Genomic DNA, 121896 nt, shown 5'->3' with positions numbered 1-121896 from the left:
AAGAGGGTTGCTACCTTTAGATATATAACCCTAAACTACAAGGATATCCAAAATAATATTATCTTACCGCATTATATAATTATTCAAAATAAATTTTCTTTTAGAATTTCTAAATCTTTTAATTGTGTATGTCATTATGAATATTATTTTTCTTAATGTTATTTAGGATTAATTCCCTAATGTAATTTTATAAGTTATTGGTTTAGACTATTTTAGCAGCTATAAGACCAATATAATAATATCCTATTTAAGATTAATTCTCTAATATAAAATCTTTATTATAATTTATATCTTATAAGCCTATCATCCCAAGTCATTTTTGCAGCTACCAATTAGATTAAAACTTAGGGATATGAGTTACAAATAATATTTATCAAATTTCTTCAATCTAATTTGTATCGAAATAGTTCAATAATAATACAAATAATAATCATAAAAATTATCAAATGTTCATCAACATAAAGAAAAACTCATACGATAACTATAATAATGATGAAAAATAAATCATGCCTTTATATAAAAAATAAATATTATTTCATAATTTCAAACGTATATATGTAAATAATTAAATAAATATCCAAGAATAATAATTAAAATTTTATGAATATGTTTAATGAGAAAACTATAAAAGAAAATCATAATTTTTAATTTTTTAAAATTTTGCATGTAACTCTTATACCGGTCAACCCTATTTAATTAGGCAGACCCATAATTGGGTTACCTAAATTAGGCTCATAGATTTGAGCCAATCATTCATCTAATTAGGCCTATTAAAATTAAAGTTGATTAAAATTTAACTATTCCTCGAATTCGATCAAAACTTAATTGATCAAATTTAAATACAGTCAAGTAATATAAAAATAATCATAATTAAGTCTAATAAAAAGTATTTAATTATAATAAATCAAATTAATGAATTTTATAATTGAGAACATAATTTAGAAAATTTTAATTTCTAAAGGGTAAAAGTATAATTTTACTTAGAATATATAATGAAAAATTTTAATTTCTAAAGGGCATAAATGAAAGATAAAATTGAAGGACATAGACTAGAATTCTTTCATTTCAATGGGTAAAAATATCCTTGAAAAAGCCCTAATTTATAGATATTATTTTTTAAAGGAACACTATATTCTCGTCTTAAGCAACAGTTTAAGTGTTTTGCTCGTCTTAAACCAAGGGGGGAAGAAAGAGAAAGATCTAAAACTGGATCGGTGAGGAATAAATAGCTGGATCAGATGTAGTTAAGTATCTCAGAAAGGACTCGAAATCTGGTATTCAAGCCTAAAACTATCGATCTAGTGTTGCAGGATTAGTGACAGAAGATATAATAGAAGAATTCAAGTCTGACATCGACAACAGATAGATTTCATTCGACAAGCAACATCGCAACGCTGGCGAGATAACAAGCGACTTCGAAAGGGAGGGACAAACGAACTACTAAACAAGCAACTCCAACAAAGGAAGGGACAATAAAACCGGTAAAGTAACCAATTAAGATATTAGGCATCAAATGAATTTCTACAACGGATAGGTTGGCAAGATAAGATTGTGATTGAGTAAAGAAAAAGTAATTAGAAAGGAACACCGGTTTGGCATGCGGTTATCTCAGAGGAGATCCTTGTAACATTAAACAAAGTAACTGCATCCTCGGAGGGTAATCTCACCGCTATGCACGTGCCACATATACTGGGGCCGTTCGAACAAGGAACCGTCTACGATCTGCTAAAGAAAGTAGAATTTGGACGGTTTGGTACCATTTTCTCTTTTCTATTTTCGGCTGCTTATCTGCAGAATGTTGGGCGGTGAGCGCATCCGAGAGTCCTTTGGCTCTCTCGTGCTGCTGCTGCGGCAGGTCTGTCTCTCCTCGACTCGACTCGACTCGTTCATCTCCTGGATCTCGCCTTCTCTCTCGTCTTCAGTCCCATTGCGAGGTCTCTTACATTTGGTGGAAGGTCTTGGACATCTCTATGTATTCATCGGCTTCGTTTCAACGTACGTTCAAACAATCGGTGGGCGACACTGAAACCAGCGGGACCGTCGGGCACAGTAGATGAGGAGGTCATCGGCGTCGCCCTCCCAGGGAAGGTCGTCGAAGAGGGAGATGGCAGCGCCCAGACCCGAAAGAGGCCTGGGTTGATACCGGCGCGGTGGAGGTAGGTAACAGGGGGCCCGAGAGGCTAATTGGTGGAACCGCGGAGTGTGGCCAAGGGCCAAATGAGAGGTGGCCACGGATGAGGTCGGCAAAGGTCGCAGGGAGGGGGGGAACGAGGGTTGAATTTGTGGAGAAGCCGACGAACTGGTTGTCTGGGCCTCTGTGATGTATAACTCCATTAATTAGCAAGCTCTCCCTTGCACAGCGGACGCGGTGTCGGAGTGCACTGGAGCGGCGCTGGCGCACCGCCGGGGGGAGGCCCACTCCGACGAACCTGTTCCGATGTCAAGCTGCTTATAAAGATTAAATTCATTGGAATTAGCTTTGCCAAAATTTACATTATAGAACGGCCGTATTATCTACGATTTCATGGCTGGTGAATGGTAGCTTCATCGTACTTCAGTGAAGACACCAGATGATTGGTTCCTTTGAAACATTAAACTTCTTTCAGTAAAAATTTACCCCCTACACCCGTCGAACATGCAATCCATATTTAAACGTCAATCTTGATCCATCCCTAAAAGGATTAGAGTCGCGCAGAAACAACGAGGGAAACAAGGATTAGAGCGCTATGCTTTCACATAGAACACTTGAATGTTCAAAGAACTCCTACGCAGCAGCAATCGGAGGCGTAGTCAGTTCATCAAATTGAGGCTTTGGCTCCAAGTCGATAAACTGGTTGGATTTACTAGCTAGATGCGAGATGCTAACTCTTCCTTGCCGTTTGATGTAATCGGCGACTGCTCTCATTTCCTCAGGTGAAATGTATATGTACTTCCCACGGTCATCCATGACACCGGATAATCTCCCTGGACATTCAATACAAGTGTTCATGTAAGCTTGCAATGAATTTGCTCCCTGAACCACCGCGGAAAATAAGATGAGTTGCAACTCAAAGTGATCGGAGTCATACGAACTAAACCCCATCATGTGTTTAAGTAGAAACGACTGCCCTCGTTGCTCGTGCACAGTTAACGAGCCATGTATAATCAGCATGCAGAGACCAAAACGATCCCAAGAGAAGAATAACATAGCAACTGAAAATGCATGTGTGCAACACTTACCCATGCTCTCCAATGTCATTATCCGATTGATGCAGTCCTGCAAAAATTCCATACAATTTCAATAAGCAGAAAAGACGTGCAAGCAAGCATAAAAAAAAGACTACAACATGACCTACGGAAAAGTATTTTTCATATATACAACTCATCGACGAACTGTCAACATGTCAAGTCCACAACCGCTACAGGATGTTCCATGACCAAGTAGTTTTTGGCCGTACCTGCGTTCTTAATTTGAATTCTGCTGCAAGGTCCTCCAGAGGAACACATTTCTGTTTCTGAAACAGTTCAAATATATAATATATATTAACTAAAAATGTGAAGACTTTAGAATTATATCAGTTGACTTGAAACATGCCTCAATGTTCTAATGAAATCCAAGCAATTAAAACTAAATAAATAAACATATAAATGAGTAAACAAACAAAATATGATGTGCATATCCATGCATCAAGGTCAACATAAATTCAATGGATTAACTTTCCACCATCCTTGCCGAAGGTGTATGTCAGCCTAAAGCTCCACACATGTTTTTCCATGTGGGTGTGGTGATGGGCATTGTCACAGGTTAAAGAACTGAATGAAGAGTAGTATTGACAAGCAATACTACTTTGACATAAACTGTAATCAAAGAAACTGCATCCAGAGTTAAGCTTGTCCAATGTATATCTACACGGGGTTAGAAGAAGTCCAGACCACTTTGTCCTTGCTTCAGTCATTGCTAGTTTGGTAATTAGAATATAGTTTGTACACCAGACCTTCACCCCTCTCATTACCAGAATCTCTCGGTTAATTCTCAGTATAAATCATGTGTTATTGAAATTACTGTAACGAGGTTATTGAAAAAACTAACAATGAAAAGATTGGAATGTCCAAAAAAAATTAAAAATAAAATATACCTTGATGTATTCAACAAAATTTGCAAGTAAACCCTGGTTATCATCTCGCGTCTCAATCTCTGTTGTACCTTCAGCATCAACAGAAAATTCCCCTTTCCACTTTTCAAACTCCAAAGCCGCAGCTTCCTCATCCTTGGCCTTCTGAGCCATAGCTTCTTCTTCCTATTTCAAGAATAAAACTGCTTCAAGACAGATAAATTGCTTATCATCTGAAAATAAAAAATAAATGTTGAAGTTACAGACCATCAAACGCTCTTGTGCTTCACGCTCCTCATCCTTTCTCCTCCGCATTTCAGCATAGCGATCTTGCTTTGTTTTTCTTGATTCACGTGCTGCCTCCTCAGCCTTACATAATTGTTGATTTCAAATGACCATTCAGACTTAGCTTACAAAACCTACAGAAAAATAATTGCACAGTATTCCACCTGTCGCTGTTCTTCACGTTCCTGTTTCTTCTTTTCCTTTTTCTTTGATGCCTTGGCAACGTAATCAGCTTCTGCAACCTCTTCATCACTTTCATCAAGAACTTCTGAAATTACATTTGTTCATTATATTTATATTCCAACTCCTAACAAAGCTGATAGACTGAATTGATTTAGTAACAAGCTTCAAATATAAAAAACCTACTAGAATTCCAAACCCATAACTGAAAAGAATAATAGTTCAAAACCAAAATGCCACCCCTTAACTTCTCTGAATTTATCCAAAAGCATATTTTTATCCCAAAATACAAGGCCCATTTGTGCTCTGGATACTTTTAAGCAAAGGGCCTAATTTTTAAAATATTTATTTTCCATATATCTCAAAGAAAGAATACTATCTTTCCAACAAGTAGCACCAATGAACAGATGCAACCAAAATTATTATATGACTGGAATTACTTGAATGAGATTGCCCAGAGGTTTTATCCAAAAGATAACTACAATGAACTCAAACTTGTCCAAGCTTGAAGGGTGTCAAACATGTAATCACAAGTTAAATCAAGGATTGAAATATCATACCGTATCGAAGTTTCGACATTCTCTCGGTACGGTACGGTACTGTATACCAAGCGGTATACTGCTCGGTATACCATTCGATGTGTGTGTGTGTATATATATATATATATATATATATATATATATATATATAAATATAAAATCTTTTATTTATATATTTATATATAAAAGTTAAAAAAAATGTGCGACGTCGCCTCTCTTCTCCCCGGGCGGGGCGACGTCACAAAAAAACCTCTCTTCTCCCCGGGCGAGACGACGTCACAGAAAAACGAGACGACGTCACCTTTATATTTATATATATATATATATATATATATATATATATATATATATATATATATATATATACCGCACGGTAGCGCGCGGTCCGCGTATCGGTTTACTATTGGACCGATACGTACCACCCGTACCGGGTAATATCATTCGAAATTGTATACCTTGGTCAAAATAACATCAATTCAGAAGGTTAAAGTCTTTTTTTATTATTCAATCACCAAGAATAATTACCAACTAACAAAAGATAAGTAATTCAAAAATTCTATTTGATAGATTGAAGATTAACTTTGATTCATGAGCTTGATGAACCAAAAAAAAATACAGTTTGATTTGAACTATTATTGAAATATATTAAGTTATGTAATGACAATGGATTTACCTTTTCTTTGCCAACAACTCATTGATGTATAGTATATTTCAATATACAAAACAGTGCACATTTCATTAGATGTTGTAATATTAAAGAGACCAAGAAAGGCACCTAATGTAATTATTCCCGCAAGGTGAAGGTGGTAGCCAAGACATTATGATTGTTTTGAACAAAATACTTGCTCATATACACAGAACTAATTTCATTTGAGACTAATAAGCTCAAAATAAAAAATTCTTGAGAGAAAAGCTTAAAACAATGACCAATAAAGATCAAATTGGTTCTCTTGAGTTCACTAATTTCTTTTGTTCTTTTTAACTTTGCAGACCAAAACTAGGAATATTGGACTAAAACCAGCAAAAACTATCAGAACTGAGATCTAAAACTTTAAGGGCCCTCTGGTATGGGGATAAGAAATTTCAGGATCTCCTAAGTTCCAACAGGGTGTTCTACCAGAAATTCCCATTTTGTACTTGGCCAAATTTTGAAATCTCAACCTGAGATTTCAAATGCCAACCATTTTTTGTTATGTTTAGGGATTATATATGTATTTTATGTTTACCTGAGAATTTCAAGGCCCCATCCAGAGGATTTCCAAGCTACAAAGGCTTCCCAATGAAGACAGTTCCCATGTTTTCGGTAGCTAACTGGGATTTTTGAACTACCCAGATCCAGGTGAGAATAAAAGATCATTTAAGTGAATCATGGGATTTCATGAGAAATGCCCATGAAATTCTTATCTCAAATAGAGCCTCAATGAATGAAGTATCAACATTTTTCATCAACAAATGGTTGACTCCACTAAAATAATTGGACTTTATCATAGTGTAATCCTGGAAATTATATCTCTGAATTAACTCCTTTCAAGGACCTACGGTGCTGCATCTAATATTTTGACCACTCAAGGAAGGACTCATAACAACAATATAAAAAGGATCATGCTTTTTTCCAGTGAAGTAGAACATATTGTGTAGGGATGGATCCAATTAAAATATAAACAGGTCTTGAGATGACTCAAGGACATTGGCTCTTATGTGAGTTCCTTGTCAGCATAAATACTCTGATTTTCACTCCTAGGTCATCCTTTCAAAAAAAAATCAGTGCCCCTCTCAACCTAAGTTTATATTTGATTATTCAATAACTAATCCTTACATAAGACACAAGCAAAACATTAAACTAAAAATAAGGTTAGTTTTCTTCCTGATGATCTGAAACTTCGGTTCAGGTAAAGGAAAAATAATATATGAGAAGATTTTGAACTACTCATCAAGTTGACATATGTTAAAACTAAAAAATGACTGTTAGACACAAAATAGGCAGATGTCTCAGGTAAATTTCCTACCAAAAATAATAATAATTTTAATGTGAATATAACTAGTGTTGGCAAATTACTGGTCAAAAAGAAAATTACCTTCACTGGTAGAAGCAGCAGATGAACTGGCAGCAGTTGGCCTGCGACGCATGCGACGAGCACCGGAAGGGCGGACCACTCTTTCTGCCTGTATAATGTCAATATCATAAAACAAAATTTGAAGAAAAAATTGCCGAACTCCATTTTCGAAGAATAAACAATGAATTAACATCAACACAATAAAAAATATATTAGGATCTGTAAAGTTGAAAGATAAGAGTCAATGTTCATTTTGCAATCTAAAGCAAGCATGTACTAGTTCAATGGAGAACACATAATTACGGACTTGAGGATATTACAGCTACCAGTATGCTACCAATTGCTGGAGATTTTAGAAGAAACTATTGAGCTTGTCGAGACACTAATTTCAACTGCCACCGTGGTGCATCCCAAAATGGTTCTTTGAGGAAAGAAAATAGAAATACCATGTTCCAGATGAAATTTAAGGTCAATACATCAAGAAGTGACCATACTCCAAAACTTCCCACAATTCCTGAAAACCCTACGTGAACATAAGCCATGCAAGATGATTTTTATCCTTTTTTTTCATTCTTCTAAATCTTATTATCTAGGTTTTTGATATTCCTAACCAAATTTGTCTCAAGAAACTATAACTAATTACAAAACCACCATGTTTTACGTGAAATTTAAGGTCAATATTGTTGAATCTCGGATTTTGATGATTAAACCAATTGATAGTGTTTATGATTTAATCTACGTTTTACGTGACGTGGGATGCTTCGATCAAGGAGAAACAATTAAAGCAGGAAGAATCATGTTGGGCCGGAGAAAAACATGTCAGAAAATTGAACGTCGAGCTGAAGGATCGGTCGACGTATCGACAGAAGGCTTCGAGCCATGAGTTCGGGCATCGGCCCAAGAAGAGTGGATATTGCGCCAAGGAAATTGGAGTTGTGGAGGTCAACTAGCCGATTGGACAATAGGCCGGAAGATAGGACGATACGCCGAAGAATCGGACGAAGCGTCGATGAACCAATGACATGCCAGACAACATTTGATTAGCTTAGTAATAATTGTCTAGATCGAAGTAGGTTTTAACTGTGCGGGATTAACTACGATAGCAAGACATAAAGCAAATTGAAGTCTCGGAGTCAAGGACGCGATTTCGTTGGGAGTTCGAGAGTTCGTCGGAAGTCCGGACATTCTGTCACGAACGGTCGTCGCGCACCCGCGACAACTCCGTTCAACGAACCGTTCGTCGCTCTCATCTACATGTACAGCTGCTTGGCAGCATGTTTTGACTTGGTTTTAAGTCCTTTTGCTTGTAAAAATGTATGTTCGAACAAGTTACAAAGCGATCGCTCACCGAACCGAGCAAAAGAGCCCCAAAACAACTCCGTTTTCGCGTGCCACGGGCTGTTTTCTGCAGCCCGCTGTTGCACGCAAAACGTGAGCCATCTCAGCACCCTAGAACCACCCGGGTGGCACCATGGGGGATGGGGCTTCGTATAGTGTCGGGCGTTGAACAATCTTTCGCAAGTTCGCATGTTACCTTGACGGGAACTTGTTGTCGCGCCCGACACCCGGTGAGCAACTGTTTGTGGACTTGCAACTGTTCGTTTAACCCTCTAAAGTCCTTGTTTTCCTCCTCTCCCTCTTTTCTCGTGTACGCAAGGCGCTCACTGAATTGCTTGTAAAGCTTCCCCTTTTCGCGAGACGTCGGGACTTGTCCGTCGCTCGTTCTTCGAACTAATCAACTTTCTTCTTTTACAGGTCCTTCGGGACCTGCGCGAGGTTGCAAGTAGGCTGAACTTTGCGGACACAAATCGTAAAGGCGAAGCGCGACTTAGGCAACGCAAGCTAAGTTCACGTCTTTGCCGCAAGGGTGCCTCGCGACTTAGGCAACGCAAGCTAAGTTTGCGTCTTTGCCGCAAGGGTGCCTCATGACTTAAGCAATTCCAGCTAAGTCTGTGACATTGTGGTATCAGAGCGGGCAAGCACTTCGAGCGAGCAGCGAAGCAACTTCGCCATGGCAAAGCATCGTGGCGAATCAAGCAAGATGGGGCAAGCCGAACCCTTGCCCCAAGCAGCCGCAGGTGGGCTGCAAGTGCACAATCGCTCTCATGCTGTTGGAGCCGCTCAGGAGGAGCGCGGCAGCGAACATGATGAGCGAGAAGTTGACTGTTTTCCACGAGTGGAGGAGGCACAATCTGGAGCGCTAACCGAGAAAAAGAGTCATAAGGAGAGACTCACAACGACGGAAATCCACTTGGATGTTCTTGAAGCGAGCTTGGAGGAACTCTACCATGGCCAACGAAGGCTTGTTGGGGTAGAAAGCTCGCAAGAAGAAGCAGAGACCAGGATCGACAAGGTTAAGGCCCTAGTCGATCGATTGTCAGATGACACCAAAGACTCTGCGCAACACCTGCAAGAAGTTATGGCGGAACTCACTTCAAGGGTGACCATGCTCACAAGAGCACTAAATGCGGGTGGAAGCAACACCCGCGTTGCGCCGCCACAAAACTTGAGGGCACTCGAGCCTCATGGTTATGGAGGGGCCAGAGATGCCAAAGAGCTCGAAAATTTCCTATTCGACATGGAACAATACTTTCGAGCTACGAGGCCTGATTCTGAAGAAACCAAAGTTTCTATAGCAACAATGTATCTAAACAGAGATGCAAAACTTTGGTGGCGAACCCGTTGGGAGGAAATCCAACAAGGTCGGTGTCGAGTTGACACATGGGAGGACCTGAAGTGGGAGTTGAGAACTCAATTCCTACAGGAGAACATAGAGTTCGTCGCAAGAAGGAAGTTGAGACAACTCCGCCAAAATACCTACATTCGAGACTACGTGAAGCAATTTTCTGCGCTAATGCTGGACATACAGGACATGTCCGAGAAGGATAAGCTAATCAGCTTCCTCGATGGTTTGAAGCCATGGGCTCAACAAGAACTACATCGAAGGAATGTCGCCGATGTGATCGGGGCAATTGTTGCCGCAAAAAGGTTCACCGACTTTGTTTCCTCCGAAGACCCGGGAAAAAGGAAACAATCTTCAAGCAATCGCCCTCCAAAATATTCTCGAGGGAAGGAGCTCGAGGGCGAACAGAGGAAGAAGAGTTCCCACAAAGGACCAAGCCCAAACAGAGGAAGAAGAGTTCCCACAAAGGACCAAGCCCGAAAGGCAAGGCCCCGAAACCTGGCGGATGCTTCTTGTGCGGAGGGCCACACATGGTGAGGGAGTGGCCACAAAAACAGGCACTCAATACTTTAACAGCTTCCATCAACCCCCGATCGGACAAGGGCAAGGCTATCGCTCTTAGTTTGAGTAGTTCTGAATCCAACAGCGACGATGAGGAGTCGCAAGGACCCCGGATGGGAGCAATGCATTTGTTGAATACCATGCGGGGTCAAGTGGAGGAGAACACGAAGACAAGGTTACAAACAGTGATTTAAAAAGCGCTAGGCGCCAAAAGGCGCCAAGGTCCAAAAACGCCCGAGGCACTAGGCGCTCGCCCAAGCGAAGCGAGGCACTAAAATATAAAAGTATATAATATAATTAATTAACATAATTATTTAAAATTTTAAATAAAAATATGCTATTTTAAATAAAAATTCTAGTCGCGAGAGTCGCGAGCAGCGGGAGGGCTCGCGGGAGGCGCGAGCAGCTAGGAGGGCTCGCGGGAGGCGCGAGCAGGGAGTCGCGAGCAGAGGGAAGGCTCGCGGGAGGCACGAGCAGCGGGAGGGCTCGCGAGAGTCGCGAGCAACGGGAGGGCTCGCGGGAGGCCTGAGCAGCGAGAGTCGTGAGCAGAGGGAAGGCTCGCGGGAGTCGTGAGCAGCTGGAGGGTTCGCGGGAGGCGCGAGCAGGAGCGACGAGCAGCGAGATCGGGAGCGGCAGCGGCAGCGGGTTAGGGTTGGGTAAGGGTTATATCGGTTTAGTTGGTTCGATTGAACCAACTAACAACCGAACCAGGACCGAACTAGACCTAAAATCTTGGTTCGATCACTTGGTTTACCTAGGCGCTCGCCCGAAGCGCCCAGCGCCTGGGCTCGGGCGAGCGCCCAGGCGACACCTGTTTGAAGCGCACCGCCTGGGACATTAGCGAGGCGCTCGGCCTCGCCTCGCCTCGCCCGAGCGCCTCTTTCAATCACTGGTTACAAAAAGCAAGAAGTGGCGAGCTGATGTATGTAGACATTAAGCTCAATGGTCAAACAACCCGTACAATGGTGGACACGGGTGCTACCCACAGCTTTATCGCCGATCGAGAAGCAAAGCGACTTGGGCTGATCTTGGAGAAGAGCCCAAGTCGAATGAAGGCGGTGAACTCGGAGGCCAAGCAAATCTCCGGGTTGACAAAGGGAGTTCCCATCAAGATCGGAACATGGAGCGGGAGCACAAACATGATGGTGGTGCCACTAGATGACTTCCAAGTGATTCTTGGAATGGAATTTATGCACGTGGCCAAGTTGGTGTCAATGTCGTCCCTTAACTCCCTATGTGTGATCGGAGGTGACGACCCCTGTGTGGTTCCTGTCTCTCGGAGAGGAGCCAGGGAACCTCAACATATATTGGCATTACAACTAAAGAAAGGGGTGCGAAAAGGTGAATTAACATTCGTGGTTGCTATGAAGCTAGAGTCACTCGACGAGAAGGCCATTCATGAACCTCTTGTGGTGGCGAACGTCCTGAAAGAGATCACTGGCGTTATGCCACCCGAGTTGCCGAAGACTCTTTCCACCACACGGAGGCGTGGATCACAACATCGAGCTAGAGCCGGAAGTGAAGCCTCCAGCGAGACCACCCTACCGCATGCCCCCGCCAGAGTTGGCAGAACTCAAAAAGCAATTAGGTGAACTGCTAAGCGGTGGTCTCATCCGCAGCTCTAAAGCACCATTCGGAGCTCCAGTTCTCTTCCAGAAGAAACAAGATGGAAGCCTCCGACTATGCATCGATTACCAAGCCCTCAACAAAGTGACGGTAAAGAACAAGTATCCCATCCCACTCATCGCAGACTTGTCCGACCAGTTGGGCAAAGCCAAGTATTTCTCAAAACTCGACCTTTGGTCGGGGTATTGGCAGGTGTGCATTGCTCAAGGCGATGAAACGAAGACTACCTGGGTGACCAGGTATAGAGCGTTTGAGTTCTTGGTGATGCCTTTCAGCTTAACCAACGCTCCGGCCACGTTCTGCACTCTCATGAACCAACTATTCAAGGAGTATTGGATAAGTTCGTGGTCATCTACTTATACGATATCGTCGTCTACAATCAAACGCTCGAGGAGCATGTCAAGCACCTTCGGACAATCTTCAAGGTTCTCAGGGAGAACACGTTGTTCGTGAAAAGGGAGAAATGCTACTTTGCCCAAATGGAGATCTTATTCTTGGGGCATCGAATCAGTGATGGCTCCATTCGGATGGACAAATCGAAGGTGCAAGCGGTTACGGAATAGCGAACTCCAAAGAAGATGCTAGAGTTAAGATCCTTCCTTGGCTTCGTCAACTACTATCGACGCTTCATAACGGGGTATTCGAAGCGTGCAACTCCATTGATGGAGTTGCTGAAGAAGGAGCAGCCTTGGAGGTGGTCTGATAAATGTGAGATTGCATTCCAAGATCTAAAGGCTGTTGTATTAGAAGAACCGGTGCTTAAATTATTAGACTATGGGGAGCCCTTCGAAGTCCATACAGATGCTTCAAACTTCGCTATTGGGGGAGTACTCATGCAGGAGGGTCATCCGGTGGCTTACAAGAGCCGCAAACTCAACGAGACTGAGCGGCGGTATCCGGTGCACGAGAAGGAGATGACAGCGGTGATCCACTGTCTACGAGTTTGGCGACACTACCTTCTTGGATCGCGATTTGTACTAAGGACGGACAATATCGTTTTAAGCTATTTCCAAACTAAGAAGAAACTCTCCCCAAAGAAAGCACGATGGCAGGACTTCCTGGCTGAGTTTGATATGGCAATGGAGTACAAACCCGAAAAGGCGAATATCGTGGCCGATGCATTGAGTCGGAAAGTGGATCGTGTGAATGCCGTACAATTAGAGGGCAGAGGCCAAGCAAGTCAGTTGCACTCCAACTTCCTTTCCAGGATCAGGGATGGATTGTACAGCAATCCCCAAGCAGAAGCCCTGATACAACTCACTAAAGAAGGCAAGGCACGACGATTTTAAGTCCAGGAGGGACTTGTTTACACTAAAGGGAATAGAGTTTATGTTCCTCGAGTAGACAATCTGAGACGTGAACTCTTAAGAGAGTGTCACGATTCCCTTTGGGCTGGACACCCCGGCATTCACAGAACCTTGGCTCTTGTGGAGAGGGCCTTCAATTGGCCGAAGATGGGGACTGATGTGGAGGAATATGTTCGAACGTGCCTCACTGGCCAGTAAGACAAGGTGGAGCAATGAAAGCCGGTGGGACTTTTGGAGTCGTTGCCCGTACCAGAAAGGTCGTGGGAGAGCATTTTCTTGGACTTCATATCAAGCTTGCACGCAGTAAAGAGACTCGGATCGATACTCGTGGTGTGATCGATCGATTTTCAAAGTATGCAACTTTCATTGCTGCTCCCTTACACTGTTCACAGTGATTTAAAAAGCGCTAGGCGCTCACCCGAGCGAAGTGAGGCGCTAAAATATAAAAATATATAATATAATTAATAAATATAATTATTTAAAATTTTAAATTAAAATATGCTATTAAATTAAGAAAATCTATTAATAGTATTGAAAATTAATAATTTCAAATAAACCTAACAATATTAACAGTATACAGTATACTGTTAACAGAAGAAGAAGAAGTGCAAGGGGGTACTGAGCCTGCTGATTGAGAAAAGAGGAAGCGGCAGCGGAGTGTAAGGAGGCAGCGGCGAGCGGCGACAGCGACAGCAACAGCGGCGAGCAAAGGGAGCAGGAGCGGCGAGCAGCGGGAGGCGCGAGCGGCGACAGCGGCAGCGTTTGCGAGCAGCGACAGCAGGAGCATGAGCAGGAGCGGCGAGCAGCGAGAGGCGCGAGCGGCGACAGCGACAGTGTTTGCGAGCAACGACAGCGGCAACAGCGGCAGCATTTGCAAGTAGTGACAGCAGCGAGCAGCGGGATCGGGAGCAGCAGCGGCGTGGGTTAGGGTTCGGTTGTCACTTATAGCGGTTTTAGTTGGTTCGATTGAACCAACTAACCATCAGAGACCGAACCAGGACCGAACCAGAGCTAAAATCCTGTTTGAAGCGCGCCGCCTGGGAGATTAGCGAGGCGCTCGGACCTCGCCTCGCCTCGCCTCGCCCAAGCACCTTTTTAAATCGCTGACTGTTTAGCAGAGGAGGCAGCCAAGTTGATGATGAAGGATGTGGTGAAGTATTGGGGAGTCCCACACGATATCATCAGTGATCGAGACGCTCGGTTCCTGGGACGATTCTGGATCGAGCTATTCAAATTGTTAGGGTCCAAGTTATACTTCTCCACAAGCCTCCACCCCAAGACGGATGTCCAAACCGAAAGGATAAACTCGCTCCTAGAGCAATATCTTCGGCACTACGTGAGTGCCAACCAACAAGATTGGGTGAAGTTGTTAGACATTGCCCAATTCTCCTACAACTTGCAGCGGAGCTCTGCGTCCAACAAGAGCCCCTTCGAGATCATTACAAGACAACAACCGTCAACTCCTCACACCATGGCAATCGGGTATACTGGGAGTAGTCCGTCAGCCTACCACTTCTCAAAGGAGTGGCACCGAAATGCAGATATTGCGCAAGCTTACTTGGAGAAGGCGGCAAAAAGGATGGAGTGGACAGACTTGGGAAGGCGACCGCAAGAGTTCAAGGTCAGCGATTTGGTGCTAGTAAAGCTCCAATCAGCATCACTCCAATTCTTTAGGAACAAAGTACAAAAATGATTGGTGCGCAAGTATGAAGGGCCCTTCCCAATTATCAGCAGGGTGGGCAACGTCTCCTACAAGTTACAACTGCCGGCGTGGTTCAAAATTCACAATGTTCTTCACGCCAGCAACCTAAAAGCCTACCACTCGGATCCGCAAGATGCTTCCCGAAGTGTTCCAACTCGACTACCCCACACCAGAGTCTCCTACGAGAAGCGAGTTGAAACTATTTTAGCGGACCGCAAGATAAAGCTACCCAATGGAGCTGAGCAGACCGAGTAAATGGTGAAGTGGCGAAACCTTCCCCGAACTGAAGCCAATTAGGAACCCAAAGATGCCCAGTGACATGAAGAAGCAATTATCAACAACAACCAACAAGCGTCGACGAGGGCGTAGACAGTTTGAGTGGGGGAGAATGTCACGAACGGTCATCGCGCACCCGCAACAACTCCGTTCAACGAACCGTTCGTCGCTCTCATCTACATGTACAGCTGCTTGGCAGCATGTTTTGGCTTGGTTTTAAGTTCTTTTGCCTGTAAAAATATAAGTTCGAACAAGTTGTAGCGCTATAGTGCGACCGCTCACCGATCTGAGCAAAACAGTCCTAAAACAGCTCCGTTTTTGCGTGCCACGGGCTGTTTTCTGTAGCCCGTTGCTGCACGCGAAACGTCAGCCATCTCAGCACCCTGGAACCACCCGGGTGGCATCATGGGGGATGGGGCTTTGGTATAGTGTTGGGTGTTGAACAATCTTTCGTAAGTTCGCACGTTACCTTGACGGGAACTTGTTGTCGCGCTTGGCACCCGGTGAGCAGCTGTTTGTGGACTTGCAGCTGTTCGTTCAACCCTTTAAAGTCTTTGTTTTCCTCCTCTCCCTCTTTTCTCACATGCATGCAAGGTGCTCGCTGAATTGCTTGTAAAGCTTCCCCTTTTCGCGAGACGTTGGGACTTGTTCGTCGCTCGTTCTTTGAACTAATCAACTTTCTCTTTTACAGGTCCTTCGGGACCTGCGAGAGGTTGCAAGTGGGCTGATCTTTGTGGACGCAAATTGCAAAGGCGAAGCGCGACTTAGGCAACGCAAGCTAAGTTCGCGTCTTTGCCACAAGGGTGCCTCGCCACTTAGGCAACGCAAGCTAAGTTCGTGTCTTTACCGCAAGGGTGCCTCACGACTTAGGCAATTCCAGCTAAGTCCGTGATAGTTCGTCGGAAGTTCTGCTAGAATTGACTGAGAAGTCCAAGAGCTTGCCAAAGAAGCTTGTCGGATCTCACAAAGAAGATCGTCGTGAAGTCCAGGAGCTTGCCAAGAGTTCGCTGGAACATTGCCGAGAGATCATCGGAAGTTCACCGGAAGATCGTCGCAAGCTCGTCGGAAGAAACCTAGACTTACAGATTTGTTTAGCTTAGTAAATGTCTTAAATTTCGTAGTTAGCACATAATTGAGATTGGAATTGGGCCAACCCAATTAGGGGCCAATTGGGCCCATATATGGACTGCGTTGGGTCCAATGAAAGGCCCAAACAATGACCCAACAGGTGGCACCGTCATGGCACAATCTCAGAAACTGTGTCAGGCGATGGTACCGTCAGTGTCACTGTCAGGCGGTGGTACCGCCAGTCTGGGCGATGGTACCTCCTAGACACAGTCTCCGAGAGACTGTTAGACGATGGTACTATCCAATGTCAGGCTACAAGCGATGGTACCGCCCAGTGCAGGCGGTAGTACCGCCCGTACCCCGGAAACCCGGGATGAGACATTTTTAGGCTCCAAGTTTGAATCAACTTGAGGCTTATAAATACCCCTCTCATCCCTGGTTAACATACACAAGAATAGAGAGTGAAAAAGAAAGAAAAAGCTATTGTAATCTTGTGTGAACTCCTCTCAAACTCTAAGTGCTAGTGAAATTTAAGAGGGGAGGTTGTGGGGGTTGTAAATGTTCTCTCCTGAACTTGTCAAAAGGAAAATCGAGTTGTAAGAGTGGTTGATCTTCGCCCATTGAAGGAAGATCGTTAGTAGATGCCGGTGGCCTCGACGGAAGGGGAATCGGTGGAGTGGATATAAGTCACGACGACCGAACCACTATAATTCGGTTTGCATTTCTGTTTTGCTAATTACCTTAACTGCAAACTGCCTTACTTGCTTTACATCCACTACACTCTTCCGTATGCTTTCAAGTTAACATCTTCCGAAACGGATTTAATCGCAACGAGATTTTGAACCGATGACTTTTATTCGCTGCACTAATTCAATACTTATGATTTTATTATGATGATGTATATGATGCATTGCATATGATATGAATCATGATTAAAATTGCCTTGATTTGAATTCAAGGTTTATCTCGATTATGACATTTTGAAATAAGAATGACACTTTATCTTTGTCATAATTTGTAAATTAAAATAAAGAGAAATGAATTGCACCATTGTATTGTTATTCCCCTCTTTTTACCAATGACAAAGGGGGAGAAAAAAATTGCTAGCATGCACATCACGAAAAGAGGCAAACTTACTAGCTTGCTCATCTCAAAAGAGAAGCAAGAAGTGCTATCTTGCAAATCTCAAGATAAGCAATGTTTGTTAAGTTACACATTTCAAGAAGATACAAAAATAGTCTATCTTGCATACTCTAAAATGATATAAATTTACTAGCTTACATGTTCTGATGTAACACTTGCTAAATTTGCTAGGAGAAAAACTTGTAAAGAAACACGATTGCTAACTTGCATACAAGAAGCAAAAGTTACCTTCTTGAGCATCTCAAATATTGCTAGCTTATTTTTTAAAATGTTGTAAAAATTTGCTAGCTTGCATGATGTAGAACTTGCTATCTTGAACATCACCAAGAATTGCTAGCTTGCAATCTCAAGAGAAGCAAAAGTGTTATCTTGCCTATCTTAAGAAGCAAAACATGCTAACATGCACATCTAACAAAATTTACAAACTTGTAAAACTCAAAATTATTGCTAACTTGCATGATGATAAAACTTGAGATTATGTCTATAATGCAATGATTTGAACTTGTATATCTAAACACTTGATAGTTGAACTTCTCCTTTTTGTTGATGACAAAGGGGGAGAAGTATGATGATGTTATGCATAAGTTTACAATAACATGTTGGTTTAATTTTTGAATCCAAGAGTTCATCTCACATATGTCATATTGATAGAGGGAGTTAAGGTTAACTCTATCATCAATTTGTTGTCATCATAAAAAATGGGAAGATTGTTGAATCTCGGATTTTAATAATGAAACCAATTAATAGTGTTTATGATTTGATCTATGTTTTGAGTGACGCGGGATGCTTCGATCAGGGAGAGACAATTAAAGCAGGAAGAATCATGTTGGGCCGGAGAAAAACATGTCGAAAGATTGGACGTCGAGCCGAACGATCGGTCGATGTATCGACAAAAGGCTTCGGGCCATGAGTTCGGGCATCGGGCCAAGAAAAGCGAATATTGCGCCAAGGAAATCGGAGTTGCGGAAGTCAATTAGCCGATTGGACAATAGGCCGCAAGAGAGGACGATGCGCCGAAGAATCGGACAAAGCATCGATGAACCAATGGACAACATCGGAGTGACGCGGGATGCTTCGATCAGGGAGAGACAATTAAAGCAGGAAGAATCATGTTGGGCCGGAGAAAAACATGTCAAAAGATTGGATGTCGAGCCGAAGGATCGGTCGATGTATCGACAAAAGGCTTCGGGCCATGAGTTCGGGCATCGGGCCAAGAAGAGCGAATATTGCGCCAAGGAAATCAGAGTTGCGGAAGTCAACTAGCCGATTGGACAATAGGCCGCAAGAGAGGACGATGCGTCGAAGAGAGGACAAAGCATCGATGAACCAATAGACAACATTTGATTATCTTAGTAATAATTGTCTAGATCGAAGTAAGTTTTAACAGGGAAGGATTAACTACGATAGCAAGGCATAAAGCAAAATGAAGTCTCGGAGTCAAGGACGCGATTTCGTTGGGAGTTCGAGAGTTCGTCGGAAGTCCGAACATTCTGTCTCGTAGTTAGCACATAATTGGGATTGGAATTGAGCCAACCCAATTAGGAGCCAATTGGGCCCATGTATAGACTGTGTTGGGCCCAATGAAAGGCCCAAACAATGACCCAACAAGTGGCACCATTGTGGCACAATCTCCGAGACTATGTCATGCGATGGTACCGCCCAAACACAGCCTCCGAGAGACTATCAAGCGGTGGTACCGCCCAGTGTCAGGCTACAAGCGATGGTACCGCCCAGTGCAAGCGGTATTACCACCCGTACCTCGGAAACCCAGGATGAGACATTTTTAGGCTTCAAGTTTGAATCAACTTGAGGCCTATAAATACCCCTCTTATCCCTAGTTAACATACACAAGAATATAAAGTGAAAAAAAAAATGCTGCAGTAATCTTGTGTAAACTCCTCTCAAACTCTAAGTGCTAGTGAAGTTTAAAAGTGGAGGTTATGGGGGTTGTAAAGGTTCTCTTCTAAATCTGTCAAAAGGAGAATCGAGTTGTAAGGGTGGTTAATCTTCGCCCATTGAAGGAAGATCGTTAGTAGATACCGGTGGCCTCGACGGAAGGGGAATCAGTGGAGTGGATGTAGGTCACGATGACCGAACCACTATAATTCGGTTTGCATTTCTATTTTGCTATTTATCTTAACTGCAAACTGCCTTACTTGCTTTACATCCACTACCCTCTTCCATATGCTTTCAAACTAACACCCCGCCCCCCCCCCCCCCCCCCTCTTCTTAGTGCCGACACTCGTTCCAAACAAATATATCAAGAAGCAGCCATATGCCAACAGTTCCAACAACTACTGAAAACCCTAAGTAAACAGAAGTCAGCCTAGAAGATCTCTCTCTCTCTCTCTCTCTCTCTCTCTCTCTCTCTCTTCCATTCCATTCCATTCTTTAAATCTCGTTAGCTAGGTTTCGGATGCTCCTAACCAGCTTCGTCTCAAGAAATTCAAACTAATTACAAAGCCACCATGTCTTCGGTGAAATTTAAGGTCAATATATCAAGAAGCGGACATACCCCAAAGTTCCAACGAATCCTGAAAACCCTATGTAAACAGAGGAGACGCCAGATCTCTTCTAGTTCGATTTTTCCCCCTTCTTCTAAATCACAGTCAACAAGTTTTAATATTCCAAGACAAAATCGTTCTCGAGAAATTACAAATTTTCCATCAATCATGCAATGATTCTTCGAGAATTCCATCGAAAGTTTCCTCAAACAAGAAAAAGAAGCTCCAATCGAATGATGATGGCCCGGATAAAGCGTCCGATGATAAATCCCGTTCCAAAAGATCCTTCCTAAGCACATCTAAACACGGTGGACAACCCTAAAATAAAAGACCTCGAATGAAGAATCAAGAACGATTAGGAATCACCTGTTGCGGCTGCGGTTCATCTTCGTGGTCGTGAGGGGAACGAGCGACCTGACGTCTCCTCCACCAAAGCAGTGGGATGAGAGCGAACACCAGAAGCATCGAAAGAATCCCCACAACGATCCCCTCCATCTCTCCCTCCCTCTCTCCCACTACTCACCGCGAATGAAAAACGAACAGCTTAAATAGCAACAGCGGACCGGGTTCGATCAACTCGACAAAGAACCGGAGAAAATGGACCGGCCACCAGGCCTTACCCCATCCGATCAGGTCGGATTTCTGCAGCCACCCAGTGTCTGGTTCGCCCGATAACTACGTTAAAGTACCGGATCCGATAATCACCAGATTCATATAAATCCACATCCATTACGTTTTGGATAATGCAATCATCATATTTGGCCAGTGTTGCATCCTTGCACTAAAATTTCAAAATGTTTTTCAATTTAAATTTATTTTTCTTATAAATGTTGGACAGTGACTCGTTTGGTTTTTCTCAGAGCCATTCTAATCATCCGGTTGCATTGCTATATATTTATTGTCATGAACATTCTCATCAATTAATCCTATCAGATTAGAACTTCACTTGTAAATGAATGCTTCACTGCTGGGAAATCATCCTTAAGGCTCAACAACATCTCAAGTAAGATAGCTCCATTGCTGATATATCCCAATATAAAAAGACAATACTGATCATAAGATGGTCTCAGAAGCACTACTTTCCAGCTTCTCCATCTCCATGGATTTCTCTTCCTCTTGTTTCTTGTTTGGATTAGCATCATCTACTATGAGGCCTTTATGGATCATTTCATTGGCTTCCACTTGCATTCACATGAAACTGATACATGTGTACCAACAATTCCGATCCAAATAATCAACGGAGCATCAAGCGCACAGAGTTGATGTCAAGTATACATATGCATCCAATACTTACGGGACGTACCAAATAATCGAATTTATACATCACATTTGTGAGCTCTCAGTCGACCTTCTCATCTCCTATTCTTTTCTTTTCTCTCTCTTTCTCATCTTCTCACCACATGGAACTTCAGGTTAGAGTTTAAGTGATGCATGCAGTAGCAACGAAATCTATGGTACTGGTAGATTTTCTCTCTCTTTCTCTTCACCGGATAGGACTTCAGGTTAGAGTTAAGTGATGCAGTAGCAATAATCTATGGTACTGCTAGATTTTCTCTCTCTTTCTCTTCACCACATAGAACTTCAGGCTGGAGTTAAAAGTGATGCAGTAGCAACAAAACCCTAGTAGTCTATAGAACTGCTAGAGTTCAGTTGGCGAATCAAATTATTCCGAGACAGATAACCAAGTTTAAACAGTACTTCATGGCCAAATCTTTACCACAAAGGTACATCTTTTTTCTCTTTTTATCACATTAAAACAAGAGACATATACAAATATATGTAGTTTAAACTCCACGACGTTGGTCTTGTGCTTCAGCATCATCTCCGACTGCTTTGGCATATGAAGCTCTCAGTTTGGATGACACTTTTGAAGATCTTGTGGCAGATGATCGAGGAGAAGAAGCTTTATTTTTTTTCCGCTTTTTCTTGCGATCTTTAGGAACCTCAGGTTGACTACTACCATCTTCGATTGGCCGAAGCGAGAGTTGGGGTCCTCTCGGTTGATGACACTCTGTTGCAAGCGCGTCGAGGTCATCTCATATAACAGATAGCACTTGCAATTTGTAATCTTCTCTTAATAGCGTATTAACACTTGCAAAAAATGTTAGTGCATTAGGTTTGTTGAATTAGATACATGACATAAATAAATATATATTTATTTATATATTTATACCCTTGAAAGCATTGCAGTTTGATGAATGCTGCTCTTGTCAGTACAGATTTGCATTTATTCTCACCCAAGAAGTGTATTAAAGGATGTTGTGTTGTTGTGCAATCAAAGATATATGTGATGATGTCTTCCTTTATTCTTTCTTTCCGAACATATTTCTCGTTTAGTTTTCTTTTTATGACAGATTCATCTACAGAATTGCAATGAGAGGTAAGACATACCTTGAGAAGAGCAAGATGGCTCCCTGGATTTCCCATAATTGCGTGCTGGTGACAGATCAGAGGATGTGTTGAATTCGGTCATCTGTACTTGACCAAGACAAATAAAAGGTTTATAGATTAGAAAATGCAATTGTAATGAGGGTGAATCACGCTTGGCTACATAGTTCTTACCCAGCTAGGGGAATACCCAGAGCCATTGTCCCAACCTATATGTGCTACATGTTTCACATCCGTCGGGTAGCCAATCTCCATTTCATGCTCTTTGTCAACTGCCCGAGAGGATCAAAAGAAAGATTCTCTTTGACTTAATCAACCATATTTTGACCCTTAAGAGGTGAAATATAAATAATAAATGAGAAAAGTCTAAGAACATTTACCAAAGATTTGCGACATGTGTTTGAATCCTTTAAAGAACCCTTTCACCTTGGCTGCCATAGGAGAAGGTATAACTCAAACTTCCAAACCCTTTTTGCAACCGAGAATTGAGCAAGAACAACAACAAAGAATATGTTAGTCGTGCCTTCTTCTTGCGGAAATTGTTTGGCTTGCCGTCTAAACGAATTTGAACGTCTTCCTGATTCTAAAATAATTTTTATTTAATTGAAATATATATATATATATATATATATATATATATATATATATATATATATATATCAAATCTACAAGTATTACTGGTGAAAAGAAAAATGGAGATCATATACGGTGCAGCGATACCTCTATGGGGATGCTGGTGCGATTGCTCAACGCAAAGCTGAATCTTCGAATCCACCGTCGAACATCTCAAAGCAAAATTTCCCGCATCCTCCAAAGCACATCCTGATTCATTTTGCTTGGATGGAGGGTGCAAATATCATAAACGGAGATATCTATAGTTTGTTTCAAGCCATCAAAGATGCCATTTGAGAGAGAGAGAGAGAGAGAGAGAGAGAGGAATACGAACAAGGGAAGAGAGAAAGGAGAGATTGACAACCGGAGGTCTTTAAAATTAGATTATTAGAGACGGGAGGAGATTCAAAGAAGGAATTTTGGTGCTTGAGCATTGGTTAGAGACTTGTGGTGGTTTTGGAGAGAGAGAGGGACCCCTCTCTTTCTAAAGTCGGGGGACGAGAAACCAGGCTGTCATATGGAATTAATGTTACAGTGTGTATTATAGAGGCCCTTTTGGAACAGCCGGGCAGCATACGTCTGCAAATTAACGTAACCAAACAGCGCAGGCCAACAGCGAGCTTCTCGGACCCAACCAATCCTCTCACCTCCATGGATGCCAAGAGCTGGAGCAGACGGCCTGCTGCTTCGCTTCTGCTCTCCATCATACGATCTCATAGAGAAGTATGTATGTTCACAGAAAGAACGGAGTTGAATGCCTGATTTCACCAAGATAAAACCATGGAAGGAAAGGTGGTCTACTGCAGCATGTTGTGAACGCACGCATGTGATCATACGAGAACGTGACACCATTAGCACACGCATGAAACATCGGTATATGATGTAATATTCAGCATACGTACATGACCATGCGTTGGTGTGACGTAGTTATTACTGTGCGAGGCGTGACCGATCATGATCCAGCCCCTAATTCCATGACGACGCACTCTACGCTCTGGCTGTCACCACACCTTGGGATGATATGGACCTGTCACATCACCCATCCAATGAAGAATGAAGAATGAAGAATGAAGAATTAAGAATGAAGAATGATGGTGCGGATACCTCAAAAAAAATCTCTTAATTATCTCAAATGGATTATATAGCATCTTTTTTTTGGACTGTGGATCGATCTCAGATTGCTCTCAGTACCGCCCATGTTTCTTCTTGCGATGCATCGAGTTTAACCTTCATCGTTCCACTTTCATTTATATATATATTGATACTTCCAACTACGAGACCTTTTCAACTCTCGGTCTGCAAATGGATTCGGCAAAGATGGCGACTTTTGAGTCCCTAACCAAGCCAGTTGTACACGACTAACGTCACTTTCTGGAGGTGGCAAGCATAATGAATGGTACTTGGAGCTCACTCGAGTGAGTGAGTACAGCATTGTCAAGATGAGTAGGGGAAGTCTTAAACTATATGGTATAATGTTGACTTGACCGATACAATGATGAAGCGCGATGTACTACTGCGAGCAATATCAAACATTATCATCAACGTTTATTATAAGTACAAAAAATTTGTGGTATTATTTAATATTATCATGTCGACGGTATCGTGACAGGCTCCGAACACGTGGGCCAAAGCGGGCCGGGTCGTGTCAAAAGGGCGAGTGGATCCATAATAAAACCTGGGCCCCGCAGTCGTTCGGTTCACGTCCGTATCGGCCGACGACACGTGGAGAGCCGCCGTGAAGTCACGCCTTGTCAGTGGGGTGGGCTGACCGGAGCATGGGAATGAGATACGGATTTGTGGCACCCAATCGTCACTCGCCATCTGTGACTAACTCAATCCACCAAATCCCAACGCGGAGCCCCACTTTAACTGAGGAGCCACTCGTTCCTATCTTTCCAGCTTGCTTCTGGTCTTTGCTCTCTCTGTCTCTCTCTCTCACCGCTGACACAGAGTTCGTACTTCCTCGGCCTTTGGTTAAACCTGAGGTGAGGAATTTCCCATTGATTTGGCTGCCGTGTACGAACTCCACATGCATGTTCTCCCTTTCCTGGGCTTTTGCTCCTATGGGTGGAATATTGCTCCATTCCTACTGAAGATTTTTCTGTGGATATTTAGCTTGATAGGTCGTTTGAACAAGCTTTCTGGCCCGGGAAGACTCAGTGTTGATGAAATGGTTCAGCTTCTTGCTTCAGATTCCTCTCTGGGATTTTCTTGCTGATAAATCTGTGGTATTTGACAGGGTTTAGTCTCTTCTGTGCTTTTGTTGTGACCGCTGAATGCATCTCTTTGAGGATTGCTGATTTCTGGTTGCATCTGCGCCCAATGCAGGTACCGGATTAGATGAAGTTAGAGCTACTTAGAGTTGAACCGGGCGTCAATGGGAGAGTCAGCAACAACTTCTTACTCGTCTTCTCCTTCAGGTTATGGCATTGGGCCGCCCTGGTTGTTTAGAGGAAGGTGAGGCTTTCGCCACTTTTTTGCTTTATTTTTTCCTCAGAAGAGTTTGTTCGATGTGTGTTAGCGATACTTTGGTACTGTGTATAATGGTGCACATTTTCTTATTTGTAGAGCATTGTACCAGTTGCATCTGGTTAAAGCAGAAATCGCTCGGGCTTTCATTCCGAAGGAGCTGAAGCTAGTTGAAGCATTTGGGTAATCATGTAACCTGTCTTACGATGTTATTTTTATGCGTATTGAGAGTACTGTTCACAGAATCGTATCATGTTGTTTGAACAGGACTTTCATGACCTTACTGTATCGAAACCCTCTGTTTGTTCTATAGGTATACGCTAGGTGGGCTGTTTCTTGCTCACTATGATGACAGCCCGGCTGGAGTGTTTGATGAGGTTTGTTCTCTTCCTTTCACTTAAGATTCCAATTCTTGTTTCCATGCACAGAGCTTGCATTAGGAGAATTCATTTTAGTTTGGATGATGGAGGACTTGTTAATTAGCTGGCTAAGATTATGATATAACGAGGCCTTCGTTTTAATCGTCTAAAGAAAATTTAAACTAGACGGTAATGCAGCTCCTTTTAATTTTAGTACCACTGATCTGCCAGATTTATTTTGTCTGCAGCTCGTTGTGATTGCTGGCATTGTGTGGAATCCCCCAACATCATGCGCGTAATGATTTTTTCTTTTGCCTTTCTTTAGTTGGTGCATTTAAGGAATTAAAGTTGCAAAATGGATTGATTGATTTTGATATAATGTCCCTCATATATGGTCTTATTTGATACAAGGTGGGCTTCTAGAGTGCTTGTGAACAGTCACGAGGCTTGCAGGCATGGCAGGAAGGTATGGAGGACCAACCCTGCTTTATTTGTTTTGTTCTCTGTTACTGTCTGATTGATCTGAGTGTTGTCATTTATGCTATTGTAGGAAATAGGTCTCCCAAGCCATGTTGCTATTTTCTCTAAGGTACAGCTCTGCATTTACATCAATTTTCAATTCTTCATATTTTTCAGAAATCCACAGTTCCATGCAATCTTTAAAGAACTAAGTTGCATTTAGAGGGATAGAGTCAGGCCTTACGTTTAGAGGAGACACTAATTCTGAATGGTGCTGTTCGAGCCGAAATTGTAGAAAGGAAATCGGGGTAGAGACTGATAATACGATGGATACACCAACCAACAAACAGATCTCTTTCATTATATGGGTTAAATTGTTGGAAATTTGGTCATAGTTTAGTCCTATTTGTTAAAGGACATACGGTTGACCAAATTAACTTGTATTGAAACAGGATGGTAACTATCTTTGAAATTCTTATTCGGACAGTGAAATCGGTTTATGCAGCAAATGTTGGTGTTGCAACAGTTTTCAAGTTCTTAGCTGGTGTAACGGATCGAGTGAAACTGAATACGGCAAGGCAAGTTCAAATTGTTGATGATGTGCAAAGTGTATATTGTAATGTTTGTGAGCTGCTGGTATCCGATTATCTACGGGACTTCCAAGAACATAATATCTAGTGATGTTGATTCCTAACGGTTAACTATCTGGAATTTGATACATATGCTTTCGACTATTCATAATCATAATTGGAGTTGTTGTATTGAGATCGGGTTGTATATGGATTATTATTGTTGCTCATCAGATCACCTTAGAGTGGCTTTGGTTTATTTGCTGCGCCTGTACATGCTAGGATTCTCTTCCAGGGTTATCACATCACCATAGCTGCTCTATGGCAGGTCAAGATGCAGGCAATCTCAAAACTACATGGTTGGCATAAGGTTCTGGTAGGAAAGGAGACGTTTATAGATTTAAATGAACAGAGGGGATTTATATTAGAGGGATCTGATTGCCTTGCTGTTTCGTATCCTTAACGAGGATCTAAATGAAGTGTTTTCCGAGAAGATGACTGTCAGGGTTGTGTCATTAATTGGAGTTGTTTAACATGATGAAGTCTTTCACCGGCAAGCTCTACTCGAGGCAGTGTCTACTGACAGAAGGTGTATATCAAAGGGTATGTTCATCAAAATTTACCTGGATGGATTTAATACAATTATTACAGGCTTGAAGCCCAATGACGTTAAGACCAACGATAATATTCGTTGGTTCAAATAAAAGGTTGATGCAAAAATATATGCATCATTTTTATATGAATTTTCCTTTTCCACTCTGATTTTTCTCTTTTTTTTTTCAGGGTATTTGATGCATTTGTTCTCATTCAAGCAGTTATTTTCTTGCTGAATGTGACTATTTCTAAAATATCCATAGTTTAATAACTAATTGATTTGTAGACTTCTGATGTACTCTCACTCACTTTCTTGTTCAAAACAGAGAGACGCCAAAGCTTCAGATCAACCATTATATAAGCACAGAACGAGTTTTATTCACTCTAAGCCGAAAGAACATAGTGAGATTCAAGTATTAGAGATGGAGGATTATTCTCAGACATCCATTTGCAACATCAGTTTACCTTTTGCTGGTGAGTTAACAATATAATGTCATTAAAGAAAATCTTAGCTGCTTTGACCATGCCACTTTGATTATTTCAGATGTACACTGTTCAATCTAATAAAACAGAAGAAAACTTGTATATGCCACCTCAATTATTTCAGACTCACACTATTCAGCTTGTATTTCAATTGTAACAGGTTGATGTCTTCTGTCAAAATAGTAACATTTGAATTTTCCTGCCATGGTTGTTTTGACATAAAAAGGCTTAATTCTTTGTTCCTATTTTCAGATAAATAAATTGGTTTAATACTTAGTACATCAGTAGATACCTTTAGTCCCTTCTTATATACCCAGCTGTTTTGTATCGGTATGGTGCAATTCTAATTAATCAACATATATTTAATATAGGCTACCGATTTTTATTTAAAGTGATTTCAGTCTGTTCTTCATTTATTTGTTTCTGTTTTGCTTTATCTGCCTCATGCTCTATAGCATTGTGCCATAATCTAAAGCAGGTGACCGTTGGATGGGTCCTAAGATCAGGATATCACTTCCAAGCTTTAGGTTAGTTTTCCAACAAATATCGAAGTTTATATGGTAACCATCTTTCGATTCACGCATAACTTGTCATCCGTGGTAATTCAGTGGCCAGACTACACACAACCCTCAGCTTCTCAAGTACTCCTGCCAAATTGAATGCCGGTACGTGGTAGATGAAGTTATAGAAACCTTTTTCTTCATTTTTCTTTTAATTTTCTTCTTCCAAAATGCAGCAATGATGATTTTCTGGCCACCAGCTGCTTATCTTTGATTGAAGATTATATATATATATATATATATATATAGCTTTTGTCCTTACATACTTTCAGGCTATTTTTTCAAATGCATATCTATCTAGGGAACTTTCTTATAAATTAGGTTCCAGAGTAAGATTGTCATAATTCCTAAACTAGATTGGATGATTAGGACTAGAAACTAGGTAGAAGTCCCCTTTCTTTGAGCAAAGAAACGGTAGCAGGAGCTTGCAATTTCACCAATTCTGTTTGATCTAGTAATGCTTTTAAGAGCTTGCAATTTCATCAATTCTGTCTAGCATGTTGTGTTCATCTGACTACTCAGGTTTATTTCATCACTAACGAGATACACTTTGCAGGGTGAGAGCAGTGAAATCTGCTAAAGTATCAAGGCCAAGGATTATCCAGCTTGATGAGTTCTCCAATGACATTAGAGCAAAAGAGAAAAACGTAGATGATAGATTGTCAACCGAAAACGAAGAGCGGGATCGAAGCATTGCAGTTTTACTATCAAAGCCTATAATGGCTTTAGAGTTCAATCTTCTCAAAATGCAAGTTGAGGCCCCCACAGTCGTCGCTACATAACAAGCAGTTGATCCTAATCTATTTGGTGTCTTTCTATTGACATATAGAGAGTTTAGGAAGGAAGTGTCCTTGTAATGGAATTTCCTTTGGTCTAGAGCCAAAAATGGTCCATCTTCTTTCAACAGCAGTATTGCCACCCGATTGATACCTGTTGCTGCTTTTCGCTTTCATGGTTTCGAGAGAGTTCATTGTGTGACTACTCTTAAATTACAGAAATGTATTGGTTGCTTGCATTGGTTTAAGAAACTCGATAATTGGAAAGCTTATAAGCATTTAAGTTGCAAGCTCCATGGCCATTGTATCTTGCAAAATAAATGTCAGCATTCACCAGAGATGGTTGAATTTAGCTTTCGCTCTCTGCAAGATCACATCCTGATTCACTGGATGTTTGTAAAAGTGATCGATCCATAAAGGGTTTGCCAACCTTCCCAACTTGCTCCTCCATTCTCCTCTTCTGCTTGTCCATCCACCCTCTTCCTTTGTGGTTGAAGTTGGCAGTGAAGAAGTAGCGTTTGCATGGACGGTCAAAGGTTACATCCATTGCCCTGCTGCTGAGCTTTCCGATCGTCCATGCCTATCATAAAGCATAGAAGAGATTCCTCCCTACTGCTGAAGGAGTTCACATGAACACGATATAGAGTCCATTTGTACTTTTCTTTTTTTTTAAGGGATAAATGACGAAGATAAAATTCAAACCTAAGATCTTACAATAAACTGTCAATATTTATCCGCTAAGCTAGCTGATACTTTCGTTCGACTACCACGGGAGGTTACTTGACATTTCATGCACTCAACACAATGTCAAATATTGTTCCTCCTGGATGGATGCTATGTGTGTCAATCATAGAAATGAACAAATCAATGTGCGTCCGCAAATGCCTCCATAACAAGACATGGATCGCAAGACTTGAGGAAGAGAACCAGCATTATTGCAACTTCAAATCAATATCACTACAAGTTGGTTTTCATTTTCTGAATTGAAGCAACACACATATGGTTGTTTTTCATACTTAGGAAATTTTCAGCCACCAAGAGTAAAAGCTTCTCTGTTGCTCCTATTTCATGACCTACTTCAATCGGCCTTGTGATTTACAACTTCTCGAAACAAAAAGAAAAAGCAAAAGATACCAATAATGACATGCTGTCTCATCAACAAATGCTATCCTTAGTTTAATCATACATATGAACGAGCATAATACAGGCATCTTCTTGCTTGTTTACTGCCACGGATGCTAGTCTTAAGTGCCCAGACGATGTCGATGCAGCTTCACAGTGTCTCCATTAATGGAGATTGAGTTTCTTCGTTCACATTATGCTGCCATGTCTCCTTTTCCTAGTATCAATCTCGGACCATATTCCGTCTTTGTGCCTTCACTGCCTGTAACAAATTAAGACGATCATTTGAGCTTAGCAAATCCCGATTTTAACATTTCAATCCTTTGAAGATTTTTTTGTGGCATCTTGGCACTTACAAACCTAAGCTCTTTTACATTTCAAGATGAACGAATAAATGAGACCACTACCTTCTGATATCAAGCTTGCTTCTCATGCAATGTTCCGATGGAATCAGTCGAGAAGAACATGACATCCAACGTGCTTCTGATGCAATGCTCAGATGGTGACAAGGACAATCTGCAGCATGTAAATCCAAATATGTGAACTCATCATATTACATCTATGACTCAATTGTTCATTTCATCAATCTCGGCGTAATGCTCTAATCAGCTTTGCAATGTACAGTCATCGTATCTTATTTCATCAATATACATCTAGATTTCATAATTATTGATTCTCACTCAACAGTAAGTTCACTACGATATTTAGGTTCATTCACATCAATTACACCTATTTTAATCTCATATTTCACTAGAAGAACACCGAGCACAGCTTTCAAAACCTTCATATGTCAACTATTTAAACTATACAGCACCTACCAAATAAGTGTATATTAAGCACTCAACTAAACTATGGATGCAGTTTCGAAAAAAAAGTAAAGTCAACTCTAAGAAACTCAGAGTTTAACATATGGCGTATAATTACACAAACCAACTGTTTGCAGAAGAATTTTAAACAAATTAGCAGTTATGCCCTGTGAACATACAGCTCCAACAAGTATTTTGTTTAAGTTATTCCATTCAGATAGTGGGAACTGAAACTAATATTTGAAGAACTCAGACTATACAGAAACTACTTTCTTAATTCACTGACGATAATAACAGGCCCATTGACTTGTTTATGAAAAATGAGAAATTAGAGATTTGTAACTGGCATCATCAGGCTTATAGCCAAGCTTCAACATCTCATCATGCAGATTCATGGCCTTCCGCATATCCTTTATTTGACAAAGTTCACAAATCATAATCACGAAACTATGACTATCCAAGACATTCTTTTCTTGCATATAATCAAAAACTTGGACAGCTTCTTCGATCCTTCTTTCTCCGAAAAGTGCTCTGAGGAGCAAATTGTATGAGCATAAATCAAGATATCCACCCAATTTCTTCAATCTATAATGCAATTCCATCGCTAAATCAACAAGCCTGTTTGTGCAATAGTACTTGACCAACTTGTCGCAACAAAAGGCATCCAACACGATACCATTTTCCACAGCAGCATCAATAAGAACATTAGCTTCCTTCCACATAGCCTTGCTACAGTGTGCCGCTATATATTTTGAAAGATCAGAGATCTTAGGTGCATACCCTCTTTTGATGGCATCTTCTAACACCTGATCCACGTCCCTTGATGGCGCTCCATTACAAATACTAGTAAGAAAAACACTACAACTGCTAGGATTCACTTTGATACCTTTTTCTGACATGATCACATAGAGTTCCATCGCATGCTGCACCCTTCCTTCATTGGACAATGCCTTGAGCAGACTAACATACACACCTTTCCCTAATTCAATATTTTGAATTCTAGCTCTATCGAAAAGCATTTTCGCTGCATAGCTCTTCTCCATTTCACAAAATCTGTTAATAATGTGATCGTAATCCAAGCAAGGAACAGTTGGTAGGAAACCATGCACCACCATCACTCTTAACATGAAAGCCATGAGCCGGCCATCACCATGTCTACAAGCACCATCGAGGATAGCACTGTAAGTACGAAACCTTGGTTTTAGATTGATTTCGTGCATCCTAGTCAAGAGGCCAATAGCAGCTTCGAAATCCCCTTTCTTGCAATAACAATTTATAACCAGATCATAACCTGAAACCCCGCGCCCTCCTGAGTCCAACAACACCACGGCCCTTTCGAGCTTCCCTTCCATGCAAAGAAGCCGAACCAGCTGCGACCAGGTGCGAGAATCTGCGGTGGCGCCGTTGCGCATCGCAGCGGCGTAACAACACCGCGCCATCCCAATCCCATCCCCACCCGACGTGCACAAAGCATCAAGAAGAGCATTGCAGCTACAGGTCGTGATCTGACACCCACAAGCTACAATTTTTCTGAAAGATTCCAAGCTACCGGCAATCAAATCGGAACGGCAGTAGGATTCCATGACAAAATTGAGAACCCTAGAACGAGAATCCTTAGAGTGGGAGGCGGACGCCAGGGAATCGATCACCGCCTGCGACGGGAGGGACGCGAGGACGGGATCGAGGAGCCGCCTCGCGTCGTCGAGGAGGCAGGATTCGACGAGTGTGAGGACCATAGCGGAGAGAGATCGGAGGCCGGGGCGGAAGCCCAGATTGGATTGCGCCCAGGCGAAGAACTGGAGGGAGATTTGAGGGTGGGATCGGGTGTTGGAGAGAATTCGGCGGACGAAGTCGTCGGGGGGAGCGGGTTTGGGGAGGAGGGAGGGCTTCGACAGGAGGAGGGGGATCCAGTCGTTGCGGTGGAGGAGAAGGGAAGATACCTGGTCGGCGAGGGATCGTTTCTTGAGGTCGGCCCGCCATTTGGCGGAGGTCGGGAGGGTGGAGAAGGCGGAGGAGACGCGGGGGAGATGGAGGAGTTTGAAGAGCATTAGGAGGAGCAGCGCCGGCAGAATGGATTGTAGGGAAAAGGGAAATTGAACGATGGATGATGATGATATGATGAACGAACCAGATCAGATTGAAAACCAGTATTCATCGTATCTTTCCGCGAGGCATAAGGTTGCGAGAACTTGGTATCCATGGAACTGGAGTCGTGATTTAGGCCCCCACAAGGGAACCTAACCTAATATAGTTTGATTCAGAATCAGTGGTGTCGCAAGATTAAGCTTCATGCGGTTGCAATTAAAGCCACTCTCTCTCTCTCTTGAACGACACATCTTCGGGGGCCTTCCTCCTGCTCACGCCTTCCCTTGCAAAGCAGGAACCAAGGTGGTCAAGTGTCTTGTTTCGCATACAGCTGAACATGGCGCGGCCACACCTGACCATACACATCCTTCTTGGTATATCGCCTGTCCCACGACCATGGCACATCTGCACATAAACAAAAGATGAATCAATTTAATTTCCTTTTTAAATCTGAAACTAAGATGGAGGAGGACATAGAATAATACACCTTCGGAGGTGTATGGTTGAGGAGGGAGTTGATATGGCACGGGTAACTGTATCACTTCAGAGGCATCATCGTTTAAGCAGAGAGTTGCCAGACTCCAAGGCTTGGAGGAGGAGGAGGAGTTCTCATGTGCTATCTATCAACAAAGTATGTTTTAGAGCATGTCGAGCAGCTACCATGGTTCAGATCGTTCAAGAGTGAATTTACCTGTTCCGTTCCATCATTGCCTGCGCATGAAAACCAACTCCCAAGGTCCTTCACATAAGCAGGCAAGAATAGTACCCCCAACTGCCCAAAAAAAAAAAAAACAGGATCAATCATGGCATGAAAATATAAAGACCATACCAACAGATCACCTCTTTCTCTGTAGCAGGAAATATGCAGTGAAGATGGAGTAGATTAACTGAAGGAAAACCTGTGAGAAGTTAAACTAACCATCCCTCCTTGTAAACTTAATGGTTCACTTATATGTCTTCCACCCTTGTGGTTTCCTCACGTCACCTTGGTCCAAGATGATGCTACGTTCAACTAAGGGTAACGTAACAATGTAATGTTCTATATGCATGTGTGTGGTGAAACATCAAAAATATTACTTGTTTGCCTATTGGGCACTAAACCAAGAGAAGCTTAAGAATGCTTACAGAAAGAACTTACCTCATAAGATCGTATCATTAGTTGGGAATTGTTCTTCTGTAATGCTCCCCAAGCAGCTTTGCTTAGATTTGCCGAAGTAAGCAGAAACCATCTGTTTCAATACATCAAAAATTCAAATTGATATTTCAAAATGACTTTATATTGTAATGAGTGATGGAAAATGGGTACTTACGCAAGGTTCTGACCATTGTACCGAGTGTACGTTTTTATATGAGGCATTGCACGACTGTTCCATCAAAGTATATGCAACGATTCATGAAAAAGTCATACAATTTCAAAGAATTATATGGAAAACAAAGCATATTGATGATGTATGCATATATGTATATGCATGCATTCAAAATGAAAAACACCACCAAGGTTGAACTAGAATGTTACCGAGGATCACCCTTGTCATGTAGATCATTGTACATTGTGCAATACATGCTATTCACAATCCAAAGGTGACTTCTTTATCTCCTCTTTCTATTTTTTTTCCTACCTTTACTATCTTCTATCTTCTCTCCCCATTTGTTGTCATACTGAGGCAGTAGAAGCTGCCCATATAACCAAAATTTCTCCCTTTTCGAAGTCTCATTTAAGTAACAACTGCTTTAATTTAGGAATTAAATGAGACATATTCATGCGGATTGATGTTTCTTCCCATATAAAATTGTAGACTTTTAGTACTTCTTATAATTCTGTGCAAGGTGATCTGACTAATTGACTGCCTAGCGTATATACATCCAGTAGTATCCTGTTCACCCTTCTGCCACCTACAGTTCTCCGAAATATTGCAAACAAACCATGTAAATTAGAGTAAAAAACATAGAAGCTTTCATATAGACCTATCAACTCAAAGATAAGCTAAAATAAAGAAACCCTTTAAATATTTGGTTTCATATATTCAAATGATCAAATCTAAAGTAAAAGGCCATACCAGCGACCTACATGGTTAGCCTTCCATTTCGTCCAATATTTTTTTAGAAAATCCTTCTCTACATTCTTTTGTGGGCTTGGAATTGCATTGCCAGCCGCATAACCCTGGGCGTGGAGCAGTGTATAAAGTACTTAAGAATTAAATAAGAGTGAAGGTCCATCAAATCCATAGAACAAATGCCAATAAATAGGTGACTGTAAGAACTCAGAGGTAACTAATTGACTAAATCCAAATCCAATTAGGATTAGATCAAGTATTATCATTTCTCTTGAACATTAATAGTTGCCTAGTTGATTATCATTTCACATTAGATCTCAACCATGCCCCTTTTTATATATATTTGAGGTCTCTTCCAAGTCTATTCCCTAGTTTTTTCCACATCAGCAGATTTTAGGAAAAAGGGTGGCTCACTGGAGTAAGAATAAAAATACAAGCACATACCTTGGCTTAATTTGCAATGACAAAAGGTAGACACACAGAAGAGATATCAGAGAGAAATGAACCAAAAGAAAGAAGAGGAGGTAGTGTCCTGTTGTACTTGATATTTCTATTTAAGCAGTATAATAATGTAAAAGAGAAACAAAAGGGGGTTACCATTCTTCTCAATTTTTTACAAATAATAAATGGAAATAGCTATCACTTTAACTTGCCTCTTATATCCACTGGGCTAAATGATTCATCCCAAATAATAATTATGGCCAAACTTGAGCTTCATTTTCTGTATAGCTGACTTCACCATGAGATCCAGCGATTTGGCATACTTTTTAGTTTTTAATGTTAGTTTATATGCAGGTCATAGCTCATTTCAAATCAGTCTAACATATATAAGATCTAAGATATCACTTTGGGACCTTTAAAATAACTGAAGCAAGTGTAACTAAACAGTAGCACTTTTAAGTCAATTTTAGATCCTTCATCCACCAATCAGTAGCACTTTAAGTCAATTTTGCCTTAATGGTAATTAGCACGCTTCCTTAATAAAAGTACACAGCAAACTAACTAAAGTGATTTTATGCAGCTTTCCTTCCATTCTATCATTCACGTGGTTGTGTGGAATCTCTCTCATATACATATGGTGGATCTCATACCAGGAAGGCTAAATAATGAAGAAAAACAGATCAGGATAATGACTATAACAGAACAGCTAATTATGACATGGACAAAGTACATTGATGGACTGCAGAAAAATAAATTCCAATATAAACTTCAGCTGTAATACCTCAATGGAGCATCTAACATCCTCTACGGTTGGCCAGATTATGTGAGGTTTTCCAATCCCCAGTGGAGATTTATCACTTGAAACACCTGAGGACATGGACACTGTTAACTCAGACAGCCACTTCTCATCCAGAGAACCAAGAGAGGAAAACTGCAATACAAAAATGACATGTTACATTTCTGTCAGAAATCCTCCAAGGCTGCCATCAACTTCATAAAAACAAAAATTGGTGATCATGTAAATAAGTTATCATAAATCAAGTGGAATCAGACGATAGGGAAAAAAAATAATGGCACCAACAAGGATTGTCAAATAGTGTATTGAATCCATGCAAGTCCCCTCTTACACTGCTACAGTGCCTGTAATAAACCAGACTGTTGGCACACTTGGCATGGCTACTGGTTCAGCCAAGGCATGTTAAACCAGTAGAAGAAATATCTCCAATATTTTTTTTTTGTTTTTTGATTCTTTTGAAAATAACTGATCATAGAATAAACTTGTATGTACAACATAACATATACAGCCCATGACCATATGTAGAATTTAGGACCAGAATAACATCTCATCAGTATATATCCCAATTGAAAGGAAACCAACATTTGACATTGAATTGTAACTAGATGAAAAACAATACATGATGACCTGGGACATCAACATGAATGATAAAAAAAAAAACCTTCACTTGATCAAGGGTCTAAGCCACTGCACTACCCCCAACTTGAAAACATATGGGACATTTTAGGGAGAACTGCTCCCTCCATCTCAGCTGCTTTCCCTGCGATCAGCACAAGCTGCTGCTGACCTAGCCTACCTTCCTGATTGAGTTGCAGAGCACATGAAAAGGAGAATCCTTCTCTGAATTCACTCCAATGATTCAAACATAATATAGCCTATATGATATAATCATATAAGCCCAAAACCACATCACATAGAGGGAGGCTAGAGATTCTAAAGGCACCAATATCAACTTGATATTAGACTAGTGTCACTGAAATGCCATATCAATTACTAATCTTGGTGAAAATCTATCTCGTGGCTTACCTAAACTGCCTTTTGTAAGCTATGTCAAAAGCTAGATACTATCAAGTGTCCAAAAAGAAGCTGACACTAGAAAAAAAAAAGCAGAGATTGTTCAACATCCACATATTTTTGCATGTGCAATAAGTCATTAAAGAGAATATACAGAATAAAGCTCACAACATACATACACCGAAATGTACAATGAAACAAAAGCTGTATAAAACAAACTGTTGTCACCTGATATATAAGAGGGGATTTACAAAATTCTTTGTCAAATATACAATTCCCAAGAACACTTCGTAACTTCATATGCCCCCACTTGTTCAAATTAGCACCCGTATGATATCCAGGAACTGATGCAATCAACCTCACCTGATAGTAAAAAAAGGTACCATTCCAAGATACTAAGATCTAAATACTATAATTACATAGATCTCAAGACACAAAAAGATACAAATAGAAGTTTTAAAATCCCAATTCATAAAATTGGAACTTGATGAAAAAGCATTATTCCTGACATCGAAATCTTTGTGAGTTGCTCACCATAATGTGAAAGCAACATCATAGTTGGCACATAGAATTTATCAAACAAGTATTATGATGAAGTCCAAAACCATAGTGATTTGTTTACCATAAATAAAACTTATAGTACATGTGAAACAATCATTAAGTGGTTTGACCAAAACAAGATAAATTAATGAACTAGAGAATTTACAAGAAGCCTCCAAAAGAACTAATACAGAGTTGAGACATAAAAACCACAATTTCAGAGAAGTAATGAATTTCTCTATAATTTACTCTTGAAACTAAAGGCAAACGGACATACAAGTCCAAAGGAAACACAGAAAAAAAGAAGGGTCAATTCAGACTTCCTAGACACTATGGTGATATCACAGTTCAACCTAAATTTGCTATCAAGTTTAGTTTTAGCTAACTATAAATGCATCTTACTATATAAGATTCTGTAACCGGAATATGATGCTTATGCAATGTCCATAGAACATTTTCTTTAAAGTCTGAATAGTAGTTTTAAAACCAACCATACAAACCTACACATAATTATGCAGAGATTATAAGATAGTAGGCATCCTTAAACATTGGTAGAGGCCTCTATCCAAAGAATGACCATATAAAACTTTAAAGTCTGATAGTAGTTTTAAAACCGACCATACAAACCTCTACACAATTATGCAGACATTATAAGATGTAGGCATCCTTAAACCTTGGTAGAGGCTTCCATCCAAAGAATAACAGCTTCTGTATGAGATTGGGTTTTATGCCAGAATGGTGGATAATGACAAGGCTATCTCTAGCTAGGAGGATGGCTAATCCCTGCTGTCAAAGCAACTATTTACTGCAGTAGTTATTTAAGCCATTATGCTCGGACACCTTTTCTTTATAGGTGATGGGTAGGCAAGGAAACCCCAATGTTCACATATGACGGTTTCTGTGATCAACAGTATGAAATATCTTTGTGAACTAAAATATTGCTAGTCAAATTAATTTGGAAGAAAATACAATATAATCATCACAGTAAGGTGAAGCAAGATATAATATTTTTGCTATGGAAATAATACATAATAATTGATGGGAGGGAATATGATGTATTTTGATGGCAAATACAATGGCACACAAGAAGATAAAATAATATGATCAAACTAAGCCATTGGCTTGGACGTTGGTCATGGAACTAAAAGAAAAAAGAGAATGCAACACTAAGGAAAATCGACCAGGCTACGCCCCATGTGATCACCTCAACTATCTCAGATCCACCTTAAGAAGAATGAGTGACACATAAGATGATATTACATGGAGACAAGTTAAACTGGCAATAGATAGTGACAACTCAATAAGAAGTCAGGCTATGAATCAAGGATATAAAATTTTAAATGAAACTATCAGACATGAAGAAAGGGTGGATGATTAGAGAGATTGGAATATTAGATTGATGTTTAGAATATCGAGATAGAAAGAACACTACGAAAAGATAGTCTGGCTTAAGAATAAATATTTTTGTAACAATTTGACTAATGGCATGTCCATCTTCAACAAGGATCTAAAGAACAGGATATGATATGCACTAGAATCAAGAAAAAGGAAATTATGACTAAAATCGAATAATTTTAATTGACTTTCTACAATTTTTAGTATTTGGAGTATATTACATTGATAAAAATGACAACACTATAATCATGCTCATGCAGTTAGCTTGATTTTGTCGAAGACCTTATGACATATTCCAGAATATAAATAACTGTATATTCTAGTAATCCAAAATCATTTATTGACATGAGGAAAGTAAAAAAGATACCATGGCACTGCTATAATCGAACTTCCTGAAGAAAGATGCATTGATGCTGACATTTCCAACTGCAGGTAGCTTGGCAGTAAACTCAGGCAACTGAATGTTCATTTACAGAAGTAATTAAGTTAGATTGTGCTGTCTTAAACCCAACAAAGCACATTAAAAAGAAAAGCTTACTACTTAAGATAGCACATATTTGCAATGCAACTGAACATGTTAAAGATGAATGTTAATTTTATATAGGAGTCATGATTATGACAATGGTTAAAACCAGAATGAGCTTTATAAATGGTAATAGATAGAAAACGTAGCAAGAATGACAAAACCAAGGTTTTACTTACCGAATCGTACCGCCCGGTACGGGCGGTACGTACCGGTCCGAGAGGCGACCGGTACGCGGACCGCCCCCTACCGGGCAGTACACGCAAAAAATATCCCGTATCGGCCGTTACGGGTAATATCGGGCGGTAACGGTCGAAATTTCGACCGTTACCGCCCGGTACCATTCGGTAACGACCGTTACCGCCCGGTACCATTCGGTAACGACCGTTACCGCCCGGTACTACTCGGTAACGGTCGAAATCGACCGGTACCACTCGGTAACGGTCGAAACCGACCGTTACCACACTGTAGCAGTGCTACAGTGCTCCAACGGTCAAATTGACCGTTGGAGCCCTTTCTCCTCCTATTTAAACCAATCTTCTCTCCCCTATTTCATTATACTCTCTTAAACTCTCTCTCAAACTTTTCTTTTCTCTCCTAAACTCTATAAAATAACGATTTGTGAATTCAATTGAGACTAATTTGGGAAGATTAAGAGGAAGAACTTTCTAATCAAGAGGTATGTATTCGTTTTCTTTAATTAGAGAGTAATTAAGATATTTAAGATTATGGTTAGTGTTTTTCATGCATAGTAAATATTGAATAATATTTATCATAGTAAAATAAGTTTAATTAAATTTTATTAAAATTATTTAATGCTGCGATAAGTTATTTTAATGATGATTAAATCGAAATTTATTTGATTTTATATCAATTTAATGTCTTTAATACCTATTAAGGTATTTGTCATGTTTATAGTGATGAAAGAGAAGTAATTAGTGAAAAATTAACTATATTAATTGTATAATTAGTGTAGATAAATGATAATTATCATAATTTGAATCATATTGGATTAAAATTACATATTTAATGTTTCTTTTATGTATTTAACATATATATGATGGTAAAATAAGTTTAATTATAATTTATTAAAGTTATTTAATACTGTAATTAGTCATTTTAACGATGATTTAATCGAAATTTATTTGATTTTATGTGAATCTAATATCTTTAATATCTATTAGGGTGTTTGTCATGTTTATAGTGGTGAAAGAGAAGTAATTAGTGAAAAATTAACTATATTAGTGTATCTAATGATGTTAATACTTATTTTATGCATGTAACATATTTATGATAATAAAATATAATTAGTTATGTTTTAATAAAATTACTTAATGTTGTGATTAGTGATTTATGATCGATATTTGGTCAATTTAATATGTTTATACTTTATAGTTTATTTGATTTAAATTTGATAGGATCATGGCACCAAAGGAACAGCCACATGATGATGCATGGGTTCATGCCCGAAAGCTAGATGGAAACCGTCATCATTGGCAATGTATTTATTGTGACTACATTGGCAAAGGTGGAGGAATAACTCGAGTGAAAATGCATTTGGCTGGTGGGTATCCTGATGTTGCAAAATGCAAGAAAGTTCCAACGGAGATCCGTAAATTATTTCAAAGCAAGCTTAAACAAACAAAGGAAGATACATTAAAAAAGAAGACAAGAGTTGAGGAAGAATATCATAGGGCTACACAGGAACCGGTTTATGATCAGTATGAGGGTTGCGGCGATGAAGTCGACCCGGATCTCACAGCTGGGATTCGTGCATCATTGGAGCATCAGTATACGTTCGATGAAGCAATGAGGCATCGACGACCTGACTCACAATTTGAGCATGGCACTGGTAGTGGAATCAAAAGGTCAACCAGCATGAGGCAACCAACTGCTCCTTCTCAGCTAGGCCGAACTAGTAGCATGAGACATGGTGGACTCCGTGGTTTTATGAGAGGTCTTGGCAGGAGGTCCGCACCAGATATTGTTGATATTGATCCGCAAGCCTATCCCCCACAAACAGCGAAACAGACACGGATTGACGATGCATACACAAAAGAAAAAAAACGGGATATTGGGAAGGCAATCTCAAAATGGTTTAACTTTCATAGGATTCCAGCCAACACAGCCAAAGGTCCATATTATCAGAGCATGATCTCCTCTATTCAAAAGTCTAGCACGGGGATCCAACCTCCAACACCAAAGGAGATTCACGGCGTGTACTTAGATGAGGAGGTGGCAGAAATAAAGGATTGGATCAAATCCTTCAAGAGGCAATGGGAAGAATATGGGGTGACATTGATGTGTGACAGTTGGACAGGACCAACAAGAATGAGTATCATCAACTTTCTTGTTTATTGCAATAGAAGAGTGGTGTTTCATAAGTCCGTTAATGCTTCTGAAAAGATCCAAGATGCAAACTACATTGAGAGCTTGATGGACACTATGGTAGAGGAGATTGGACCACAGTATGTTGTACAAATAATAACCGACAATGGAGCGAATTTCAAAAAGGCCGGTTTGCAATTGATGGAAAAAAGAAAAACTTTGTTTTGGACTCCATGTGCAGCTCATTGCATAGATCTAATGTTGAAGGATATTGGTGAGTTGGATGCGGTCAAAAAATGTGTAGCTCGAGCACAATCAATTACAAAATTTATATATAATCATCATTGGGTCCACGCATTAATGCAAAAGTATGTAAATGGTGAAGTACTTCGACCTGGAATTACTCGGTTTGCTACCAATTTTATTGCATTAAAGTCATTACAGCAAAAAAGGCAAGGCTTGAAGGCAATGGCTAGCTCACAAGAGTGGTCTGAATCCAGATATTCAAAATTGAGTGATAGAAAGAAGATAGAAAAGGCCATTCTTTCCTCTAGATTTTGGGATACTATAGCAGAAATCATAAAAGGTGTGGAACCACTTTATATTGTCCTCCGTAAGGTCGATATGGACAAGCGTCCACAAATACCGTATCTTAAATATATGTTGATTTCAGCAAGAGAGGAGGTCAGGAAAGCATTCAAAGATGATTTTAAGGCCGACCAATACGTACGAATCATTGATCGTCGGACCGATGTTCATATGGATCAAGATATCCATAATGCAGGTAAATTCATATTCAGAAAAATTTAATTTATTATTATTTAGATAATAAAAAATCATACTAACAAAATTATGTTTTGCAACGTATTATCTAAACCCAACAATTCAATATCGATATGCTCTCGGAACACAAAATAATTTCCTAACGACACTACGAAATGTTATATATCGGCTCTTGCCAAACACTACCGAGGCAACCGATGCTCTTATGGAGGGTCGATTATTTCGAGAAACAATTGGTTCATTCTCCGACGTTGTAGCTGTATCGTGCCATTACACTATGGATCCTGGTGAGGAAAAGTTATGCATATTGATTATCAATTATATTTAATGTTGATTATTTGTTATGCTAATAAAATCTTATTTATATCTTTTTGCAGTCGAGTGGTGGCTACAATTTGGAGGCGATGCACCACATTTAAGGAAGGTTGCCGTTCGTATACTTTCACAGACAACAACATCTAGTGGTTGCGAACGTAATTGGTCAACGTTTGCATTGATTCATACGAAGGTCCGCAACAGACTCTCCTACAGACGGTTAGAGAAACTAGTATATGTCCATTATAACATGCGGCTAAAATTGCGATGTGCTGAGTTGGATAAGGAGCCAGAGGAACCAGATATTGATCCCATTGACCTTCAATTCTACAACGAAGATTCAGAGCCAATGTTAGATTGGGTTGAAGCAGCAGAGAACCAAGAGGATCCTCTACTTGATGAGGCGGGAGATCCTCAACGTCCTTCGCGTTTTATCACCGAGGCAATAGAAGAAGAAGAAGAAGCACAACCCCAACAGGTGGAAAATCCCCCTCGATTACAACATGGTATGAGTCAAACTGCTCGAGGAACTACCGATACCCAACGGTCACACTCGTCCGCCCAACGTGCAAAGGCAAAGGGGAAGGCAGTAGCATCAGTTGCATCGTTGGAAAGAATCGAGTCGGACGACGAGACACCTTCACAATCACATTCTCTTTCTCGCTCGGTCCAGAGACATGACAGCAACACGGACAGCAGTGCCTCGACAGATGATGGCGGTGATGCCGGGCAGTCGTTGGTCTCGTCTACACAACTTGAGGGTGGTGAATGGACTGAGGAGCAATATTTTACACATGCCACTCAAGATTCAGATCATGGAACTCGACAAGGTACTGGTCAAGTTTATGCGCGGAAGGGGAAGGGGAAGGGGAAGGGGAAGGCAGTGGATGAATATGAACAAATGCGACAGAGCATACATGATATAGACACAGAAAGAGACTCGTCGTATTCACAGCAATCGTATTATGGAGAATCATATGGGCAACAACAGTATGGTGATAGTTGATCATCCTTCTCTGAGCAACAGCATGATACAGAACAACATCAATATATGCCTCAAGAGCTGCCTCGGACAAATATGATTCATGACGATCAATCTACGATCAGCACCACATTGATGCATCAATGGCATACGGTGTATCAATACACTATGTCATGGGATCAATTTCATGATTGGGTCCAACAAACGTATCATATTGATATGTATCGGATCGAGGACCCTGATCCACCACCCGTGGAGGCTCGTCGTTCGTTTTGGTGGTAGAATTAACAATCAGGTATATCTAGATATATGATTATTTAATTCATTTGAATTTTAGAGTTTATATTGTAACAAAATAGTCTAACAATTCAACAAATTTTTCTGTAGATATTTCAATCTATAACGAGTTGAAATACGAACCTCGAACAAGACTACCTCAAAGCCCGAAAAAGATATGTGATGCTATTCTTACCTAATTTACATTGATTTTGCTAAACTTATACTATTACTATATTTATTTGTAACTTGAAAACCCTATCCTAACTTTTTTTTTAATTTTCAAGTATTTTCGGAGGGTTAAATCGGTGAAATCGGGTGTACCGCTCGGTACACCTCGGTATACCGGTCGGTACACCCGTACCGTACCGTACCGAGCGTGGGTCGAAACGCCGGTACGGTACGGTACGGCGATCCTTGGACAAAACTAATCTAGAACGAAGTATATCATTTCTATGAAGTAGAGAAAGAACCCATTGCAATCTAGAAAATTGTGGAAACTTTCCATGTAACAGAGGAAAATATATTTGCTGCTATTTACACTTCTCAAGCTACTTATATGATTTTTCACAAGGGTCCTCCTTTGCCATGTATGCACATTGCTGCAAGATACACGCATACCAATGACTGATAAGTGATATCTTGGACGAATATTACAAGATCCTTCATGCAGATTTTTGCCATGCCAAATACATGCTCACTAAGCATAGCACCATATCACTGAATGGGGTTTTCCTATCCTTGTTTTTTAAATGGCATAGCTACTGGCACTCTCATTTTGGGAGGATGAGAAAAGCTAGGAGACAATTTTTCCATCACCAATCCACAAAGTTTATCTCTGCTGTTTCATCCTTCGTCTATAAACAAAAAAATGATGAAGATTTGTGTCTTCAATCTAATCCCTCAGGCAAATGGGTGGATGTCCTTGGATCTAGCATCTACTCACCCATTCATTAGTATGCAAGAAGGACACAGATTTAGAAGAAATTTTTGGGCAGTTTGGTCCCAATATATCAAAGAATGAACAGAACAACAGCGGATGTCAAAAATCTAACATAGAAAGACTTCATGAATTAAGATGAAGCAGATAGCCAATTAATAAAATTTCAAAAAGAAGGTCTGGTTTCCCCAATTTTCCTTCTTTTTGTGAAGCTCTAAAGGCATTCTTAGTGGAAGACTTCCACCAGCCTGGTCACTTTATGCTAGGATGCCTTTCTAAAGAGGGGTGCAGTCATGCTTCCATCCATTCATCCATGCCTCTAAAGTTCACTGAGTGCTTGGCATATTCCTGCTACATTTAACGAGGCTTTCTGAAGACAGTCCACTTAGCATCACCTACTGTCCTCTTCATCTTTTTTGTTTTTTCACCGTGTGCTTGAACTTCATCCAGGAACAAATAAGAGATAACTGATCCAAACTATGAGAAGTCAAACTCATGCAGTTCAGTTAAAGTGACAGCTGAAAAGAGAAGTACAACCCCTTGCAACTGGCATGACCAGTTGTGTTCTGCTCAAATGCTTACAGCCCATTTTCAACAACATCATCTCTCACAAACAAAATTAACATAGGAATTACTTTTTATCTAACCATATTTAAGCTGAAACTATCAAACACATGACCCAGTTCAAGCTTCATCTATTCTTGGCCAAAAGCTTTAACTGACAAATCCAAAACTAAGATTGTTGAAAGACTCACCCTAGATGTAATCTAGTGATTAGTGAAATTTTGCTGCAGATATCCCTCTGCAGGAAGAACTTCACCAATCTGCGAACTGGTGAATCGCAAATGGTGGAAGGAATTGTAACTTGCATCAACTGCTGAGTTAACAATTATAACACATTGCATCTAGCTCAATAAACACTAAAAATGAAAAGCCTTTAAAAGAGTAATTATGCTACCTATGAAAAGGTAAAATATTTTGACATAGACACATGATCATAAATTTGAATAAGTTCTTAATGCTATTTTAAAAACTTAGTTATCAACAAGCAAATAACAGAGATGAAACAAGATAAAAATAAGACAATACATCAACATGAAAATATCATCTTTTAATGCTTGATAAAAATGTATTAGGATGAGAAACACCAAATGAAGGGAAAGGAAATTAAAAAAATAAGCTGATTTATTTATAGGAAGATAGAAAGTAGAAAGCATACAAATTATGAAAACCATGAAGATCTAAAAGATATGTCCTACCACAGAACAAATGAAACCAGAAAGATAATACGATTATTTCAACTGCATTATACTGTATTTGGAAAAAAACAAGAAAAAGAAAGTCTGCAGATAAAACCAAAAAAAGTCAATATCCAACTGCTGTCACGTGTTAACAAACAGTCATCAAATACTTTACCTTTAGCATCTTGAGATAATCAACCAGGTCATTTTCGAAAAAAGAATCCTTGCATGAATTGTTGTCTTCCCAAGGGAAGTCTTGCACCCACAATCCCTGGGTTTTGTTATTCCAATCAACATAGATTAAATTTGCTGTGTGCACAACAACACGAACTCCACTGTGATATACAAGAAGCATGAATTTGGAATGGTGTGTTCCATATGCTATAGGAAGTGGGGGCTTGTGAAGGACCCAATTGGCAGGTTTTACTTTCTGTTGTACCACATTCACAGATTTGTCAGTGTACGCAACAAGGAAAAGATCAGAAAGAGTGACAAATACACTATAGACAGGATATATACCTTAAGGTGATCTTCTGTAGCACCACTTTCTCCATGAACAACAAGGACATGTGGGACTTTCCTCAAGCTTGGGCATGCTACAAATGAGGAAAATTTGTATTTCTTATATAACAAGCTTGGCATGTTAGCCTGTGTAAAATATAACCAAACAAAAAAACAGTTGCATGGGACATTTAAATTGTTTCCTAATCAATCATCCAAAGTGCAAAGGAGTCAAGTTTAATAGTAGTTGTAACTAGTCATTGAAAAAAAATTATATTCTTTTTCTTTTAGAGAAAATTACATCACACCCCTTTCTTGTCAAAAATTACATATATTATAAGCTTAATTGAGATTAATTTTGACCTAAAATGTCAGCTACATGTTATATGAAGCAAGGTTCGCAATACCGTACCGTACCGGAGTTTCGACCTGGGCTCGGTACCGGAACGGTACGGTATACCGCTCGGTACACCCAGGTGTACCGAGCGGTATATTCAGGCGTGCCGAGCACGATAGCAGTGCTACAGTACTGCTACAGTACCGGACCGGTAACAGGCGGTCCGCGTACCGGAAGCCTGTCGGACCGGTACTGCAAACCATGATATGAAGTGCCTACCAAAGGATAACTTCTCAAAATGTAAAGGCAAATGAAAACATTCTCTTTGTCAAGGTTCTTAATTTCGTACCATACCAGCATTTTGAGTTTTGCTCGATAAAGTATGGTACGAGCGTACCATACCTCTTGGTGTGTGTGTGTATATATATATATAATATAAAAATATATAAAAAAAAGAAAAACGAGGCGTACACTAACTCGATGATGTCGCCTCTTTTTCTTCTCCTCATCGCGTCAAATAAGAAAAAGGAGAAGGCGCAATCCTCATCGCGTCAAAATATAAGGCGAACCGGTATATACCGCCCAGCACGAGCGGTATCATTCAAAATTAAAACCCTTGCTCATTGTTATGTTATTACTTTCTTTTCGATTGTCTCAATTACTACTTTTTGATGCACTTACAAGGACATGCATTTGATATAAATAATTAGAGAAATAAGTACAAGTAATGGTTCTGATATATTATCTTTATAATCAGCCTAGTCTCCACATAAAAAATAAAATCAATTTTACCTTGTACTTTAGTTTGTTTGCACCATTAGGCTGCAATTTGAGTGGTTACGACATGAAGAAACACATGATTTCAGCTGATGCATAAGAATTTCCATCACAACTTATATTTCGGCTAGCTTTACTTGTGAATAACTAGCCAAAGTCGTAAAAAAATTGGCCAAAATTCTGCAACCCAATTAGGTGTATTTTTATTCTCCCATTCCTCTTAAAACCTTCATGGACCGTGGCCCATAACCCCATAATTGTCTTCCTCATGATGCCCAATTCCAATTACCAAAAACCAAGGGCACTTCATCACTGATGATCCACCTCTAGCTACGATGACCACACCACCCCCACCCTCAAGACGAACACAAATTGAAGTTTTTCAAAAATTGATATCACAACCTTAGGGTATTAAATTATTTTTGTCATTTCTATTGTTTATTTTCCCCCTTTTTCCACTATGTTGGAGACAACTATCTGTTATCCTAGCATGCCTTGGTGTATCATGTCACCACAGAATAGGACATTGCACATATCAATCCAGCCAAGAACTACCAGAGTAACCAGACAAACACAGTGAATCCTTGGTCTGCTTCGTCAATTGTTAAACAATTTATTGGACTATTCGAGTTATGTTTAGATAGAATAGATATGGTCCCAATAGAATATTATATGAAAGTGAAAGCAACGGAACAAACAAGGGAACCTGTTCCAGAAAGAGAAAGTATTCACATGGAATATAACATATGAATGATAAGGTATTTTAGAGAGACAGGTTAAAGGAAGACAGGGCCACACTAAAGTCTCCTCAGGCGAAGAAAAGCATTAGAAAAAGATCAAGCTACTACAACAGCAACTGCTACTAAGGAATGAGATGCAGAATGAACACAAGCACCAACATCCTCAACAAGACTGGAAGACTAAACAAGGGATGACACTCGGTATTCAACAATAACAGAAAGATACTTGTCACAGGGCTCCTGCCGCTACACATTATACGTGACTCAGGGCCCCTATCAAATCATATAAGTGGAGGTAGGCAAGCTAGTCCAGAAAAGAGAGAGGCAAGCTAGTCCAGAGTCGAGGTCGGAAAGTTGCGTTCGGGCTAGAGAGGTCGGGGCAGACAATAAGAATGGAATGGGAAGATCTGAGAAAAACAATCAAATCACAAAAAAAGTGAAAGAAAAGTACAATTGCTCCTTGGCTTTTCCCCTCCTAAATTCTATCTGTTCTTATATAGGATAACTGATTCCACAGCCAATCTTCATGAAGTTATAGGAGGGGAGTTACTTGCCTACTAGTCTGCTTGCCCGGCTTTAACACCAGATAAGGAATTTCAAGCAGAAGCCTTATGCGAAGTAGGTGCAGGAGCCAGTACCATCTTCTACTGACTTTTGAGACTTGAACTTACACTCCAGCCACTGAGTCTGGGCCTTATGAGGATGACCTTGGCCCTTATTCTTTCCTGAACCTACCACTACTCCGGGCTTTCTACCTAGATAGATTTCCGGAACCAGCTTTATACCCAGATTTATAGTGTCCTTTCTAACCCGCTGACAAAGAGAATCATGCTTCCACAAGTGAATTAGTAAATAATAAATAATAATAATAATAATAATAATAATATTATTATTATTATTATTATTATTATTATTATATATATATATCATGGTTTGCAATACTGTATCATACTGCTCGATACGAGAGGTACGTACCAGTCCAATAGAGGACTGGTATGGCCGGTACATCGGTACATCTTAGTGTACCATGTGTCAATACGCTCAGTACATACCATACCGACAGTTGATCGATACAACGGTATAATATGGTATTATATATGTACGTGTGTATATATGTATATATATGTATGTATGTATGTATGTATGTATGTATATGTATATATGTGTATATATATATATATATATATTTATATATGTATATGTATATATGTGTATATATATATATGTATATATGTATATGTGTATATATATATATATATATATATATATATATATATATATATATATATATATATGATAGAATCATGCTTCCAACCGGTGAACATTCATCTAAAAGCCCTTCAAAAGAAGCATCAGAAAGTGAAAAAAGCATGAGAAAGTGTTCCGACGTTGTATTTCATACTCACTTCAGAAACAGTGCATATCTTATAAAATAGTCGGTTTTTTATATGTATTACATAGCTGTTAGAAAGTAGAAAATGTGTCTGGATCACTCAACGAAACTTCATAACATGAAATTCTCTTGATTTATTAAAAAAATCTCTTGGTTTCTAATACTTAGCCTACTTACATTCAGCATATTCCCAAATAAGGAGTTAAAGAGAAATATCCTATAAACAATTAAATGAACAAAGTCTTGCCAAACTAATGTGAGAATTTTCTAGTCATTTAGATATCCATGTTTCAGCCAGAATTAATAACAAAACTAAGGTCAATTAGAATATTCATAACACGAAACCTCTTTATTTCTATGAATGTTCTTTCCCATAAGGATTTTAATTTTGAATGATACCGCCCGTACCAGGCAGTACCGTTGATTGGGGCTGTTTCCAGTGATTTAAAAAGCGCTAGGCGCCAAAAGGCGCCGAGGTCCAAAAACACCCGAGGCTAAGCGCTTGCCCAAGCACTCGCCCGAGCAAAGCAAGGCGCTAAAATATAAAAATATATAATATAATTAATAAATATAATTATTTAAAATTTTAAATTAAAATATGCTATTAAATTAAGAAAATCTAAGATACAAAATCACAATGTCACGTTAACAAAAAGTTTCAAATAAATAAAAATTAACAGTATTAAATCAAAATAATATATTATTAATCTATTAACAGTATTGAAAATTAATCATTTCAAATAAACTTAATAATATTAACAATATACAGTATACGTCTACTGTTAAAAGCAAGTGTAAAGGGGTGCTGAGTCTGCTAACTGAGAAAAGAAGAAGCGGCAGCGACAGCGGCAGCGTTTGCGAGCAGCGACAGCGGTGAGCAACGAGAGCAGGAGCGAGAGCGAGAGCAGGAGCGACGAGCAGCGAGAGGCGCGAGCGGCGACAGTGGCAACATTTGCGAGCAGCAACAGCGGCGAGCAGCGGGATCGGGATCGGGATCGACAGCGACGAGGGTTAGGGTTCGGTTGTCACTTATATCAGTTTTAGTTGGTTCGATTGAACCAACTAACCATCATAGACCGAACTAGACCTAAAATCCTGGTTCGGTCGCCTTGGTTAACCCGGGCGCTTGCCCGAAGCGCCTAGCGCTTGGGCTCGGGCGAGCGCCCAGGCGGCGCCTGTTTAAAGCACACCGCCTGGGAGATTAGCGAGGCGCTCGGGCCTCGCCTCACCTCGCCCGAGCGCCTTTTAAAATCGTTGGTTGTTTTCGCCTCGTTAACCAACCGTCGCCACCTGCTACCAAGCGGTATTAGCTGAGGGAGAAGGAAGAAGAGGGAGAACTTGGAGATCCAGGGCCGCTCTCCCTCGACGATTCCGATCCGTCGTCGCCCTACCTCGCCGGACTGTCACGAACGGTCGTTGGACGCCCACAACAACTCTGTTCAACGAACCGTTCGTCGTTTGTGTTTACATGTACAGCTGCGTGGCAGTATGTTTTGGCTTGGTTTTATGCCCTTTTGCTTGTAAAAATGTAAGTTCGAACAAGTTGCAGCGTTGCAGTGCGATCGCTCATCGAACCGAGCAAAACAGCCCAAAACAGCTCCGTTTTCGCGTGCCATGGGCTGTTTTCTGTAGCCTACTGCCGCACGCAAAACATCAGCCATCTCAGCACCCTGGAACCACCGGGTAGCACCATGGGGGATGGGGCTTCGGTATAGTGTCGGACTATCACGGCCTTAGCTGGAATTGCCTAAGGTGTGAGGCACCCTTGCGGCAAAGACGCGAACTTAGCTTGCTTTGCCTAAGTCGCGAGGCACCCTTGCGACAAAGACGCGAACTTAGCTTGCGTTGCCTAAGTCGCGCTTCGCCCTTACGATTTGCGTCCGCAAAGATCAACCCACTTGCAACCTCTCGCAGGTCCCGAAGGACCTATAAAAAAGAGAAAGTTGATTAGTTCGAAGAACGCGCGACGGACAAGTCCCGACGTCTCGTGAAAAGGGGAAGCTTTACAAGCAATTCAACGAGCACCTTGCATGCACAAGAGAAAAGAGAGAGAAGGGGAAAACAATGACTTTAGAAGGTTGAACGAACAGCTGCAAGTCCACAAACAGCTGCTCACCGGGTGCTGGGCACGAAGTTCCCGTCGAGGTAACGTGCGAACTTACGAAAGATTGTTCAACGCCCGACACTATACTGAAGCCCCATCCAGCCTTGTGCCACCCAGGTGGTTCCAAGGGGCTGAGATAGCTGACGTTTTGTGAGCGAAAGCGGACTACAAAAAACAACCCGTGGCACACAAAAACGAACCCGTGGCACACAAAAACGGAGCTGTTTTGGGCTGTTTTAGGGTTGTTTTGCTCGGTTCGGTGAGCGGTCGCTTTGTAGCACTGCAGCTTGTTCGAACTTACATTTTTACAAGCAAAATGACTCAAAACCAAGACAAAACATACTGCCAAGCAGCTATACATGTAGATGAGAGCGACGAACGGTTCGTTGAACGGAGTTGTTACGGGTGCACGACGACCGTTCGTGACATTCTCCCTCACTTAAACTGTCGACGCCCTCGTCGACGCTTGTTGGTAGTTGTTGATAATTGTTTCTTCATGTCGCAGGGCGTCTTCGGGCTCCCAACTGGCTTCAGTTCAGGGAAGCTTTCACCACTTCACCAAGTACTCGGTCTACTCAGCTCCATTGGGTAGCTTTATCTTGTGATCCGCTAAAATGGTTTCAACTCGCTTCTCGTAGGAGACTCTGGTGGGGGGTAGCCGAGTTAGAAAACTTCGGGAAGCATCTTGCGGATCCGAGTGGTAGGCTTTTAGGTTGCTGGCGTGAAGAACGTTGTGAATTTTGAACCACGCCGGCAACTGCAACTTGTAGGAGACGTTGCCTACCCTGCTGATAATTGGGAAGGGCCCTTCATACTTGCACACCAATCCTTTATGGACTTTGTTCCTAAAGAATTGGAGTGATGCTGGTTGGAGCTTTACCAACACTAAATCGTCGACCTTGAACTCTTGCGATCTCCTTCCCAAATCTGCCAACTTCTTCGTCCTTTTCGCCGCCTTCTCCAAGTAAGCCAGCGCAATATCTGCATTTCGATGCCACTCCTTTGCGAAGTGGTAGGCTGACGGACTACTCCCAGTATACCCGATTGCCATGGTGTGAGGAGTTGACGGTTGTTGTCCTGTAATGATCTCGAAGGAGCTCTTGTTGGACGCAGAGCTCTGCTGCAAGTTGTAGGAGAATCGGGCAATGTCCAACAACTTCACGCAATCTCGTTGGTTGGCACTCACGTAGTGCCGAAGATATTGCTCCAGGAGCGAGTTTATCCTCTTGGTTTGGCCATCCGTCTGGGGGTGGAGGCTTGTGGAGAAGTATAACTTGGATCCCAACAATTTGAATAGCTTGGTCCAGAATTGTCCCAGGAACCGAGCATCTCGATCACTGATGTTATTGTGCGGGACTCCCCAATACTTCACCACATCCTTCGTCATCAGCTTGGCCGCCTCCTCTGCTGAACAGTGTAGGGGAGCAACAATGAAAGTTGCATACTTTTAAAATCGATCGACTACCACGAGTATCGATCCGAGTCTCCCTACTAGTGGCAAGCTTGATATGAAGTCCAAGGAAATGCTCTCCCACGACCTTTCTGGTACGGGCAACGGCTCCAACAGTCTCACCGGCTTCCGTTGCTCCGCCTTATCTTGTTGGCAAGTGAGGCACATTCGAACATATTCCTCCACATCAGTCCCCATCTTCGGCCAGTAGAAGGCCCTCTCCACGAGAGCCAACGTTCGGTGAATACCTGGGTGTCCAGTCCAAAGGGAATCGTGACACTCTCTTAAGAGTTCACGCCTCAAATTGCCTACTCGAGGAACAAAAACTCTATTCCCTTTTGTGTACACGAGTCCCTCCTGGACCCAAAATCGTCGTGCCTTGCCTTCTTTGATGAGCTGCATCAGGATAACTGCCTGGGGGTCACTATACAGTCCATCCCTGATCCTGGAAAGGAAGTTGGAGTGCAACTGACTTGCTTGGCCTCTGCCCACCAATTGTACGGCATTCATGCGCTCCACTTTCCAACTCAATGCATCAGCCACGACATTTGCCTTTCCAAGCTTGTACTCCATTGCCATATCAAATTCAGCCAGGAAGTCCCGCCATCGTGCTTGCTTTCGGGAAAGTTTCTTCTGCGTTTGAAAATAGCTCAGAGCGATGTTGTCTGTCCTCGGCACAAATCGCGATCCGAGAAGGTAGTGTCGCCTAACTCACAAACAATGGATCACCGCTGTCATCTCCTTCTCGTGCACTGGATACCGTCGCTCGGTCTCGTTGAGCTTACGGCTCTCGTAGGCCACCGGATGACCCTCCTGCATGAGTACTCCCCCAATAGTGAAGTCTGAAGCATCTGTATGGACTTCAAAAGGCTCTCCATAGTTCGGCAATTTGAGTACCGGTTCTTCCAGAACAGCAGCCTTCAGATCTTGGAATGCTATTTCACATTTGTCAGACCACTTCCGAGACTGCTCCTTCAGCAACTCCGTTAGTGGAGTTGCACGCTTCGAATACCCCGCTATGAAGCGTCGATAGTAGTTGACGAAACCAAGGAAGGATCTCAACTCTGGCACCTTCTTTGGAGTTTGCCATTCCGCAATCGCTTGCACTTTTGATTTGTCCATCCAAATGGAACCATCACCGATTCGATGCCCCAAGAATAAGATCTCCGTTTGGGCGAAGTAGCATTTCTCCCTTTTCACGAACAAAGTGTTCTCCCTGAGAACCTTGAAAATTGTCCGAAGGTGCTTGACATGCTCCTTGAGCGTTTGACTATAGACGACGATATCATCCAAGTAGACAACCACGAACTTATCCAAATACTCCTTGAATAGCTAATTCATGAGAGTGCAGAATATGGTCAGAGTGTTGGTTAAGCCGAAAGGCATCACCAAGAACTCAAACGCTCCATACCTGGTCACACAGATAGTCTTCGCTTCATCACCTTTAGCAATGCGCACCTGCCAATACCCCGACCTAAGGTCGAGTTTTGAGAAATACTTGGTTTTGCCCAACTGGTCGAACAAGTCCGCAATGAGCGGGATGGGATACTTGTTCTTCATTGTCACTTTGTTGACGGCTCGGTAATCTACGCATAGTCGAAGGCTCCCATCTTGTTTCTTCTATAAGAGAACTGGAGCTCCGAATGGTGCTTTAGAGTTGCGGATAAGACCACCGCTTTGCAGTTCACCTAACTGCTTCCTGAGTTCTGCCAACTCTGGCAGGGGCATGCGGTAGGGTGGTCTCGCTGGAGGCATCACTCCTGGCTCCAGCTCGATGTTGTGATCCACGCCTTTGCGTGGTGGAAGAGTCTTCGGCAACTCGGGTGGCATAACATCATTGAACTCTTTCTGGATGTTCGCCACCGCAACATGTTCTTGAATAGCCTTCTCGTCGAGTGGCTCTAGCTTTATAGCAGCCACTAATGTTAATTCACCTTTTCACACCCCTTTCTTTAGTTACAATGCCGATATATGTTGGGGTTCCTCCCATCATACACAGTGAGTTTAGGAACGGCATTGGCACCAACTTCGCCGCGTGTATGAACTTCATTCCAAGAATCACTTGGAAGTCGTCCAGTGGCACCGCCATCATGTTGGTGTTCTCGCTCCATGTTCCGATCTTGATGGGAACTCCCTTTGCCAACCCGGAGATTCGCCTGGCCTCCGAATTCACTGCCTTCATTCGACTTGGGCTCTTCTCAAAGATCAACCCAAGTCGCTTTTTGCGAGACGTCGGGACTTATCCATCGCTCGCTCTTCGAACTAATCAACTTTCTCTTTTACAGGTCCTTCGGGACCTACGAGAGGTTGCATATGGGCTGATCTTTGCGGACGCATATCGCAAGGGCAAGACGCGACTTAGGTAATGCAAGCTATGTTCGTGTCTTTGCCGCAAGGGTGCCTCACGACGTAGGCAATTCCAGCTAAGTCCGTGACGGGACGTTGTAGATGAGATGTCGCCTCTTCCTCGTCTGAGGTGATGAGGCATCGGTGCCGTCAGCGACTTCTCCTCATTTATGCGAGGAGAAGAAGCCTCGGCGGGGGGAAGAAACCGTTCCCCACATAGGGAGAAGAAACGGGGCGACGTCGACTCGAGGTTTCTTCTCCCGCGTCGGGAGAAGAAACAAGGCAACGTCGCCTCCTTTTTTATTGTTTAACTTATATATATATATATATATATATATATATATATATATATATATATATATATATATATATATCGAGCGTTATGCTAAAGCGTACTGCTTGGTACGCTAGTACCATACCGTACCGAGCTGAGAACGAAACTCTGGTACAGTACGAAATTACAATCCTTGCTTTCACACACTTTCACTATTCATGTTTATCATTTTCCCCAAATGAAGAGCTAGAGAGAAATATTGAATAATATATCAAATGAAAGGACCAGCATGTAAAGTGTGAAACTTACCAGAAAGCAACCAGTCTATGTCCACCATGTAATTTGAAAGAATAGCAACAAGCACGTTCCCCTGCTAAGCAGTGAATAAGTCAAACTCAATCCCTTTTATGAAACAACCTTACAATATTTGATTTGACTAATATTCCTTTTCCCTTCAAGCATAAATTTGCTAATATAAGATGAAAATACAAACGTATAACTAACTGAACAATGATACAATCTGAATTAAACCAAAAAAAACATGCATTTGCCATTTCAACTGTTCAACCCTACTCAATTGTTGCTACATTTAAATATAAAGTCATCCATCTAACAAACATATGATGAATTTTGATTCAGACTCCAATGGATTTCAATTGTTCAAAGCTGCTTAATCATTGATATATTTACAATATAAAATCATCTATTTAATAGGAGTATGATGGGTACAGAAAGAAGTGTAAATCTTTAAAGACAATGAACAATGGAATTGGTTCAGATTTCAGCTGAGTAGGTTAGCGCGGCAGATGTAAATAATGGAATCAGATGTGGGAGAAATGTTGAGTAGAATAGATTCTAAATAAATTTTATCCCTATAACAGAAAATTCCTAATAATTTTCAGTTTTTCACCATAGTCTTCGACCAGGTCTTCATTTTTTTTTTTACTTTTCTGCCAGAGATCTAATTTTTAACTGAAACATAATTCCTTACAAGCTTGAAGACTTCTTATGAAATCCACTTTAGATGATTACTTGCTTTCCTATTTGAAGCTAACTCCACCCTTAAATTGAATGCAAAGTTTCTTGCTCTGCATTTTCCTTAAAATGGTCATCCAAGTGCATCTCAGTTAAACATGTCTCATATATCATTGAATCTTATAGTCCTAAAACTTTACTTTCACGAAGAGAGATATTATGCTGTCACGCAAGATAACGATGCCCTGCCTTGCAAATATTCTATGAGAAATAACCTATTCAGCCTCACCTTTTCGTTCAACCAAGATACTAGATGTTGCTTTTAAATATTTCTGAACCACACGTCTCAGTCATTCCTTCAATTCATTGCCTGATATTAAGTTGCAAATTGAAATAATCCTATTATGAAACCCTTGACTTAGAAAATCTATGGCGAATTTTGATGATTAAATGGATCTCTTCTATGCTCCAAATTGTAACTACTTATACTTTTAATTCAGCTTATTTTCCCTTTCCTCATTAAGCACCCCCAACAGTTACTTTTAATGTCAGTGTACCATGATGACTGATGTCATGTAATTCTCTCCAATGTATTGGTTTTACCCTTACCTAGACCTGCTAATGCCAATTAGATAAGTAAGCGTAGTCGTCACAGAGTATGTTTTCTCTATCAATTATTTACAAGTTCCAAGAGCTTTCTTAATTATTTGTAAAGTGTAGTCCCTTTTAGACCTGCCAAGTGCAGCCCAACCAAATTAAAGGTTTTAGATAAACAAGGACATAGGACAAATAAGACACGTTATGCATTCAAAATTAGGATATCTAATTATAAGTTTTTTCCTTGCTCTCTCTTTTTTGTCCTTCTTTGTCTTTTCCTTTTTTCCTATTCTCTTCTCAGTGGATGCCTGTCTCAACTCTGAAACATTGACTCACACTGATGTCCCACACCAGTCCATCAACACATAAGAACCTAGTAGAAAAACAATTTTGCAATCCTTGGTGCTGGGAATACAAAAGCAATTAATGCGTGCCATTTAGCCTGGTACAAACTATGTCAGATGAAGTAGAAGATACCAATAAAGCATACCTGTATGACATCTCCAATAGTAACTGAGGAGGAATTTGCCCATGCAGGAAGGCCTTGTACTTGCATGAGCCGAAATGTCAAAGATAATCTCTCTTTGGGAACCCTAAAATGACGAATGGCTTCTATGTCATCACATGATGTAAAGGAAGCTGTTTTGAACTGAGGATCACATGACTTGGAAGCCTCAGTCGAATTATCTTGTCTCAAGCCATCATTTTCCTGATAATACAAACCAGATAACACAAGGATCCAAATAGAAACAACTGACTCTGTTTAGCTTAGTCAAAAAAAAAGGGGCGGTAGTTACTTAATCAGATAAAACATCAAAAATCTACCTAGGTTATACATAAGCAGAAAGAAAAAAGAGAAAAGATAGAGCATCTTAGCAAGTTTTCCCAAGTAAAGGAGATATTAAAACAGAACAATATATGTCAACACCTTCAAACTTCCATGAGACAAGCAGAAACAGTCATATAGATACTCCATGATACATATTTATAAGCGTGAGACAGTACCAGCTCCAAATTTCAAATGCATTATTCAATTGCAATCATATACTAGTTAGAGATGTTTTCTTAAAAAAGAAATGAGCAAGCAATGCACAGGACTCCTGCAATGCCAGATCTAGAGAGCTCAGCATATGCAGCCTCACCTCTCCAAGTAGAAGGGCTGTTTCCAAGGGTAAAACCTGGTCAACCAGGTGGTAAAGACGCAGCCTTATTATGGCACCAACGCTCATCTTCTTCAGCTAAATCTCATCCAAAAGGTTACCTTAAGTGTTACAACAGGGAAGTTTGTTTGGTCTTCTAATAATCAACTGGTAACTATACAATGCCTTGGGAGTTGTCTTTTTGAGTAATCAATCACCATGATTCTAGGAGAATCTGGAATCAGGATCACTTATAATGCTGTACTTCAACTTTGAGCAAATAACAAGCATTGTCCAGATGGTCTACAAAAATATTTGAAACATGGACTTAATCATCACAAAGTTCCATATTAGTATGCAAGAATTGGTAAACATTAAAAAGAACTAGTAATGTTGATTTGTTGCAAAGGGTAAGTTCTTAAGGCGAGATTTGAGCTCAGAACCTTACGATATACTGTCAGGATCTTTACCAGCTAAGCTAGCTGACAGCCTGACACCTTCAAAAAAATTATCAGACGAAGATTCAAACCCTCAACCATTGATAAGTGGGGAAAATATATTGGGTGAGAATTTGAACCCTCAACCTTTAGTAGAGGGGCTGTTTCCAAGGATAAAAACCTGGTCAACCAGGTGGTAAAGACGCAGCCTTATTATGGCACCAACGCTCATCTTCTTCAGCTAAATCTCATCCAAAATGCTCCCTTAAGTGTTACAACAGGGAAGTTTGTTTGGTCTTCTAAGTTCTAATAATCAGCTGGTAACTATACAATGCCTTGGGAGTTGTCTTTTTGAGTAATCAATCACCACGATTCTAGGAGAATCTGGAATCGGGATCACTTATAATGCTGTACTTCAACTTTGAGCAAATAACAAGCATTGTCCAGATGGTCTACAAAAATATTTGAAACATGGACTTAATCATCACAAAGTTCCATATTAGTATGCAAGAATTGGTAAACATTAAAAAGAACTAGTAATATTGATTTGTTGCAAAGGGTAAGTGCTTAAGGCGAGATTTGAGCTCAGAACCTTACGATATACTGTCAGGATCTTTACCAGCTAAGCTAGCTGACAGCCTGACACCTTCAGAAAAAATATCAGACGAAGATTCAAACCCTCAACCTTTGATAAGTAGGGAAAATATATTGGGTGAGAATTTGAACCCTCAACCTTTAGTAAGTGGGTCCGATACACCACCACCAGACCAATGTTTAACATGTCCTTTAATTACCAAACCAATATTTAAGTACTAGAAACACCTATACAAAGAAAAACTTATCATCACAGAAATTATAGGTTCCCAGCTGCTAATTCCAGTCCGTGGAAAAGAACTGACTGGAGGTGTCCACAAAAGTGGTCTGAATTAACCTTGCAAGCTTCTAATTCAACATCAAGCCTGCAGATACTATTTTATAACTTATCTATCATTGATCCAGTGTCCTTAAAGTCATGACACAGAGACAAAGTCCTTTCCATCTTAGCATTCTCCATTTCCATTCCTAAAAATGGAGTAAACAGTACAGTTCAACCGGAAATAAAAAACAGAACCAAACATGAATCGATAATATATCCATTCATAATATATAGAAGATATGCTCATGCAAAAACAATCAACAGGCTAGAAAGAATGTAATAGATGGAAAGTAATTCAACTTGACACCTGTAAAGTACTTGAAGAAAATTCATATTCATCAGCTTGTCGCTTTCTTTTAATGACTGAAGTCTCACCATCACACTGTCTTTTTTCTATTTTTAAGACACTTGAATCTATTTTTGAAGATGATGCATATTCAGTTCCAGCCTTTACATACTTAAACATATAATGACCAGGAATCAACTCAATAATGTCACCATCATCAAGCTTCGCTTTCTCTTGGGAGGAGAGCTTCTTTCGTTGACCCCCACATCTGAATATTATTGGATTTGGTCCTTCCTGCAAGGCCAAGCAAAATCTGAACCAGAGAGCTAATAGAAAATCTATAACATCTAATTACCAAATTGGTAAAAAAATAAAAACTATAGGTTTGAATTCCTTTAAATCCTTTGGATTAATAAGATCTTATGAGAAATACAAGTAATAGCACAAGGTTAACAATATGCACGGTTGGGAGGTCACTAGTAAATTCTATCATCAATAATGATGGTTGGCAAATAGCTGTTGACAAATTTAATGTTGTCTAAGTTACATACGAACCACAACAACTTCCGCTGAGCCATCAAATGATGCTTGCAAGCTGATATGTTTGCGACTAACTCGCTTGTCAGAGACATTAAGGTTGTTGCGACCAACAAAATTAGCTCCTTCAAAAATTGGTACATTTGAGGCCAAACAGCCAGCAACAAGGTTTCTTTGACATGAAACTAAGGTACCAATTATCACCTGTAATATAAAAAACAGTAGTTACTGGACTCATATGCGATGAGCACAATGCAACAGATCAGCTACAAGTCTCATTTAAAACACAATTAATGTGTATATAGAAAGCACAAGAATTACATGATAATGCGTATTCAGCAATTTTTATTGAAATAAATCATGGAAGTGATGGTGCGATAATGGAAAACATCTAGGTGTGTGCTACAAGACCAATAAACTAACACCAAACTAAGGGTACCAATCATAAAGACATCCACTTCGTTCATACAATCATAAAATTTGTTTCCAAATAACAAAAGGCAGCCTAGTGGCCAGCGCACAAGACTCCCACTGCAGGATCAGATGTTTGTAACTGTATCCTCACATGTGAAGAGCTTGTTTCTTTGAATAAAGCCCATGATACCCAGGTTGAAAAGGTGTAACCCTACCATTGAACTGAGGTCCAAATTTGATATTTGAAAAACATTTTAACCATGTTTGGCTATACTGTAGCAACAAAGCAGACAACACGAACATGGTTGTTAGATTTTTGAGGAATATGCAGGGAAACCAAGATTTAATGGGACATGTCCATTATTTTCCACTCTTTGAAAAATGCATAACGCCACTGCTCATCCAAACAATAGAAATATTTGTTTGTTTTAAGATTGTAGGGATATGCATATAAAACCAATAAGACAAAGGATAGATCCATTGTTTTCTACCTTTTAAGCGCATGTATGTAAAATTTAACTATTGAAAAATATTTGTGATATCCATGATTTTCTCTTAAGTGATTAGATAAGTGGTGGGGGCTGACAAAACTCACCCCAACTATCAAACTGTATATGTATTGTACATTTTTATGGCATTTAGTCCATTTAACGTGCCTATAAGAGTTTACATGGTTACGGGTTTCTGAATAACCTGTGGTAGGATGACTGAGCTCAGGACGCACACTGATAAAAAATAAATTTGCCTTTCACAATTGTCACTCCATAACTAATCTTAATTACCAGATAAACTATCCAACTCATTATGGATACTTGATGGTGATGGCTTCCTAAAGAGTAAAGAACGGAAAGCCTGAAAAAAGAAAACACATGAAAGCAAGAACGTGCAAAGTGATCCCAAAGATCAATTTAAACACAAGCCCTAAGAAAACAAGCTATAAAGATCCAATCTTTTCAAGAATTTATTGTCGACCTACATTGCTAGGTACAATGACCTTCTCCTCATCCAACCATGGCAGCGAAGATATATCAGAAAGGATTTAGAGACTCGTCGGTGGCACACATCATAGGTTAGAAACAATTAAAGGAACAAACGACAGAAAGCAAAATCTTTAAATATCAACGATATGTAGAAAAGATTTCACGGGAAAAAGAGAGCACACGTAGAGTGATACCAATGATCAACTAAAAGACAAGTCCTAAGAAAACAAACAGGATCCAATCTTTTCAAGAACTTTATTCTCGACCCACATTGCTTGGTACAAATGACCTTCGCCTCGTCTAACCATGGCAGCCAAAGACGCATCGGAAAGGCTTTAAAGACTTAGTTAAATGACACACATCAGAGGGTTAAATCAATAAAAGAAACGGTAAACTCATACAAACGAGTAAAATAAAATAGAAGCAATGTTTAATTTGAAACACTCCAAGAAATTAAGGCAAAGAAGATTTGCGAGGGAAGTACCCGAGACTCGGCCATGAGAAAAGAAGGTTGAAGAAGAAAAAGCCTTCTCTTTTCCCCCTTCAGCAACAATCTGCGGCAATCGGAAGCGATCGAGATAGGGAGGGAACGGGAGAAACCCTAGGTCGCCCACCACCGGGGGAGCGCGCTGACGTCGCAGCGGCCACTCGACGCATTCATTCTGTTTCAAGAATCACGGACGGAGCGGCTGCCGAGACATTTAGAACGGGGGGACATGCGATCGCATATTATTTCAACGGCGGATCTAAAAGTCCCTTGGAGATCCAACGGTGCTCAACGTCGCCCTTGGTTAAAGAATCGAGCGCGTGTCCGAATGACGAGAAAGTGTAGGGTGTTGTATTCGGCACGGAAAACCCATGTCGGTGCCACGTCGCCATTCAAGGGGTTGCACGAATCGCGAAGAAGTTGAGGATATGCGTGTCTTGAGGATTTTGGGCCAATTGGATGATGTGTTTTGGGTTAAGATTGGAGTCGAGGTCGCCTACTCACATTATCCATGAACCCATAAACCAAAGCGAAGAGGTAGTGAGACATCATTCATCTCTAATTTTTGTGATTTGGATCTCTACAAATGTTATCAAATGTGAAAAACTTGACATGCTTTTTTCAAAAGTATCAGATAAAGACTTTGACATTTTAATACGAAGTGTTGAACTTGAATTCTATTTTCATTACTTACCATTTACACTAAAAAAAAAATTGATGATCTGTACTTATTTTTTTTCCCTCCGACGAGGAGCTAAGCGTTGTAATTTAGAATCACAGTCATGAAAAATTGTATATTCATAAAAGAATTACAACGAACAATTATCACAAAAAAAAATTATTTATGTCAATTATTTTAGACCATCGGCCCTAAACCAGAACATAATTTTGTTTTTCTAAAGGATCCAATTTCAAGATTCTTTTAAAAGGTATGTTATGCGAGAAAATATAGAAATTCACACCAAAATGAGGGGGTTAAAGAAATTAATTATGAAGATCGGAATATAAATTTGTGTTGATATACGATATTGTGAAATGGCAACTGATTTAAGGTTTGGGAATCTAAAAAAATTTATCACTTTGTTCATTCGGAACATGTTTTTTTAACTTGACTTTTGATGTATTTAATGTCACAAGTTTATGCAAAAAAATAACACGAGGAAAGAATGGTAAAAAGAATTGTTTCCTTTTTAATTTGAAAATTATACACATATATGAAGGAAAATGAAGTTAATAAATATATATATATGCATATAAATCCAAAAAGTATATTTGATTGCAAATGCAAATTTTCTCACCAACTAATGCATAAAAGTTTTTTAAAATATATATGTAAAATCATGTATTAATTAGAAATAGGAGTAAAGTTTAGAAAAGAGGATCGGAGCACATGTCAAGAAAATTTGACTAAAGATAATATCTGAAAAATGAACAATATGTGTTTACATTTAATATATAATTAACATATCAAAACTGAAATATTTTTTCTATTAGACGAGGAAATCTTACTGAGAGAAATCTTTTCTCCTAATCTATATAAACAGTGAGAATATATCAAATGAAGAAAACAACTTCTATCTTTAATTTCTATCTTCGTGGTATCAGAGCAATTCTTACGTTAGAAATTCTGCTTCTCCTCGATCCGCAGCACTGTTCTTTTCCTCTTCGATAACAGACCTCACTCCACCGCGACTCTCCGCTGCTACTGCCATTGCAACCCTTCTCTTTCGCTCCGTCAAGTCCTCTTGCGGTCTCAAACGTCGTCGTCGCCCTCATTGGCACCACTGATCAGCCACGAAAGTCGCTGCCGACTTTGCTGGTCTCCTCGGACACCTCCTAAGATGTAGATCCCAGATCTGCAAATCTGAGATCTCCTGGAGTCGGAGCATTCCCCGTGACTTACGGGAGACGACTTCCCGGTGACCCCATGGGCACGACGTTGTCTTCTCCTCCACCGAGAACCTACTCTCCTCTGCCTCGGCACACCTCCGGCGACATTTATCTGAAGCGACGACGGTTGTCCTATTGTCATCACTTTCTCCCTTGTGGCTACTACGACACTTCCTTGGTGAACAGCGATTGTCATCTCCTGCTGTCGCTCTGTGTCAACATCTCTGTGCTATCCATTCGCTGCAGCCCGTTGCAACACTTGCGGTTGCCTGCTTCGCTGATCTGCTCGGAGGTCTTTCTGCTGTTACCCGACAATCGTTGCAGTCTCTCTCTCTCTCTCTTCTTTCACGTTCATTGTAGTTTCCTTTTGCTGCCTCTGATCAGTGATCAGATCATCCAGCTATCAGATTCCTATTAATTGACTCGCTGCTAACGAAGCAAGATACCAGCGGACAACAGGATGCAAGCGCCCCCACCTTCTTCCTGCGGAGGCAGAGCCAAACCTTCTCCTCTATCCTCCATCCCCTCTCCTCCCCATCACTACTCTGCAAGTACAACTGGTGGTGTTTTCCTTCTTTGCACCGAAGTTTCTCGCAGCATTGTGTCACTCTACAAAGGGAGAGATTGGTGCGGTAGAGGGAGTAGGAGGCGTGATATACCTAGTGCAAATCCCATCGCTGGATCTCCATCCCGATGACTTCCAGCCTGATGACCATGCGTCACTGCATCTAAAACTCCAAGACTGTGCCACCATGGAATCAGCATCGTCTTCTGTTCCGACCAAGCGCCACTTGAAGCAGATAGAATGGCTGGCATAGTTGTGGACGCCGCAGGAGCAATACCAGTCCACGAGCTTCACATCCTAGCTCTCGCTGACGCTGGTGTAGTCCACCCTCTCCACGCTCAGCTTGAGCTCGCTGCATCGTTGGCACGAGTCCCACGACCTCTGCTACAACCCCAGCTTCACATCATTGACATACTGACACGACTTGTAACCCCATTCCCCAAGCTTTCGACTACTGCATCTTGCCACTTTGTGCTTCTTTCCCCAGTGGCACTGCTCTCCATCCTCACATATCTGCAACCATCACTACCGCATAAACAGATCTGAGTTCCACGCTGTACACCTTCTCCCTATCAGCCGTCGAACTTCAACTATCTTCTCATAAGTCGGTGGCGGTGGCAAACACTACCCTCTCTAAGCCTCGCTTCGCTGTTGCTCGCATGTAGCCTCCTGTTGCTCCTTTAACAGTCTTCTCTCATGGGCCGACCTATTGCTATTGTCGTCGTCGTCCTCTTACTATCACTACCATCCACCGGTCATGATGGGTTGGCCTCGAGTTCGCCAGAAATCTACTATAACTATCGAATCTAGCTCACAAACTATGATTACATCAAGATTGTCTCGTCCTCCAAGCTATTCAAGCCTCAGTTACTGGATCCATCACCCCATTGATATCTTCATGTATGACTGTTGGAGAAGCATGATATAAGTTGCAAACAACCTTAGCAAATTGTTCGTATACTCGCAAGCTTAGTCTTCTATCCAGTCTATTGAAAACAAAACAAGAGGAAAGTACTATTGCTGATTATCTACAAAATCTCAAAGTTATCATTGATAACTTAGCTTTAATATGTCACATTCTTTATGTGATGAAGAAGTCATCATCCATACCCTTAATGGCCTCGGAAACGAGTATAAGGAATTGGCAATCACAATTCGGGTATGCAATTTACTAATGTCATTTGAAGAACTCTATGACCAGTTAACTAACTATGAGACATATTTGAAGTACGAGGATAAATTGCCCGGACCGACCATCATAGCTTAAGTCAGTTAAAAGTCCAAGAGGAAGAGCAACCAATACAATAAGAACATCAACAAAGGTTTGGATAAGATGTCTCTTGACCTTATGAGTCCCAAGCAAACCCCCCTATCCTTATCATCAACATTTCTCGCAAAGTAGCAAGTCTAATAACTATCAGCCATGACATCCTACCCTCACAAGCCAACAAAGAGTCGTCTACCAATTATATGTTAAAATCAAACACTCCGTAAAAGTCTATCGGTTTCGACCCTGACTCCCTACTTCGTCACAATGGCCTTAGATGAATCTCATAACTACTCCGACTACAAGCCAACCCAATTGGATTATGGACTCTAGTGCCTCTTATTACAACACATCTGATCTTCAGAACTTATCTATCCATAGCAATTATGGTGGAAATGAAGATATCATTATCGATGATGGTAAAAGACTTCCTATTACTCATACTAGTTCTACAACGCTTAATTTTGATATTACAACCTTTGTACTCGATGATGTTCTATGTGCCTCTCATATTAAATGAAACCTAATTTTCGTTCTCAATTTTACAAACATAATAATACTTCAATTGAATTCTTTCCTGATTTTTTTCTTGTTAAGGACTTGAGCACAAGGGTATCTTTAGTCGTTAAGGACTTGAGCACGAGGGTATCTTTGGTCCAAGGCCCAAATAGAGACAACATTTATGAATGACCGTCAGCTCCACAAATAACCTAACCCAATGTTCACTCTTCAATTGCAGCTCCAATTGATGTGTGGCATTATCGTCTTGGTCATCCCTCGTCCCTTATCTAGCAGAAATTACTTTCTTATTACTCTCTTCCCATTTTTAAATCAAGTAGCTCTATAACTCATTATGATACATGTCTTAGCAATAAAAAGTCATAGACAGCCTTTGGCACATTCTGCGTATCCTACTCTAAACTATTTGAAATTATTTATACCGATGTTTGGGGCTCTACTCCAATTATTTCTTTTGATAAATTCAGATTTTGTCATTTTTATAGATTATTTCACTAAGTACACATGGTTATATCCTCTTCACTATAAATATGAATTTTTCATAATCTTTACCAACTTTCGAAAGTTGGCTGAGAACTATCTTTAATCTATAATCAAAATAATTTATTATGATGGTGGAGGTGAATATCAAACCCTGACATCCTGTCTTTTAGCTTGTAGTATACAACACCTCAAGTCACCCCCACATACTTTTCAACTAGTTAGCTCTACCGAATGCAAACATTAGCATATAGTTGAAACTAGCCTCATACTTCTATATCAGGCCTCCATGCCTTCAACCTTTTGGACAACAGCCTTTCAAACTACAGTCTACCTTATTAATTGAATACTTATGCCAGTCCTACAATATCAGTCCCCATTTGAAATACTATTTCACAAACCTTCAAATTTTTATAAACTTAAAGTATTTGGCTGTCTATGTTATCCGTGGTTACGTTCCTATGCCTCCTGTAAGAGAACATCAAGATCTAAGCCTTGCGTCTTTATATGATAATCTCTTGAACATAATGCTTTCCAATGTTATAACCCCCACACCCACAAAGTCCTTATATCACGTTACGTTATTTTTGTGGAGTCTATATTTCCTTTCTAAAACCATGAGTCTCCTACCATGCAAACCACTCCAATAAACATTTATTATTGGAGTATACCTCCGATCCTATCGGACGAGCCTTCCATGACACCGTCCAATTCCTCCCCTCATGATCCACACTTTACTGCTACTCTAATTTAGAAATTATCTATTCCCTCCATTACTACTCCACTCCTTGCTTCTCAAGTTTCCTCAATTGATGAGATAATACATTTAGAAATACAACTATTGTCTTTACCTCCTTCTAGACTTAGTGATATTGAAGTACCTTAACTTGACTTGGCTTGTGTTAGTGACTCTCCACCACTTATACTAACAACATAACCTCATAATCCCATAGCCTTCAAATATCTAATGACAACATGGACTAAGAGTGGTATTTTCAAACCACGTCAAGTCCTTGACCTACATGCTATCACAGAATCCTCATCTAATACTATTGAACCCACTATCTTCACTCAAGCCCAAAAATCTCTACATTGGCGTAAAGCTATGTATGAAGAATATGATGCCCTCCTCCATAACTTAATATGGAACATAGTACCCTTTCATCATACATAAAACATTATCGAGTGTAAGTGGGTCTTTCGAATTAAGCGGAAGCCAAATAGATATGTTGTCTAATATAAAGCACGTTTAGTCACCAAAGAGTTTCATCAATGACCTGAAATTGATTTTACTAAGACATTCAGTCTCGTTGTTAAGTCCTCAATAATATGACTTATCTTGAGTTTGGTCACCACTAGAGGTTGGCAATTATGACAATTGGATGTTAATAATGCCTTTTTACAAGTGACTCTGACTGAAGATGTCTTTATATAACAACATCCTGGTTTCATCCATCCTTAGTATCCAAGGCATATTTACAAACTATAAAAAGCTATTTATGGACTTTGTCGGGCTACAAGAGTCTCGTATATTGAACTTGGCTTGTTTTTTACTTCAATTGGTTTTATTAACTCCAAGTCTGATATCTCGTTATTTCTATGACAACAACATGGAGTCATAATATATATTCCGGTGTATGTGGATGATATTATTATCATGGGAAATAATCCTTTAGAGGTCTAAGCATTCATCAAGGAATTGGCAAATCGATTCTCCCTTAAAGATCTAAGAACCTTAAACTATTTTCTAGGTGTAGAAGCAATATATACATCTTCAGGTCTCTTCCTATCATAAAGTAAGTACATTCAAGATTTATTATAAAAAATAAATATGTAAGATGCAAATGCAGTTATAACTCTCCTTCTACTAGTGAATCACTCAAATTATCTGATGGAAATCCTATTACGGAACCCACTCAATACCAATAAGTAGTTAGCTCTTTACAGTACTTAGCTCTCATTCGTCCAGACATCTCATTTGCAGTCAATAAATTATCATAATTTATGCAGCGACTATCTACTATGCATTGGCCTACAGTCAAACGAATCCTGCAATATCTTAAAAGGACCCTCAATTATAGTCTTTTTCTCCGTAAATACTCTCCACTTCATCTTCATACCTTTGACGATGTTGATTGAGCAGGAAACTTTAATAATAGAACATCCACATCAGGGTATATTATTTTCCTTGAAGCTAATCCAATCAGTTAGAGTTCTAAGAAGCTAAAGACAATTGCATGGTCTACAACTAAAGCTGAATACCATGTCATCGCCACCGCCACTATAGAACTCAATTGGGTCACAAATCTACTTAAAGAATTCAATATCAATTCCACTCTTATTTTTATAATATATTGTGATAATGTCAGAGCTACTTATCTATGCGCCAATCTGGTGTTCCACTCCCACATGAAACATATTGCTATCGACTTCCACTTCGTGCGAGATCAAGTTGTCCGATATCTGATGGGATATAAAGATAAATAAATTTTTATATATGAACAAATACTAGCATGCCATAACACACAACGGAATTAAATGAAAATCACAATCAAATAGAACACTAAGATTTACGCGGAAAACCTCTCCAATGTGAAGAGTAAAAACCACATGACAAATCAGAGATAATCCAATATAAGAATAATGAATATACAAATCTCATAGTCTTTTACCTAAAACCCAAGCAATAATCTCAAGAGAATTATTGGGATACAAGGATTATGTCACTATGTACAATATCCAAATTCTCTCTAAGTAATCACAATAAGAATCTACTGTATATTTGATTTAATTTGAGATGAGAACACTGTCTAGATGATTGAGAATAGTCTCTCTGTGTTGTCTTTGTCTTCTTCCCTTTCCTTTTCTTATTTTTCTGTCCTTTTCTCTTTCTTTTTGAATCAAGTTGCTACTATAATTTTCTACCTCGTTACTGTAGTTTTTCTCCTATTTTCGTAGCCACCATACCCCCCTTTATTCGATCTAGGGTTAGGTTAAAAAAAAAAGGTGAGCTATGGGCTATTAAAACCCACTATGGGCTGAACTTATGGGCTGTCAGCCCAACAACCTCCCCCTTCAGCCCATAAGGGAGGCTGTCCCATGACTCATCAATGTGAAGTCATACTGACCAACTGTCGACATATCTCCTATCTTTATTTTGGTTAACATGTTTGTTCCGTTGTCATCTGTATGAATTTTCTGAAACTACAACTGGTTTTCTTCAAGTACATTTCGAATCCAATGGTATCTGACATCTATATGCTTTGACTTGAAATAAAAATTTGGGTTCTTACATAAATGGTTGATACTCTGACTATCATAATTCACCACATAGTTTTCCTATTTTAGCCTCAATTCTTGTAAGAATTCTTTCATCCATAACATTTCTTTGTAAACCTCTATAGCAACAATATATTCTACCTCTGTGATGGAGAGAGCAATACACCTTTACAGTTTGATTGTCATGACACGGTTCCCCCTATAAAAGTAAGTACAAAACCTAATATGGACTTCCTCGTATCAATATCTCTTGTCATATCTGCATCTATGTAACCTGTCAACATAGGTGGTCTACCTCCAAAGCTTAAACAAACCTTAGAGCTTCCTCCGGTCTCGTACATACCATTACATATATTAAACTTTCAACTGCTGAAGCATAAGGAACCTTTTGCATTTTCTCCTTCTCCCCATCACTTGACGAACTTTGTTCTGAGCACAACTTGAAATGACTTATAAGAGGAGAACCAACTGGCTTTGCATTGCTCATACTGAACCTTTCCAATACCTTCTTGATGTATTTCTCCTGTGACAACCAAATCTTCTTGTTTTTTCTATCATGGAAAATCTGCATGCCTAATATTTGCTTTGTTGGCCCCATGTCTTTTATTGCAAAAGACTCACTCGGTTCCTTCTTCAATCTGTCAATTGTAAACATATCTTTCCTAAGAATAAGCATGTCATTAACATAAAGTAAGAGAATAATAAAATTCTCACCAAATCATTTGATGTACACATAATAATCTGAAGCTGTTCTTTTGTATCCATTTTCAGTCATAAATGAATCAAACTTTATATACCACTATCTTGGAGCTTGCTTTAGCCCATACAAGCTCTTTCTCAATATGTAGACAAAGTTTTCTTTACCTTTGACTTTGAAGCCTTCTAGTTGCTCCATATAAATTTTCTCCTCCAAATCACAATGAAAGAAAGTTGTCTTCACATCTAACTACTCAACCTCTAAGTTTTGGCTAGCAGCAATACCAAGAGCAACACAAATAGAAGATATTTTAACAATAGGAGAAAAAATCTCTTCAACGTCAATACTTTTCTTTTGACCAAAGCCTTTTACAACCAATCTAGTTTTGTACTTTGGTTTAGAACAATATTCTTGAGTCTTCAACATGAAAACCTACTTGTTCTTCAAGGCTTTCATTCCCTTTGGTAGTTACACCAAATCATGTGTGTGGTTCTTTTGTAGAGCATCCATCTCTTCCTATATAGCAACTAACTACTTTTTTTTCTACTTACTTTCAACTACTTCCTGGTAACTCTTTGGTTTACTTGCATCAGTAAGCATCATATACTCATCTGTAGAGTATCTTCTGGAAGGTTGACGTTGTCTAAAAGATCTTCTCAACTGAGGTTCTGCAGGAAGTTACTCCCCAATTCCTTCTTGCTCAACATGTCCTGTAAGTAGATCAACATCATACTCTACACCACCTTCCTGCATATCTCCCCTATCACTATGATATACTATAGGAGTAATTGGGTCACAATATGCTAATCCTTCTGTAGAAGTCTTGGTTGGTGCCTTCTTTTTCAAATCCTCAAAGGTTTGATCCTCAAAGAACATCACATCTCTGCTTCTAAACACCTTCTGATTTTCTGGATCTCAAAGCCTATAACCAAACTGATTATGTGGGTAGTCAAGAAAAATACATTATTTAGTCTTACCATCCAGCTTGGACCACTCATTGTTTGGAACATGTGCAAATGCATGACAACCAAATACTCTCAAATGCTTGTAAGAAATATTTTTCCCTGACCATACATGCTCTACAAGATCACCATCTTGGGTTGTACATGGTGACAAGTTGATCACATCAACTACAGCCCTCAAAGCCTCATCCTAAAACTTTTTGGGTAGCTTAGCCTGTGAAAGCATGCATCTAATCTTTTTTATGATGGTGTGGTTCATCCTTTCTGCAATTGCATTATGCTGAGGTGTACCAGAAACTATTATCTCATGTTGGATGTCATATGATATGCAATAATCATTAAATAATCATGTGTACTCACCACCATTATCTGATCTTATGTATTTCAATTGTCTTTTTGCCTCCCTTTTAACTCTTTGAAGATATTAATAATATGATCTTTGGTCTTCATAACATAGGCCTAAATTTTTCTGAACAATTTATCTATAAATGTGATAAAATAAAATGCACCACTGATATCAAGAACATTAATAGAGCCACTAGGAGTTTTTGTCCTTAAAGAACCACATACATCTGTATAAACACTGTCTAAGACATGCAATTTTCTAGACAAAGGAGGACTAGCAAATAAAACTCTATGTTATTTTACCAGCCAAACAATCAATAAAAGGGTTCATATGTGTACCTTTGAGGTCTAGCAATACCACTCTCTTGGAAAGAGCTTGTAGCCCCTTCTCGCTCATGTGTTCCAATCACCTATGTCACAACTCTATGCTGAAGTCTTTCTCTGTAGCATTTAATAGCTCACCACAAGCTTTGGCCTATAACTTGTATAAGATATGACATTTCTTTCCACTAGCCACAATAAGAGAATCCTTACCGAGCTTCTATTGCCAAATTTGCTATCGTAGTCTTCATCATCTAGCCTTCCAACTGAAATTAAATTTACTCTCAAGTAAAGTACATGTCTTACATCCTTAAGTACCAACTTGTAGCCAAGGTTGATATTTATATGGATATCACCTGTGCCAATGATGTTTGCTATGTCATAGTTGTCAATCTTTATAACATCAAAATTTTCAGACCTGTAAGTAGCAAAAAACTCCCTTCGTAGTGTAGCATGATAAGAAGCACCTATGTCAATCACCCACTCAAGATCCTGACACATATAAGAAAAAATTTCATTAGAAGGAGACAAAATCATATAATCACCACCTTGTACTATAGTTATAGTATTATCCTTTGACTATGTAGACTCTACTTATTTTCCTTTTTTTTCTTGCTCTTCTTAGGTTGCTTGCATTGGTTCTTATAATGTCTTTTCTCACCACAATTATAGTAAATAATATCCTTTTTTGATCTTAACTTGCTTCTACCATGCATGAACTACTTTTGTCCTTAGACTTTGACCTTCCTCTGTTCTTAGAGATAAGTGCCTGTGAATCATTTTGATATGTTACCGAATTCTTTCTTCTCAACTCCTCATTCAACAAACTGCTTGTTACTTGACTCATAGTGACAACACCATCTGGCGCAGAATTACTAAGGGAAACCATCAGTGTTTCCCAACTTTCTAGCAAAGAACTAAGAAGTTGTGCCTGCAACTCATCATCAAGAGATATTTTTATAGAGGATAACTGGTTAGCGATACTCTGCATTTTACTCAAATGCTCAGCAATAGAAGCACCATCTTTATATTTCAAGTTCACAAGTTTTCTGATCAAGAAAGCTTTGTTGCTAATTATTTTTTCTTTCACAGAGACCTTCCAACTTTTTCTAAAGAGAATATGTAGAACTTTCAGTAGAAATATGATGAAAGATATTGTCATCGAGCCACTATCGAATAAACCAAATTATTTTTCGATCTAACCTCTTCCACTCATCATCTGTCATAATTGCGAGCTTTGCACTATCCCCTACAAATGTCCATACAAATCTTTGCAATACAAGAGATCATTCATTCTTGGTTTCCATATTATCCAATTGTTTCCATTCAAGTTAATTATGTGAGAAACACTATCAGCCTCCATGTTCGAATACAAAATTAAATCACCAAAACCCTACTTTAATACCAATTGATGAGATATAAAGAGAAATAAACTTTTGTATATGAACAAATACTAGCATGTCATAACACGCAACATAATTAAATGGAAATCACAATCAAATAGAATACCAAGATTTATGTGAAAAATCCCTCCAACATGAAGGGTAAAAACCAAGGACAAATTAGAGATAATCCATTATAAGAATAATGAATATACTAATCTCAAAGTTTTTTGCCCAAAACCCAAGCAACAATCTCAAGAGAATAATTGGATACAAAGATTATGTCATTATGCACAATATCTAAATTCTCCCCCAAGTAATCACAACAAGAATCTACTATAGATCTGATCTAACCTAAAATGAGAACACTGCTTGGATGATTGAGAACAGTCTCTCTGCGTTGTCCTTATCATCTTCCATTTCCTTCTCTTATTTTTTTGCCCTTTTCTCTTCCTTTTTGAATCAAGTTGCTACTGTAATTTTCTACCTCGTTACGATAGTTTTTCTCCTTATTTTTGCAGCCACCACATCCTCCTTATTAGATCTAGGGTTAGGTTAAAAAATAGGAGTGGGCTATGGGCTATTAAAGCCCACTATGGGCTAAACTTATGGGCTGTCAGCCCAATAACATCAATTACGTGTTTCTTATGTACATATGACTGATTAATTAGTAGACTTATTCACGAAGCCTCTCGCTCGTAAATTATTTTCATTGCATCTGTTCAAAATCGGCATCCTTGATAGAAGTACCATCTTACGAGGGCATGATAGCAGATAAGATTTTTTCAACTGTATAAGAAAATCTTGCTAATTTGAAGAAAATCCTCACTATAAAGGAAGAACATATCAATGAGAAAAATAACTTATATCTTTAATTTCTATCATCTATCTTCTATAAAAAATGACATCTAAAGAAAATACTGTGCGTTCCAGTTCTTTAACCAGCCACAACTTATTGAAATAAATACTATATAATGCAGTCTCTTTAGATATGTTTTCATCTACAATTTATTGAATTAAGATTGTATACTCGAACTCGAAAGTGCTTTTTTGTTCACAACTAATGGGCATTAGCTTACCTAAAATAATAATAATAAAATATAAATATTTTCATAACTCGGAGAGAAATTATTAATGGAGTCGTCATTTCTAGATCACATCCCCTCAAGGCGATCAGAATTAAAAAAAGAAAAAAGAAAAATTGATCAAATCGAATCAATTGCCTCACATCCAGTTAGCTAATAAAAATGACATCATACGAAAAGAAAGTTCCCATGCAAATGGATTTTCTTTTCTTTTCTTTTTCTTACATTTATAGCAGTTTCAATAACGTCTTAATAAAAAAGAATGGTACTTTCATCTTCTGTGGTTAGCAGTCCTCTATAAATCCACCGTGCTCACGCTTGGAGAAGCATCACTCTCCTCATCACTATGTCGGCAAGAGAGATCAGATTTGGTAGGCATGCATTTGGTTCATCAGACAGATTTTGCAATCACTTCTTTCGAGATCAAGCAAATGTATGGCGAAGGTACAGCGCCTGGTTGTTCTAAGATGCATCACTCATATTATGATGTGGAACTTGATTTGAGAGTACCCTGTAGCACAATTATATGGAAGGGACGCAAGCTGGGACCAAGGAAAAGAAGGTCATGGGTCTTTTTTCTCTTCTCTTCTCTTTCTCTCTGAGGGACCAACTGGTGTTGCCAAGCCTAGGAATTTTTTTGGCAGATGAAGTGAAGGAAGGGTCGCATGAGAGCAGGAAATGAGAGAAAATAATAATAATAATATTATTATTATTATTATCCTAAGTTAGTCTTGAGGTGAAACCGCACACATCCCGACAGAATATATATGAACTCAGTATGTGGGTCGTACTTGGTAAAACAAATCACGAACGATGGTGATGAAACCACACTTCCAAAAGAGGTACGAGTTGATGATTGAGGAGATCCAGAAGAATGGAAGACGGGCGATTTCCAATGATGAGTCGGGGGGACGATGATCTATGATTGACGTGGTTGAATTGACATCATATAATTTGCGATATGTGGGAGTGCTTCCGTGAGTCGGATGTGATGAGGGGAATGAATCGAACGAATCGTTGGTGTGCAGCAACTGCGTCACCACGATCTTGATCAGCTGATTGGATGCTTGGCCCAGTCAAAATCTGCCAAACAACGTACGCTTATCCTTTCTCGAGGACGGAGCCTGTCCTTTTTAAGATATTATGAATCTATTATGAGATTTGAACGAATCTTCTATGCGATCTAGATGATCTTGTGTCAGATCTTCCTATCATCATCATCATCTTCTTCTTCTACTGGGTAACTTACAAATAAATTTTGATACAACCCATATACAACGAATATAAAATATAAAATATTTTTTAATAAAAATAAAATTTTATTTTATATAAAAAAATATATTATAAGTTTAGATAAATATCATATGGCATCTTAAAAATTTTAAAAATTATAGTAGCATCCCATCCCATGAATGAATGTTGAAATATATTATTGCTAATCCTAAAGTAACATCATCCATTTGGGTATTTGCAATGCAGCATCCATCCATCGGGATCAAATCGATTTGAATGAAATTATCAACCACTCATTCACATTTAAAATGTTGTATTTCAGAAATTAGCAGTGAATGTGAAATTCTACTATAAATGTTTACTGCAGGACCTCATGATTTAGATGGAAGGTCAGCTTCAACCAACGATAAGCGTGCAATCATAGAGGTGCTCGAACAGGCCACATTGGAATCATGCATGTGAAGGTTGCAGATAGCAAGCTAGCTGAGAACAGCAACATCAAATGTTAAAAAGGAACGGACCACAACGTTGATTGAAGCGGAATGGAACAGGAGTTTCTGCCGAGTTATTATGGGAGGTAACGTAGCCATGAGTCCAACCACTCCTTCCCCTTGCCAATCATTGCAGATGTGTTTGGGGCGTCGGATGGTTGCACGTGAGTCAACCCCGTGGATTTCATGCCGACACGGACAGCCACTAAATCACAGTACCGATCCAAGAAGGAGAGATGGTACGATACCTCAAGCTGCAGCATGTGGCTTGCTGGCTGTGATTTGTGAAGGAGAGCAAGTTGGAGAGACTGTTCATTTCCTGTATCATTGTGGCGGCGCTATCTTCCTTTCTCCGGACCTAATTAATTATTGCAGCAGCTCCGTCCATATCCCTTCCCCCCCCCCTCTCCCCTCCCCTCTACCTCAACTTAGTCGGTTCCTCGATTGTGATCCTAACGTCAACACCCTGCCGATTCCTTTGACGAAAATGCACTGCATATCCTTTGATATCCCATTGACGAACGTGTTCTTTCTGACAACCAGACACGCAAGTAGCAGCAGATGGATATGGATCGATGAACACACACACTCACACCCGCACCTTCAGCACATGCCTTCTTCGCCTGCAGCTTCACTCTCGACCGCTAAATTCCCGTCTTCCCCAAGTAAGTTCGAGATTTGGCCGTGTCTTCTTCTCGTTGACGTACTTTTCCGAACTGCTTCTGAAGACTTTTCCTGCAAACAATAATGCTTCTGCATAAGTGCATGTAGATATCTACATCTATGAATATCATTATCTTGTGGCGCCCGAAACATTATTTTTCTGAAACAGGTGGTGGGCATATGTATCGGTAGGTTGAACCATTCTGAGTTGGAACTTCGATGAGCTTCTCAGAAATCTATGGAACTCGATATGGAGCTACAACTGGAATACAGTAATTCTCATGAATGTAAATCCATGGCTGTCTCCAAAACTAGATCCAAGTCAGAACTGCTCCAAGTCGTACAAGTTTGCGTGCAGGGATTATATTCTGAAACTAAAATGTATCAACTATGCCTTGATACATGAAGGGCTTGTCTTTCAGGTTCCAGGGAGATGCTTTGCAAGGACATGCAATTGTTTCTAGCTGGGCGGAAGTCATATATTCACCTCTCTCTCTCTTTCTCACATGCGCACACACACATACACACACACGCAAATGCGTACAATGTATATAAATCCATAATTAATGGGCCATATATGCTACAGTTGTGGTGGCCGCACTTCGAGAGCATTCATTCAGGACCACTTAAAAGTGAAGATTTCTAGAAAAGATCTTTAATGAAACGCCTATAACGTGTTTCTTCCTTATATTTCATAACCTGATTTTCCCATCATTAGCTTCAAATCACAAAAAGAAGCAGCAAAAACATAGTTTATTGTCTTTTTTTTTTTATTCTTCTTTTCAGGTGGAATAAATCTTACCTATTATCAATACTGATTTTATAGATCAGAAATTTTACTGTCATCTCTGACGAGCAACTTCTAACTCTTCCTTTCTGTCATCCAATTGCTATATATATATATATATATATATATATATATATATATATATTACTGTGGTTGGAGAACTCCTTGAGAGTCGGCATTCTTAGCGTTAGCCATGCATGGATTGCTCCTTTATTTTAGATGGAGGAGATGTAGCAAACCCATACATACATGAAGATGGTATTTTGCAATATCATAGACTGTTGAGCCCTAGACTTAAAAGAACTAAAATCCAAAATTTATGTTGATAAATTATCGAGAAGAAGGAGGGTGTTTCTTTTGGACATTAATTTTGGGGATTCAAACTCATCACTGATCAATCCAGACTACGCTTGGTGACAATATTTGTTACACAAATAGTTCATACTCGTTGAGGCAGTAAACGACACATTAAGTGGGTCGGATTAGGAAAGCCACCGCTCTAGCAAGAAGCAGCACCATTTACCAGCATTTCCATGAATGGGGGAAGCGATCTATCGGTGAGGCAGTTGGTGTATATGAATGACAGCATCCTTATCCAATTTTTGCTCATCTCATGAACTCATCAGGGTTAAAGCCGTGGGTGAAGCGTGTGGAAAGCCTCGGTGGGGGAGATAGCGACGGCTTCACTCCCTCTCCCATGAAAGAGGGCCGATAAGCTCTCAGCGCTCTGTCAGCGGGCTGCCATTCACTATTTGCTATTTGCGGACCCACCGAAGATTTTTCTTCACTGGTTTATCCTGCGATGCAATCTCTATATAAGCAAAGGAAGCTGAAGAAGTCGCCTTGGGAAGACTGAAGGTCTTGTTTCGGAACAACATCAGGTACTATTTCTAAATACCTTGCAGGCAGCGTATGTCTTAGCATCCACCGGTTTATGTTCCAGTACTAGTTCCGATGCGTTGTTTCCATAAGCAGATAAAAGGGTCATCTCTTTGGTGAGTTGAAGGAAGCCAAACAAGTGTGTCCTCGAGAAGAATGGAGATCATGAGAAGCGTTTCAGAAGCACAGGAGGTCGATCAGGTACTGTTCTTAAAATCTTTTTGCAAGCAGTGCTTTCATGTTTACATCTCTGTTTGTTTCCGGAAAGTTGAGAATGGTTCTTTATTCAAAGGAGTAGCTAGCGGCTGTATACCACGTAAAAACGAGTTGTGGACGCAGACGGCTGTCAGTTCATTGGGACTTGGAAAATTTCCGATCCTTTCGTTTCCTCTTAATATGATTTTTCTCGATCCTACAATCTAATATAATATGATATAATATAATATAATATAATATAATATAATATACTACGGTGCCGATGCAGTGATATCCACGGACGTAATAAGCCTCACTCGACTGGGGTTTTGGGAGACGACATCATCTCGAAGCTACTACTGCTCCTACTTTTGATTCAGCCAACTAATTAAGTAGCAGAGTTCTTCATTCTTCGCAGTCAAAACTGACCCAAACCATTCGTTCTTTTTTTCTCGCTGAACAATTTCCTAATCTTCGTTCTGATGATGCTGTTCTTTCAAATCTAATCACCTATGTTCATTTCTTCCCGGTTTTCAGATAAAAAAAATATATATTCGTTTGAACTCGTATTGCCTGTCCGCGGGTGCATACCACATAATAGATAGACTAATATACCACATATATATATATGAAATAGACGTACAAAGGAAAGCAGATTGGGTAGAACTTTGTGTATGGCCAGCACATGTGGTTGCCTCTGTCGGACAGAGCATGTAAGGAAGCCACGTGCTTTGAAGTCGCCGAGAGGAGTAACGTCGCGTGATCGGCCATGTCCGTGCACCACGGCAGCCTCAAGTCCCACGTGGCGTCGGGTTGGGGCACAGAAAACCTTGAACTCGAGGATTAGGCGCAAGCAATGGCGGGCAATTATGAGGCGCATCCCTCAAACACGTTCCCCTGCAATGGAGATGCTAATGCGGCTTTTGGCTCCATCGATGAAGTCAAATCCAGCCTCTCATCTTTCTTTCACAACATCCTCCTACATCACTATCTTCAAGGAACCCTTGCGTTTACTGTTAACTCTCAAATCCTTTACATTTTAATATGGGGAGGAGGGTCTTTCGGTGTACATGCTACTACTCGTTACATTTCAGTAGTGCAATATTATCCTGCGTACGTTACGTCTTACCAACTCATGGTTCTCTAAGGAAGTGGTCCTGCCGTGTAAACGAGCCTGGTCTTACCACTTGCTACCTGCTAAGCACTCGGCTTCACACTATATATGCCTTCCTCGCAGGCTGCTGTAGATCACAGTGCAACCGTGATGGATTCTAATCCACCATTCTTTGCCACCTACAAGAGCCTCTTTAGCAGTCGAGCAAGTATGAACCACGAAGCCGAGTTACTGGCGGCGGAGTGCGACCTCCCGCTCGTCGACCTCAGCCGTCTAAACAGCAAGCTCGAGGCGAAGCAATGCAAGCAAGATATCATCACTGCCGCCACGGAGTGGGGCTTCTTCCAGATGGTGAACCATGGCGTGTCCAACAGTCTCTTGGCAAGACTGCGACGACAACAGGTAAAGATGTTTCGGCAGCCGTTCAAGAAGAAGGTCCTCGACTTCTCCGACGACAGCTACCGCTGGGGGACACCCACGGCGACCAGCCTGAAGCAGCTGTCGTGGTCGGAGGCGTATCATATTCCTGTGTCTTCCGCGAACAAGCTTGCAAGAACCAGCACCAACAGGTATTTCCTAACATAAACATGGGTTTCTAAGCTTTGATTTTTCAAAAAAATTAATTTCCTAAATGAAGTTCAAGAAATTCTCAGGTGAAGCGGAACATGAAATCTATCATACTTCAAGTTTTAATTTGTTATTACATCTCTCATTCTACTTTTTCTTTCTGAAAGCGTTCGTGGCCTATTAATTTTATTAACTTGATGAGAAATTTAGAATTTTAAACTATTAATATGTGGATCAAAACATATGTCAGTCATTTGACTTCTTTTAATCATATCTCACATATATATAAATAAATATTTTGAAATTATATCCAAGGAATATGTATAAATCAATAATGATCATATAAGAAACCGATTGACTGACCTTTAGCGACACAAAATCCTCAGCATCAAAGCTAAAAAGTCATTGCAAAACTTCTTTTGTCGTTAAAACTGAGTTTTAGGTTAAGGATGTTTTCTTGCCATTAAAAAAATAATAATAATAATAATAATAAAAAGCATTTTTTTACATCTCTATCTTTATGAGGTATAGTATAATAAGGACTTTTTGTCATGAATGCTATTCTGGACGCCGAACAGCACGAGTCCTAAATGCAAAATGTCGAGTAATTCTTCTGAAACTTTCATCGATCAATAGATGCGTGTATTGTGAAGTAACAGGGAATGGCTCGAATGGCCATCTCGTACTGCAACGCAGGTGTGTGATAGAGGAGTTCTCTGCGGCAATGGCTCAGCTGGCAAATCAACTGGTCGATACACTTGCAGAAGGATTGGGACGCGATGGCACGTATATCAAGGAAAACTGCACGCGCAATTCGTGTTATCTGCGACTCAACCATTATCCGTCATGCCCACTCCCCGGTGAAGTGTTTGGGTTGGTTCCTCACACTGACAGTGATTTCCTCACCATCCTGTGCCAAGACACGGTGTGTGGGCTGCAGTTGAACAAGGCTGGGAGATGGGTCACCGTCAAGCCTAATCCTAACGCGCTGATCGTCAACATCGGCGATCTATTCCAGGTAATAATACTTCCTAGTGATCCAACAACCCTTACGATTAATTTCCTGTAGTTAGATAGCTAGTTTCATCGGTACAGAGGAAGCAAGATGAAATAAGATCTCTCAATATGATAGTTTTAGGTTCAGGAAGTGGAAAGGGAGACAACAAATGAGTGCTGCAACAGTGAGACGTTTTGTGCTTCGGCAGAATCAACCAAGTGTTCATGCGATTGCCACACCAAAGCCTTTAACAAGACTATGCTGCTTTATGTAAATGCAGGCTTGGAGCAATGGCTTGTACAAGAGTGTGGAGCACAGAGTCATGTCGAATCCACACCTCGAGAGGTTCTCGGTGGCCTACTTCGTTTGCCCCTCCAAAGAAACATTGATCCAGAGCAGTGCACTGCCAGCCATCTACAGAAAGTTCAGCTTTGGAGAATACAGGCTGCAAGTTCAACAAGACGTCAGGCTAACCGGTCACAAGGTTGGGCTTACGAGGTTTCTCGCTTGAAGCGGATGAAACATAAAAGACTACAGCAGATGCAAAGTTTGTTCCACATTTCTTCTTCCTTCTTTTCTCCAGAGGGGTTTAGATTCTTAGTGTGTTCTTCCATATCAACCTTTTTTGCCAAGAATATTAGATTTCGAAATTGTCGTCCTAGGAATTAATGTGAATTTGTCAGAGAGCCAAATTCTACTGAATCTTTTTGCACACCATCGATCAGTTGGTCTTTGATACAGGTCAGAAAACCGTAGCTTAAATGTCGAAACAAGTGTAGGAGGAATGTGCTTTTAGTCCCAATAAATTGTTTTCTGTGTCCATTGTTGAAGATGTTTAGTCACCAAATGCACATTTTTAAATGGGTTGAAAGAATAGCTAACATGAACAAACACCACCGAAGAAATCACTACATTCGTGAAGAGGTTCATTTCTGCATTATTTTCCACCATGGAGCTATTTTAGATATCACATTTGTAAAGGAAAGAGACAGAGGCAAACTGGTATTTGCCACAAACTGCTTTGTGATTCACAAGAACTATATAAAGTTTGATCAAACAAGCACGAAAACACACCAGAAAAATGTCTTCACCACTCGAGAACGAGGAGATAAATCTTATCTGAATTGTACGATATAACCAACTGCTCGATCACTCTATCATCATTTATTGAGATCTATAATTATTGCCAAAACTTGTAAAGAGTGTTTGTAAAATCTTCACACCACACTAAAGAATGCATTCTCCAGTACATGAATGCGAACCTATCCATCTTCAGCATCGGATTGGCTGCATTGAATTAAAATCCAATAATGCATTAGCTCGATCAAATAGACAAAAAGAGAAAAGCTATCATCTTAGTATGACCACAGTGTGATGCATTTGTGGAGGCAGGTACGACAACCGATGCCTGGCTATGTTTTACTGGTTCATTCACAGATACTCCTAGTTTTGGTTAGAATTTCTTAACAAACAAAGGGACGATGCAATAAATAGTCTTAAAGCTTATACAAAGTGTAGTTTACTGAATCATACTTGCTTATTTAATCAATCTAAGCAGGAAGACATGTTAGGGTTTTGGACTTAGTTTGGTTGCAAACTTTAGAGGTAGAGAATTATTTTAAATGATGAGAGTTTAAGTATTGAAAAGAAAATTTGATCGAGAGGAATGCATGGGAAATTCTTACCTGACTTCAAAGCATGAACAGTTGCTTCTATCTTCCCATTCCAAGTTGTGGAACCATTCGGCATTTTCAAGTCCTACAACATGCACCTTTTTCAACTATTTTTGCACTTTGTAGGCCAATAGGGATTAGGGAGCCTCCTCCATTCGGAACAACCTCCAGCTTCAAATATTTCAGTGATGGTCAATCCAAAGTTCTGGCTCCTGGCTCTCTTTGGTAAGAAACAACTCAGCTTGGGCAACTCAGTGAGGAACACTCCTTAGCATGGGGAAAACCTCCTTTTATAACACAACACTATTCTCCTCTGAATAATCACCTTCATTGAGTGGTTATTTTTTATCTCCAATCTTTCTAAGTGTTGGAGCTCATGGTTACTTTTAATTTACTGATACCTTGACACCTTTAGTTTCTTCAAGTTTGTAAGAGTACCTGATGGTAGCAATCTCAAATAAGCTGAGTTCAATGTCTGTGAGAACAGAGAGCACAGTTTCGTGCAGCTAGCTACTTCTATCAGAGTGAGGTTCCGCAGGCTTCCACGAGGAACAGCTCCAGTGCAGAAGCTGGTTAAATTGGGCATGTTCAATAGTTTTACAGTTCGTAAATTTGGCAGCAAAATGGATCCTTGTGGAAGCCCTTCAATATTTAGTATTGCCTCCGGCCCAGCAAAATCATTAACAAGTTCTTCCAGACTTGAATGCACTCTCTGAAGTAATTCTTGCGGTAATATGACAATCATCTTTTTGCAACCTTTTAAATCAATAGTTCTTAATTTTCCAAATTATTGAGCCAGAAGTTGCCCCTGGCAGATCTGTTCCAGATGCTTCATGTTCCAAAGGTAGAGCTTTTCAAGTTCACCAAATGCGTTTGATGGAGTATATTGTGTTGACTTAAGAACACACTGCATTTGATGGCAGTTCACAACACATACCTCACACATGCAAAGCCACACTGTCCATCTAACTCTGCCAAGTCTGTGAGAGCCCAGTGGCAGTCATCTAGCCTTAATTCCTCGGTTCTTTTAAGAAAATGCTTGGCCCAATTCATTGATTAGCTCACTCCCTTTAGAAAGAAGTTTTTCTGGTGTATACAAGCCTTTGATTCCCAGTCATGAACATTATAAATAATGAAGTGGCTCAAGTCCTTCAAAACATTATGAGGAACAACAAGATGTTGAGAAAAATGTTGGGCCTCCTTGACAACAGCTCAAGTCTGACCAAGCGATACAAAGAAGCAACCTCCATAAGCAGAGCCTCACTCACATTGTAACCTTTCATGCAAAATTTCTTCCAATCGAGTCAGCTTATATATCAAGTTACCTGGCATCTCCAGTAAAGAACAATCTGAAATCTCCAAAAGTTTTAGAGTCACCAAAGTAACTATTTCATCTGGCAACTTACGGCTACGACAGTCCTGCAAGACAAGTATTCTGAGGTTCTTTAGTTTCCCAACCAAACCAATATCCCTCAGCTTTCTACATCTGTCTAGATGAAGCGTCCCTAGATTTGTTAAGCACTTCAATGATGAGGGTAATGATTCAATATCAGTGTCACTCAGATCAAGAACATTGTGTGCTGCCATCGTCTCAATGAATTTGCTTGGTACACCACTAGTGTTTGGGTGCATGTTCAGCAACAGAAAAACCAGCCTGAAACAATTTGGATGTTCAGGAATGACATGTGTATCATTGTACATAAGCGAAATTCTCTTGCATGCTTCCAGATTTTCAACCTCTGGCCAATCTCTCATTCCCAGTCCAGCTTTAACAAGGAAATGTTTGTTGTCCTTGGATGCAATGTATACAGCCACATCTTGCACCACGTCATGAAGCTTTAAACATCCCAACTTCAAACTATTCAGTATTAAACAAGAAGACTTCAGTTTCTCAACCAAAAAATGCACTGTCTCTCACATCCTCTAAAGTGACAACATCACTTAAAAGGCTCTCCCATACTGCATATCATGTAACTTCATCCTTGCTGATGTCGTAGTCCTCACGGAACAGGCAGCAGTAGAGAAACAACACTTTCAATTCAGCAGTTTTCAGTTGTTTGTAGCTCAGTTCTAGTGATTTGAACAGTTGTTCCTCCACACCTTCCAGGTTTGTAGGAATGGATTGCTTGAGTTGCGATAACACATCGTGCCAAGCACCTTTCTCCTTGTATCCTTGTAATGCCCTTCCGACCACAAAAACTGCCAATGGCAAACCACCACATGCTTGTGCGACCATTTTTGCAACATGTTCTATATCAGGAGAGACTTGGCAACATCTCCTGCCTTACTTTTGAAAAGTTCCCATGAATCTGCTTCAGACAAGACAGCACCTTCCACCGAGACATCAGTTTCCTTAACATGGCATAGGTCAAGTTTACGAGAGCTTAGTATGATTTTGCAGCCTGTGTGCTCTTCTCCACAAGGAATTCCAACTTCTCGTAGCTCCAACCTAGCCCATATGTCATCCAGCATGATCAAAATTTTATTCTCCTTCTTCATCCTACTAGCCAGCAAACTAATCGCAGTTTCACCAGGACCGAAGTCTTGCAAGCCCAGCTGATCAGCAATGCCATGTTGGATGTGAGCTATGGTTGGATTCTGTGATACCAGCACCTTTACAACAGCATCAAACTTTTATTCTTCATGCAGCCTTCTGCACAATTCTTCCATCAAGGTTGTCTTGCCTACTCCCCCCATACCATTATATTCCAATCGAGTGCACATTGTCATCAGCTGATGCATTCATCACCTTATCCATGGTATCCCTTGTGGAGCCAAAGGCCATAAAGTCTCCCATGGGCATGGGAACAATGGACGCTGAGTGCCATGGATGAAAAGTATTCTGGAAATTCATTTTGTCCAGGAGTTTCTTAGCATCAGATTCTATCTCGGTGGCCTCATTTCCAATCTTATAGTGGGATGACAAATTAGGAAGTCTCCTCCCAAATCATCTGATATCCTCTCCAATCCGGTTCTCAATCTCATTATATTGTTCCTCAAGTTCATGCACTTAACTTACCCACAAGGTGACTTCATCATAAATATCTTCACTTCTCTGCTCACCTTCCTCTACTCTTCGCTGTATACCATTCCTTGTGCTCCTCAAAGCCTCGATCTGTACTAAGTTTCTTGAATTTCTTTTTGTGAAATATAATATTGCTTGCATGGGACTTGCATTCTTTATATAAGTCCTTCAAAACATCAGTCCCAAATCCACCAAAAATTCCTCCACATAGAGTGAGACAGGGACAAACCATGACCTGTGCTGGAAGGACAAGAGTATGGCTGATTGGATTAACAGTGATGTCACTATAAGCAGTCACCAGATATCACTTTTATTAACAATGAATAATATTATTTGCAAATTCTTTAAATTATAAATGCTGATAACTGATTAAGCTTCAATTTCATTTTAATGTGAGGATTAAATGAAATAAAATTTCCAAATTAGCAGCCACCAGATAGCACTTTTTAGCTCTACATGACCTTTTCTTAAAAGAATTTGTGTGTGTACCCCTGTAGCAAATGTTTCATAATTGACCATTCAAAGTTGCAAACATATACAAGCTCCTCAAAACAGTGAGAGTTAGAGGTTGAATGCTTTGTTTTTTCTTTTTTTTTATACAAAGGAATGAATATATGTAATATTTGCAATTGGTAAATGATCCTTCTTTTGTTGAGGTGAGACTCTAAATATACAAATTATGAAGAACCTAGTGAAAGCTAAAACTCAAAGTAAAAAAGAAGGTAAAAGAAAAACCAAACCATGTAGACTAACTCTGGTAAAGCTTCTTCAAAAACAATATCACTTCATACTATTCATTATGTCTCATTTGGATAACAAAATTGTCTAGTTAAACAGTGGAACAGAGGCATTTGGCAGTTTTTTAGTCCTCATGTAAACAAAATTGTCTTTTAAATGGACACTTTTCTTGAGCACTATTTCTTTGGGCTTCAGCTCTTGATTCTCTTGAGCACTATTTCTTCTTGTATCACTTTTCTGTGTCCTTTAGGCAATTTCTGGAACAAAGACTTCATATTAACCTTTCTGACCCATCCGAATGGTGCATTGGTGATCAGATTTTTGAAGGCTCACAACTGGGGGGAGCCTGGATTGAGGTTGTCTGCTGTTAGTGCCACAGGGTTATGGTGGATTTGGAGGGCATGTAATGAGGCCCTATATGATAATTCTAAAATGACTGTTTCCAACTTATTTCACCTAGTCATTGGATCAGCCTTGGCTTATGACAGAGCTAAAACTCCTGATGGCAGTATACATGCGACTGTCTCTCGGAAGGTTTATTGGTTCCCTCCTCAGGTGGGATTGGTTAAGCTGAACTATGATGATTCGGTGGGAGGAGACCAAGTTACGAGTGCTGATCTTTCTAGCACGGGTTGTACTAGATCTCTTTCAATAATATAACTTTTATCTTTTCGGAAAAAAAAACACCAATGATGCTAATCTAATAATCACTGGATGCAGGTTTTTGGAAAGGGGGAGGTGTTGTACTGCGAAGCAATGGCTGTGCTGGTGGGACTCCAAGCCGTGTTGCCGGATGACTATCAAAAAGTTATTGTTGAATCTGACTCCGAGATCCTCATTTATGTGCTGTTACATAAATAACTTATTTCATGGCACACTAGGAATGCAATTTTCAGTCTGTGGGCGTTGTTAGATCTTTTTGATGTATATAGTCTCTCCCATGTGTATAGGAAAGGGAATGAAGCAGCCAATCGGATAGACAGACATGATAAAAACATGAGGTCTTCGTTTTTTTTCGAGAGGAGAATGACCCTCTCGGCCGGACCATTTGATATGCTCCATGCTAGAAATGCTTTTTGTAACGGTTTGATATAGTTAATCAAGTCTTTTTTGAAAAAAAAAAACAGTGAAATAGAGACTTACAAGCACTTTAGCTCTTCTTTCACATCAGGCTTGTTTGGGAGTTTCATGGGTAAACTAGAGACTAGCAAATAGGTTCCGTGTCTAATCAGAGGAGGTATACTCTCTATTCTGTAACCTGTTGTACATAACTCGCAAGTACTATACCCAATGTTAGTCCAGAAATTCTGATAGAACATTGGATCAATGCTACTTGTTTCAATTTATGAGATGTAAAAGGAAAACGACAAGATGGATCAGAGCGGTGTAGCAAATAAAAGCAATAAAGATGAAGAGGCCACGCCACCTCTCTGGCCCTAAACTTGTAAAATTCTACCTACGAAAAATCAAGCAAGCTTCAAATTGTTGAAGAACAACCATAAGGGACGAACAACACTTAACAGCAAGTGACAAATTCAACATAAAGCCCAGGCGAAGAATCAGGTGAAAATAATGGTCTGTTTGTTCCTGTTCTGAGAAACAAAAGAACTTTTTCCAGATCCTACTGTTTATATTTCCAGTTCAATAAGAATTAATTGTGACAGGCATGAGCGGGACAAGTAGATCATAGATCAAGAACACACAACTCTTTTAACTACAGAAAATGATAAGAGCAAAGAACGAAGATCGAGATCGAGATCATACATACCTTGACAATGGAGGTGTCTTCTTCAACTTCCAAGGACAGCAAGGGGCGGGCGATAAGGGAAGGCCAGCTTGTGTTTTTGCATTGATGTAGTAAGCTTATATTTTCAATAATGCTTCTCCGAATTCATACCGTCGTCCCTTTCCTCGGAAGGCTGCGGTGAAGATCCAATGTTTTGTCATTCTCATTATTATGTTATTTGTCTTGTCTTTTTACCTTTGAATATTTATTATTATAGCTGGAATTTGCTATTATATAATAATGGTTTTGAGTCATATTTATTTATATATCATGATCCAAGTTGTTATGTGCGAGATTCTAAGAACCAAGCAAAATCTCATCTTCTGCCACCAAATTGAGCCGTCCGGTTTTCCAGCGAACCAAGCGAACCGGAGACGACTCATAGCATCCAACGTTTCTGCTGTGGCTCTTACGACTAAAATACACAGAATGCGAAATATCAAAACTGACCAAAACTTTACAGGTCAAATAGATATCAAGTGGACAAAGATTGAGGGCATTATAGTCAATTCTCGAGAAACAAACCCGGTTGTTCTGAACCATCCGTCCACCGTCGCCGCCTTCTGGCGCTTAGCCGGGAGACTCACCGGCTGCCGCTCCATAGAAGGCCGCCACGAGCACCGTGGTGGTTCTCAGCCGCAGGGACGTGGTGGTGGCGCCGGTGAAGCACGGGCTGTCAAGTTTCCTTTACGGCGAGGTCAGTGTTTTTGTTTTGTTTTTCCATTTTTTATATATATATTTTTTCCTTCTGTCGTTTACGTTTTTGCTATTGCAATGCTTATTGTCTTCTTTCCTTGAGAGCTATTCTTCTTCTTCTTCTTCTTCTATTTTGTTTTTGTTTTTGTTTTGGCTGTGGCGATTTCCGTTCATTCATGAATTATTCCATGACTTATTGAGCATCGCTTGATTTGATACAATACACCCGGACAAGCTACGCGAAAAGAATTGCAATTTACGTTTACCACGATGAAATTGGGAGTAGAAATTTAAGGTTTGGTTTATTGTGGAGCACTCACTGCTGATGATTGAACCAAGTGAAGAGATAATGCAGGGGAACTGTTAGTAGGTTGCAAGTACAGAATTCTGGTTCTCCAACAGCTTTCGGTAAGGAATTGAAATCTCAATTTGGTGTTTTTTTCCTTGGAAAAGAGAACATATATACGCACTTAAGATGACAGCAAGAAAAAGTTGTTGCGTAGATTCTTCACTAAGACATGATAGATCATTAAAGAATCATCCCGTATGATGCAAGAACTATCTACTAGGGGGCTTGTTCGCAGCATTTTCCTCAATAACTTAAGTCTCTGAGCACAATGATCTTCCACATCGTCTTCCTTTCAATCCCAGAAGGAGTAGATCCATTTAAGAACTTGTAGATAGCTTCTGATATAGGAATTCAAGGACAGGAGCACAGGTTCATTTACCATGGGCATCAACCAAGCCAATCAAATTCAAAGCTATCAGGCTGTTAGAACCCTTACAGATTCTAAACTTGGGGTTGATCTCTTTAGGGGATCGGCCTCCTTGGAACTCTATAGGGGTTCCTCCCTCCAAGTTGCTGCTCAAAGGCTGCAGAAAAGATTCATCTATTGCTTATCAAAAGAGGTGGATTACATGACTATTTATAGGGCTTCTAAACCCTAACTCCTAATAGGACTCTTACTTAAGACTCCTACTTCTAACCAACTCCTAATAGGACTCATACTCAAGACTCCTACTTCTAACCAACTCCTAATAGGACTCCTACTCAAGACTCATATTCCTTTACAACTCCTTATTTTTCTCTAAGAAATAACCTCCTAACCCTAGCTGGCCACTTCACCTCTTTAATAGGGGTCGACTTAGGTAGGTTTTACATGAATATCCCTCTCAATTAGGACTCTCCTAGCTAGAGTCCTAACAAACCCGCCCTCTTCAAATCAGCCTTGTCCTCGAGGCTGACGATTCATGAATTTTGGGAATTTGATCTTCAAGTCATCATAGTTCTCCCAAGTGGCATCTTCTGTTAGTAGGTTTGCTCACTGTATTAGCAATTCAGTAGTGGATCGTCGTCGTCGAATCACGATCCGTCGATCAATAATGGCACTTAGCTTAGTCTGAAGTTCTCTTTGGGTAGTCATATTTGGTGGGTGGCTTTGGGCTGTCTCCAAGCACCTATTTACAACTTCCATCTGGCCGTCGGTTTGTGGGTGATATGTCATACTCCTTTTCAATTTAGTACCCTGCATATGGAATAACTTTGTCCAAAATCTGCTCGTGAAGATGCAAGTAGAATTTATTATAAGCACAATGCGTCCCTTATAGTGTAATTCTTTTGAGTCCTAATTGTAATGAGCCATGGGGCTTGGTGCTTCCTCCAATTTTTTTATAATCTTACTAGTCTCTGAATCTTCCTGTCATTCCATCTTAATATCCTTAAGAAAGTCGTTGGTCGGAAGTGAAACGGCCAAAACTTCAACTTGCTCGGGTAGCTGCGAAAGCGCATATGCTAGAACATTCTCTTTCCCCTTTTTGTAAGTTATTTCATAATCAAATCCAAGAAGTTTTGTTACCCATTTTTGCTGCTCAGGGGATGATATCTTTCGCTCCAAAAAGTACTTGAGGCTTTTATGGTCGGTTTTAATTTGAAATCGTCGACCAATCAAGTAGGGTCTCCACCTCGTTGCTGCGCGCACAATGGCGAGCATCTCCTTATCATATATTGACTTATTTTGATGGGAGGGAGATAATGCCTTGCTAGTGTATGTGAGTGGTCGACCATCTTGCATAAGAATTGCTCCGATTCCGACTCCAGATGCGTCGGCCTCAATAATGAAGGGTCGGTTGAAATCTGGTAGTGTTAGCACCGGCGTCGTCGTCATGGCTGCCTTAAGTTTGTCGAAGGCAGTGGAAGCTCTGTCCGACCATTGGAAGACATCTTTTTTCAGAAAGGAAGTAAGTGGTGCACTGATCTCTCCATAGTTTTTCACGAACTTGCAGTAGTAGCCTGTTAAACCCAGAAAGCCATGCAGCAATTTTATGTTCCTCGGGGTCAGCTAGTTTTGCATTGCTCCAATTTTGAAGGGGTTTACTACCACACCTTCCTCTGATATGATATGCCCAAGATATTCCACCTTCTTTTGAAGAAAGCAAAAATTCATAGTGGTTGTTGTGTGTTCAAAATGTGGTTTTCGGTATGTCTTCTTCGCATACTCGTATTTGATGATACCCGGATCAAAGGTCCAGCTTTGTGAAGATTTGTGCTCCCTTAGCAACTCATCTACTACTGGAATAGGGTATTTATCCTTGATAGTTATGCCATTGAGAGCTCGGTAATTAACACATAATCGCCATATTCCATCCTTCTTTCGTATGAGGAGCACCGGTGAAGAGTAGGGGCTGCAACATGGTCGAATAACTCCTGTTTTGAGCATATCTTTTACAATCCTTTCTATTTCATCCTTCTAGAGATGTGGATACTGATATGGCTGAGCATTTGCTGGAGATTTGCCTGGAAGAATCGTTATACAATGATCATGCCGACGGGTAAGAGGTAGGTTGCGCGGTTCGTCAAATATATCTGAAAATTCAGCAAGCAAAGGAAGTAGATTTGGATCTTCAAATTTTGTTAGCTCTCCCTTAGTTTGCTGCTCAAGTTGTACCAAAAAGCCGCTACATGCTTTATGCAAAACCTTCTCCATTTGTTGTGTGCAAATCGTCGTTACGTCGCCCTCACGTTTCCCGTGCAGTATCACCTGTTTCTCCTTACTGTAAAATTTTATAATTAGTTGCATAAAATTCCAAGAAATATCACCTAATGTCATCAACCATTTAATTCTGAGTATGGCCTCATGATCATCAAGAGGGAGGAGGAAGAAATATGCAATTATCTCTTGGTCCTGCAGCAACAGTTTCACCTGCGGGCACCTATGATCACACTTCAAAATCCGTCTGTTGGCGACCTTAACGACAAACCTGTTGCAAATCTCAATAGGTAAGTTCATATGGACAACAACCTTACTATTTAGAAAGTTATTAGTGCTGCCCGTGTCGATGAGAACAGCGATCGGTTGTTGTTTGAGAAGGCCTCCAACTTTCATCGTTTGCAGGTTTGAGTAGCCAGCTAGTGTATGTACCGTAACTTCGGTCGGTTGTGGCACTTCTTCTGCATCTTCTTTTTTATGTTCAAGGCTCTCTTTTGGATGTTCAATGACCTCTTCTTCTATCGGTTCAATCATAAGAAGTCCCCCTTTACTACAGCGATGCTCACGGCTCCACAACTCGTCACAATCCCAACATAACCCCTTCGCATATCGCTCCCGAAGCTCTTCTCTTGTTAACCTCTTTGGTGTAGGGACTTGGTCGACAGTAGGGGGGGCTAAGGGCTTCAATATTATTGGTTGAGGAGCAGCCCTAATCCTCCGAGCTTCATGGTTCAATTGCTCCTCTTGATGCCGTGCGAAAGAGATGGCTGCCATAAGCGTATACGGTTGTTGCGCTTTAACTTCTCCTCGGATCTCCGGCTTCAAGCCCTCAATGAAGGTCCTCAATAGCTGTTTTTGCGACCAATCATGAGTTTGATTAGATAACCTTTTAAACCTGGTTTGGTACTCTTGAATGGTAGAGGTTTGTCGGATCTTTGCTAGTTGTCCGTCAATATTCTCGTAATCGGTTGGTCTGAAGCGGATCAGCAGTCCTTCTTTGAATTTTCGCCATGAAAGGACTCCATAAGTATGTTCAAACTAGTCAAACCACTGTATAGCATCCCCTTCAAGATGTATAGCTGCAATTTTCACCATAGATGCATCCGCGGTTTTATGGTACCGAAAATATCGCTCCGCGCGCGAGATCCAACCAATTGGGTCTCCTTCTTCCCATCTAGGGAAGTCCACTCTCATGCATAGATAGTTGAGGTTGGTCATAGAGCTTCCCCTCTCTTGGAAGTCATATCTTCGGGCTTGGTGTGATTGGGCAAAGCTCTCTCCTTGATGTGATTTCTTCGGGCTTAATGGTCGGCTCAATCTGAGTTCGGTAAAGTACATCCGAATCTTATCCTCTATTCGTGCCTCCAAGGCTTCGAATTTAGCATTGATTGCCTTCTTAGATACCATTGTATATGTCTTCAAATCTGTGATGTTAAGATCCCTCTTTTGTTGTTGGGTTAAAGGCATGTATTTGTTGAGAGAGGTGATGGTCGAAAGGGTTGGTGGATTGGTGGATGTAGGCTACGGTTTAGGCTTGTTTTGTTGCTGTTTTGGGTGCAGTTTGAGGGTGTGGTTTGGTGGGGTTTTAGGGCTGTGGATAAAGTTTTGAGTCTGTGGTAGATGGCAGCAAAGGTTTGATAGAAATCAGTGGAAGTTGCAGCAAGTATGTGTTGTCTTGTAAGAATTGTCGTCGAAGAAACAGCGTCTTCTCAACGAAATTTCCACCGAAAACTTAAGAGAATTGAGGAGGGAATTGATAGCAAAATCACAGTTTATATGACAGCAAGGAAGACTAATTTAGTCAAGAAAATTTCGGCAGTATAACAGGAAGAAAATTGGTGCAAGTTGCGATAGTAAAATTCTCGTCGAAAAATTTCAATGGCTTACGATGAAAATTTGCAGCAACACAAAATCATTTTTAGAGATGAATTCCTCAATAGATCAATCTTAGATAGAAGTCAAGATGATCTATGAAGTGTATAAGAAATTTCATTCAAAAAAGATTGTAAATAGATGGGTTAAAACAACAATATGCGGCTGAAATTTTCTGCAGCACAGATTTTTAAGTATAGCAGATTGGACGTAAAAGATCAGTAGTTTATATTGAGAATTTTTTGATGAAACCAAAGGTAAATCTACTATTAGGAAGTGTCAAAGCTATCATAAAAATTTCGTAGAGATTTGGATAGAAACAACGTAGTATCAAGATCAAACAAACAGTGCTATGCGGCTGAAATTTTACGGTGCAGATTTTCTAGTATAGCAGATTAGATGTAAAATATCAATGGTTTATATTAAGAATTTTTTTGACAAAACCAAAGGGAAATCTGCTGTTAGGAAGTGTCAAAGATATCACAAAAATTTTATAGATATTTGGATAGAAAAAACATAGTAGCAAGATCAAACAGACGGTGCTATACGGTTGGAATTCTGCAATGTATCTTTCGTCGTAGAGATGAAAACTTTATGACGAAAAGTTTATGCAGCAATATAGGAATAATTTTTTTTGGATTTTCAAATAAGGATAACTAAATTGCAGCAGCAGTAAGGTAAAAAAACCAGAACCTGTTGCAATTCACGGGGAGATCAAAGGATGATCCGTGGTGGTGGAGATGATGGCGGAATTCGGCGACGATCTTTTAAGCAATTGTGAGAATTGCTTTTGACGGTTGTGGAGAGTTGATGGATGGCTGTGGAAGGGCAGTGAGACGCCAAGAACGCTGCTCTGATACCAGGTGTTAGAACCCTTGCAGATTCTAAACTTGGGGTTGATCTCTTTAGGGGATCGGCCTCCTTGGAACTCTATAGGGGTTCCTCCCTCCAAGTTGTTGCTCAATGGTTGCAGAAAAGATTCATCTATTGCTTATCAAAAGAGGTGGATTACATGACTATTTATAGGGCTTCTAAACCCTAACTCCTAATAGGACTCTTACTTAAGACTCCTACTTCTAACCAACTCCTAATAGGACTCCTACTCAAGACTCCTACTTCTAACCAACTCCTAATAGGACTCCTACTCAAGACTCCTATTCCTTTACAACTCCTTATTTTTCTCTAAGAAATAACCTCCTAACCCTAGCCGGCCACTTCACCTTTTTAATAGGGGTCGGCTTAGGTAGGTTTTACATGAATATCCCTCTCAATTAGGACTCTCCTAGCTAGAGTCCTAACACAGGCGCGCGCGCGCGCGCGCGCGCACACACACACACATATTATTTTTCTATCATATATTTTTATTAAACTGCTTAGCTGCCAAAGTGACCAGTTGGGTTTTGATGACACATTAAATTTGTGAAACTTGTAAATACTCTTATACCATCATAACTGCAGTGCTGTATCGGAGACCACATTAAACACAGCAGATTGCTCTTGCTGTGTAAATATGGTGATGAATTTATAAATCATCACATTGTTGGACTATAATTCATATGTGAGATGGAAGATGAAATAGACTAGAGAGAAATCCTTCATTGCCCAGGATTAAAAGTGTTGGACCACAAATTGGACAATGTAAGTTTTTGAGTTGTGATTGTGTCCGACCAATGCACAATGCCTTGATCGGTTGTAATGTGTTGCTTGTAATATGTTGTTTTTCCACTTTAAGTTTGTGCTTGCTTCTGGCTTTAGTTGTACTCTTAGTTTTTTCAAAAGTCCTATTTGTAGTCCCTCTCTTTGATGATGTTGTTATTGGTCCTACCACTGATGATGACTCATAAAAAGAAGTAGCTAGAACTTGGTGAATTTTTTCGTCACCTTGAGATTGGGACATATAGCCTATCATTGTTGACTAACAGTTTGGTGGAAACATATGTATCTTTCCTTCATTAATTTTGACCAATATATTTTTATTGAGATAAAAAGAATATAACTAATGAGAAATCATGATCAATCTAATCGTTTTCTAGCATTGTTAAATCTACTAGAGAATAATGGTAAAAGAATCTGGCACATCTCTCTGTTACAATTTTTTTCGACACTAATTTTATGAATTTGGATCAGAGATGTTCTTAGGTTATGCTTAGCTAAACTGATTTATGGGTTTGCTGAGCAGTCCTGGCCGCAGCTCTTATAGATAGAAGTTAAAAATTGGGTTGGGTTAGCTAACCCAATTTGGATATTCTTCTTACTGCATAGAAGTTATATTTTTTTCATGCAATATCTACAAAGCAGGGTGACACAGCCAAAGATGTTCAAGTCTATGCTTGCTTGTTGCAAGCTGTACATATCCGAAAGCAGAAATCCCACTTCTCTAGCATTGATTGAGCAAGCAGCTAAAGCATATCCAGAAGCTGTTGTAATCAATAAATTCAAGGATGAGATTTACAATAGAGTTGGATATACACTTGTTTCACCTCTCACCACGGACTCATTGTCTGATGTAACCCCATTGAGTAATGCTGTGTTTGAGATGGTCAAGGCAGCATTTGAGTCTATTGATCTTGAGACGCACTCTGGAACTCATCCCCGACTTGGAGTCGTCGACCATATCTGCTTCCATCCTATGGCAAAAGCTTCCCTGGACCAAGCTGCTGGGATTGCCAAGTCTGTGGCTGCTGACATTGGCCACAAGCTCCAAGGTTCACAATGCTTCTTTTCTTGACATTGAATTTATCATAGTCTTGGTTGAAGAGCTGTTTTTACTGTTTGTATCAATGTTCTTGCTAAGTGATCTTCTCTGTGATGGAATGCAGTGCCGACATATCTATATGGAGCAGCTAATGAGGGAGGAAGGACTCTTGATTCAATAAGAAGAGAGCTCGGCTACTTCAAACCCAATTCAGATGGAAATCAATGGACAGGTGGGTTGAGAGCAGAAATATCAGGATTGAAGCCTGATGCAGGTCCTCTTCAGTCTTCACTAGCCAAAGGTGTGGTGGTCATTGGGGCCACACGGTGGGTTGACAACTACAATGTGCCAGTCTGGTCTACTAACATCGAGGCTGTTCGTAAGATAGCGAGGAAGGTAAGTGAGCGAGGAGGAGGACTTGAATCAGTGCAAGCTATGGGTCTAGCTCATGGTGCCTACTGCACTGAAGTGGCATGTAATTTGCTAAATCCAAGTATCACGGGAGCAGATCAGGTACAACACCAAGTTCAGAAACTTGCATCGGAGGAAGGATTTAAAGTAGGGGAAGGATATTTTACCGATTTTTCCCAAGAAAAAATCATTGAGATGTACTTCGAATCTATCTCATGTGATTCAACTTGAAGATAATCAACAGACAGTGGGGTGATCTATCGGCTGTGCTTTGTGCCTAAGCCTTTTTAAATAATATATTTATAGTTCACTTTTGACAACTCGTGTAAATTGATGTCTACTGAATGGATTTCACATATTTTGAAGAGACATTTTTGGGGGAGGTGATGCTTGGTAAATGTTCATAGTGTGTTTTGGATTAGAACTGGGATTTTGGCTTCTTTGGTTACAGTAAATGCCTGTTCGAGTAATAATATGCACTTGTCATCCCTCAAAATATTATCAAGGCTCTATGACCATCACAGTGCTATTAATTCTCTCACAACTATTGTTTTCTCCACTATATATATATATATATACAAGGGACAAGAACGCTGCAAACTAAAGTCATTTCTTTAGGTTATGCTGGATTTTGTGGCCTTTATAATTTGATAAGATATATAATAGTCAATAGAATAGAAATCATTAAAGTAGGATTTCTTAAGAAATAACCTGGATGGGAGAAAATATCCTAATATCTTAGATCTGTTTGATCTGAGATTTGTTGGATCTATCCAATTATATAGGGCCTCCTCCCATCAAGATTATCTCCTAACTAATCATTTTTTGGATTTCTATTCTATTAGCTAAAAATTTTTAACAATATCTAATTAGTTATATTATATATCTTATCCAATTATAAAGGGCCACAAGATCTAACATTCTATCATTTGACCCATTAATTGATAAGATATAAAAGAAATATTCAAAATCAAAATAAACAAAATAAAATTTGTTTAAAAAATAATATTACCTAATTGGATTCCAAAGAATTTTAAAAAATATTTTATACATGATCATGAATTTTAAAACAAGCCAATAAGTCAAATAAACATAATAATACTATATTAATTCCAACCATCAATACGAGTCATAACGGTTGTATTTCATCAATGTCATACTCCCTTCTGTGTACCACAACATTGTTAGACTTTCCTAATATAGTCTATAATGACCCTTGTAATTTGTCTTGTCAAGACAATCCTGTTATTACATTCAATTATAATATGTATAAACATAAATGTAAATATGATAGCAGAAACAAATAACTTTAATTAAGAAAGAAGAATGTTAATAGCATCAACATAAACATGCATCACCATATCTTTTATGACTTGCTCACAAGCCCCGTTCTAAGAACATGTTCTTTAAATATTTTACACTGTAAGACTTTTATCAATGGATCAGCAATCATCATAGTGATGCTTAGGTTATCAATTGACACTTGTTGTTTCTGGACTCTTTCTCTAACTACCAAGTACTTTATCTCAATAAAAACTATTGTGGTGTTATCACAAAATATCTTCAGCGCCCTAGCAATTAAGTCGACCACACCAAGTCCTAAGATGAAATTTCGTAGTCATAAAGCTGATTTATGGCCTCAAAGCATGCCACAAATTCAGCTTCTATTATTAATAATGTAATAAGCGATTGCTTTGCACTTTTGTAAGAAATTGCCTCATCGGTTAACATGAATACAAATTCTGAAGTGGACTTTCTACTGTCGAGACAATTTGTAAAATCAGCATCTGAATATCCTATCGCTTCAAGCTGATTTGATCTCTTATATGTGAGCATATAATCTTTCATCCCTTGCAGATATCTCATTACTTTCTTTGTAGCTTTCCAATGTTTCATTCCTGGGTTGCTTTGGTATCTTTCCAATATTGCAACTACAAAACTGATATCTGGTCTTGTACAGGTTTGAGCATATAATAGACTTCCAACTGCGCACCCATAAGGAATATTCTTCATTTGATTTTTTTCTAAGTCATTTTTTGGACACATGTTTTGACTGAATTTTTTACTAGTAATAAGTATATCATTGGCTGAGCAAAGCTACATATTAAATCTCTCTAAGATACGATTAATATATCCTTTCTGAGACAATCCTAATAATCCTTGAGATCTATCTCTGAATATCTCAATACCAATAACATAAGCTGCCCCATTCATATCAACCATCTTAAAATTCTTGTTGAGAAATATCATGGTTTCGTGCAATAAACCAAGATCACTACTAGCAAGTAAAATATCATCCACATATAAGACCAATATAATAAACTTGCTCCGACTTACCTTCAGATATATACACTGATCAATAGTATTTTCTTTAAATCCGAAAGAGGTAATGGTATTATGAAACTTTATATACCATTGTCTAGAAGCTTATTTAAGGTCATAAATAGATTTTAAGTTTACAAGCCCAACCTTCTTTTCTCTTTTCTATGAATACTTCAAGTTGTTCCATATAGATTTCCTCATCCATATCCCCATTCAAAAATACTATTTTCACATCCATCTGATGCAACTCAAGATCATAACGAGCTACTAATGCCATGACGATTCTCAATGAGTCATTTTTAGAAACTGGAGAAAAAGTTTCATTATAGTCGATGCCTTCTTTTTGAGAAAAACCTTTAGCCACAAGTTTGGTTTTATACCATTCGATATTGCCCGTTGAGTCACGTTTTGTCTTAAAGACCCATTTACAATTGACTCTTTTATAATTATTGGGCAATTCAACAAGATCCCAAACACTATTATGGACCATTGATTTTAACTCTTCTTTCATTGCATCATACCATTTTTAGAATCGTTACTTTCTATGGCTTGTAAAAATGATAAGGGGTCTCTTTTTATTCCTATATTATAATCTAATTCTTGTTGATATACCACATAATCATCAGAAATGATATATTTTCTTTTCCTTTGAGATCTTCTCAAAGCTACCAATTGTGATTGTTCTACAAGATCATCAGTGACGACATCAATATCATGTGAGAGTTCTTCAATGTTATTTTGTTGTTCACCCTCATCAATACTTTCATTGATTTGAGGAACAACAATTTCTTGAATAGGAGATGATATGAGAGAATTAACCTGAATCTCCTTAATATCAAAATTGATCCTCTGAGATTTTTCACTCTCACTGATTTCGCCATTTTCTATAAATTTTGCATTACTAGATTCTTTTATTCTCATACTATGATTAGGGTAATAAAATATGTATCCCTTGGATTTTTCTGGATAACCAATAAAATATCATGAAATAGTTCTTGGATCCAATTTCTTTTCATGTGGATTGAATACTCTTATCTTTACATGATATCCCCAAATATGTAAATGTCTTAGACTGGGCTTCCTACCAGTCCATAACTCAAATGGAGTTGATGGAATTGACTTACTAGGATTCCTGTTCAAGATGTACATAGCTGTCCTAAGAGCTTCTCCCCACATCGACTCAGATACAGATGAATAACTCATCATGTTCCTAATCATATCCATAAGAGTCGATTTCGTCTTTTAGTAACACCGTTCTACTGTGACACTCCTAATCATATCCATACGAGCACAAATACCTCGTTGTTCTAGGAATCTAGCAAAAGGACCAATATTGTGACCAGATCTATCATATTTGTCATAAAATTCACCACCCCTGTCAGATCTGATAATTTTAACTTTTTTAATCTAATTGTCTCTCGACCTCATTTATGTATACTTCAAGAGTATTAACGACTTGAGACTTTTCATGTATTAGATAAACATAACCATATATGGACATGTCATCTATAAATGTGATGAAATATTTTTCTCCACTAAAACAAGGAATATGGAGTGGTCCACAAATATCAGTATGAATAATCTTAAGGAGTTCTTTACTTCTTGTGGCATTTTTTTTATATATATGTTTAGTTTGTTTTTCCTTAATGCAATCTATACAAAGATCAAAATCTGTGAAGTCTAAATGTTCCAAAATATTATCCTTCACTAATCTTTCAATTCTTTCCTTGGAGATATGCCCCAATCGTCTATGCCACAATATAGAAGATCTTTCATTATTGAAACTATGTTTCAATCTAACACTTAATTGTAGGGTCATTAATGTCTTTGCAAACTTAAGATCCAAATTAATTCTGTACAAACTATCACATATAATTTTAGAATCAACTTTTATTGAATAATAAAACATACTAAGTTTACCACTACCAAAAGAAAGATAATATTCTAACTCATCAATTCTAGATAGAGAAACTAAATTTCTAGAAATAGTACGAACATAACATGTGTCAACAAGATCCATCAGGTGACCTGTCTTTAAGCGTAGACGATAAGTTCCCACTAATATCACTTTCGCTTTAAGACGATTTCCCATAATGATGAATCTTTCATGTTCTTTTAGTTTTTGAATTGAAAGAAATCCCTACATGTTATTGGTAACATGAGTTGAAGCACCAAAATCAATCTACCAAGTATTAGAAGGAACTTCTGTAATGTTTGATTCGAAACATACAAAGGTCGAGTTAATACCTTTCTTTTCAAACCAAGTCTTGCGTTTAATGCCGTCCTTCTTCCCATGTCCTTTCTTACCATAAAAGAAGCACTTTATAGTAAAGGCTTTCTTTTCATTAGTCTGTTTAACATTTCCAAACCCGACAAATTTCTTTGATGGATAATACTTTAATTTTCTTTTTTTATTACCAGCTTCTTGAGTAGTAGTCATGACATTATATGAACTTTCCTGCCTTAATCTCAATTCTTCCTAAACACACATGCTAGTTAACTCATTCAAGTCTCATTTATCCTTATTTGTATTGTAGTGAATCTTGAATGAGCAAAACTGAGAAGGAAGAGAATTGAGAATAATTGTACGAGAAAAGACTCATCAACATTCATGCCTAATGTTTTAAGTTTTGCAGTTTTGTCAGCCATATTGAGGATATGATCCTGAATTTCTCGAGTGCTATCATACTAGTCGTAGTCAATTCTTTCATTAATGTGCCAGACAATGACTTATCAGTAGAGTTAAATCTGTCTTCAATAATATTTAAATATTCATTTGCGCTAGTTGTAATTGGTAATGAAGTCTTTATGTTATTTGCAATTGTTATTCTTATAAACATTAAACTAAGCCTATCAGATTTTTCCCAAGCCTTTATTTTATTAACTTGTTCTACGGTACTTTCATCAGTCTAGTCGGCTTTTCAATAAGCAATGTTAAATCAAGATCTAATACACCTAGTGTAAATTTCACATACTCTAACCATTCTGAATAATTTGATCTAGAGAATACAGGAACACTAGAAGCATAAAAATGTATGGGCGGAAGTACCACTGCAAAAATATAGAATAACATTAATGCTTTGAGTTTGTCAAAAATTGATAAACTATTGATATCATCTATATTACACATTTGGGTAAAATATTGATATATCTAGTGTTCACTCAAGAACATTTATGGAGGACTGATACAATCATTGTGGAAGAGTATTGTTACTTTTGGGTATACAATCTTAAACTATAAGGATATCCAAAACAGTATCATCCTACTCTATCACATAATTATTTAAATTAGATTATCCTTTAGGATTATCTAATTTCCTAATTATATATGTCATTGTGAATATTATTTCCTTAATATCATTTAAGACTAATTTCATAATATTATTTTATAAGTCATTAGTCTAGGTCACTTTAGTGGCTATAAGACCAATGCAATAACATAAAATAAAATTTAAAATATTCTATAAAAGATAAAACTTTTATTGTAATTTATATCAAAAAAATCTATTATTCCAGGACACTTTGCCAACTACAAGTCAAATAAAACTTAGGGAGATTAATTACAAATAATATTCATCAATTTTTTTTAATTTATGTTAAACAGTTCAATAATAGAATAACAATCATAATAATTATTGAACATTAATGCTAAGTAGTTCAATAATAAAATAATAACTATAATAATTATTGAACATTAATGCTAAGTAGTTCAATAATAGAATAATAACCATAATAATTATTGAACCCAAAAGAAAACTTATATGATAATCATGATAGCATATAAATCATGTCTTCATGTGAAAAGTAAATATTATTTCATAATTTCAAATATATACATGTGAATAAGTAAATAAAATTTCAAGAACAATAATTGAATTTTGATTTTATTTACCACATGTATAATCAATAATTCATATGAGAAAACTATAAAACTAAATCATAATTTATAGTTAAAAAAATAAAGATTAATTCCAATCAAATAGTCAAAATAATTCATACTCCATTTTGTATCACAACATTGTTAATCTTTTTAAATAGAAAGAGAAAAGAAAGTATCTAGTTTCCCTTTGTAGATTAATAGCGATCTTGGATTAAAAACGATGCCTTACAGATCAAATAAGATCTCTGAACAGATGACATTAAAACGTACGTATCGTTAAACTAGATCTAAATATTTGATTTTAATTTTGACATAAAAATTATTTTCATATTTAATATAACATATTACAGTTTTGATGCTTAAACATGCATCTCATTCTGATTGGAATCGTAAGTTCTCTTCTTTTACGAGTTGAAAGCTTGACGAAAAGAGCCTTCTAATTGCATATACAACGTATAATACAATCAGCACACAAAGCGCACTCATACGAGGAAAGAAAACTGGATATCTGTGGCAACAGAAAGGAAAATAAAAAGTAACATCCACAACATAACGTTTTTCTCTCTCTCTCTCTCTCTCTCTCTCTCTCTCTCTCTCTCTGAGCAGCTCTATCTATCTACAACTCGTCTCTTTCTCATTCTAGTACCATCTAAGTGTCCTTTCAGCCTTCCATTTTCCTTTCTCTTTTGTCTCCTTCCATGAGCTTTATTCTACTTTACAATGGTGGCGAAGTGCACATCACCAGCCATGCTCGTTAGCACTGGTCACCTTGCCCATGAACAGCGTGAAGTACAACAGTATCAGTGTTCCCATACTTGACCTGCACAATTAAAATTCACACACATCAAGCCTGGTTCTAAATTCAAAAAGAAAAAAAAAAGGGTGGATACTCCTCTTTAAACACAGTCAGATTCCACAACAGCTTTGATGACAGTTAAGTGAACCCACATATATTACATACTTTCCAGAAATTGAAGCTAAGTCTATCTATGCTGACCAGCAATAATAATATAAACATTAAAATTATAATCATACTTCTATTATATAAAAAATTAATATTAATAATTAAAATTAAATAATCATACATCAAAGTTTAAATATACATATCTTTCGATTTCATTTAGAAAACCTTTATTTCATCTATAAATATAATATAATATTATTAACTAATTTGTAAGAAGAATTAGACTCATTTATACTATTTTCATATCACTATTATAAGTTTTTTGGTGATGTTGTCTACTTATAGACGAGAGCAAAAGATATAAGATAAATAATTAAAAGAGTATCTCTCATAAAGGTATCTCCTAATGAGTCCTATTATAAGAGAATTTTCTTTTTATTGATCGATAATCATAATTAGAATCAAATCATATCTAAGATATATCTTAAATAATTAAACAAAACAACATAAACTAATATTCTTATACTTGATCCATTAATTGATATGATATAAAAAAAATAAAATTAAAATAAATAAAAGAAAATTTTATTTAAAAATAAATTTACTAAATTGAATTTTGAAACTTTTGAAAAGCATTTTACACATGCACATAAATTTTATAAAATGAGCCACTAAGTCTAATAAACACAATAATATTATATCGAGTCATAGTAATTACATGTCATCAATATCATACTCTCTTTTATATACTATAATATTATTAGTTTTTTCTAATATAGTTTGTAATGCCATATGTAATTTACCTTGTCAGAATAATCTATTATCACATTCACTTATAATATACATATATATAAATATAAATAGGATAACAGAAATAAATAACTTTAATTAAGTAAATAAAAAAAATCAATAATAGTATATACTTAAATATGCATCCTTTTTTTATGAGTTGCTTAAAAGCCATATTCTAAAAATATATTTTTTAAATATAGACTATATAGCTTTAGTAAATTGATTAACAATAATCAAAGTAATGCTTAGCTTCTCAATTTATACTTATTATTTCTGAACTATTTCTCTAACCACTGAGTATTTTATCTTGATATACCTAGAACCGCTAGAGTACTTATATTTGTTAGAGAAGAAAATTACTATAGTGTTATTACAAAATATCATAATTAGTCTAACAATTAAGCTGATCACACCAAATCTTGAGATAAAATATAACAACCATATGGTTTGATTTGTGATCTCAAAACATAACACAAATTTAATTTTTATTATTGATATATATATATATATATGTATGTATGTATGTATGTATGTATGTATGTATGTATGTATGTATGTATGTATATATATACTTTTTAAGATAGTCCTCTTAAGATTTATATTTTAATATCTCAATACTAATAACATAAGTTGGCTCATTCATATTAATCATATTAAAATTATTGGTGAGAAACATTTTAGTTTCATGCAATAAACTAAGACCATTATTGATAAATAAAATATCATCCATATCTAAGACTAATGTAATAAATGTGCTCCCATTAACCTTCAAATATATATAATAATCAATGATATTTTTCTAAAATTCGAAGAAAATAATTATACTATAAAACTTTATATATCATTGTTTAGAAACTTATTTAAAGTCATAAATAATTTTTTTAAGTTTACAAGCTCAACTTCCCTTTCCACTGTGAATCCTTCGTATCATTATAGATTTCTTCATCTAGATCCTTATAAAACAATATTTTTTTCATGTCTATTTGAGATAACTTAAGATTATGATAAGTTACTAATATCATGACGATCCTCAATGAGTTCTTTTTAAAAATTAGATAAAATACTTAATTATAGTCGATGCTTTCTTTCTGAGAAAGATCTGTAGTCATAAGTATAACTTAATATCATTTGATATTGGCTCTTGAGTCAAGTTTTGTCTTAAAGACACATTTAAAATCAACTCTTTTATAATTATTGAACAATTCAATGATTTCCTAAATACCATTCTAGTATATCAATTTCAACTATTCTTTTATTACATCATATCATCTTTTAGAATTGTTGCTTTCCATGACTTATAAAAATGATAAAGGGTCCATTTTGATTTGTATGTCATAATTTATTTTTTATAGATATACCACATAATCATCATAAATAATAGATCTTCTTTCTCACTAAGATCTTTTTAAAACTATCGGTTGTGGTTATTTTACAAGATCATTAGTGTTAAGAATAAGAATAACACGAAGAAGATATTTGTGTTTGATATGGTGCTCTCTATTTATACACGTAAGGAGGGAGGATTTTCTTCAACAGAGCAGTGATATTTCCTCATGTAGTTGAGAAAATCTCGACATCTATCATTGGCTATCATGGGAAATCTTAGCTGTTATAATGCCCCCACAAGATGGTGCTCCTATCAAGGATGTCAATCTTGGATCGATGCGATGAAAATAGTTTGCGGGCAATATGCTTCATGAGTGAGTCTGCTAGTTGAATAACCGTATGTACGCGAGAAATACGTAGTTGATGTTTGACAACTTGTTCTCACACGAAGTGAAAGTCGATGGCTATGTGTTTCATGTGTGAGTAGAATACTGGATTGGCGCATAGGTAAGTGGCTTCAACATTATCACAATATATTGTAGAAGTAGAAGTGGAGTTGATATCAAGTTCTTTGAGTAGATTCGTGACCCAATTGAGTTATGCAGTAGCGGTTGCAATAGCACGGTATTTAGTTTCAGTTGTAGATTATGCAATTGTCTTTTGCTTCTTAGAACTCCAACTGATTGGATTAGCTCTAAAAAAGATAATATACCCCGATGTGGATGTTATGTCATCAAAATTTTCTACCTAATCAGCATCAACAAAAGCATGGAGATGAAGGGGGGAGTGTTTGCGGAAAAAGAGGCCATGATTGAGGGTCCTGTGAAGATATCACAAGATTCTTTTAACTGCAAACCAATGCATAGTAGATGACGGATGCATTAATTATGATAATTTATTGACTACAAATGAGATATCTGGGCGGGTGAGAGATAAGTATTGTAAGGAGCCAAGTACTTATCGGTATTGAGTTGGGTCCGTAGCAGGGCTTCCATCACATATTTTGAGTGCCTCACCAATAGATAGAGGAGTTGTAACCGCTTTTGCATCTTGTATGTTCGTCTTTGATAATAGATCTTGAATATACTTTCTTTATGATAGAAAGAATCCTGAAAACGTGTATGTTGCTTCCACTCCCAAAAAATAACTCAAGGTCCCTAGATCTTTAAGAGAGAATTGATCTGCTAAATGCTTGAGAAATGCCTTGATTTTCATAGGATTGTTACCCGTGACAATAATATCATCCTTATTTACTAGAAGATATATTATGTTACCACTTTAGTGATGGAAAAATAGCAAGGTATTAGACTTAGAGTTGATGAAGCCAATTGATGTAAAAAATAAGCCAAGTTCGGTGTACCAAGCTCTTAGAGCTTGACGAAGTCTATAAATAACTTTTTTAGTTTATAAACATGCTTGAGATACTGAGGGTGGATGAAGCCAATTGATGTAAAAAATGAGCCAAGTTCGATGTACCAAGCTCTTAGAGCTTGATGAAGTCCATAAATAGCCTTTTGTAGTTTACAAATATGTCTTGGATATTGAGGGTGGATGAAGCCAGGTGATTTTTGCATAAAGACATCATTAGTTATGGTCCCTAGTAAAAAGGCATTGCTAACATCGATTTGTCATAAATGACAACCTTTTGAGATAGCCAAACTCAGAATAAGTCGAATTGTTGTGGGTTTAACAACATGACTAAATGTCTCTATAAAGTCAATACTAGGATGGTGAAACCCTTTGGTCACTAGACGCGCTTTATATCTAGCAATTGATCTATCTGGGTTCTGCTTAATTCGAAAGACCCACTTACACCCGATGATATTTTGTGTGGGATGAGAGGGTACAAGAGTCCATATAGAATTATAGAGGAGAGCATCATATTCTTCACACATGACTTTGCACTAGTATGAAGATTTTTGGGCTTGAGTAATTGTGGTAGATTCATTGGTTTTTGACGAGAATTTTATGATAGCATATAGGTCAAAGACTTATTGTGGTTTAAAGATACCACTTTTGGAGTGTGTTGTCATTAGATGTCCAGAGGCTATAGGGTGTGTTGTAGGTATGGGCGGTAGAGAGGCACTGACACGGGTTGTGGTAGGCTAAGGGACTTCAGTATTATTGGTCCCAAGAGAGGATAAAGGTAGTGGTTGTGTTTTCGAGGACATTACGTTAATAGTAAAGGAACCTTGTGAAGAAGGGAGAGGAGCAATGGAGGGGCTGAGGAGCTATTGAATCGGGAGAAGAAGAGAGTGTGGATCTAGAGGAGAAGGACTGGATGGTGTTGTGGGAGACTCGGGTGATGGGATCGGCGGTGTCCTCCAGTGATGTATATTCGTTAGAGTAGGTCGCACAATAGGAGACTCAGGGTTTTGAAATAGAAAGATAGTCTCTACAAAAATAATATGATGGGATGTAAATACTTTTTGAGATTGGGGTTCGTAGCATCGAAAGGCTGTTCAAGAGAGTATCTAATGAAAACGTAAGGTTTATATTTTGATGTTATCTTATGTGAGGCATAGGGATGGAGTTATGTATAACATAAATAGCCGAACACTTTGAGTTTTTGAAGGTTTGGGGATTTGTGAAATAGTTTTTCAAATGGTGACTCGTACTGGAGGACTAGAGTGAGCAAACGATTAATGAGGTAGACGGTAGCTTGAAACGCTATAGTCCAAAAAGTTGATGGCATGGAGGCTTGATGTAGAAGTATAAGACCAGTTTCAACTATATGTTGATGTTTGCATTCAGTAGAGCCAATAAGTTGAGAAGTGTGTGGGGGTGACTTAAGGTGTTATATACCATAAGCAAAGAGGAAAGATGTGAGGGCTTGACCACCATCGGAGTAAACTGTTTTAATTGTAGACTGAAAGAAGTTCTCGACCAATATTCTAAAGTTGGTAAAGATTGTTGAAACATTAGATTTATGGTGGGGAGGGTATAACCATGTGTACTTGGTGAAATAGTCTACGAAAATAATATAAAATTTGAATTTGTCAAAAGAAGTGATTGGTGTAGGGCCCCAAACATCAGTATAAATTACTTCAAAAGGCTTAGAACAGAATATTGAGGATATTCCAAAGGAGAGTCTATGACTTTTATTACTTAAACAAGTATCACAATGAGTTATAATACTATTGGTTTTAAGCATAGGAAGAGAATAACAAGAAAGTAGTTTTTGCTGGATAGAGGATGAGGGATGACCAAGACGACGATGCCACACATCAGTTGGAGCTGCGACGGAAGAGTAGGCAGTGGGCTGGGTGATCTGTGGAACTGATGGCCACTCATAAATGTTGTCCTTACTCTAGCCTCGAACCAAGGATGCCCCCGTACTCAAATCCTTGATAAGAAAAGAGTTAGAAAAGAATTCAATTGATGTATTATTTTGTTTGCAGAATTGAGAAACAAAAATGAGATTTCGTTTGATATAAGGTGCACATAAAGCATCATCGAGCGTAAAAGTTGTATTATGTGAATTAAGCATTATGGAACCAGTATGTAATAGGAAGTCCGTTACCATCACCGATGATGATACCTTCATCTCCGCCATAGTTGTTGTGGATGGACAAGTTCTAGAGATCAGAGGTGATGCGATGAGATGTGCTAGAGTCCATAATCCAATTTTGTTTACCAGTATTCAGAGTAGTTGTAAGATTTGCGTGAGGCCAATGTGATGGAGGAGGAAGTCTAGGTCGAGTTTTTCAGACTTTTGTAGAGTGGCCAACTTTATCACACAACTAGTGGACAACTCTTTGTTGATTTGTGTGATTAGGATGCTAGGGCTGACGATAATTGTAGTAGCCACCTTGATGGTTGTGATTGAAATGTTGATGAGGTGGAGGGGGAGAGATTTGTTTAGAGCCCACAAATTCAGGAGACATGCTGGCCAAATCTTTTTTGATGGTTTTGTTGTACCGATTGCTCTTCTTCTTTGATTGTTGACTGACTTGAGCCATAATAGATGGTCCTAGCAATTTGTCCTCACGCTTGAAATATATCTCATAGTCAGTCAACTTGTCATAGAATTCTTCAAAGGACATCAATGAGTCACATGCCCATATTGTTGCTGCCAGTTTCTTATACTCATCCCTGAGGCCGTTAAGTGTATGGATAATGACTTCTTCATCACTAAGATTATGATCTATCAGGACTAAGTTATCGATGATAACTTTTATATTTTGTAGATAGTCAGCAATAGCACTTCCCTCTTATTTTGCTTGCATGAGACTCGATAGGAGACTAAGCAGGCAAGTACACGAACAATTTGCCAAGGTGGTTTGCAGCTTACACTAGGCTTCAGCAGTAGTATCACATGAAGATATGAGTGGGCAAGGGATCTAGCGATTGAAGCTTGAATTGCTTGAAGGATGAGACGATCTTGGCGTAACCATAATTTGTGGTCTGGATTTGGTACTAGATTAGGTGCTCTTGGGATATTGACCATCGTTGGTGGACAATGGAGAGAGTCATCGACGTAGCCTAATATATCATAGCTAAATAGGAGATTAGAAAATTGAGCACGCTAGGATGCGTAGTTGCCACCTTTGGATAACTTGAAGGGAATGAGAGTTGCAGCATTGATGGAAATAAGGCATGTAGAGGGAAAAGTTCTATGGTTTCCTACAGGAACAATAACTGGAGCATCAGATGTAGATGATGAGGACATGTACTAATATGAGAAAGCAAAATGGGAGTCTACAATGATTAGGTGGCTACAACTAGGTGCGGGAAGCTATACTTCTTCCTTGGAACTATTGGTGTAACGATGACAGTGATCAGGAAGAAGTGTCTATGTAAGGGATCTTCTTCCTTGGAACTATTAGTGTAACGATGATAGTGATCAGGAAGAAGTGTCCATGTAAGGGAGCTCATTGCCGCATGCTGGTCACATCCACATCAATTCACTTCTCTCTCAGTGGAGGCCCCTCCTCGTCTTTGCTGTTGCTGCTCCATTGTTTGGTGTTAGGAAGAGTACTACCCCATGTAATAGATGAGCAGGATGTAGTAGCGAAGACTGCAATTCTCGTCGCAGATCTATGAGAGATATGTAGTTCTGTGAGAAGTTACGGATTGTAGTTCTATGAAAGGCTAGGCTTCAAGCGGCGATGACAAGGTAGGCGACGATCACCTCCTATAGTGCTCCACCGTCCTAGCGATATGTGTTTTATGCGTGATGTGAATACTGGCCATATTCCCATCTTATGTTCAATAACTATAGCCATTAGCAATTATATCATATGAAAATTCATTAATGTTATTTTGTTATTTAGCCTCATCGATTCGTTCAATGATTTGAGGAATAACATCTCAAATAAGAAATGATAAAATAACATCAACCTGTACCTCCTGTAAATTAAAATTACTCTTTCTAGATTTTTAACTTTTATTGATTTCATCATTTTTTGGGAATCTTATACTATAATTAGGATAATAAAATATATATCCCTTGAATTCTTTTGGATAATCAATAAAAAACATAAAAATAGTTCTTATATTTAATTTCTTTTTAAGTGGATTGAAAACTTTTATCTCTGTAGGAAACCCCAAATATATAGATGTTTTAAATTGAATTTTCTACCAGTGTATAACTCAAATGGACTTGATAGAATCAACTTACTAAAACTCTTATTTAAGATATACATATCTATCCTGAGAACTTTAACCCACATGGACTAAGTGTCATTGACTTAGCTGGTCTTGCCTAAGTCATGCATCACCCATACATGTTTATTTATAACCTCATCAAAACCTCTCATGATCCTTTAAAGACCTACAAAAGATAAGGCAAGCTAACGGAAACGTTTAATTTGAAATCTCATAAGTGAGAGACAATACAAATTATAAACATAGAGTTTGCAAGCTATGAACGATTGCACGATAAAAGTTCCAAGGCGATCCATTATGGTCAAAAGTCTCCACAAGTGCCTACATAACACTACCGTAGAACAAGACAACAAACCAACCTTGGACAATACCTCAAAGGCCTATCGAGTCATGTGCCACCTATGTAGCTTCAACGTGTTGTGCTAATTGACACTCTACACCATTTTACGAAGCTAGAAAACCCCTAAAATAGCTATCGATGTGATCTTATGGGTAGTTTTGCCTCTACATAATAGCTGCGTACAACTTGAATTTACAAGACTAAAATGATTATAAGAACAACTAAAATAGGGCTATTAAAACTACTGCAAGCACTCTATATACTATGCAAAGCATGAACAAAATTGAAATATACGAATGTATAAAAATATTACATCGAACACATTTTGTACAGATTTATCGATGACAATAGGTATAGAGAAATAATTCATCATGCTCCTAATCATATCCATAAGAGCACGATTTTACTTTTTAATAATAAAATTATATTGTGGCACATCTGGTAAGGTATATTAAGCACAAATATCCTACTTTTCTAAGAATCTAACAAAACGACAAGGATTCTGAATTGACTCATTATATCTATCGTAAAATTCACTACTCTTATCAAATTTAATCATTTTAACTTTTTTTATCTAATTATCTCTCAAGTTTATTTATATACACCTTAAGAGTGTCAACAGTCTGAGATTTTTCATATATTAGATACACAAATCATATCTTAATAGATCATCTATAAATATGATGAAATATCTCTCTACTAAAATAAGAAGTATGAAGTAGTCCATAGATATTAGTATGAATAATCTTAAGAAGTTCTTTACTTCCTATGACATTTTTTTTTTATGTGCTTAGTTTACTTTCTTTAATGTAATTTATGTAAACATCAAAAGCAATTAAACATAAATTGTCCAAAATATTATCATTTACCAATATTTCATTTCCTTCCTTAGAAATATGCACTAAACTTCTTTATCACAAGATTGAATATTTCTCATTATTGAAACTAAGTTTCAATCCAACATTTGATTATTGGATCACAAATGTCTTTACAAACTAAAGATTCAAATTATTTTATATAAACCATAACACATAATTTTAAAATCAATCTTTATTGAATAATAAAATATACTAAGTTTACGATCATAAAAAAAGATAATATCCTACTCATCAATTCTAAATTAGAAAAACTAAATTTCTAGAAATAATATGAATATATCATATTTTTGTAACATCCATTAAATGACCTATCTTTCGGCATAGGCGATAAGTTCCTATTGCTATTACTTTCACTCTAAGACCATTCCCCATAATATATAGTGATTTCATATTAAAAGAAATCACTATATATTATTGGTAATATGTACGAATATATAAAAACATTACATCAAAAACATTTTGTATAGATTTATCGATGACATTAGGTACAGTGAAATAATTCATCATGCTCCTAATCATATCCATAAGAGCACGATTTTACTTTTTAATAATAAAATTATATTGTGGCACATCTAGTAAGGTATATTAAGCACAAATATCCTATTTTTCTAAGAATCTAACAAAACGACAAGGATTCTGAATCGACTCATTATATCGATCGTAAAATTCACTACTCTTGTCAAATTTAATCATTTTAACTTTTTTTTATCTAATTATCTCTCAAGTTTATTTATATACACCTTAAGAGTGTCAACAGTCTGAGATTTTTCATATATTAGATACACAAATCATATCTTAATAGATCATCTATAAATATGATGAAATATCTCTCTACTAAAATAAGAAGTATGAAGTGGTCCATAGATATTAGTATGAATAATCTTAAGAAGTTCTTTACTTCTTATGACATTTTTTTTTTATATGCTTAGTTTACTTTCTTTAATGTAATTTATACAAACATCAAAAGCAATGAAACATAAATTGTCCAAAATATTATTATTTACCAATATTTCATTTCCTTCCTTACAAATATGCACTAAACTTCTTTATCATAAGATTGAATATTTCTCATTATTGAAACTAAGTTTCAATCCAACATTTGATTGTTGGATCACAAATGTCTTTACAAACTAAAGATTCAAATTATTTTATATAAACCATAACACATAATTTTAAAATCAATCTTTATTGAATAATAAAATATACTAAGTTTACGATCATAAAAAAAGGATAATATCCTACTCATCAATTCTAGATTAGAAAAACCAAATTTTTAGAAATAATATGAATATATCATATTTTTGTAACATCCATTAAATGACCTATCTTTCGGCATAGGCGATAAGTTCCTATTTCTATTACTTTCACTCTAAGACCATTCCCCATAATATATAGTGATTTTAGATTAAAAGAAATCACTATATATTATTGGTAATATGATTTAAAGTACCAAAATCAATCTACCAAGTATTAAAAGGAATCTTTGTAATGTTTGATTCAAAATATATAAATATCAAATTTATATATTTCTTTTCGAATCAACTCTTATGTTTAATATAGTCCTTTTTTATATATTTTTTCTTGCAAAAAAAAACACTTTACTATAAAGACTTTTTTTTTTTCATTGGTTTGTATAGTATTTCAAGACCCAATAAATTTATTTGATAGATGTCATTTCAATCTTCTTTTCTTATTACAAACTCTTTGGGTAATAGTCAAAATATTATGAGATCATTTTTGTCTTAATTCTTCATAAACACATATTAGTCAGCTCATTCAAGTCTCATTTAATATTATTTGTATTATAGTGAATCTTGAATATGCCAAACCGAGGAGGAAGAGAATTAAGAATGAACTAAATAGAGAAAGACTAATCCACATTCATGTCTAATGCTTTAAGTTTCATAGCCTTATCAATCATACTGAGGATGTGATCCTGAATCCCTTGCGTGCTATCATATTGAGTCATAGTTAGTTTTTTATTAATATATTAACCAATAATTTATCAGTAGACTTAAATCTATCTTTTATAACTTTCAAATATTTCTATGCGCTAGTTATAGGTGGTAATAAAGTATTTATATTATCTTATAAATATTAGATTGAGCTTACTAGATCTTTCTTAGACATTCATTTCATTAATTTGTTTTATGGTACTTTCATCAATCAAGTCTCCAAGCCTTTCAACCAGTAATACTATTTCAAGATCAAACACACTCAATATGAACTACATATGCTCTAACTATTTTTAATAATTTAAACCAAAATACAAGGACATTAAAAGTATCAGAGTGAATGGAATAAAGTGCCACTATAAAATATACACCAACATTAATGTTTTAAGTTATCAAAATATGATGAATTATTAATATTATTTATATTTCACATTTTGGGGAAATATTAATATATTCAATGTTCACTCAAAATTATTTTTGGAGGACTAATAATATTTTTATGAAAGTATTGCTAGGTATACAATTCAAAACTATAAAAATATCCAAAATAGTATCATTCTAATCCATCACATAATTATTCAAAAGTTAATTTTTTGAAATTATTTAAATCTATTAATTATGTGTGCTATTATGAATATTATTTTTTCTTAATGTTATTTAGTATTAATTCTTTAATATATTTTTATAAGTTATTGGTATAAACTACTTTCACCACTACAAGACCAATATAATAATTTAAAATATAATTTAAAATATTTTAAAAATAATAAAAAATATATATATCGCACTTTATATCTTATAAACCTATTATCCGAAGCCACTTTGGCAATTGTTGGTTAAATAAAACTTAGAGATATAAATAACAAACAATATTTACAAAATATTCTTTAATCTAATTTAAATAAAAAAGTTTAAACAATAAAATAATAATCATAATAGTTATTAAATATTAATTAATGTAAAAGAAAAAACTTGTATGTTAACTATAATCATGATACAATATAAATCATATCTTTATGTGAAAAATAAATATTATTTTATAATTTTAAACATATGCACATGAATAACTACACACATATCCAAGAATAATAATTAATTTAATTATCATAAACAAAAAAATTATCAATATGTCATATAAGAAAATAAAAATATTATAATTTATATATTTTTAATTCTATAAATAACCTAAATGGGTCAATTAGTCTTATTTATTTAGACATCCCAAAATTGAGTCAAAATTGGGTTACCCGGATTAGACCCAACAGCCAAATATATCATAATTGGGTTCAATCAAAATTTTAATTTAGAAATAAATTGATAAAAAAATTGGGTTAAAATTGGGCTTCAGTGAAGTAGATCAAATTGGTCAATTTTTTAGTTATGACATAAGTCAAAAATATTTGATATATGAAGGGTAAAACTATAATTTTTTGGGACATATACTAAAAATATCTAATTTTTGAAGGGTAGAACCATCAATGGGACATCAATTGGAATTAAAAATTTTAAAAGGATAACATAGTTTTTTAATTGGTGAAAAAATCATAATCCTTTTTTTTTTCTCAACCGTCGTAACCTGCGCGAGGCCAATGGTTGCCACAATATGCAGTCCTCCATTATTTGCACGTCATCAATTCATACTCCCTTCACGACTACTTGATAACCCCTACAGTTGGCACAATCGTTGGGCAACCACAGCCTCCAATGTCTTGTCGACACCGACCATGGCCAACATATTGGGCTGGCAGCCCACAGATTCAACCTATAGTGGGCTTTAGGAACCCATAACCCACCCCCCTTTTCACCAAACCCTAAATCGAAATTAGGGGTGTGTGGTGGTTGTGAAAAGAGGAGAAAAACTAAAGCAACGAGGCAGATTTTTACAGCAACATCTTGAGTGAAAAAAGGAGGAGAAAAAGGTAGAAAAATAAGAGAAAGAAAAGGAAGAAAACAAGGACTACGTAGAGAGACTGTTCTCAATCATCTAGTTGTGTTATTATCTCAGGTTTGATCAGATCTATAGTAGATTCTTGTTGTGATTACTTGTAAAAAATTTAGATATTGTGCATAGTAACATAATCCTTGTATCCCAATTATTCTCTTGTGTTTGTTGTTAGGGTTTTGGGCAAGAGATTGAGATTTGTATATTTATTATTCTTATAATAGATTATCTCTAGTTTGCCCCATGGTTTTTACCCTTCACATTGGAGGGATTTTCCATGTAAATATTGGTGTTCTATTTGATTGTGATTCCATTTAATTTCGTTGTGTGTTATGGCCTGCTAGTATTTGTTCATATACAAAAAAGTTTATTTCTCTTTATATCCTATCAACTGGTATCAGAGTAGAGTTTTGGTGATTTAATTGTTTGTGTTTGAACATGGAGGCCGATAGTATTTCTCGCATGATTAGTTTGAATGAAAACAATTGGATGATATGAAAATCAAGAATGGAAGATCTCTTGTATAGACCTTTGCAGGGAGATAGTGCAAAGCCAGCAACTATGATAAATGATGAGTGAAAGATGTTAGATCGAAAAACAGTTGGGTTTATTTGACAGTGGCTTAATGATAATGTCTTTCACCATGTTTCTACCGAAAGTTCTACATATTCTCTTTGGAAAAAGTTGAAAGGTCTCTATGAAAGAAAAAATAGCTGGCAACAAAGCTTTCTTGATCAAAAAACTTGTGAACTTGAAATATAGAGAGGGTACTTCTATTGCTGACCATTTGAATGAAATGCAGAGTATCACTAACTAGTTATCCTCTATGAAAATGTCTTTTGATGATGAGTTGCAGACGTTGTTACTTCTCAGTTTATTGCCAAAAAGTTGGGAGACACTAGTGGTTTCCCTGAATAATTCTACACCAGATAGTGTTGTCACCATGAGTCAAGTAACAAGCAGTTTGTTGAATGAGGAGTTGAGAAGAAAGAATTCAATAATATCTCAGAATGATTCACAGACACTTATCTCAGAGAATATAGGAAGGTCAAAATCTAGAAGCAATTCACGCATAGGTAGAAGCAAGTCAAGATCAAGAAAAGATATTGTTTGCTATAACTGTGATGAGAAAGGACATTACAAAAACCAATGTAAGCAACCTAAGAAGAGCAAGAAAAAGGGAAAAAAAAGTAGAGTCTACAAAGTCAAAGGATAATATCATAACTACAATGTAGGGTGGTGATTATTTGATTTTATCTCTTTCTGATGATATTTTTTCTTGTGTGTGTCAAGATCTTGAGTGGGTGATTGACATAGCTTCTTCTTATCATGCTACACCACGGAGGGAGTTTTTTACTACCTACAAGTCTAGAAATTTTGGTGTTGTCAAGATGGGCAACTATGGCACGGCAGACATCATTGACATGAGTGATATCCATATAAAGATCAACCTTGGCTACAAGTTGATGCTTAAGGATGTGAGGCATGTGGTTGTCTTAAGATTAAATTTAATTTCAGTTAGAAGACTAGATGATGAAGACTATAATAGAAGATTTCATAAAGGGCAATGGAAGCTCAATAAGGGTTTTCTTGTTATAGCTAGTAGAAAGAAATGTCACACTTTATACAAGTTACAGGCCAAAGCTTGTGGTGAGCAGTTAAATGCTACAAAGAAAGACTTCAGCATGGAGTTGTGGCATAGGTGATTAAGACATGAGCAAGAAGGGCTGCAAGCTCTTTCTAAGAGAGAGGTATTGCTAGACCTCAGAGGTATACATCTGAACCCTTGTATTGATTGTTCGGCTGGTAAACAACATAGAGTTTTATTTGCTAGTCCTACTATGTCTAGAAATATACATGCCTTAGACCGTGTTTATACAGATATATATGGTCCTTTGAGGACAAAAACTCATAGTGGATTTGTTAATGTTCATAGTATCAATGGTACACTTTATTTTGTCACTTTTATAGATGATTTTTCCATGAAAGTTTGGACCTATGCTTTAAAGACAAAATATTAGGTTATTAATTTCTTCAAAGAGTTTCATGCCAGAGTTGAAAGGGAGACAGAAAGACAATTGAAATGCATAAGATCATATAATGGTAGTGAGTACACAGGATTATTTAATGATTATTGCAGGTCATATGACATCCAACATGAGATGACAGTTCCTGGTACACCTCAGCATAATGATATTGCAAAGAGGATGAACCGCACCATCATGGAAAAGATCAGATGTATGCTTTCACAAGCCAAGCTACCCAAAAAGTTTTGGGATGAGACTTTGAGGACTGCAGTTTATGTGATCAACTTGTCACCATGTATAGCCCTAGATGGTGATGTTGCAGAGCATGTATGGTCAGAGAAAGATATTTCCGATAGGCATTTGAGAGTATTTGGTTGTCATGCATTTGTACATGTTTTAGACAATGAGAGGTCCAAACTGGATGGTAAGACAAAATAATATATTTTTCTTGGCTACTCACATGATCATTTTGGTTATAGGCTTTGAGATCCAGAAAAACAGAAGGTGTTTAGAAGTATAGACGTAGTCTTCTTTGAGGATCAAACCTTTGAGGATTTGAAAAAGAAGGCACCAGCCAAGACTTCTGCAGAAGGATTAACAGATTGTGACCCAATTACTCCTCCAGTCTATCAGAGTGATGGGAGAGATATGCAGGAAGATGGTATAGAGCCTAATGTTGATATACCTGTATGACATGTTG

The 121896-nt window shown here is 38.5% G+C and overlaps 9 protein-coding genes across 15 annotated transcripts in view; 3 read left to right on the top strand and 6 right to left on the bottom strand.

The window, feature by feature from the left end:
• Positions 1-2574: 2574 nt before the first annotated feature.
• On the bottom strand, positions 2575-20534 carry LOC135676704 (DDRGK domain-containing protein 1-like). Its single transcript, XM_065188162.1, has 8 exons — positions 20386-20534; positions 7171-7258; positions 4541-4644; positions 4359-4460; positions 4116-4277; positions 3438-3494; positions 3220-3256; positions 2575-2964 (listed from the first exon to the last, which is right to left on the bottom strand). Exons 1-8 carry the CDS (start codon positions 20512-20514, stop codon positions 2765-2767), a joined length of 879 nt encoding a protein of 292 aa, XP_065044234.1. The 5' UTR covers positions 20515-20534; the 3' UTR covers positions 2575-2764.
• A 1173-nt stretch (positions 20535-21707) lies between these two features.
• On the bottom strand, positions 21708-23321 carry LOC103988771 (CRIB domain-containing protein RIC10). 2 transcript variants are annotated; one of them, XM_009407403.3, is made up of 5 exons: positions 23128-23321; positions 22788-22875; positions 22582-22679; positions 22411-22492; positions 21708-22030 (listed from the first exon to the last, which is right to left on the bottom strand). In XM_009407403.3, the coding sequence occupies exons 2-5, from the start codon at positions 22843-22845 to the stop codon at positions 21804-21806; spliced, it is 465 nt and encodes a 154-aa protein (XP_009405678.2). In that variant the 5' UTR covers positions 22846-22875; positions 23128-23321; the 3' UTR covers positions 21708-21803. The 2 variants fall into 2 exon arrangements, with proteins under 2 accessions (XP_009405678.2, XP_018683089.1); XM_018827544.2 differs by having other exon boundaries at positions 21965-22110; positions 23128-23265.
• Positions 23322-24899: 1578 nt separating this feature from the next.
• On the top strand, positions 24900-29584 carry LOC135676705 (protein NEOXANTHIN-DEFICIENT 1-like). Of its 3 annotated transcripts, none has more exons than XM_065188165.1 (12): positions 24900-25004; positions 25135-25247; positions 25348-25476; positions 25588-25671; positions 25802-25865; positions 26096-26142; positions 26271-26313; positions 26398-26436; positions 27796-27943; positions 28428-28479; positions 28561-28617; positions 29069-29584. In XM_065188165.1, the coding sequence occupies exons 3-12, from the start codon at positions 25397-25399 to the stop codon at positions 29292-29294; spliced, it is 840 nt and encodes a 279-aa protein (XP_065044237.1). In that variant the 5' UTR covers positions 24900-25004; positions 25135-25247; positions 25348-25396; the 3' UTR covers positions 29295-29584. The 3 variants fall into 3 exon arrangements, with proteins under 3 accessions (XP_065044237.1, XP_065044236.1, XP_065044235.1); XM_065188164.1 differs by having other exon boundaries at positions 26259-26313; positions 28431-28479; XM_065188163.1 differs by having other exon boundaries at positions 26259-26313.
• A 646-nt stretch (positions 29585-30230) lies between these two features.
• On the bottom strand, positions 30231-33265 carry LOC103974904 (pentatricopeptide repeat-containing protein At4g21170). The gene is made up of 3 exons (XM_065188161.1): positions 31560-33265; positions 30818-30926; positions 30231-30672 (listed from the first exon to the last, which is right to left on the bottom strand). The coding sequence occupies exons 1-3, from the start codon at positions 33262-33264 to the stop codon at positions 30666-30668; spliced, it is 1821 nt and encodes a 606-aa protein (XP_065044233.1). The 5' UTR covers position 33265; the 3' UTR covers positions 30231-30665.
• Positions 33266-33395: 130 nt separating this feature from the next.
• Positions 33396-63812, bottom strand: LOC103974906 (tyrosyl-DNA phosphodiesterase 1). 3 transcript variants are annotated; one of them, XM_065188160.1, is made up of 17 exons: positions 63617-63812; positions 61757-61942; positions 61414-61495; positions 61223-61329; positions 58914-59132; positions 57161-57221; positions 47449-47525; positions 47105-47359; positions 39909-39998; positions 37835-37969; positions 36578-36727; positions 35359-35462; positions 34612-34665; positions 34440-34530; positions 33993-34073; positions 33789-33921; positions 33396-33706 (listed from the first exon to the last, which is right to left on the bottom strand). In XM_065188160.1, the coding sequence occupies exons 1-17, from the start codon at positions 63629-63631 to the stop codon at positions 33609-33611; spliced, it is 1938 nt and encodes a 645-aa protein (XP_065044232.1). In that variant the 5' UTR covers positions 63632-63812; the 3' UTR covers positions 33396-33608. The 3 variants fall into 3 exon arrangements, 2 of the variants coding, with proteins under 2 accessions (XP_065044232.1, XP_065044231.1); XM_065188159.1 differs by having other exon boundaries at positions 61223-61495; XR_010514388.1 differs by lacking the exon at positions 33396-33706 and having other exon boundaries at positions 33864-33921; positions 35370-35462; positions 61223-61495.
• Positions 63813-80354: 16542 nt separating this feature from the next.
• Positions 80355-84039, top strand: LOC135677775 (gibberellin 2-beta-dioxygenase 8-like). The gene is made up of 5 exons (XM_065190167.1): positions 80355-80466; positions 80561-80665; positions 81897-82342; positions 83037-83358; positions 83618-84039. Exons 2-5 carry the CDS (start codon positions 80621-80623, stop codon positions 83846-83848), a joined length of 1044 nt encoding a protein of 347 aa, XP_065046239.1. The 5' UTR covers positions 80355-80466; positions 80561-80620; the 3' UTR covers positions 83849-84039.
• A 211-nt stretch (positions 84040-84250) lies between these two features.
• Positions 84251-90718, bottom strand: LOC108953090 (disease resistance protein At4g27190-like). Its single transcript, XM_065189858.1, is given in 5 exon segments — positions 84251-84624; positions 85023-86921; positions 86986-87272; positions 87275-88275; positions 90542-90718. Coding segments are annotated over 3 exon segments (1173 nt in total). The 5' UTR covers positions 87510-88275; positions 90542-90718; the 3' UTR covers positions 84251-84624; positions 85023-86270.
• Positions 90719-91116: 398 nt separating this feature from the next.
• LOC135676703 (uncharacterized) lies at positions 91117-99591 on the top strand. Its single transcript, XM_065188158.1, has 3 exons — positions 91117-91256; positions 98413-98819; positions 98934-99591. The coding sequence occupies exons 2-3, from the start codon at positions 98429-98431 to the stop codon at positions 99449-99451; spliced, it is 909 nt and encodes a 302-aa protein (XP_065044230.1). The 5' UTR covers positions 91117-91256; positions 98413-98428; the 3' UTR covers positions 99452-99591.
• Positions 99592-105841: 6250 nt separating this feature from the next.
• Positions 105842-121896, bottom strand: part of LOC135584905 (uncharacterized) — a 34679-nt gene continuing 18624 nt past the window's right edge. Inside the window, exon 5 of one of the 2 annotated variants that reach the window (XM_009407371.3) lies at positions 105842-106242. In XM_009407371.3, coding sequence (XP_009405646.2) covers positions 106161-106242 — 82 coding nt within the window. In that variant the 3' untranslated portion in view covers positions 105842-106160. Of the gene's footprint in view, positions 106243-111513; positions 111791-121896 lie in introns of those variants that run through there. The other variant, XM_065190166.1, reaches the window with a different exon arrangement.

This window comes from Musa acuminata, chromosome BXJ1-6, assembly GCF_036884655.1.
Source record: "Musa acuminata AAA Group cultivar baxijiao chromosome BXJ1-6, Cavendish_Baxijiao_AAA, whole genome shotgun sequence".
Lineage (NCBI taxonomy): Eukaryota > Viridiplantae > Streptophyta > Magnoliopsida > Zingiberales > Musaceae > Musa > Musa acuminata.
This window is presented reverse-complemented; position numbering and strand designations above follow the sequence as displayed.

Bases quoted from the DNA above. Each gene is read 5' to 3' on its own strand.
- LOC135677775 (XM_065190167.1), top strand. From the start codon at position 80,621: ATGGAGATCATGAGAAGCGTTTCAGAAGCACAGGAGGTCGATCAG. The intron at 80,666-81,896 runs GTACTGTTCTTA...CCTTCCTCGCAG, and splicing joins AAGCACAGGAGGTCGATCAG to GCTGCTGTAGATCACAGTGC. The intron at 82,343-83,036 runs GTATTTCCTAAC...ACTGCAACGCAG, and splicing joins GCAAGAACCAGCACCAACAG to GTGTGTGATAGAGGAGTTCT.
- LOC135676703 (XM_065188158.1), top strand. From the start codon at position 98,429: ATGTTCAAGTCTATGCTTGCTTGTTGCAAGCTGTACATATCCGAAAGC. The intron at 98,820-98,933 runs GTTCACAATGCT...GATGGAATGCAG, and splicing joins CATTGGCCACAAGCTCCAAG to TGCCGACATATCTATATGGA.
- LOC135676705 (XM_065188163.1), top strand. From the start codon at position 25,397: ATGGGAGAGTCAGCAACAACTTCTTACTCGTCTTCTCCTTCAGGTTAT. The intron at 26,143-26,258 runs GTAATGATTTTT...ATTTGATACAAG, and splicing joins AATCCCCCAACATCATGCGC to GTGGGCTTCTAGAGTGCTTG. The intron at 26,437-27,795 runs GTACAGCTCTGC...TGTTCAAAACAG, and splicing joins ATGTTGCTATTTTCTCTAAG to AGAGACGCCAAAGCTTCAGA.
- LOC103974906 (XM_065188159.1), bottom strand. The intron at 57,222-58,913 runs GTATGCTTTATT...ACTGCTTAGCAG, and splicing joins CTATTGGAGATGTCATACAG to GGGAACGTGCTTGTTGCTAT. The intron at 34,074-34,439 runs GTAAGTTCTTTC...TTTTTTGGGCAG, and splicing joins TAATGATACGATCTTATGAG to TTGGGGGTACTATTCTTGCC.
- LOC135676704 (XM_065188162.1), bottom strand. From the start codon at position 20,514: ATGGAGGGGATCGTTGTGGGGATTCTTTCGATGCTTCTGGTGTTCGCT. The intron at 4,278-4,358 runs GTCTGTAACTTC...TTCTTGAAATAG, and splicing joins AAGCACAAGAGCGTTTGATG to GAAGAAGAAGCTATGGCTCA. The intron at 3,495-4,115 runs GTATATTTTATT...GAACTGTTTCAG, and splicing joins ATTTTGTTGAATACATCAAG to AAACAGAAATGTGTTCCTCT.
- LOC103988771 (XM_009407403.3), bottom strand. From the start codon at position 22,845: ATGGCAGCCAAGGTGAAAGGGTTCTTTAAAGGATTCAAACACATGTCG. The intron at 22,493-22,581 runs GTAAGAACTATG...GGTCAAGTACAG, and splicing joins CTGGGTATTCCCCTAGCTGG to ATGACCGAATTCAACACATC. The intron at 22,031-22,410 runs GTATGTCTTACC...CGCTTGCAACAG, and splicing joins GCCATCTTGCTCTTCTCAAG to AGTGTCATCAACCGAGAGGA.
- LOC103974904 (XM_065188161.1), bottom strand. From the start codon at position 33,264: ATGCTCTTCAAACTCCTCCATCTCCCCCGCGTCTCCTCCGCCTTCTCC. The intron at 30,927-31,559 runs GTTACAAATCTC...TACATGCTGCAG, and splicing joins CTATAAGCCTGATGATGCCA to ATTGTCCTTGTCACCATCTG.